Consider the following 121892-nt stretch of genomic DNA (forward strand, 5'->3'; position numbering starts at 1 on the left):
AAAGGTAACTCGGTCATTGTGTGCCATAGTTCAAAATGAAGTTGCACATAATAGGGGTTGTGGGACACTGACCTCTGCATTTTCACTCAGGTAGATCCTTTTTGAGATGTTGTTGATGGTCGAGATCCACTGGTGGAGAGATCATAGAGTGAGGAAAAAAACAGAATGACTGACAGTCAACACAGAACATGTTAGGTGACATCAAACTACTTTACCTCCTCACAGTGCTTCCTGTTCTCTGACTGCAGAATGACAACTCTGACAGAGGACAGAGACAAAAATTCAAACTTTATGAAGTTCTTTCCAATTTCAATATTACTTACGATGCTGTATAAATAGCTGATGAAAGTTTTTTTAAAAATGAGGCCCAAAGTAACACAATTTACAGAATAAAAACAAAACAAAAGATGAACAACTTATATAAGAATAATAGATAACATAAAAGACAAAAAATAAGAATTAAGGTGCTGGTAAATGTTATTTTATAATAAAAAATCCCGTTCAAAACAAAAAAAATTGGAAGGAAAGGCATGCTAATTTTTCCAGTCCATTGTACCTAGTGCTGCTTAGGGCTTTTACACTGCCAGCATCATCCTCATCTGGATTACTCATTAACTCATCTGTTTGTTACTCAACTCATAATTTCCTTGCCAGCAAAAATAGGTAACCACTGGTTTAACAACTTCCATTTTTTTGCAATTGCAGAAATCTAAAAAGAAATCTTTGATAATCTTTAATATCACTTGTATCTTGTGATATTACTGACTAGATTTTGAAGTTCATCAGACAAAATCCCAAGGAAAAAACACCTATTCATAGTTGTAGGTGAAAAACAAGGTCGGAGCTGCATTGTATATGCATTTTTTAGCTTCATTTTTATAGTATTCTAGATGGTATCTTGCAGACAGTGTCTCACAACCAATCCTACAACACAAGAGACTGTGAGTACTATAACATTTGATGAGTGTGGTGAGCATTTGAGCTTCATTGGCAAGAAGAAGAAAGAAGAAGGAAGAATAAGACTTTAAGGATCCCGTTAGGGAAATTATTATGTTTTTACTTGTGGTTAGTGCATACTGTATATGTTTTTTTTTGTACACGCCCCTAAACAACCAAGCACACACAAGGGGCCAGTAGGCATGCAGTAAATACAGTGAGGTTGAGTGACGGGTTGCTCCATCTTTGGTGCGGCCCAAATGAGCAGGTTGAGGAGAGGACGGTACCTTGCCCAAGGGCACATCAGCAGTGCTCAGGAGGTGAGCTGGCACCTCCCACTGCCAGCTCACACTATAAGAGTGAATGGACGGGAGCGGAAATCAAACTGCCGATCTTGGATCATTGGACGACCCGCTCTACTGACTGAGCTACTGCCGATACTTATAGACACAAGTATCAATAGGAAAAGAATAAATGAGATAGGATGAGATTAGTCGAGTTGAGATAAATTTTTCACAGCTATTCCAAAAGACCTTATTTCTACTTATATATAAATTAATGAATCCAGGTGATTTCTAGCATGGTACAGTGATAGGACTACCTGTATAATAAGCGCAAAGGTGAAAATTCCTTGTTACTTAATATTCCACAATCCACTGTTAGTACTACTATAACAAAGTGAAAACCATTTTGGAACAACAGCAACTCAGCCACAAAGTCACAGGCCATGCAAGATTACAAAGTAGGGTAAGCAGATCCTACAGTGCATGGTGTACGGAGGCTGCCAACTTTCTGCATAGTCAATAGCCACAAACCTTCAAACTTCATGTCAACTTTCAAGAAAAGTGTGTAGAGAGCTTCCTGCATCAATGGCCATCACTGAGCACAATGGAAAGCTTTGGATGCAGTGGTGCAAAGCATGCCATCACTGAATTTTAGAACAGAGAAGATGTGTTCTGTGGAGTAACAAATCACACTCCTCCACCTGGCAATCGGATGAATTAGTTTGTGTTTCACAGCTGCCAGGAGAATGGTATTTGTCTGACTGCACTGTGCCAACTTGTGAAGTTTAGTGGAGGTGGGATTATACAGTAGTTTCTCAGGTTCACCCCTCATCTGTCCATCCACTGTGGACCTGTTCTTCTACTGCCACCAATATAACCCCTCATCTATCCACTGGCTGGGTTCCTACTTCCTTCCTCCGGTGCCACCACGCATTCATTCCTGCTGCTGTGATAGTGTTTTTGATATAACCAACTAGATGATGGGGGACAAGCAACCCAGGAGTCAGTGAATGCAGCCTAGCATTCCCGTTTCCACTTCAGCGGAACTCCTAACACTCAACTTCAGACAGAGAATGAATCTGGTCTATCTGCCTCTCCCTCTCTCTGATAATTTTAAAATTCAAAAATCTGTCTCTGGCTAACCCGATTAAAACGGTCATCATATCAAACACACCACCGTACCTCAGCGACAACGCCCTGGAGAGGGAGCTGTCGCGACATGGTCGGCTCCTGAGTTCTATAAATTGGTTCTCGGTCGGCAATACCACTCAGGCATGTTACCAGTGAGGGCACAAAATGGTTCCAATGCGGGTGGGAGGAACATCTCATGCGTCACTGTCCGAAGAGAGGATGAGCACTGACTGTCGGCTGCCATGAGACAGGCCATTGCGACTGCGGGGGGTGGGGTCAGGCTGCTAGGCAGTCGGCTGCAGTGGTTGCCGCGGAGCCAGTGGTTGTAGCTTTTAAGCGGCTGTGGCGGCCTCCGGTGCCGCGGCCCGGGCTCTCAGGCCGCGGCCTTGTGGGTTTCTGACTCTATTCCGAACTGGGTCACCGGCTGCCGACTTGGAGCCGCAGAATAACAGGCAGGATACAGATGACAACGCAAATGTTAAACAGCCGGGGGCCGCAATCCCTCCGGTGGCTTCCAGTACTGCAGTCCTGATTTCACAATCGCAGCCTTGTGAGGTTCTATGTCCATCCCTAGCTGAATCGCCGGCCATCAACCCAGAGGTCACGGTTGACAGCACTAAGGTTAAACAGTCGCTGGCCACCAACCAAGGGACACAGAATAACACACAGGACACCGATAAAAGCAAAAAGGATGGACAGAGTGATTTGGTACAGGCTGAGGAGGCCAGCGGGACATCTGCCAGGATGACGTCTCAGGTGGAGAAGGAGGAAGGAGATGATGTTGTGATAGACGAGGAATTGTTAAAGAAAGCTCCTAAAAAAAATCTCTTGAATTTTGTGTCAACATGATTATCTTGTAATTGGGCTTTTATGAATGTGATTTTAAAATCAAATCAAATCAAAGTCTCTCCCTCTCTCTCTCTTATGTTCTGTGTTGAATGAAGGACTTGTGTTCATTCAGTGGTTAATCTAATTCACATATTTTTTGGTTATGTTCCCACATTTCATATGGTTTGTTTTTTGAAATGTGAGTTCCTGTTTAGACAAAGGTATAAAAGATGATTGCGGACAATGATTAGTTGTCCACAAAAATATTGTGTCAATGTGATTATCTTGTAATTTGGTCGTCATGAAGAAAAATAATTTTAAAAATCAAATCTCTGTGTTTGGTTTAATTCACGTATATTTTGCTCATACATTTCATATAATGTGTTTATGAAGTGTGAGTTCCTGTTCACGTGAACCTCTCTTGGTTTTTGTTTTCTTGTAATATTGACAATGAATAAAAGGGACTTTAAAAATAAAAATCAAATCTCTCCCTCTCTCTCACTCCCTTTCCCAGTCCCTATCCCAAATGTATTTCTTTTCCACCCAACTGGTCAAAGCGGATGGCCGCCCTCCAGAGTCCGAGTCCAGCCTGTACTTTCTTCCTCAATGAGGGAGATTTTCCCTGCCACTGTCTCTTACACTTGCTTTGGAGGGTTCTGTTGGGTTTGTCTGTCAGTAAAAGTGCAGTAATCCCTTGCTCAATCGAGTACCAACACGCGTGGCTTCGCCTCATCGTGATATTGTACGCAAATTCTATTGGCTGACAGCGTCCGGAAGTGCGCTACGTTCCGTGAGTCTCACACAGCGAACTCACACAGCGAACTTCCGTGAGACACAAAAGTGCTTTAAACAGTCTATATGAATGTGGGAAAAGGTAGTACAGATATAAGGTGGTTTAATATCGGTATGGGGAGGGTTCATAAACATTTAAACTGCTGTAAATGATAAAATTAATTGTTGTGATATCACTGAATTTAATTTTTGCGGGTGGTTCCTGGTACGCATTAACTGCGAGTAACAAGAAATCACTGTACTTCGAAATGTCTGTTGCTGTGTTTAAGTGCTTTATAAGCAAAACTTGATCAATTGGTTGTGTTTTTGGAGTTTGGATCTATGACCATTTTAAGCTCCCAGCTTTGTGGGAACAGTTTGGAGATGACCCTGTCCTGTTCCAAAATTACTGCACACCAGTGCAAAAAGCGAGGTCCGTAAAGACATGTATGAGCATGTTTGGTGTTGAACAGTCCTGGCCTCAACCAAACCGAACACCTTTGGGTAGAACATTCTTTTCAAAGGGACATTTGTGAGGTCAGACTCGGATTTTGGATGAAAAAAACCTGGCTCACAAAATGGTAAAAAATTCCCATAAACAGACGCCTAACCTTGGGGAAAGCCTTCCAAAAGGAGTTGAAGCTGTTATACCTACATAGTGTGGACACATAAGTTGACATGTGGATAAATGTAGGAAAGCTAATTCTTTTGGTATGGTAGTATATTTATCCAAACCACTTCAGAATGTATAGATGGGCTGCTCCAGCCCATCTACTGTAGATTTAGAGCAAACTTGAGTGTACAATTTGGAGAATGTTTGGAAAAAATGAGCTGTTTCAATTGATGTTCTCAACAGGAACAGTAGGTAATCATCTTTCTCCAGAACAATCTCTCTTCATATTTGAAAATATGGCTACGCCCCTGGATTGTGGAGACAAATTAAAACACAAAGTGTGAACTGATTACAGCAAGTTCAGAGCTATCTGAAATTACCTCTTTACCTCTTGTCTGACCATAAATAAAAACTAGCTTACAAAATTTCAGAACCTTATGTTATCACTAATAAAAATTTATGGGGACAAGTTTATTAATACTACCCTGGAAAACTCAAAAATAAGGAGAAGATGAAATGTTTGTGAAATCAAATGTTAGAATCAGGAGCCTTCTTACTTCTTCCCATCAAAGGAAGTGACCTGGAAGCAGAACCGCCGGTCATCGCAGTCAACCGCCATGACAGAACAATTGTCAAGGTCTGTGACCAGCCCGCCAGCAACTTCACCACGACCCTGCTGCATCAGATTACCTCCCTGTGTAAAAAAGTACTGTCGCTCCCAAGATGATGACACCAGCCCCGTCTTACTGGAAAACAAGAGAGTCAAATTCACTCTTTCATTGGTGATGCCAGTAAATCCAGATATTTTCAGACTTTAATACCCAATACCAACGATGTTACGATATTGACATGAATGAAAGATATTTTTCAAGACACTAAATTTAAAGATTTTCAAAACCATATTCACAAAATCCTTACAGAACATAAAAACACCATACTTTATAATAACAATTTTGCATTCAATAAAAATAATTTCATATTGTTTTTAGTCAAGTACCTTTTACATAGTTTTCTTAGTTCATTTTATTAGTTATTACAGCAGTAATTAATGTACTCTGAACCTGTTTATGTGTTTCAGCTTTGAGTGGCTCAAGAAGATTTCATCTTAAAAAGTACGAAATCATGTTTTTTCTAATAGATTATTACTCTGTATACACTGGATGGAGTTACGCTTATTTTTATGTTGTCAAAGTCACCATCTTCTTTATCTGTTTCAGAGAATACAGTAGGGAATGAGGCTGTATGTGATGCAATGGCAAATACTGTCTTTATTTTCTCTTCTAAATATTTAACTTTATAATATTGTCTAATTGTTTTAACATTTTTTTTATTCATGTCTCCATGTTCCCAAATCTTATTTTGCATTAAGTGCTGTAACCACTGATTCAAATGATCATCAATTGAAATGTGTTGTTTTTCCATGTCAAATACTTACTGTTCACTGTTTTAGAATAAAAAGTGAACTCTGGCACCATCGATTGGCAGAATAACAGAGAAACAACAGTGTGTGCTGAAATGCAAAGGCAGGAACTACCTATATCTTCAGAATGATTTTATTAATGTGGACCAGAAACTTTTGTTTTTAAATGTTAAAATATGTGTGTCCTACTTTCGGATGTATAGGTAGCCCTGTTTCCTTGTCAGGTTGCGACAAACAGGGGAGTGGGCAGGATCAGGGTCACATGGTGCATACAGCGAGTCACATGACCTCTCCAAATCCTGGATGGTCTGCTGCATCTGTCCAACCTCTTCCTCCATCTCCCGACGCACACTTGCACGAAGAGTGTCACAAGCATGCACGCACGCACGCACACGCACACGCACACACACACACACACACACACACACACACACACACACACACACACACATTGTCCAAAAGTAAATGAGTTAATGGAAATAAAATCAACTATTTAGATCTTTCCCAGACTTAGTAAGACGTGAGACTGAGTTCTTACTTCTGGACACTGGTTCCTATGGTCATAAGGAAGTCCTCCCACTGTTGGGTAAGATTTTCTGAACCCAGCTTGAAGAAACTGATCTGCACAGAAGAGACACACAAAGATAAGACAATATAAAAGAAGTTATAAGACAACATAAGATAAAATATTCTTTTATTAGTGCCATAGTGGACAAATTTCCATTATTACGGCAACATAAGCATTGCATATAAGCATGTATGTATACTGCATATATTATATCTATAGATACACATACATATATGTATATGGGTCATTCTTCCGAATTTGTGAAAATTGCTATCCCACAGTAAAAAAACAACTACTTAAGAAAAAAATTAAGAATTCAGACTTCAATATTTACTAAGATTATGTTGTAACGTAGTTAAACACAATTCTGTAACTAGATGGTAATTAAAATAAATATATACAAAATCATCATTTATGCTACCTTCCTACGTGCTTTCTATTGGGAAGTAGTTGCCCCAATCTCCAACCCCTAAGTTTCAATCACTGAAAATAATACTTAAAAGATTTTTTCATTTTTTTCCAATGGGATACTTTAAAATACGTTTGGTTTATTTTAAATAGAATGTAAAATATTTAGATTCACTTGGCAGTTTTTTTTTAAAATGACAAAACATGCTTGTCACTTTTATGTGACAACCGTAACACAAGTTGTTTTACCACGTGGGTAGAGCCACGTGGGTAGAGCCTGGTTTTACCCACACATATGAAGTTTTTGGCCAGCATCCCTGTCCCTTGTGGCTGTATTGTAAACCATTATCTCTCATCATTTTTAAGCAAATGTGTTCCAAAGTCTGAAAAATCACTGTTACATTAATATGTGTCACAACCGTACACAAATTATCTACAAGTCAGCACATCTTTAAGGACTCAAATCAAAATATTATGTTTTGTTATGTGTACAACTGTTTAAATATCTGTTTCTAGAGAAAATAATCACAGCCTGAAAGAGTGCGTGTGTGTGCGTGCATGCACATACCTGGGCCTGCATGTAGCCAAGCAGTGGCTCCAGCAAAGCTGTCTTCTTTTTGTACTGAAGTGTGTTAAGTGAACAAAAGTAGTGCATCATGGTCTGGTGCTGTTTTTTGCGGGAGGTGTACACATCCTCTACAGCTTCAGCTCGCAACTGCCAACACATAAAAATTGTTTCAGTGTTCTGGTATAATCATATAATTAGATAATATCACATTGTTTTGGTCATACTTCACCAAACAACAGTCACTGGCTATAGCTGTACATCTGACCAGTGCTTGACTCTCACACAGGTATGTGTTGAAACAAGATGTTATATTTTTTAAAATTATTTAGTATCACATGTAATGTGGCAGTACCTGTAGAGAAAAACCGTACTCAAAGGAGTCCAGTTACAGCATTTGCGTCAGAGCGCAGCAGGTCTGATTAACATAAAAAGTGTCTCCTATGACTCAGTGGGAACTGTTCTTCATGTTTAAATGAAGATTCCTTGGAGAAAGTTCATACAGACAAAAATAAAAACATTGAGTGTGTTACGGGCCTATACCTACTATAGATATGCATGCGAACTAACAATGTCTGCTAGAGTGGATTAATAATTTCCCTACAGGGATCAGTTACTTAAAATTTAAAAAAAAATTTTTAAATTATAAGAACCTAAAAAATGACAGAACCTAATATTAGGGGTGGCAGTGGCTCAGTGGGTAGAGCGGGTTGTCTGATGATTGCAGGATTCGCGGTTCCAGGTGACTCCCTCCCAGTCAACTTGGAGTGTGAGCTGACAGTGGGAGGTGTCAGCTCACCTCCCGAGCACTGTCCAGGCATCCTTGAGCAAGGCACCGTCCCCTTTAAAAGGTGGTCATTAGGGTATACCACAAAGGAGCTGCCAGACACTCTGCCTCCCCCCCTACAGCATGCCTACAGGCCCCTTGTTTTTATGTTATGGGCCTGTACATGCCGTATTTGCATGATGTGCAACAAACCAACAGTGTGTTCTTCCCTACAGGGATTAATAAAGTTTATTACATTTACATTTCATATTAGGAGAGATTGTCAATTAATTTCTTACCCTGTTATTGTCTTTCCTCTTGGACAGTCGACTGTATCTGTTAATGGCTGAGTCATGATCTGTGTACAGAAACAGGCAAGCAGACATTTTGATGCTTCTGTGAATTGACACAAAGGTCAATACACACAGTAATCCCTCGTTACTCACGGTTAATGCGTTCCAGGACCACCCGTGAAAAACAAAATTCCGCGACATAGAGACAAACTATTTTATTATTTACAGTAATTTAAACTTTTATGAACCCTCCCCATACTAACACTAAATCACCTTCTCTCTGTATTACCTTTTCCCAAATTCTTACAGACTGTTTAAAGCGCTTTTATGTTTCACGGAAGTGAACTGTGTTCCGTGAATCTCGGAATGCAGCGCACTTCTGGATGCTGTCAGCCAATAACATGCGCGTACGGTATATATACTGTGTATATACATTATACACACACATATATACATACTGTATATATACTGTATGTGTGTGTGTATATGTATGTACTGTATATACATTTATGCTCTTAATAAAAGTGTGTCTTAAAAGGTGAGTAAATCTCAAAATTCTTCAATTAAATGTAATAGTGAACACAAATGCATTGGGGACACTTCTATTTCAAAGCAAGAAAAGTAGATAAGCTAATTATTTTGAGGCGGGGGACGCTCCGGGCACGATGCCAGTGCTCCGGGGGGCCACACAGAGACGTAGACAAGCATACGTGCACAGATTCACGTCTACGGTGAATTTGGTACCTGCCAATTAACCTGAAGCCCCCCGTTTTTGGAGGTGGGAGGGAACCAGAGAACCCGGAGAGATCCCACGCAGACACAGGAATAACATGCAAACTCCGCACACGAAAGGACGCGAACCCGGAACCGCCTAGCTGTACGGCGGCAGCACTATCCACTCGCCACCATGCTGCCTTTCCTGAGAATCAAAAACTAATATTTAGTTGCTTAACCACTCCATTGTTCTCCTGGGGGACTTCAGTGCACACATCGGTAACAATGGAGACACCTCTAGGGGCGTGATTGGGAGGAATGGCCTCCCTGATCTAAACCCGAGTGGTGTTATGTTGTTGGACTTCAGTGCTATTCCTGACCCTATCCTTCCTGGTCACTCCCAAAGAGAACCTCAGCATCTTCATCTCTACTACCTCCAGCTCTGTCTCCTGTCTTTTCCTCAGTGACACTGTCTCTAGACCAAACAACATCGCTGGTCTCACCAGTTTTGTACACCTTTCCTTTCACTTTAGCTGAAACTCTTCTATCACACATCACACCTGACACTAAACTCCACCCGTTCCATCCTGCCTGTTCACGCTTCTTCACCTCTTTTCCACACTCTCCATTGCTCTGGACTGTTGAGCCTAAGTACTTAAAATCCTCCACCTTCTTGATCTCTTCTCCCTGTAACCTCACTCTTCCACTTGGGTCCCTCTCATTCACACACATGTACTCTGTCTTACTGCGGCTAACCTTCATTCCTCTCCTTTCCAGGACAAACCTCCACCTCTCTAGCTTCTCCTCCACCTGTTCCCTGCTCTCACTACAGATCACAATGTCATCTGCAAACATCATAGTCCATGGAGATTCCTGTCTAACCTTGTCTGTCAGCCTGTCCATCACCATAGCGAACAAGAAGGGGCTCAGAGCTGATCCCTGATGCAGTCCCACCTCCACCTTGAACTCCTCTGTCACACCTACAGCACACCTCACCACTGTCTTACAGTCCTCATACATGTCCTGCACTGCTCTAACATACTTCTCTGCCACTCCAGACTTCCTCATACAATACCACAGTTCCTCTCTGGGTACCCTGTCATAAGCTTTCCCCAGATCTACAAAAACACAATGCAGCTCCCTCTGGCCTTCTCTGTACTTCTCTATCAACATCCTAAAAGCAAATACTGCATCTGTAGTACTCTGTTTCGGCATGAAACCATACTGCTGCTCACAAATGTTCACTTCTGCCCTTAGTCTAGCTTCCACTACTCTCTCCCATAACTCCATTGTATGGCTCATCAGCTTTATTCCTCTGTAGTTGCCACAACTCTGCACATCTCCCTTGTTCTTAAAAATGGGCACCAGCACACTTCTCCTCCATTCCTCAGGCATCTTCTCACTATCCAAGATCCTGTTGAACAACCCAGTCAGAAACTCTACTGCCACCTCTCCTAGACACTTCCATACCTCTACAGGTATATCATCAGGACCAACTGCCTTTCCACTCTTCATCCTCTTCAATGCCCTCCTCACTTCATCCTGACTAATCTTTGCTACATCCTGGTCCACAACAGTCACCTCTTCTAGTCTTTGTTCTCTCTCATTTTCCACATTCATCAACTCTTCAAAGTACTCTTTCCATCTTCCCATCACACTACTGGCACCTGTCAATAGACTTCCATCCCTATCCTTAATCACCCTAACCTGCTGCACGTCCTTCCCATCTCTATCTCTCTGTCTTGCCAACCTGTATAGATCAGTCTCTCCCTCCCTGTCCAACCTAGCATACAAGTAATCATAAGCTTCTTGTTTGGCCTTTGCTAGCTCTACCTTCACCTTACGCTGCATCTCCCTGTACTCCTGTCTACTCTCCTCAGTCCTCTCAGTGTCCCACTTCCTCTTGGCTAACCTCTTTCTCTGTATACACTCCTGTACCTCCTCATTCCACCACCAAGTCTCCTTATCTACTTTCCTTCCAGATGACACACCAAGTACTCTCTTACCGGTCTCCCTGATCACATTAGCTGTAGTTGTCCAGTCATGTGGAAGCATCTCCTGACCACCCAGAGCCTGTCTTAACTCCTTCCTAAAAGTCATGTAACACTCTTCCTTTTTCAGCTTCCACCATTTTGTCTTCTGCTCTGCCTTTGCCCTCTTGATCTTCCTCACCACCAGAGTCATCCTACACACCACCATCCTATGCTGTTTGGCTACACTCTCACCTACCACTACTTTGCAGTCACTGATCTCTTTCAGATTACACCGTCTACACAAGATGTAGTCTACCTGTGTGCTCCTACCACCACTGTTATAGGTCACTCTATGTTCCTGCCTCTTCTGGAAGAAAGTATTCACTACAGCCATTTCCATCCTTTTTGCAAAGTCAACTACCATCTGTCCTTCTGCATTCCTCTCCTGGATACCAAACCTGCCCATCACCTCCTCATCACCTCTGTTTTCTGCACCAACATGTCCATTGAAGTCTGCTCCAATGACAACTCTCTCACTTCTAGGCATGCTCTGCATCACTTCATCAAAGTCCGACCAGAATTTCTCCTTCTCCTCCAGCTCACATCCTACCTGTGGAGCATACCCACTAACAACATTGAACATCACACCTTCTATTTCTAGCTTCAGACTCATCACTCTATCTGACACTCTTTTTACCTCCAGGACATTCCTAACAAACTCCTCCTTCAAGATAACTCCTACTCCATTTCTCTTCCTATCTACACCATGATAGAACAACTTGAACCATGCTCCTAAAGTTCGAGCCTTGCTACCTTTCCACCTGGTCTCCTGCACACACAGTATGTCTACCTTCCTCCTCTGCATCATGTCTACCAACTCTTTACCTTTTCCTGTCATAGCTCCAGCATTCAACGTCCCTACTCTTAGTCCTACACTCTTGGCGCTCCTATTGCCAAGAAAACCGTTTTGGTTAATTGGAAATATAAAAGAGCCCTAAACATCAACCATTGGCAGAATCTCCTCATTTATCACATTTTACTTGAGAAAACATCTGCTACTTGAAAAAAACAAAACTGGCAATGTTTACACAAAAATGGTATCATTTATTAGATATGAATATAAATACAGTGCGCCATCACGCATTCGTGCATCAACACTGGCGACTTCACTTCATCGTTGATCTTTGGTAGGTAGTCACGTGATACTGTACGAGCATTTTATTGGCTGATGGCATCCGGAAGTGCGCTACGTTCTGTGAGTCTCGGAACACAATGCACTTTCGTAAGATACAAAAGTGCTTTTAACAGTTAATAAGAATGTGGGAAAGGGTAATACAGATAGAAGGTGGTTTAATATCACTATGGGGAGGGTTCATAAACGATTACATTATAATAAAATAGTTTCTCACTATATCGCAGAATTCGCTATTTGCGTATGGTTCTTGGAACTATATAACCGCAAGTAACGACGGCGCACTGTATATAAATCTATAGCTTTCACTTGTCTGTCAACTTATGCCTCCATTCTTACACATCTGAAATGTTCCTGAACATAGTGTATTTGCGGAGGGGGTGCTCCAGTCTACCGTTTTGTAGTTGCCGGGTGTGGGTGTGTGGCCCTAACCTGGCTTGGGGTGGGGGCAGCGATGGGTGGGGCCTACGGCCCGGATTATGCCGCTGCTGATGCCCCATGTGTGGGAACCTTTGGGTCCTATCAGAACATGATGAGTCTCTCTTCAGACATTATAATCTCGTGCCCTCCGTCTTCCTTCTGCACCATTTTCCTCTGGTGGCCTATTCTATACTGTCAGGACTTCCACTACTCTGGTGTTTTATACTACTGAGTATTAAGATATTGGATTTAATTTGAATTTTTTTTAAAAATAATTATTTAGTATACTTTAGTAATCCCCGAAGGGAAATTAAGAGCACACACTAGTTTGAATAAACACATGCATATACATGTACAGTATATGTTAGTATGTACAGGCCCCTGTAATGCACACTAACACACACAACAGGGCTTGTAGGCATGCAATGGGAGGTAGAGTGGCAGGCAGCTACTACATGGTGCGCCCCAAATGAGCAACTTTTTATAAAGGGGGACGGCGCCCTGCTCAAGGGCGCCTCTCTCAAGGGCGCCTCTGCAGTGCTCTGGAGGTGAGCTGACACCTCCCACTGTCAGCGCATGCTCCAGGCGGCTGGGCGGTAGCGGGAATCGAACCGCCGATCTTTGGACGACCTGCTTTACCGCTCCGCTGCTCTACCACTGAGCCACTGTCGCCCCTCAAAAGGTCGTGAAAGATCATGAAACAGCTCAAGTCTCTTCCACTCTAGCAGCACCGTCTGTCTGACCACTACCCTGTTTGTGTTTTCTCTCCCTCTCTCCTTCCGTTTGACCCTTAACTCACAGGTGCAGCACTTCCCCCTCTGGCTCACAATAGTAAACTCTCATAAAGATTGACAAAAGTTACCAGGGACGAGGATGGACGCATGCAATAATTTTTAAAAAACAGATTTTGCTGCAAGACTAAAACATGCATTGATCTCATAAAAAGTTGACCCTTTTTGTGGTGTTAAACTATGAGAATACATGCAGACAAAAAAAAAGTAACACCACGCCATCATGGATTAAAATTCTGCAGCACACACAAGCATCACTTTCTCAGGATGTGAACAGGCCTGTCAGAAGTTTGCCAATGACCATCTGGATGATCAAGCAGAAAAATGGGAGGTCATGTAGTCTGATGAGACAAAAACCAATCTCTTTGGTCTAAACTCCACTCCCCATGTTTGGAGGAAAAAGAAGGGTAAGTACAAGCCCAAGAACACCATCCCAACCGTGAAGCATGGGGGTGGGAACATCAGTCTTTTGGAATGATTTCATACAAAGAGGACAGGATGACTGAACTATATTGAGGGAAAGATGGTTGGGGCATGTATCTCAAGGTCTTGAGATACATGGCCCCAAGAGCATTGAAGATGGGTCATGGCTGGGTCTTCCTGTATGACAACGACCCAAAACAGAGAGCTAGGTCATCTAAAGAGTGGCTCCGTAAGATGCATCTCAAGGTACTGGAGTGGCCGAGCCAGTCTCCAGACTTGAGCCCAATAGAAATCTTTGGAGCGGAGCTGAAGGTCTGTGTTGCCCAGCAACAGCCCCAAAAACTTAAGAATCTTGAGAAGATCTGTATAAAGGAGTGGGCCGAAATCCCTGCTGCCAGTGAGTGCAAACCTGGTCAAGAACTACAGGAAATATCTGATCTCTGTAACTGCAAACGAAGGTTTCTGTACCAAATATTAAGTTCTGTTATTGTAATGTATCAAATATGTATGCCATGCAATAAAATGCAATTTAATTACTTAGAAACCATACAATGTGACTTTATGGATTTTTTTTTTAACATTCCTTCACTCACAGCCCCTATGATAAAAATTACAGACTTCCACGTTTTGTCAGTGGGAGAACCTGCAAAATTGGCAATGCATTAAATACTTGTTTTCCCCATTGTATATCTGGTTCGTAGCAGGGGTATTTATCCACTCCTAATGCTTTAAAGGGACAGTAAAGCTAATTTTAAGTGACATATATGTTATTCATCATTATGACAAATAGAAGAAAAAATAAATTTTATGTGTGTAGCATCATCCGTTTGGTCAAAAAAGCTTAAAATCTGCAGCAGCTTCCGCACTCAGTGGTCATGTGGGCGTCATACGTCACTTCTCACAACAGTTCAATACCAAATATTGTATACATGCACTTGGTATTTATTGTATCAACTCGTGAAAAAATTTGGTAGACAATAGTTTTTTCCCCATAAATGGTATATTTTAGGGCTTCATCATCTCCATAGTGCCCCAGTCACTCTTGACTAGCTCCCTACATATATAATGAATCAATATTAAATTATTAAACAGTTAACCTACCATCACTGGATATTTGGAAGACTTCTTTCAGAGTGAGGATCTCTGCAGAGCAAAAAGAATATCAAGAGATGTTTGTTGTCTCTGTTTACATAATTACATTTATAACTGTGACTTACAACATGTACTGCATGTGTTATTAGCTGGATGATAATATGACAAATAGAAACAGACCCCACCATTTTATGTGTAGTACAGTTAGACAATGTGTGTCCTACCCTTCAGGTCTCTCTCTTTAAACTGAGTGATTGGAAACATCATGGCATCTGCCAGCTGTGTGGACAAGACAGCATGACAGGAACTCAACTAGAGAGAGAGAAAGAGGAGAGCCTAAGAAAAATAATTTTCTTCAATCAGGTTGACCCATTACCTGTGGCCCTGGCGCTCACTCTGTGTTTTATATGTTTGCAGTCTTATTACCATAGGTAACTCCGTCAAAGTTTGACCAATTAGAAAAATTCCAACATTGATGGAAAGTTGGCAATTGTGGGTATGTCTAGATATATGGCTCATTATGGTTTTGTCACAACTGTGTGAAAAAAGTATCTGTGACAATACACCGGATGTATTGCAAGATCATTACACAACTTCTCAATACCATAGCTCCTTGAAATTTTGCTCAAACTCAAAAATTCCAACAATGATAGGGAGCTGAAAATCTGTGCTCTTTGTCAATGCATGGCGAACTGGTACAGGCGAAACTTCAGCTTTGACGGAAGATGAGGGTGAAAAAGACAGGAAAGCCAGAGAGTAATAAGAATGAGCAAAGGAGTGATGTCTTTCTAAAAACAAATATTAAATAGGTTTATTTTTTTGTGGCTGTGGCTGTGTGTGTGTGTGTGTGTGTGTGTGTGTGTGTGTGTGTGTGTGTGTGTGTCTGTGTCTGTGTTTTATATCGATGTTGGGAAGACCATAAAGAATAATCAAACAGCCGTTCCTCTTTGTTTAGGAGAACAGACTGGAAGCTTCTTTTACTTATTTGCCCATGCATTTAGGTAGTTATATTTTGCATTGTTTTTTGCATACCCTGAGTCCTATCACCCAAAAAATTGCTGATTATTCTAAACACGTATAAGTTCACATTTTTAACAAAACTTCTTGAACAATAAAAAAAATTAAAAAACTGCTGCTGACTATTTCCGTGGAAAAGGGACCAAAGCCATCAGTTTTAGGGCATTTCCTGATCATTTTATAGCAACAATAACAACATATGTACAAATATCCATTTTTAGCCTCAGTAGGTAAAGGGTTAAAGACTTCAATGTGATCACAGAAGATGAGTAAGGTGTTTTTACTTATCTTCTGTGGTCACACTGATTTACTGCTAAGTGTTCATATACATTAACAGTAAATCACTTGAGATGTTATATAAAATCAGACATGGAATGCCTATATGAGTCATTCTACGAATTTGTGCAAATTGCTGTCTCACAATAATAAAAAAAACTAAAGAAAAAAAATAAGAATTCAGACTCTCAATATTCATTAAGATTATGTTATGATCTAGTTAAATACAATACTGTAAATAGATAGCAATTAAACTTATATATACAAAATCATCATTTATGCTACCTTCCTAGCTACTTTGTATTGGAATGTAGTTGTCCCATCTCAAACCCTTAAATTTAAATCCCTGAAAATAACACTTTTTTTCATTTTTTCCAATGGTAAATTTTAAAATATATATTTGGTTTATTTTAAACAGAATGTAAAATAGTTTGCTTCACTTTGCAGTTTTACAAAACATGCTTCAAAAAATGCTGTCCCATGCTTTATGTCACAACCGTAACACTGTTTTACCACGTGGGTGGAGCGTGGTTTTAACCACACATCAGAATTTCTGGCCAAGAAGTGAGACAACATCCCTGTCCCTTACAGCTCCATGGTGAGTCATTATCTCTCATCATTTTTTTAGTAAATGTGTTCCAAAGTCTGAAAAATCACTGTTACATTAATACTTCCCAACCATACACAAATTATCTTCAAGTCAGTACACCTTTAAGGACTCATATCAAAATATTATGTTTTGTTGTGTGTACAGCTATTCAAACATCTGTTTCTAACCATTTACTTGTAAGTCTGTTTGACTTATGCTAGGAATTATCTAAAAATGTCACAACCGTAACACTCACAACCGTAACAATTGGTAACATTATGGGTGTGACAAAATCATTATGGTAGTGAGAATATGTAATGTTACATATATTTAAGGCAATGTCTTATCATTATTGTTACATTATACTAAAACATAGTCTTCTTTTCCTTTCGGCCATTCCCTTCAGGGGTCGCCACAGCAAATTGATTGCCTCCATCTAACCCTGTCTTCTGCATCCTCTTCTCTCACACCAACTACGTTCATGTCCTCTTTCACTACATCCATAAACCTCATCTTTGGTCTTCCTCTAGGCCTCCTGCCTCGCAGTTCAAAACTCAGAATCCTTCTACCAATATATTCACTATCTCTCCTCTGGACACGTCCAAAGCAACTCGGTCTGGCCTCTCTGACTTTATCTTTAAAGCCACTAACATGTGCTGTCCCTCTGATGTACTCATTCCGGATCCTATCCTGGTCACTCCCAGAGAGAACCTCGGCATCTTCATCTCTGCTACCTCCAGCTCTGTCTCCTGTCTTTACCTCAGTGACACTGTCTCTAGACCAAACAACATCGCTGGTCACACACACACACACACACACACACACACACACACACACACACACACACACACACACACACACACACACACACACACACACACACACACACACACACACACACACACCACACACACACACAGCAAAGCCAAAAGCTAACTTAGTTCAACAGTTTGGGAGGAACTTTCAGTATGTAGCTCTGAGCTACATACATTGTGGACATTACCCCACAATGCTACCGTAGCCTGAACGAACTCCCCCCTCGGGGATTGCCACACCCTTGGGAATGTCAACCAATCAATATCGTCAATCCCTCTGTCCAATCACAGAGTGTCATTTGTGACGTAACAAATGGCCATTCTAGCAAAATCCAATTGTATTGATTCGGTGTGGGCCATGAATTCATAAAACTCCAAATATCTATTGATGTAGGAAGCTTTTATTTACCAGATTCTAGGAGGTGGTCGGTTAGGGAAGACCACTATGTATATGTAAAGACCTGAAAATGTGTGATTTTCATAATAGGACCCTAGGTTTTAAACAAATTTTTGAACTAACTACGTTTTAAATTAACTAGGTTTTGAATTAACTAGGTTTTGAGTTATTATTTAACATAAGCAGTGTATCTGTTATTATTTAAATATTATTTATGTTTATTGTTTGTTTACACTTTTTGTGTTTACACTGTAAGTTTGCACTTTTACATCCTTCATACTTACACACACCATGATGCCACAATATGATGAGTCTTGATGTCTTTATGTAGTACAGCATTGCACATACGTTTTTATATTGCACATATCTGTTTATTGTATATTTCAGTGTTAGTGTTGGCTTTCTGTTTCAGGCTGGTTTTTGCACTTTGCTTTTTGCACTCTGCTTTTCTTTTTTGTGCATCAATTCTACATTATGTGCCTTCAATTGCCCCTTGGGGACTAATGAAGGTTTTTTTGAATTGAGTTTGAATTAATATTATTATTATTATTTATATTATTATTAGTATTATTAACAATAATATATTGATTTGTAAATCACATTTCATTCTCAAGAATCTCAGAGCGCTAAATAGTGTATGATATAATAAACATGAATATAATGCTGATCGGGGTCGGCAGTAGCACAGCCCACTGAGTCTTAGACTGGGGACCGGGGGGTCGACAGTTCAAGACCCGTGTAAATTTTGGAGTGTGAACTTAAAGCAGGAGGTATCAGTTAACCTCCCGAACACTGCCAAGGCACACGAGAATAAATCAGCACAAATTGTTATGTTCGTTTCTGTTTTGTATGTTAAAGTGCTTTATATGTTGTGCTCCTCAGTTAATGTTGCTGAACTGAATTTGAATGTTATTATTTATCGATTTTATTTAATTTTATTTTTCAGTATCAAATGGTGCAATAAGTTGGTCAAAAAAATTTTTGTTTAAACAAAGATATATTTAGTTTTTTAGTTCAGGCAAATTGATGCACTTACAATCTTTTCTGCTATAGATTAAAAAATAATGTTAATAAAATTATTCTTTGTTATAAGTCGAACTATATATCTGCTTTTCTTTTTTGTTTTATTTAATCTTAATAAGGATACAATGTTATGCAAAGGTTTACTTATAACAATGTTATAGACAAATTATAATATTTGTAGTCTAATTTTATAATATTTGTAGCGGAGAGTGGAGAGGCGCAAATTTTTTTCTTCTTGCTGGGGGGGCGTGACAGAAAATAATTGAGAAGCACTGGATTAATATAATAGTTTTTATTGCAGTGTGTTGCTGTGTTACGGTAGTGACACATTTCAGAACTGGAAAAACATTTCAATAACAGGCAAGGCATTAATATATGAAATTTGACTGCCCCTTTTCTAGATTTGTACTGTGCAATCATGGCAAAATGTATGGACAAGGTTTTTGAAAAAAAACCCACAACTTTTGAAAATGTGTTTTCAACTCTGAACATTGCACCAATTCAGTAGAATGGCCAATATATTGTATTTCCACCAGTGAGAAAATTAATCTGTTGGATTTTTGTATTCTTGCTCACCTCATCAATAACTTCTGCAAACTGCTGCAGGGTGGAGCTCATCACCTCGTCATCACCGCCCAGAGGAAAACGCTGTGTACAACAGGATTAATATGAACAAATAGATAGAAATGTTTCTTGTGAGGATGATGTTTATGCTAAAGCAGCAAATATGCCTAAAAGACTCTTGAATTACAGTATGAAGTCAGATTAATCACAGAAAGCTGTGGTTACTGTGAAATAACTGTAGTTAGTATTTTTGAACCCCGAGTTATATTGCAAAGTACATAAAATTACTGGTGTATTGAGGCTGCAGGTTGCTCTAGTGTGATAAAGTTGTGGTTTTTATGTTGCCAGTAGTTCTTCTTATACATATTAACTCTGACTAATACTATGTACCGTCTACCGTGGCAAGGCTATGGGCTATCACTATTGTCACAAAGCTGTAGGCTTGGGGTTGGGGATGTTTCTTGAGGTTTGAAGCTCCAGTCCTACCTGTTTGTCGTATTCTTTCAGCAATCTAGAGGTCAGGTGTGTTGCAGCACTCAGCTCATTCTTAAAGAGGAAGAAGAAGACAGTACTGAGCAGAAGATGGTACACCTTCCATTCAACTGCAACAAATCAGTGTTCATGAATATTTCCCTGCCAGTGGCACTACACCTGTAGATCATTCATAATTACGTACCTGTGCATCATAGATCCTATTCATGGCCTGGTAGAGCTGTGTACAATAGCTGGAAATGGCTGCAGTGTCCTCCTCAAACACTCCCAGCAGAGACCGTGTCTACATAGAAAACACAGAACAGAACTTGAAAATGAAAATACAGTCTAAGTTAATTATTTGACCAAAGTAAAAAATTCCATTGCAAGATAACTGTATTGCCCTAAATTATCCCTTGTATAACTGTCAAAAACAAGCCAACGCTCATCTACGTAAACGAGTTATTTAACAAGTTAGCTAGCCCACCCGTCATTGTCATTTTCGGAATATTTTTTACAGTACAGTGGACAACATTTCACGATTTACCTACTATAGAACTAATCCAACGCATGTAAACTACGTCTGCTCACTGCCATAAAGAATTTCGGCATACAGATTATTTGGCCAGATCCCAAAATGCAGGTGTTTTTGCCCTGAATTTGCTGCATCAACACGGGGTATTTGAGCTCAGAGCGAAGTAGAGGGCGGTTGTGAATCTCTGTAATGATGTGTTTTGATCATCGATAATAAAGAAGATCAGGGCGAAGCTACTACTAGACCAAAACATTAGCAGCTACCACCGGAAGGAAGAGAAACTCTGGGAGTCAAGCAAAGTGGCTACGGAAGTATCCAGGAAAAAAAAATATTTGAATGGCTGTCCTTAAAAACCAACATCTGTGTGAACTTTGACGTTCTGTTTTGCTCACTAACGGGAATCCCCTTCAGCAGATACGTACAGCTCAACTGTCATATCGTATTTGAACTGTCCGACTGATAGCTATTGCTAACAGGGCCGTTCGTTGGTCAAAACACTACCAACAATGACGGTTAGCTTACCCACAGACGTGGCTAACGTTAGCATGCCAAGTCAGTCTACAGAAAAAGAGCTGTTACCTGCGGACTATCCTCCATCGTCTCGTCGATCGGCAACTTCTCTATACCGGGCATAGCTGTAACTGGTTATTGATACCAAACGACGGACAACAATGCACTACAAATTGACTTATCAACTGTCACTGTATTCTAACAGTATTCAGAACAACCCCAAATTAGCTCCTCCCGGTTCCAAAAGTCCCGCCCTTCCAAATGATTTTTATTGGATAGGAGTTAAATGTCCTGTTAATTTTTGGTGATTTACGATTTAAAGGCAAAAGGCGACATGTTGGCCCTGACAAAGATCGCCTTTTCTTTAAAACGGTTCTATTCATTGCCAAAATGGCGGTGGGCAAAGAAAACCTTTCTTTGTTACTGACTTTGGTAATATATTGTTTTTGTTTTCAAAAACTTAAAGTTTTATGAAAAACTTTTACTGAAGTTTTTCATAACTTTTGCAAAATGTGTTCTCTCCAGCCCATTTTAAATCTCACTTATAAAAAAATAGCTGCATTATGACTTTTGAAATATGCCAAAAATATGCTTACACAATCATATAATTGATCTACATGTCATATGTAGATCATATGACATGTAGAGTTCGGAGTTTGCATGCTCTCCCTGTGTCTGCGTGGGTTCTCTCCGGGTTCTCCGGCTTCCTCCCACCTCCAAAAGCATGCACTTCAGGTTGATTGGCCGTTTAAATTGCCCGTAGGAATGAGTGTGTGTGTGTGTGTGTGTGTGTGTGTGCCTGGTTGTATGTCTTTGTGTGTGGCTCCGCGGTGCACTGGCGTCGTGCCCGGAGTGTCCCCCACCTCACGCCCTATGCCGCCGAGATAGGCTTCGGCTCCGTCTCCGCCGAACCCCTGAGACCGACTCACAAACCCTTAGGGTTCGATCGAACTCAGGTTAAGAACCACTGCTCTAGACCAAACAACATCGTTTTGTACACACCACAGTTTTGTACACCTTTCCTTTCATTTTTTATCTGAAACTCTTCTATCACACATCACACCTGACACTTTTCTCCACCCGTTTCATCCTGCCTGTACACGCTTCTTCACCTCTTTTCCACACTCTCCATTGCTCTGGACTGTTGATCCTAAGTACTTAAAATCCTCCACCTTCTTGATCTCTTCTCCCTGTAACCTCACTCTTCCACTTGGGTCCCTCTCATTCGCACACATGTATTCTGTCTTACTGCGGCTAACCTTCATTCCTCTCCTTTCCAGGACAAACCTCCACCTCTCTAGCTTCTCCTCCACCTGTTCCCTGCTCTCACTGCAGATCACAATGTCATCTACAAACATCATAGTCCATGGAGATTCCTGTCTAACCTCGTCTGTTGGCCTGTCCATCACCATAGCGAACAAGAAGGGGCTCAGAGCTGATCCCTGATGCAGTCCCACCTCCACCTTGAACTCCTCTGTCACACCTACAGCAAACCTCACCACTGTCTTACAGTCCTCATACATGTCCTGCACATGTCCTGCACCGCTATAACATACTTTTCTGCCACTCATACAATACCACAGTTCCTCTCTGGGCACCCTGTCATAAGCTTTCTCCAGATCTACAAAAACACAATGCAACTCTGTTTGGCCTTCTCTGTACTTCTCTATCAACATCCTCAAAGCAAATACTGCATGTGTTGTACTCTTTTTTGGCATGACCATACTGCTGCTCACAAATGCTCACTTCTGCCCTTAGTCTTTGTTCTGTCTCATTTTCCACATTCATCAACTCTTCAAAGTACTCTTGTCATTTTTCCATCACACTACTGGCACCTGTCAATAGACTTCCATCCCTTTCCTTAATCACACTAACCTGCTGCACGTCCTTCCCATCTCTGTCTCTCTGTCTTGCCAACCTGTATAGATCAGTCTCTCCCTCCTTACTGTCCAACCTAGCATACAAGTCATCATAAGCTTCTTGTTTGGCCTTTGCTACCTCTTCACCTTACGCTGCATCTCCCTGTACTCCTGTCTACTCTCCTCAGTCCTCTCAGTGTCCCACTTCTTCTTAGCTAACCTCTTTCTCTGTATACACTCCTGTAGCTCCTCATTCCACCACCAGGTCTCCTTATCCACTTTCCTTCCAGATGACACACCAAGTACTCCCCTACCTGTCTCCTTGATCACATTAGCTGTGGCTTTCCAGTCATCTGGAAGCACCTCCTGGCCTCCCAGAACCTGTCTTAACTCCTTCCTAAAAGTCATGCAACACTCTTCCTTTTTTAGCTTCCACCATTTCGTCTTCTAGTCTGCCTTTGCCCTCTTCATCTTCCTCACCACCAGAGTCATCCTGCACACCACCGTCCTATGCTGTTTGGCTACACTCTCGCCTACCACTACTTTGCAGTCACTGATATCCTTCAGATTACACCGTCTACACAAGATGTAGTCTACCTGTGTGCTCCTACCACCACTCTTATAGATCACCCTATGTTCCTGCCTCTTCTGGAAGAAAGTATTCACTACAGCCATTTCCATCCTTTTTGCAAAGTCAACTACCATCTGTCCTTCTGCATTCCTCTCCTGGATACCAAACATGCCCATCACCTCCTCATCACCTCTGTTTCCTGCACAACACGTCCATTGAAGTCTGCACCAATGACAACTCTCTCACTTCTAGGTATGCTCTTCATCACTTCATCAAAGTCCAGCCAGAATTTCTACTTTTCCTCCAGCTCACATCCTACCTGTGGAGCATACCCACTAACAACATTGAACATTACACCTTCTTTGTCTAGCTTCAGACTCATTACTCTATCCGACACTCTTTTTACCTCCAGGACATTCCTATCAAACTCCTCCTTCAAGATAACTCCTACTCCGTTTCTCTTCACAGTCCAATTTCCACCGGCACCCTGTAGGTGAACAGTGCCAATGGCGGTCGTTGTTAACCCGGGCCTCTACCGTTCCGGTGTGGAAGTCATAGGTTTGATTCGCATGTTTGATTTGGCAAAGGTTTTACGCCAGATGCCCTTCCTGAAGCAACCCTCTGTATTTATCCGGGCTTGGGACCGGCACAATAAGACACTGGTGTGTCCTCTTGTGACTACATTAAACTGGGGTATTGAGTGACTCTGTGAAATTCCATATCCTTCGCTTCCTCAGAGACATGAGCAACACAGATGAAGAATTAATACAGAGGGTAAATGAAGCTGCCAAGGTTGAAAATGAGAGGCAAGAGAAATGGAAACGGAGCAACGCTTTTAAGAATCCTAAAGTGCAGGAACTACAGTCCGAAATCCAGACAGATTCTGCACAAGCTCAAAGCCCCCCTACACCAAAAGAATCCAGTGTAGCGGTGGCGGTTAAAGCAGTTAAAGAGAAAGAGACTAAAACGGGCGGCATTAATACACAGCAGCTCATGGAAGAGCTTTGCGCAGAAATGAAGCAGATGTTCCTTGCAGTAATGGAGACAAGCCGCCGCCCTCCCGGACCAAGGCAGCGAGAGAGAGGCTGTCAAAAATGCAGAGAAGAGGGAGTGGGTGAAAATTGTGTACACTGCTTCAAATGTGGGCAAGAGGGCCACCTGTCACGTGGATGTAGAGTACAGAGGGCATCATTTTTTGAAACGGCCAAGGACTACTGAGCCGGGACAATCAGTAGCCCAGAATGAAGCGTCCCAATGCAAGCAGTTTCTAGACAGCCCAAAAACCCTGTTCATGACAGCACCGAGGGAAGTAGCAGTAGAGGCCTCATCAGCTGTAAATATAGTTCAGTATCTACCCCCCAAGCATCAATCACGATTGGTGGGTCCTGTTGGAAACAGATGTATGGTGAACAGTTTCATGGACAACCATCCAGTGTCCCATAAGTATTGTGGGACACAGGGGCACAGTCTAGCAATATAAATGAGCCCTGGCGAAAGAGACACCTGCCCCACACAATTACCCGACCTATTTCAGAGCTCTTGGAGGGGGAAACCCTGACAGTCCTCACTGCCAATGACACCGTCATTCCCTATATTGGCTGGATTGAGGGCAGCTTCTGGCTAGACAGTGACTCTCACATGAAAAGCGACCTGCAAATGCCAATACTTGTGTCCGGTGATCCCGCAGTTGCCAGTGACCCCATCATAGGCTATAATGTCATTGAGGCTATCATCAACAGGCATGAGGGGAAGACTACAGATGGACGAAAGCAGCTGACGTACTGAGTGAGTAAAGCATTTGCCATAACAGTGAAAACTGCTCATAATGTTGTGAAGCTCATGCAGGACAGTGTTCAAGATACAGAGACTGGTGTGTTGTGCACAGGTGGAAAAGCTGTGCTCCTGCCAGCTAAACAGGTAACTACGGTCCACATCACATGTGAGTTCACAAGCAAGAGGCCAAGATGGTAGTTGACTTTGCAAAAAGGATGGAAATGGCTATAGTGAATACTTTCTTCCAGAAGAGGCAGAAACATAGGGTGATCTATAAGAGTGGTGGTAGGAGCACACAGGTAGACTACATTTTGTGTGGACAGTGTAATCTGAAGGAGATCAGTGACTGCAAAGTAGTGGTAGGGGAGAGTGTAGCCAAACAGCATAGGACGGTGGTGTGCAGGATGACTCTGGTGGTGAGGAAGATGAAGAGGGCAAAGGCAGAGCAGAAGACGAAATGGTGGAAGCTAAAGAAGGAAGAGTGTTGCATGACTTTTAGGAAGGAGTTAAGACAGGTAGAGTGATTAAGGATAGGGGTGGAAGCCTATTGACAGGTGCCAGTAGTGTATTGGGAAGATGGAAAGAGTACTTTGAAGAGTTGATGAACGAGGAAAGTGAGAGGGAACAAAGACTAGAAGAAGTGACTGTTGTGGACCAGGAAGTAGCAAAGATTAGTCAGGATGAAGTGAGGAGGGCATTGAAGAGGATGAAGAGTGGAAAGGCAGTCGGTCCTGATGATATACCTGTGGAGGTTTAGAAGTGTCTAAGGGAGGTGGCAGTAGAGTTTCTGACTGGGTTGTTCAACAGGATCTTAGATAGCGAGAAGATGCCTGAGGAATGGAGGTGAAGTGTGCTGGTGCCCATTTATAAGAACAAGGGAGATGTGGAGAGTTGCGGCAGCTACAGAGAAATAAAGCTGATGAGCCATACAATGAAGTTCTGGGAATGAGTAGTCGAAGCTAAGGGCAGAAGTGAGCACTTGTGAGCAGCAGCAGTATGGTTTCTTGCCAAAAAAAACAGTACTACAGATGCAGTATTTGCTTTGAGAATGTTGATAGTCTGGTCCTGGAGCTCATGTGTCCACAGGTGCAGGGTGCAATGGACCCTCTCCAGTTCGCCTATCAGGCCAAGGTTGGTGTTGACGACGCTGTCTTGTACCTCCTCCACCGTGTGCTCTCCTACCTGGACACCGGGGGCTGTGCCGTCAGAGTGCTGTTCTTTGACTTTTCGAGCGCCTTCAACACCATCCAGCCCCAGCTCCTACAGGACAAACTGACCTCCATTGCTGTGGACCCCTACCTCGTGAGCTGGATCACGGACTACCTAATGGACAGACTGCAGTACGTCCGTATGGGGGACTGTTTTTCTTCTATGATGACCAGCAGCACGGGGGCGCCACAGGGGACCGTGCTCTCCCCCATTCTCTTCACCCTCTACACATCGGACTTCAAGCACAACTTGGATACATGCCACATACAGAAGTACTCCGATGACACTGCGATTGTGGCATGTATCCGGGAGGGTGATGAGGGGGCGTACAGGGCTGACTTCGTGGAGTGGTGCCAACAGAACCAGCTCCAGAACCAGTGATTATCAAGGGCAGTGAGATGGAGGTGGTAGGAAACTATAAGTACCTGGGATTTGAATAGGTTTAGACATTATACACATGTTATTTGCTAATGCTATTTGCTATTTTTGCTAGCTTCACAGTAGTCAACTTTAATAATCACACACTCATTTAATCTTTGCAGACAGTTGAACCCTATCCCAGTGCACACAGAGCTCACAGAACCCATCTAATCTTTTCTCACCCTTGAAGTCTGTACACATTTGAACAATCACACACACACACACACACACACACACACACACACACACACACACACACACACACACACACACACACACACACACACACACACACACACACACACACAAACCTCCACACCCCCACACATCTAAGGTAACAGTTCCATTTATGGAAGTCTTCACAGTTATGGGGTGATCAGGATGTCGGCAGGATTGTTTACAGGATGAGACCGGAGACGGAAACTACGTCGAGAAGATGCGGCCGGAAACCTGTCACGGATTGGTCCAGAAGACACCACATCCCCTCATGCATATTCTTAATCTGAATAGTTTAAATCTGACCGGGCCAAGATAGAATTTGCTCTTCTTCAGCTGCGTCTGATGTAAGACCTGTGTAGTACCGGCAGTCAGGGACTGTGGAGAGCCCGGATATCTGCATTAGACTTGTTGTCAGGAAAAAACTTTTTAAACTTATGACGATCGGCTAAGTCTCCTACTTTACCTCAATAACAAGAACCCACGGAATAAAGAAGCTGTGAAAAGACTTTGCTTCAGTTTTGGCGCCCAACGTGGTGAGAGGGGGAGACGAAGGATCGTCAACTCTGTGACGACAGAGGCGACAGCGGCTGTGAACAGTAACGACGACCTCGGACAACCCGGTCCAAAACATTGTTTTTCATCTCCCAGTGGCCACAATTAACAAAGGTAAGCAGAAAACCTGTTGTAACAACCAAATTTCTGCAATTGGACTGACTAAATTAAAGGAGATGAGTGATAATGTTGTAAGATCGGTTCAGCAAGATAAGGTAAACCTTCCGGTGAAGTACCATTGTACCTCCGAACGGCGATTTCGGTTAATATTCTTGGGGTTAGAGTCCCTCCGACGGCGATTCGGTTAATGTTTTTGAGTTCAAGTCCCTCCGACGACGATTCGGTTAATATTTTTGGGTTCAAGTCCCTCCAACGGCGATTCGGTAGACGTGATAAAGTGTTTTATTGAATTTTGTGTTGTTTAGCATTGTATTGTGGGAAATGGAAGGTGAATGTGATGAATGGGGATTGTGTGGAATGGATGGAATGAATGGTCAGGGACAGAGTGTGATTTTTGAAAGGATTCAAAAACAAATATTGAGTGGTATTGATAAGAAAAAACATGACAAAGAAAAACAAAAGCTTCAGAGAGTGTGGAGAAAGTTAAAAATGAGTGAAGGAACAGTAAGTGCGATGAAGGATGTGAGTGGGAAGTTAAGAGAGGAAGAGAGAAAGGCACAGGAAAGGGTTAAGTATTTACAGGAGAGGTTTAAGCAGGCATGACAGAGAGAGAAAAGGAAGTTGAAGAAGGAATTAAAGGAAGCAGAAGACAGAAGAGAGGTGCATAAGTTAACTTTGAGTATGGTAGCTTTGACTCAGATATCCACTTCACCAGTGACCCAGACACAGATGAAACCAGACAATCAAACAAAGACGGACAGGACAAAAAATCGTCCGGCAGTGACGACTAACGCACGGCCCCTCTTTATTGAACAATGCCCAACGAACGGACAATACCCTATGCTTAGAGTAGCTGGTGAGCTAAATATTGATACAGATATCAATCAGTCAGAACGGTGGAACGAGGCACAAAGACAGGCGCTCCGCGACATCATGAGGATCCCACCGGCCCAAGCTTCACATACTCAGCTGCCATCCGCGCACACACCCGCCCGAGAACGCGAGAAATTACAGGACAGACTCGATGAAGATAGAGCAAAACAGGCCCTCTATAACCAGGTTTTGATTGATAAAGCAGTCGAAGAAAAAACACACAGATTAGTGGCAGACAATACACTAGACTCCCGCAAGGATTTAAGAACAGCCCTGGAATCTTCAATCAGGCTTTGAAACAAAACACCAGAAATTTGTTTAGAAGCCACTGAATGTTTATTGAGGAAATTGTTCGCATGTGGTTTCAAAGTGTCCAAACAGAAATTACAGTGTTGCAGGAAATCCGTCACTTTCCTGGGACGTGTTGTGTCAGCACATGGTTCGGCAATGTCTACGGCTCATCGCTCTGCTATCCTGCACCATCCAAAGCCTCAAACGGTAAAAGACATGCTATCGTTTTTGGGTTTGTGCAGTTACAGTAGACACTACATCCCTTGTTTTGTCGAACACACGACACCACTACGTGCACTGATGAAACAACACGGTTACAAGAATCCCACCGCCAAACTTGAGTGGGATACAGAAACATCAGATTGCTTTGTCAGGCTTGCTAATGCTTTGGCTACGGCGGCTGCTTTGGCCACACCAGATTCAGGCACTGCGTTCCATCTGGATGTCTCCATCTCAGATGATATTGCTAACGGCGTCCTGTATCAGAAGGTTGAAGGTGAAAGACGCATTTTGATGTATTGTAGTGCTTGTCTTTACCCCATTGAGAGTAGACAGCCGCCTTGCGCCAGATATGCGGCAGGTCTTGCTGCGTTGATAACCAAAATAGCACACATAGTTCGAGGCCACCCACTGTCATTCTCACAGAACATTCAGTCACATCGTTTGTTGTGTCTCAGGCCTTCACCATGTCTGCTTTGCGTCAAACTCAATTATCCAAGATTCTTCAGGCTCCTAATATCCAGTACATCCAGTCTGGCGTCAACATGGCGGACTATATCAGTAATTCAGGGACACCACATGAATCGCTTTTCTGATTCAGAGTGACCTCAAACCTCGCCCAGATTTACAAACCACACCACTGTCTACAGGGTTAATTCTCTTTTCAGATGGTTGTTGTTTCAGACACGCTGACGGCTCATTGAAGGCGGCAGCAGCAGTCGTCCAGTACAACCCCTTGACTGGTGACTTTGACCTGATCTCCACCGCCAAACTGTTGGACAGCCCCTCAGCCCAAGGTGCTGAGGTTTTGGCTTTGTGTCTGGCCCTAGAGGCAGGCGAAGGACAAGACTTGACGGTATATTCAGACTCAGCCCACGCAGTGGGTGCTGCAGTGTTGAATCTACAGGAATGGAAGAGGACAGGTTCTCTTACAGCTAAGGGGGCTCTCATAGCTCATAGACCATTGATTGAGAGACTGTCAGCTAGCATTATGTTGCCCTCCGCATTGGCTATTGTCAAAACACCAGGACACAGCAAAGCCAACACGTTGCAGGCTAAAGGTAATGCAGCAGTGGATCAGGCAGCGGAGCAGGCAGCAGGGTATCGACTTTCAGACAAAGTCATGGTGAGTATGCCACAATCTCCTACGCCTATGTCACCTGCACACACATGGACATTGCAGGAGGTGCTTGGTCATCAACATTCTGCTTCACCAGAAGAAGTAAACTTTTGGCGTTCTAAGGGTGCGTCGAAAACATCTAATTCCCTGTGGGTGGGGCCGAACGGCTGTCCGGCTCTTCCAAAGGGCCAGTTATCCAAAACAGTGTTATCAGAGGCCCACGTTCCCGCTCATGTTGGCGTTCAGAACATGCAGGCAAAATTGTCCAATTGGTGGCACCCTAACATGACCGATTTGATCTGGAATCATTGTAATGAGTGTGAAACCTGTAAATATTTCAATGTCAAACTGACACTTAAGCCCACCCCAGGTCAATTGGCTCCAGCACTCTGGCCAGGTGCAGAAATTTCTCTTGATTTCACTGACATGCAAATTCGGGTTCAGGGTAAACGGTATCTGCTTGTCATTGTCGATTCATTCACTGGCTGGCCTGAGGCTTATCCGTGTGCCAAAGAAGATTCAACCTCAGTTATTAAGGCTCTTGTTAATCACTACATACCCACACATGTTTTTCCAGCTCGAATTAGATCTGACAACGGCACGCATTTCACAAGTACTTCGTTGGGAAAAGTGGAACAAATGTTGGGTTTAAAACACACCTTTGGTTCTGTTTATCATCCTCAGAGTCAGGGCAGAGTAGAACGGATGAACCGCTCACTGAAGGACAAATTGTAATTTGTAAGTAATGTCCTCAACTGGCCTTAATTGGCTGCAAGCGTTGCCTATTGTCTTGTTGGCAATAAGACAGGGGATTAATACCAGGACTGGTTTCTCCCCTTATGAGATGTTGACGGGCAGGTTGATGCCTGGTCCGGCTAGTTCTTTGATTCCATATGAGGAAGTTCCACTTCCTGATCTTTCCTCCAAAATGTATTGGCGTCAATTGCATTCTTTGGAACATGACATGTCTCAACAGGTACAGGATCATTCTGCGGCTGCAGTTCCAGCTCCTGACCACGGTCCTCCAGTCTGATATCGTGTCTTCCTGAAAAGTCTGTCCCGAAAGTGGGCTGAACATCGCTGGACGGGTCCATTCAAGGTTGTGGCACGGACTGACAGTGCTGTCCGGCTGGATGGCAAGGGATCCAAGTGGTATCATTATTCTATACTTAGACCTGATACCTCGACTTAAAGACATGTGGGTTTTTGGTGGGCTGGAGTTTCCCCAGTCCCAGAGGGGGAAGGGGGTTGCACGTACTCTAGTTACTTTAGTTTTTATTTTACTTTGCTTCTTATGTTTTGGGGGAGTTACTCTTTCAGACACGGCGGGACACAATCAGGTGGTCAGCCACAGACATAGTGGGAACATAAGAATAGATGAGTGGGAGTGTAAGACCCCATCACACCCCATATCCAGTATATGGCAACAGAAGTTAAGAATTTGCATTGCCACTAATAGCCCGACGATGACCCTAATACCCTATACAGCGTTAACCAATGAAAGGGGCCAGAAAGGACAGGATTGGGAGGTGTGTGAGTGGTATTTGACAGGGGGACTCTACTGGAATTCCTTACTGGCGGAAACGGGATACGATTGGACACGCTGGTCAGTAGGGCAGGCTAGAAGTATGAGAAACGCTTTTAAGCTACGGAAAACAAATACGGGTCTGATGCTTGAAGTAGACACGACTGGGCAGGAACACATGAAGGAAAATGGGTGTGTTAGTCTTGCACTTTGGGCTTATAGTAGCGGTCGGGACCCTGGATTCATGTTGACAATCTGTTACGCAAACACCACCGCTGTCCCTGTGATGACACCGGAAACCCGTAAGAAGGGGGTGCAATTGAATGACAATCGTAAGAAAGGGGTGCAATTGAATAATCACCAACAGTGGAAGTGGGATGATTGGTTCCGGGTGCATACAGGCGTGTCCGGGAGAAATAACAATTGGCTCCTTATGGTAGAACAAGCTGCTAACGTTTCCCGCTCTGATTGTGTAGTATGCATGGGCCCAAGACCCATACTTAAAGTAGTCCCTGCCAGTTTAAATACCGAGTGTTTGCATACTGTGATGACCTCAATTAATATCCCTGACCCACATTGTTCTCATTGGGACCGTACATATCCGATAGTTAGAGATGCTAAAATAAAACCTCTATTCTATAAACAGGTAGCTCCTCAAAATTTTACTTGTATTAATATCTCTACCGGAACGAGGTATGAATTAGGCTGCATAGATCCTGCCTGGTGTAGCACCGCGCAAAGGGTTGATGGGACGTTTGTGCCCATCAGTAGAGCTGGTGGTGGTGCGGAAAAGATAAATTATATGATAGGTTGCCAACTGTGAATACTACTGCGTTGTGTGCTTTGGTGTCTCTTTTGCTTCCTGTTTCAGTGATACCCACCTCGTTGGAAGAAATTTGGGCAAACAAAAACAGCATGATTCCCCAGGATTGGGTCTCCAGGAAAAGGAGAGACACCCACGCACCTTGTTTGGAGAAGTTGCAATCAGAATTCCTCATGGTTTTCCAGATGAGTATAAACTAGCAAACCAAGTAGCAGCAGGGTTCGAGTCAACTCTCTGTTGGTGGTGTACCATAAATAAAAATGTCTATAGGATTAATTTTATTCATTACAAAATTCAGAGATTAGGTAATTGGACTGAGGAAAGTTTTGCAGCAGTACACGAGCAGCTAAAGGCTACATCACTTATCACCTTCCAAAACAGGATTGCATTAGACATGTTATTGGCAGAAAAATCAGGAGTATGCGGTATGTTCGGCGATCAATGTTGCACCTTTATCCCCAATAACACAGCACCGGATGGTCGACTGACCAAAGCGTTGGACGGACTTAGAACTCTTAATGAAGAGATGAAAAAACAATCAGGTGTAGACACCTTGGTGAGGGACAAATGGATGGATTATTTCGGCAAATATAAGAATCTGATTTCCTCCTTCTTTATCTACGTTGCAGTGTTTACCGCCCTGTTGACAATATGTGGATGTTGTTGTATTCCCTGTATTAGGAATTTGTTAGAGCGCCTCATCACCAAAGCCTTGGGGGATCCCAAGGGTCAATACCTCCAGATTCCTGCTGCAGAACAATGAGAAGGGTTTGAATTAGCTTTGGTTGAATAAAGGGGTATTTGGTTGTTGATTTCTTTTTTACTTTGATGTTTAGGTTTTGATCACTTGCTGTTGCTCGGGGCATTTTTGGTGTTTTTGTTGTGGCCTCTTTCGAGGCCAAGAGGGGGAATGAAGAGATTTAGACATTATACACGTGTTATTTGCTCATGCTATTTGCTATTTTTGCTAGCTTCACAGTAGTCAACTTTAATCACACACTCATTTAATCTTTGCAGACAGTTGAACCCTATCCCAGTGCACACAGAGCTCACAGAACTCATCTAATCGTTTCTCACCCTTGAAGTCTGTGCACATTTGAACAATCACACACACACACACACACACACACACACACACACACACACACACACACACACACACACACACACACACACACACACACACACACACACACACACACACACACACACACACACACAAACCTCCACACCCCCACACATCTAAGGTAACAGTTCCATTTATGGAAGTCTTCACAGTTATGGGGTGATCAGGATGTCGGCAGGATTGTTTACAGGATGAGACCGGAGACGGAAACTACGTCGAGAAGATGCGGCCGGAAACCTGTCACGGATTGGTCCAGAAGACACCACATCCCCTCATGCATATTCTTAATCTGAATAGTTTAAATCTGACCGGGCCAAGATAGAATTTGCTCTTCTTCAGCTGCGTCTGATGTAAGACCTGTGTAGTACCGGCAGTCAGGGACTGTGGAGAGCCCGGATATCTGTATTAGACTTGTTGTCAGGAATAAACTTTTTAAACTTATGAAGATCGGCTAAGTCTCCTACTTTACCTCAATAACAAGAACCCACGGAATAAAGAAGCTGTGAAAAGACTTTGCTTCAGACTGCGGCTAGACAGCAGACTGGACTGGTCACTTAACTCGGACTGTGTGTACAAGAAGGGGCAGAGCAGGATGATCTTCCTGAGGAGGCTGGCGTCCTTCAAAATCTGTCCTAAGCTCCTTCTCATGTTCTATCAGTCCGTAGTCTCCAGTGTGCAGTCATACGCCATTGTGTGTTGGGGTGGTGTGGCCAGGAAAAGAGATATGGACCGTCTAAACAGACTCATCCGCAGAGCGGGATCAGTGGTCAGGCTGAGCCTGGACTCTGTGGAGACAGTTCTAGGGAGACAAGGGCCTATCCTTCTTCAAAATACCTTCTGGAAAGCTAGGAAGGAAATGGAGAGCAAGGATTAAAAGGGTCAAAATGACCAAAGATCCGAGAATCTGCCATGAGCACTCGGATGATTTCCAAAGAGATTTGAAGGTAAGATCGTTTTTGGACAACCCATAGTATTTATTCAGAATTCCAAAGGTTCAGTGGATAATTAATTAATGTCTGGAACTACTATAAACGTTTCCATGACCAGATTATTGTGAGATTATGGCACTCTAAAAAAGTAAACTATCAAAAGTGATAGACGGGGGGCAGACACTCTCAGCTTATTTAAGAGTAGACTAAAAACCCTCCTCTTTGATAGAGCCTACAATTAGAAATAACACGCACACCCCTAGATATGCTGCTATAGGCTTAGGCTGCTGAGGGTATTTTTCTCCGTCTCTCCCGTTAAAGGGAGATACTCTGGAGCTCCTGTCACTTCTCCTTCTCTTTCTTTATCTTTCTATGCTCCTAGAAGTTGTTACTTCTGTCAAATCACACTCTTTGTCTGCACGATACTGCCGCTGTCTTTGTGCATCTGTTCCACAGGTGGAGAACGCGGATGGAAGACAGGATATCCAAAGGCCTGGAAATCCCGCCCCCAATTCAGCAACAGCTCACTATAGACATGAAACTCAAACTGGCCTATCTGCCACTCTGCAATTTCATCTGTGCTGTATGTCGTGCATATATGGTACATTTGACAATAAAGCTGACTTTGACTCTCTCACTCACTCTCTCTCTCTCTCTCCCTCTGTCTCTTTTACTTGACCTATCTCTTTCCCCAATGTATTTCTCTTTCCCAAACAACAGGTCAAGGCGGATGACTGCCCTCCAGAGCCTGGGTCCTGCCTGGAGTTTCTTCCTCAATGAGGGAGTTTTTCCCCGCCACCGTTGCTTATGCTTGCTCTGGAGGGCATTGTTGGCTTTCTATCTGTAAAGCGCTTTGAAATGTCTTCAGATGTGATTAAGCACTGTATAAATAAAAGTTGATGATAGACATGTTATTTTACTGTGAAACTTAAATAAAACATACAAATACAGCATGTCAGACCCTGAGCCCTATACATTCGTAAATACACATGACATATTAATATAAACTACAGTTGTTATTAACTCCACGCAGTCCAACAATAACAAATGGCGGTCAGCTCAATTCTAACAAAATATGGAAAATCCCATTGATGGGCTAGTGCTTTAGCGTCGGTCGTGCGATTAACTTTTACATACACACAGTAAACAAAAACAAGACATTATAACTAGTTTGATATCTCTGTCAGAATCTGATTCAGATGAAGCCACCTGGGATGAGTCGCTAGATGTCCAAACTGTCCTCCTCCGCATACATCAGGTGATAATTATCTGGGATAATTACACCCCCAGGTGGGTTTACAGGGAACTCGTCCTCAGTATCCGATGACGATGACATGATTTTAGGCGATATCCTGATAAATAATAGTGAAAATGTCGGCTTGTTACCTTGTCCCTTGCTTTATGGGCATTGACATGGATTCACCCCGATGTCTACGATTGTGTCACTTCCGCTGTCATAGCACATGATAAATTTTGCTTGTCTAAGTCCCCATTGCTCATAAAAAAATTAAAATGCCACCAGGTCTTTTTTTTACTTATGTACTTCAATTACAGACTTGGTTCATTTTGACTTTACTGTCCCTTTAAAGAATTAAAAGAGATTGATAAACAAGTCTCTCACATGACGCTTTAGTTGATGTGCAAGAAGGCACACTAGCTTCACCACCATATTCTACAAAAGAAAGAAAAATCTTTATTTGTCATTTTGCAGATGTACAACTAAATTGGAAGGTCAGATGGAGAGCTAGTCCAGAGCCGCTGCACCCTGGGTGTGTCGCCACTTTGAGCGCACCTAGGGTATGCCTGTAGTACCCAGGGTACTAGTAAGAACCACAAGATTTTAGCAATAGCCTTTCTGCTGACTCTGTTAACAGGAGGTCAAACTGTCTAAATGTTAAAGCATTGTTTCTAAATCTCAGGCTACAGGTTTAGTGCATACTGATGATCAATATCAAAGTGTTTTTTCTTAAAGGCTCTGGTTGTTCTCTCCGGCCACACAGCCCTCATGACTGTGGTATAGACTTGCTTCCCAGGGCCCCTCTACCTACCCGCAAATTATATAACCTGACCAAACCAGAATGGGAAGCAATGGAGAACTACATCAACGAGTCGCTAGCTGCAGGACTCATTAGACCTTTTTCACCCCCTGTAGGTGCCGGGTTCTTTGTGGAGAAAAAAGATGACTCTTTGCTCATGCATTGATTACACTGACTTGAACACCATCACTGCCAAAAACAAGTACTCTTTGACCCTTCTTGACTCTGCATTCAGCCCCCTTCACACAGCAATGGTTTTATCAAAATTTGACCTCCAAAATGCTTACCACCCAGTGAGACTGCATGAGGAGAGGACCACATTCAACATCCATTTAGGTAACTTTGAGTACCTGGTAATGCCCTTCGGACTCAAATGCACCGGCAGTCTTCCAGTCGCTGGTGAATGACATACTCAGAGATCTATTAAACGCGACTTCTATCCATCCATTCTCTTCCGCTTATCCGGGGTCGGGTCGTGGGGGCAGCAGCTTAAGCAGGGAAGCCCAGACTTCCCTCTCCCTAGCCACTTCGTCCAGCTCCTCCGGGAGAATCCCAAGGCGTTCCCAGGCCAGCTGGAAGACATAGTCTCTCCAGCGTGTCCTGGGTCGTCCCCGGGGCCTCCTCCCGGTAGGACATGCCAGGAACACCTCACCAGGGAGGCTTCCAGGAGGCATCCTGACCAGATGCCTGAGTCACCTCATCTGGCTCCTCTCGATGGATTACTGAGGAGCAGCGGCTTGACTCCGGAGGCCCTCCCGGATGACCGAACTTCTCACCCTATCTCTAAGGGAGAGCCCGGACACTCTGCGGAGGAAACTCATTTCGGCCGCTTGTATCTGGGATCTCGTTCTTTCTGTCACGACCAACAGCTCGTGACCATAGGCGAGGGCAGGAACGTAGATCGACGGGTAAATCGAGAGCTTTGCCTTTCAGCTCAGCTCCTTCTTCACAACGATGGACCGATACAGAGTCCGCATCACTGCAGACGCTGCACCGATCCACCTGTCGATCTCCCATTCCATTGTACCCTCACTCGTGAACAAGACCTCGAGATACTTGAACTCCTCCACTTGGGGCAGGATCTCATCCCCAACCTGGAGAGGGCACTCCACCCTTTTCCAACTGAGGACCATGGTCTCAGATTTGGAGGTGCTGATTCTCATCCCAACCGCTTCACACTCGGCTGCAAACTGCTCCAGTGAGAGTTGGAGATCACGGCTTGATGAAGCCAACAGCACCACGTCATCTGCAAAAAGCAGAGACGCAATACTGAGGCCACCAAACTGGACACCCTCAACGTCTTGGCTGCACCTAGAAATTCTGTCCATAAAAGTTATGAACAGAATCGGTGACAAAAGGCAGCCTTGGCGGAGTCCAACCCTCACTGGAAACTAATCCGACTTACTGCAGGCAATGCGGACCAAACTCTGACATTGGTCGTACAGGGACCGAACAGCCCTTATCAAGGGGTCCGGTACCCCATACTCCCAAAGCACCCCCCACAGAACCCCCTGAGGAACAGGGTCGAACGCCTTCTCCAAGTCCACAAAACACATATAGACTGGTTGGGCGAACTCCAATGCCCCCTCAAGGACCCTGCGGAGGGTGTAGAGCTGTTCCACTGTTCCACGGCCAGGACGAAAACCACACTGCTCCTCCTGAATCTGAGATTCGACTTCCCGACGGACCCTCCTCTCCAGAACCCCTGAATAGACCTTGCCAGGGAGGCTGAGGAGTGTGATCCCCCTGTAGTTGGAGCACACCCTCCTGTCCCCCTTCTTAAAAAGGGGGACCACCACCCCAGTGACCTCCTCGGTGACCTCAACGCCAGAGATAGGAGAGTCTGTCTCAGAGAACCCAGACTCTGCTTCCTCATGGGAAGGCGTGTTGTCGGAATTGAGGAGGTCTTCGAAGTATTCTCCCCACCGAGTCACAACGTCCCGACTTGAGGTCAGCAGTGCCCCATCCCCACTATATACAGTGTGGAGGCTGCACTGCTTCCCCCTCCTGAGACGCCTGATGGTGGACCAGAATTTCTTCACTGAACTCCTCCCACGCCCGAGTTTTTGCCTCAGCAACCACCAAAGCTGCATTTCGCTTGGCCAGCCGGTACCTATCAGCTGCTTCAGGAGTCCCACAGGCCAAAAAGGCCTGATAGGACTCCTTCTTCAGCTTGACGGCATCCCTTACCGCTGATGTCCACCAACGGGTTCTGGAGTTGCCGCCACGATAGGCACCGACCACCTTACGGCCGCAGCCGTGGTCGGCTGCCTCGACAATGGAGGCGCGGAACATGGTCCACTCAGACTCAATATCCCCCGCCTCCCCCGGAATGTGAGTGAAGTTCTGCCGGAGGTAGGAGTTGAAACTCCTTCTGACAGGGGATTCCGCCAGGCGTTCCCAGCAGACCCTCACAATACATTTGGGTCTGCCAGGTCGGACCGGCACCTTCCCCCACCATCGGAGCCAACACACCACCAGGTGGTGATCGGTTGACAGCTCCGGCCCTCTCTTCACCCGAGTGTCCAAGACATGCGGCCGCAAGTACGATGACACGACCACAAAGTCGATCATCGAACTGCGGCCTAGGGTGTCCTGGTGCCAAGTGCACATATGGACACCCTTATGTCTGAACATGGTGTTCGTTATGGACAGTCCGTGATAAGCACAGAAGTCCAATAACTGAACACCACTCGGGTTCTGATCGGGGGGGCCGTTCCTCCCAATCACACCCTTCCAGGTCTCACTGTTATCGCCCACGTGAGCATTGAAGTCCCCCAGCAGAACGATGGAGTCCCCAGTGGGAGCGCTCTCCAACACCCCCTCCAAGGACTCCAAAAAGGGTGGGTACTCTGAACTGCTGTTTGGTGCATAAGCACAAACAACAGCCAGGACCTGTCCCCCCACCCGAAGGCGGAGGGAGGCTACCCTCTCGTCCACCGGGGTGAACCCCAATGTACAGGCGCCAAGCCGGGGGGCTATAAGTATACCCACACCTGCTCTCACCTGCTCTCACCATGGGCAACTCCAGAGTGGAAGAGAGTCCAACCCCTCTCGAGAGGACTGGTACCAGAGTCCAAGCTGTGTGTGGAGGTGAGCCGACTTTATCTAGTCGGAACTTCTCGACCTCACACACCAGCTCAGGCTCCTTCCCTGCCAGAGAGGTGATATTCCACGTCCCAAGAGCCAGCTTCTGTAGCCGAGGATCGGATCGCCAAGGTCCCTGCCTTCAGCCACCGCCCAGCTCACAATGCACCCGACCCCTATGGCCCCTCCCACAGGTGGTGAGCCCATGGAAAGAGGGACCGGGCCCCATGGGTGCAGGCCCGGCCACCAGGCGCTCGCCTTCGAGCCCCACCTCCAGGCCTGGCTCCAGAGGGGGGCCCCGGTGACCCGCATCCGGGCAAGGGAAAACGTGTTCCAATGTTTTTAGTAATCATTTAGGGTCTTCGAGCAGTCCTTTGTCTGGTCCCTCACCTAGGACCTGTTTGCCATGGGTGACCCTACCAGGGGCAGAAAGCCCCAGACAACTTAGCTCCTAGGATCATTGGGACACACAAACCCCTCCACCACGATAAGGCGAAGACTCAAGGAAGCGACTGTTTTTGTTTATCTGGATGATATTTTGATTTTCTTTCTTTCACAGGTGGACCATGTGGAGCATGTTAGGGATATTCTCCGGAGATTGCTGGAGAACAAGTTGTCCGCAAAAGCCCAAAAATGTAAGTTTGAGGTTTACTCTGTGAAATTTTTAGGATATGTAGTGGAAAAGGGCCAACTCAGGGCCGACCCTGCCAATATTGAAGCAGTCAAGGGGTGGGCGATTACTAGTACTCGCAAGCAGCTCCAGCGTTTTTCTGGGATTCGCTAATTTCTATGGACATGTCATCTGAAACTACAGTAGAATAGCAACACCCCTCATACAGCTAACCTCCAGCAACTTTTTGCATAACATGGTCTACTGATGCACAGAAATCTTTTGATCAGTTAAAGGACCTGTTTGCTAAAGACCCTGTTCTCGTTCATCCACAACCTGAGCGGCAGTTTGTGGTGGAAGTGGATGCGTTGGATTCAGGAGTGGGGGCCGAGTTTTCACAACACATGCCTGCGGACCAGAAGCTGCACCCATGTGCTTATTTTTCTCAACACCTGTCCTCTTCCGAGCGCAATTGTGATGTGGGAAACCGTGAACTACTAGCGGTGGTTCTGGCCCTTCAGGAAGGGCAACATTGGCTGGAGTGAGCAGCAAAGCCTTTCCTCATGTGGATGGACCACAAATCTGCCCTACCTCCGATCAGCTAAGAGGCTAAACTCCCACGAGGATCGCTGGGCTCTATTTTCCAGGCACTTCAAATTCATTCTCACCTAAAGCTTTGGATCCTGGAACCTGAAGCGCGACGTGCTGCCTCGTCAGATCGCCCCTGAAGAAAGGGAGAATGACACGGGGGACAATTCTTTCCTCCGCAAGCATAGTTGGAATGGTTAGATGGCAGGTAATGGTGTTCAGGTCTGTGGGACCCTCTTTCATTTTTATCAAACAAAAATGATACGATGAATTATTTTTTTCAAACTCAGACTCATTGGCCTTGGCTCATTTTCTGTGAAGAACATATATCAGAATACATTTTCAATGACCACACACTATACACCCCCCCCTACACATTTATATTACATAGAGGATGTTCCCGCACAAGGTTGCAACATTACCCTCTGTCTTGCGGGAACCATGTCATGCTCTATCCCAGGTACAAATTGCCAGTGTGGTTCCTCATCACAACTGATCAAGATGGCCAAAAGATTCGCTGCTCAGAGGGCCTTGCAACTGATTTTTGGAATGGCAGTTGTCCTGGACATGACTCAAGGATTCAGTGGACACAGCATCACATGCAACAATTTTTTTACCTCGCACAAGCTGGGACAGGAGCTCCTAAAGGGGAAGCTGACCCTGGTGGGAACGACACAGAAAAACAAGCCTGAGCTCCCACCCCAACAAAGAACAGGCCTGTCAAGTCTTCCAAGTTTGTGTACATGGCTGACACGTCCCTGGTATCCTATGGGCCAAAGAAAGGCAAGAATGTGGTACTCATGAGTACACTCATGAGTCCTTCTCTGGTAGACCCCAGAGAAGGACTTCCGTGCTTCTCTGGGGTCACGCCTCATGAATACCAGGCCAACCTGGAGTCCATTGGATGATTTCCCTCCTCCAACAGCACTTCTGGTGGCCGTCCATGGCTACCGATGTCCGAGCCTTTGTCTCCTTGTGTTTTGTCTGTGCCCACAACAAATCCTCCCACCAAGCAGTGGGTCTCCTGCACCCTCTACCAGTTCCCTCTCGCCCATCATCCCACATTGCAGTGGATTTTGTTACGGGGCTCCCGCCATCGGAAGGTAATAACATCAGCCTTACGGTCGTTGATCGGTTCTCCAAGACATTTTATTTTGTTCCCTTCCCCCCACTGCCTTGGAGACCACCAATCTCCTAGTTCTACATGTTTTCAGGCTCCATGGGACACTGTCCCATGGAGCCTGAAAACATGGACATTGTCTTAGAAAGAGGTCCACAGTTCACCTCACAACTTTGTAAGGCTTTCTCCCGGGCGCTGGGGATCTCTATCAGCCTGTCTTCAGGACACGATCTTCAGACAAATAGGCAGACAGAACGGGTCAAACAGGACTTGGAGACGGCTCTGGTCAGCTCCTCCATAAGTATGTCAATGTTCATGTAACCATGGGTACCAGTCTCCTCTATTACCCAGCCAGGGGTTTGGAGTGGCAGTTCCGTCCATCCAGGCCCAGTATTGCAGAGTCCAACGAGTCTGGAGGGACACCCGCTCTGCACTGTGAAGGACTGCTAAATGCATTCGGCGCTTGGCCAACCTATGGCGGCCTCACCTGCCATCAAGACAAAAATGAAAAATGGAAGGAATAAATTAAATGGTTATATTTATCCGGTGATGTGTATTATAAAGTTATTTTCCATTTAACGTCACCAATTTTAGGCTATTTTTAGTCAAAATTGCTGAGTTCTCACATTTACGGCTGAAATACTAAGAAGAGACCTGCGGTGAGGCACCAGCCAGCTAAGCCTCAGCATGGATTGCACAATGGCTCGACTAGCTGTGCTGGCATGCTATAGTGAGCCCATAATGCTATCTTTCTATATGTCGCTATTAAAAGGTTTAAACACATTTGCTCTATGACTAAATTGCCATAGCTAATGTATATAATGTACAGTGTTTTTTGGTCAAGAACTGCATGTGTGTAACGTCTGTCATAAGTTGAGAGGTCCTGAAACCACTTGGAAAAGGCATCAAGTGAGACACACAGTTCCCCAACCTCATGGTAGGGGGGTGCTGATGATCCCTGCAGGGATTCGGCCGAGGAGTCTTCTTCCTCGGCCGTAGAAGAAGTGACAGTAAACTACAATCTATCAACAAGTCTAGTGCAGCCATTGATTTGTTTTCCACCTGCCTTGCATTACTATAAAAATGGAGAATGCATATCTCAGCTCAGAATTTTTTTGATGCTTTTGTTCAGAAGAAGCGGCGCATGGACTTCATTTATAAGTAAACATAACACATAAGCAAATATGTTGTAAACAACACAACGTTTTTAAATCAAATGTGCTAATTGTGTGTTAGTTTGTATGTGTAAATGCATCTGCTCTGAGACTTTAAAAATGACCTGTTGCTAATTAAATGGTGAATAAGCTAAACTGTAGGTTCATATTTTTGTAAATCTAATTATGATGAAATCAGTGCCTCACCAACCATGAACCTCACCGCACGTCACTGCAATCCACACTGGTTTACCGTGCGTAATAACCCACCACAAGCTGCATGAAGACTAGGGCTGAGTCTCAGAAAGATTCAAGCTAGGCAGTTAGTGGGGAAAAATTCCTTGGGGGTAATTGGGCCTCGAATAAGCTTTCGGTAGGGATAACACTTCATTGCATTGTATTTGTCTCGTTGATTATGGCTTCGGTGTCTAAGTTCTTTCATGCGCCTTCAGAGGTGTTTATTCAGGGTTGCACAAAGGAGCAGATACAACAGATTGCTGAGTTCTACAATATTGGTCTTGCAGGTAGTAAGCTTAAAGGAACAGTAAACTCATTTTTAAGTGACGTGCAGTATATGTTATTCATTATTATGAAAAATAGAAGAAAAAATCAATTTTACATGTCTAGCATCATCCCTATGTTCAGAAAATCTTAAAATCTGTGCTGCAGCAGCTTCCGCATCCAGTGGTCACGTGGGTGTCATACGTCATTGGCGATATACTTAGCTTGCAGCCATAGAACAAAGCGATCACCGAAGCAATAAACCCAATAAAAATCATGGTTACCTCTGAGGTAAACAAGGTCAAAATGATCAAAGATCCGAGGATCTGTCACGAGCACTTTACCTCGGAGGATTTCCAAAGAGATTTGAAGGTAAGATCAATTTTGGACAACCCATAGTATTTATTCTGAATTCCCAAGGTTCATTGGATGATTAATTAATGTCTGGAACTACTGGAGATATTGTATGAATGTTTTCATGACCAAATTATTGCGCGATTATGGTACTCGCAAAAAGTAAACAATATCAAAAGTGATGGACAGGTCATTTTACTGAGAAGATCTGTGAAACTTAAAACGTACAAAAACAGCATGTCAGGCCCTAATCCTTATACATTCGTAAATTAAAGACATAGTAATATAAACCAGAGTTGTTATTAACTCCACACAGTCCAACAGTAACAAATAGCGGTTAGCTCAATGCTAATATAATATGGAAAATCCCCGATGTTAGCATCGGTAGCGTAATTAACTTTTACATACACACAGTAAACCAAAACGGGACATTATAGCTAATTCGATATCTGTCAGAATCTGATTCAGATGAAGCTTCCTAGAATGAGTTGCTAGATTTCCAAACTCTCATTCTCTGCATACATAGGGTGATAATTCTATGGGGTAATTACCCCTCCAGGTGGTTTCACAGGGAACTCGTCCTCAGTACGATAATGACATGATTTTAGGCAATATCCTGATAAATAATAGAAAAAATATCGGCTCTTTACCTTGTTGCTTGCTTTATAGGCATTGATATGGATTCACCCCGAGGTCTACGATTGCGTCACTTCCGCTGTCATGGCGCGCTCCATAACTGACGATAAATTTAGTTTTTCTCACTCCACCTTGCTCATAAAAAAATTAAAATGCCACCAAGCCTTTTTATTTCAAATACACACCTTGTTCATTTTGAATTTACTGTCCCTTTAAGAGCGAGACTAAGGATGTCGTTCTGTCTGCTTTATTGGAGAAGGATGTGTTTGGTAAAGGAGACCCCCTTTCGGACTTAGCAATGCCGGGTGTGCCAAAGTCTGTCCCGGTGTCTGTGCCTGGGTCAGCATTGACGTTTGAGCAACAGAAGTAATGCGGCTAGAAACTGAGGGTAAAAAGTGACTAGAAACGGAGAGGATGAAGTTGGAGCATCGTAAATTAAATTTAATTAAGGACTGCAAATTGAGGCATGGTACCAGAGCTGAGCGATCACCTGAGTCGTATGCTTTTGATTTGGGTGCTAATTTGCCTTTGATACCTACATTTAATGAAGGGGACCCCAAATAATTTTTTTAAATTTTATTTGAGTATATTGCAGATGTTAAACGTTGGCCAGACACAGAAAGGACACTGATACTTCTGTGCGTTCTTACCGGTAAAGCGCAGGAGGCGTATTCTGCATTAAGTGCCACTGGCTGTTTAATTTATTCTAAAGTGAAATCTGCTGTTTTGAAAGCTTACGAGTTCGTTCCAGAAGCCTATTGGCAGAAATTTAGTAACTGGAGAAAAGGCGATAATCAGACCAATGTGGAATTTGCTTGTGATTTATTGTCCCATTTCAATCGCTTGTGTTCCTCTGCTAATGTTAAGGACTTTGAAAGCCTTTGTGAGTTAGTGGTTAGTGGAGCAATTTAAAAACTCAGCGTATAGCAACATATGTAAGTGAGCAAAAAGCAGCTACTGTGTTGAAAGCAGCAGAGCTGGGCAATGATTTTGTCCTGACTCATAAGAACAGTTTTGGAGTCGTGTGTGCTGGGGAGTGAATGGATACACACTGGTGGCGATTATGGTGACTCTCGTTTGGTGCAGAGTTCAGAACATCTGAGCACACACACGAGCATAGGACGCCGCACAGTAAAGACGAGCCAGGGAGAAGGTGTAATTACTGTCAAGGCACTGGACACTGGAAAAATCAGTGTCCTGTTTTGAAGTCTCGAGCTAGGCGTTAATCTCTCTCACCTGCTCCAGCTCCCGCCTGCACCAGTGTTCCGAAGGCTAAACTGGCCTGTGTTGATCCGGTTGATGGTTCTGAACCTTTTCTTGCTGATGCTGTGGTGTCCTTGGCAGGAACAAGTGGGTACCAATAAAGGTTTTGTGTGACCAATCAAGGTTTTTCGTGACCAATGGGTACCAAGCACCAATTTATTGTCAGTCAGTCAGTCCTGCCGTTTTCACCCGAGACAGGCGCAGGGGATTTTATCCTTATGCGAGGTTTGGGGATGGAGCTGATACCTGTACCGCTGCATAAAATTGTGCTTGAATGTGATTTGGTTCATGATGTTGTTGCAGTCGGCGTGTGCCCTATGTTACTGATTGATGGGGTGGCCATGATTCTTGGTAATGATCTCTGTGGTGGTGCTGTGTGGGCGGACAAAACCCTGAAAATTGCCGGAGATCCCCTCAAAGTGCTGCAAGCCTATGACCTTGTGGTGAAGCTCATCCGAGACAAGGACCAAAGAGACTTCAGGGTCAGCGGAGCGGACTTTGGATCAAAAATGAGGGAAAACAGTCTTGAGGTGGTTGTGCTCAGGTTTGCCGTTGGCATCATCATCGGGAGGAATGGTGAGTCGATTAAAAAGATTAAGAACGTTGCTGGGGTCAGGGTTCAATTCAAGCAGAATGATGGAGTCAGCCCTGACAAAGTCGCTCGAGTGATGGGCCAGTGTGATAATTGCCACCATGTGGTGCACCTAATCCATGAACTGGTTCAGACCGCTCAGGAGCGACACCGGTTCGGAGGTGTGGTGGGACGTCGAGGATGAGGCTGCCGCACCATGGGAGGACCTGGAGGTCACGTTTGTGGTCACCGTTGACAAGTGTGGTCTGGTTTTTGGAATAGGTGGGAAAACCATCAAGAACATCAGGGAGCAGTCCCGCGCCCATGTGGAGCTGCAGAGGAACCCGCCACCCAACACTGACCCCAACTTTCGCATCTTTTCCATCTGTGGCACCCTTCAGCAGCTGGAGAAGGCCCGCCGGCTGATCTGTCAGAGGACTGGGGGCCAGGTAATGGGGGACAACTGCTTCATGTTTTGTTTTTTTCCCCCTGTGATCCCGTTGGGACCCCGTTTTAAGGGAGGGGTGTGACGACTCCAGCTGGTGGTCGTGTGGTTCTGTTCAGGGCAGTGCCAGCAAAGGGGTAATCAGTGTCTCCTGGTGACACGTCGGCCAGGTGTTCACCAGCAAATAAATGAAGGCCTGTTAACCCTTGGATGCACTTGTGGGGTCAGGCATGAGCCCATTGGTTGTTTTTCTTCAGCAGCTTCAAAATAAGAGCTTGTAATAGTCATATTCCAGGTCTTCCTCATAAAATATGTCTGTGACATGAGGCCATTTTAACTTTTAACATAATTAATTATTTTCAAGAAATTACAAGTTTTTGTATCACTAACCCACTCATCCACGAGCGGGGTCACATATGACCCCGAATAGGTTTGATGGATTTTCGAATGAACCTTTACTTTTTAGCCACTCTTAGCGTCCCACTCAGACACCTGTTGTCAATTAGTCACTTCGGCTGGAACTTTCCAATCAACACACCCGGCGTCAGCAATCTCTCCACCTGGGAGCCGACTTCAGCATCCCTGTGAACCGCCTCCAGACACACAACCAGAGCCTCAAGCAGGAGTCAAACCCATTCCCAGCCCCCAGCAGCCTGGCAAGCGTTCGCAACATCAAGCAAGGCCTCCACACACACAACCGGGGTTGTCAGTGAGCCAAACAACCTCTGCTGCACCGCGCGCATCCTCCACATCCACAGCTGGCCCATATGACATGTAAGTCATTTCTCTATGAACTTAATGTTTAGTGATATATTCTAAAATGTGACTACTTTACCGGTTAAATGTGTTTATTTTATCCATAGTAAAATGACTCATAGAAGGCCAGCTCTGCTATCTGTGGATTGTATCCTGCAAATGATCCAGGACGAATGATGAGCCAGACGCAGAGTCATTTACTCCGATTCTGACGTCTCAGATATGGACGACTCAGCCCATTGTGCCCCCACTGAACAAGGGCTGTCAGACACACACAATTCCCCTGATAAGTTGTCTGAAGAGGCCATGGATGTTGTGCTGGACCGACGGAGCCGCAAGGGCTCATACTGGGCAGAGTTAACCTCCAGACAGACTGCGACACAGTTTGATACGTATTCGGCTAGGACCTGTATCTGGGTTTAGGACTGTCTCCCCAGTCCTAATCCCTCTCTTTCTCTCCTTCTCTGCAGGCACCGTGAGTCACGTGACAGCTTCAGTTTCTTTTGTGAAGGTTTTGATCTGATTTTTGATTCACTCTACAACACTCACCCACACACAGCCCTCAATCACACCCAATATGCACTTCATGCTCATTTTACTGATTCTCACACCCCATGATTTGTGATTCTTGTTTTATATATTATTTGAGCAAATTCATGTTTGTGACGGCCTCCTGCATAGCAGGGCCTGCTGCTGCTGCTGTGTGTGTGGTGTGTCTGTCTGTGTTCGTGTTTTGCAGGTAACCAGCAAGTACGAGTCCTCTAACTGGGAGCACCTGGCCAGTCTCCCAGTGAGGGAATTTAAGATCAGCTGTCTCAGACCTTCTCTCTCTTCTCACCTGATCCTGACAACGGCACCACGTTTGTGTTTGGTTGGCTTTGGCCTTCATCCATCTACAGACACACTGATAATACTGACTTATACACATCATAACTTAGAGATGTTTGATTTGCAGTTATTTTTGTAAAATAAATAATAATTTTTCCTTAAATACTGTGTATCTCCACTTTTTGTCATGTCTCATGAGCCGGGTCGTGACATTGTTAAATAAATATTTTGTAATTCGATGTGTCTCCATCTCTGTCATGGCTGTGAGAGCCAGGCTGTGACAGACACCAAAGTTCAACTGGATATTTGCAAGCTATGGTTCTTTTAAAAAATTTTGGGACATCAGAGTGGATTTGCAGCTTAATGAATAGGTACACAACTACATGGAACTTCTTCCTTTTTTTTGCTGAGCATGACAAAGATCACTATTACCACTTGTCCACTAACAGAGTGCTTACTGGGACATCTGGCAAAATACAAAATGACCTCATTCATGCTATTTCAGAAGTCATTGGAGAAGAGATTAAAACAGAAATAATTAAAAAAAAGCTTTTTGTTGCAGTAGTGGTGGATGAGACAACAGACGTGGGTAACGCCACACAGCTCGCACTTGTCATGCGCTATGTAACGGTGTCTTATATAATGTGTGTAAATAATTTCGCACACTTGCTCAGCTCTGTGATTGTAGTAGAAATACACAAAGCGATTTGTTTCATTATTTTGCCGTCACAGCAGGAAAATGGCAAAGCTGCTTTTGGTCTGTGACGTAGTTGTGTGACGTCTATAAAAGGTGTAGCTGCGGGGTTCTTCTGTGCGAGTGACAATAAAAGGAGTAGGGCTGACGCCTCTGTAAAAGTGCCTTTTTTTGTCCAATTTGAGAGATGTCATTAACACCTCAATCCTCGAACGCTACATTAGTGGCAGCGGTGGGAGCCGCTTATGGTATTTGTGAGATGTTTTTATTCAAGGTTGACTAAGTAGAACATCACTGAAGGCCTAGGTGTCAAATGCACGGCCCGCCACTGTGAATAGCACTGACCACACCTCACTGGTTTAAGAAGCTGAGACAAGACCAGCACACCACTAGAGCTGAAGAAGCCTCATGGATGAGAGGTGAAATGTCTTCAGGAAACTTGTTTAAAGTCCAGTAGATTGACTTAAACAACTTCAGATAATGCAAGTCAAACAGATTTAAAATCAATGCTCAAAGCACTGTGAGCCACAAATTCAAGAATTCACTAATTTAGATATCATAAAGGGTGACGGTCTCTGAAGAGGTTGTTCATCTTGCTCACAACACCAACCTAACAACAACTTTGCAATTGTTGGCAGACCATCCTAAAGGTGCGTGACCGCTGCCTGCTGGATTGGAGTGCGGATTATGTTGGCAGAAAATGTAATTTTCTACCAAAAAAAGAGCAGAAATTCTTTTTATTATTCCTAGTATTCTCAAAGATGTAGAAGACTCTCACCTGACAGAATCTCCACTTAAATGCTATTTTCCCTCCTTATAATCCTTTCTTGATCATACATGCTGCATTCAGTAACTACGTGTTTGACTGTGTCACGTGTATTACAGCACGTGTATTAACCAAATATATTATTTTGAGGGAATAATTTCTTCATTGTGTCTGTCTATCCAGTTTTCCCTTGTGTGGGGCTTTAACAACTCAGGAATTTTTTGGATGAACCCAACAGTGCTGTCTGAAGAATACCATTTTTTGGAATGTGTTTTTTTGAGGGATATTGCACAGCAAAAGGATATAAAATAGGATAGTAATTTTGAATACATTCTTATCTGATGAATATTCTTCCATGTTTGTCTCAACACGGCACAAAAAGAAAAAAGTTAAAACCCATACTGTTAAAGTCAGAGCAGCAAGAACACTTTCACAGAGCAGCCTGCTTGATCAGGTGCTGTAAGTTAAACAGACAATTATTATTTTGACAATGTTTTGTTTGTTTTGACTAAAGTGCAGTTGACATCACACACACACACACACACACACACACACACACACACACACACACACACACACACACACACACACACACACACACACACACACACACACACACACACACACACACACACACACACACACACACACACACAGTCTCCTCCTTTCCCTCTCAGAGTTGTTGTGACTTGTGGAGGAATGGCGGCATGTCGATGCATTATCGTCTTTCTCTCTGAATTTCTTCTGGTGTTCCTCTTCGGCAGTCGATGTTCGATCTTTGGCAACAAAATACCTAACGAGGAACAATGCGCTGCCAAGGTAAAATATTCAAACCATTACCCTAGCTGGTTTACCGAAGATAATATTAAGTTGCTGTAGTTTAGTTATGTATCCCTGTCTATGAGCAGTGACGTGCGGTCAGGGGAGGCAGGTGAGGCACGGCCTCACCTGCCATCATGACTGAAAAAAATGAAATGAAATAAATTAAATGGTTATATTTAGACAATTTTTAAAAAATGTTTTTTGATGCTTTTGTCCAGAAGGAGTGACACTTGGACTTCATTTATAAATAAACATAACATATAAGCAGACATGTAGGAAACGTTTTTTTTTTAAATCAAAGGTTCTAATTGTGTGTTACAGTTTGTATGTGTAAATAATTCTGCTATGAGACTTTAAAAATGACCCGTTCATTTTCAAGGTGCTTTTGGAGGAGATGTCAGCTGAGTATGGTGACCTGCTCTTACATACGGAAATCCAATGGATAAGCAGAGGACGAGTTTTACATTGTTTTTCTCACTTTTGTTGGAAATTCAGTCCAACAACAATTCAGAGTTCATTCAGTCCAAAGGCAAAGATATCTCACTGCCAGAGGACATTAAGTTGATTGAGTTGACACTTTACCTTGCATTTTTAACAGAAACTAAACCACCTGAACTGTGAGCTGCAAGGCAAAAGTAAGACTGTTGCTGATATGATAAGTGCTTTAAATGCATTTAAAGCTTTTGCATTTTCTCTATAGATTTACAGAGAAAAAAAGTGCTGCACTTTCCCTCTGTGCAGTCGGTGCTGAGAGACAATGTTTCTGCATCTGAGACATTTAACAAAGTGGCAGAAAAGTACTGTGAAGTCATAAACAGACTTGGGCAAGAGTTTGAGAATAGGTTTTGTGCCCTTGATCCCGTTGAGCCATCTGTGTCATTCATTTCTAATAATTTCATGAATGTGGACACAACATGCTTTGCTGAGCAACTAAGTACAACGTTCAACTTGGATGCTGGACAGGTGGAGATTGAAATCGTAACATTGCAAAATGATCTCCACCTCAAAACCTACCAGACTGCACCAAAATTTTGGTGCCTTGTTAACACGGAGAATTACAGTGGAGTATGCACAGCAGCTATGAAGGTTGCCAGCCTGTTTGGTTCAATCTATCTTTGTGAATCAGTGTTTTCTAACATGAATTTCATCAAGAGCGAACACAGAACACATCTCACTGATGCACATCTGACAGACTCACTCACAGTTGCAGTATCAAGTTACACACCAGATTACAATACACTGGTGAACAGCATGCAATGTCAGTCTTCCCACTAACAAACAGATACCAGACGTTGTCTTGCAACATGACAGTGCCATGGCAAACTTGAATGAAAATATTGAAGAATTGTGATCAATTTAAAGGTGTGTTAATGACCTGTAGCAGTTATCATTTTGTTAGAAATACAGCTGATTTGGTCATTAGTTCAAAATGTGACAAGATTTATTTCTTCTTCTTCTTTTCCTTTCCTTTCGGCTTTTCCCCTCAGGAGTCGCCACAGCGAAACAGTTGCCTCCATCTAACCCTGTCTTCTGCATCCTCTTCTCTCACATCAACTACCATCATGTCCTCTTTCACTACATCCATAAACCTCCTCTTTAGTCTTCCTCTAGGCCTCCTGCCTGGCAGTTCAAAACTCAGCATCCTTCTACCAATATATTCACTATCTCTCCTCTGGACATGTCCAAACCATCTCAGTCTGGCCTCTCTGACTTTATCTCCAAAACCTCTAACATGTGCTGTCCCTCTGATGTACTCATTCCTGATCCTATCCTTCCTGGTCACTCCCAGAGAGAACTTCAGCATCTTCATCTCTGCTACTTCCAGCTCTGTCTCCTGTCTTTTCCTCAGTGACACTGTCTCTAAACCAAACAGCATCGCTGGTCACACCACAGTTTTGTACACCTTTCCTTTCATTTTAGATGAAACTCTTCTATCACACATCATACCTGACACTTTTCTCCATCCGTTCCATCCTGCCTGTACATGCTTCTTCACTTCTTTTCCACATTCTCCATTGCTCTGGACTGTTGACCCTAAGTACTTAAAATCCTCCACCTTCTTGATTTCTTCTCCCCGTAACCTCACTCTTCTACTTGGGTCCCTCTCATTCACACACATGTACTCTGTCTTACTGCGGCTAACTTTCATTCCTCTCCTTTCCAGGACGAACCTCCACCTCTCTAGCTTCTCCTCCACCTGTTCCCTGCTCTCACTGCAGATAAAAATGTCATCTGCAAACATCATAGTCCATGGAGATTCCTATCTAACCCCGTCTGTCAGCCTGTCCATCACCATAGCGAACAAGAAGGGGCTCAGAGCTGATCCCTGATGCAGTCCCACCCCCACCATGAACTCCTCTGTCACACCTACAGCATACCTCACCACTGTCTTACAGTCCTCATACATGTCCTGCATCACTCTAACATACAGTACTTCTCTGCCACTCCAGACTTCCTCACACAGTTCCTCTCTGGGCACCCTGTCATAAGCTTTCTCCAGATCTACAAAACAAGATTTATTTATTTATTTTCTTAAACATTACATAATTGATAAACACAGTGAAACATAGCGAAAGTGAAAATTTTTACCTATGAAGTCTAGTGACCCCTGATATAGTGCGTCTAACTTTGCTAAAAGATAGCATTCACATGACTTTGAGTAGACGCATTACTTCCAAAAGTCATTTTTTAAACAGACATCGTTTTTCGTTAATTACCTGTTTCACCTGAAGCTCCGGTACCATTTACGGAACTCCAACACACTTTGAAAGAAGTGCCAGCTGATAAAGCGAATTTACACGATTGTATTGGCTTTGGAGACGTCTATTGATTTTGTGTGTGTGTGTGTGTGTGTGTGTGTGTGTGTCTATACTAATATACTGTATATATATGTATATAACTTTGCATATATATTTATATTACTGTGCATACATATGTATATGCATACATATATACTGTATATACCGTATATATGTATAGCATATATATGTGTATATTTATGTATATATGTATATATATATACATATTTATGTATATGTGTATACATATCCTTCATAAAAGAAAAAAATGGAAAATGGAAGAAATAAATTAAATGGTTACATTTATCCAGTGATGTGTATTATTTAGTTATTTTCCGTTTAACGTCACCAATTTTACATTATTTTTACTCAAAATCGCTGAATTTTCACATTTATTGCTGAAATACTGAGGAGAGACCTGCGGTGAGGCACCAGCCAATCGTGTCTCACCATGGATTGTGCAATGGCTCGACTAGCTATGCTGGCATGATATACAGTGAGACCGTGTAACATCTCTCTATATGTCGCTATTAAAATGTTCAACCACGAGGTAATGACCTGTTGTGACGCTCTGAGGCTATTTGTCCAATAATCTGAGTTACTATCCACACGTTAGAGTTACAATCCGCCATCTTTTGCCAGCAAATAAATAATGGAAGAAGTTAGACACTGACAGAAGCAGCTGGCCAGATCATTTCATATACTGTACTTGAAATTAGAATATTTTTGTATGTTTCTGCACAGGGTCATCCAAAGAATATATTTTGTATGCCAGCGTCATTCATTTTTAATTTTGTATTTTATCCTTCCGTCAAGCACTGTGATTAATTGCTCTTAAATTTACGCTAACTGAGGCTACAATCAGCTGTCGGATTACCACAGGAATTATTGCCCTTTTTAAAGAATGAATTGTTGACATTTTCCTAAGAATGGACATTTCTGCTATATATTGGATATTCGACAACTGCCTTCTTGTAGTGCATTTGTTTTTCATTAAGGAAGGGCCTTTACTTTTTTAAACTTTCTTCAGCTGCGACGTGGCTAATCCAGTCTTTGACAACCTCAGGGTGTATGTCTCTGCTGTTGAGCCATTATTACTCACTTAGCAGTGGTAAAGAAAAAACCTGTTGAGGTGGTTAGGCTCTGCTCTTGACCTGGAATGCTGTTGGATGGCAGAAGAGCTGCTCAAAGCTGATTTATAAATGAACTGTTTCTCCAGTCTGCTACGATTAGTCTGCACAACTTGTTACAGAAGAGGTTTTGCACCTTTATTGCTCTGCTCTATATAAAATAGCACCGATGTGGCATTGCTTCTTCATCTCTGATGCTGACACTTGAGGGAGTAAGAGGGTCAAATCACTGTCTGGAAAAGGAGATCTGACCTTGTGGTGGTGGTCATGAATTTGATGCTGTCTGTGACCCCCAATCAAGATATTTAAAGTACAATGAAGGGCAGCAGCTATAAACAACTATGAAGTAGCTTGGTAAAGTTGAGTAGATGACAAAATCAAAAACTGTAAGAAATAGTTGGCAAGTAGGTTTAATTTATTTATTATTTAATAGACAACCCAGAAGCTAACTCTTTTACAACAAAAGTTGTGGCTACTGGTAAGCAGTAGTAAATCATGTATGACATGGTCAGAAGTTGAACACACCTTCTCATTCAATGTGTTTTCTTTATTTCCATGACTATTTACATTGTAGATTATCACCAAAGTCATTAAAACTATGAATCAACACATGTGGATTTATGTACTTAACAAAAAAGGCTGAAATAACTTAAAACATGTTTTATATTCTATTTTCTTCAAAGTAGCCCCCCTATGCTCTGATTACTTCTTTGCACACTCTTGACATTCTGTCGATGAGCTTCAAGAGGTAGTCACGTGAAATGGTTTTCACGTCACAGCAGTGATGGGCAGTCAGGGCCAGCAAGGCCTTGTCTGCTGGATTAACATAACCAGAAATCAAGATAAAATTTTAATGACAAAACTTAATTATATATTTTTTTAATTTGTGTTAAATGTATTTAAATATATGTATAACTTCTTCGTCCTCTTTTCCTTTCGGCTTTTGGCTTCAGGGGTCGCTACAGTGAATCAGTTGCCTCCATCTAACCCTGTCTTCTGCATCCTCTTCTCTCACATCAACTACCTTTATGCACTCTTTCACTACATCCATAAACCTCCTCTTTGGTCTTCCTCTAGGCCTCCTGCCTGGCAGTTCAAAACTCAGCATCCTTTAACAAGTGCTGTCCCTCTGATGTGCTCATTCCTGATCCTATCCAACCTGATCACTCCCAAAGAGAACCTCAGCATCTTCATCTCTGCTACCTCCAACTGTGTCTCCTGTCTTTTCCTCAGTGACACTGTCTCTAGACCAAACAACATTGCTGGTCTCACCACAGTTTTGTACACCTTTTCTTTCATTTTAGCTGAAACTCTTCAATCACACATCACAACTGACATTTTTCTCCACCCGTTCCATCCTGCCTGTACACGCTTCTTCACCTCTTTTCCACACTCTCCATTGCTCTGGACTGTTGACCCTAAGTACTTAAAATCCTCCACATCCTTGATTTCTTCTCCCTGTAACCTCACTCTTCCACTTGGGTCCGTCTCATTCACGCACATGTACTCTGTCTTACTGCGGCTAACCTTCATTCCTCTTCTTTCCAGGACAAACCTCCACCTCTCTAGCTTCTCCTCCACCTGTTCCCTGCTCTCACTGCAGATCACAATTTCATCTGCAAACATCATAGTCCATGGAGATTCCTGTTTAACCCCGTCTGTCAGCCTGACCATCACCATAGCGAACAAGAAGGGGCTCATCCCTCAGCTCTCGTGTGAATTGTTTGGGTCATCCCTCAGCTCTCGTGTGGACTCTCTTCTTCTTCATCTCACCCAGAGAGGAGTTGAGCAGTTTAATGGCTCGGGGGATGAACGAGTTCTTAATTCTGTTGGTCCTGCATGTTGGGAGGCGCAGCCTCTTGCTGCTCAGGCTTCTCAGGCTTCTCTGGTTGTTTGCTACGGTGTGCAGAGGGTGGCTGACATTGTCCATGATGTCCAGAAGTTTGTCCAAGGTTCTCTTCTCTGCCACCATTGCCAGAGGGTCCAGCTTCATCCCGACTACTGAGCTGGCGTGCCTGATCAGCTTCTCCAGCCTGGAGAGATCCGCCTTAGTCACGCTCTCTCCCCAACACACCACAGCGTATGCTGGCGACCACAGACTGATAGAACATGCACAGGAGCTTCCTGCTGATGTTGAATTCCCTCAGCCTCCTCAGAAAGTACATCCTGCTCTGTGCTTTCTTGTACTGCTGCCTCGTGTTGCTGGTCCAGTCCAGCTTGTTGTCCAGCCACAGCCCAAGATATTTATAGGTCTGCACATCTTCCACCTCCTCCATTTCTATCATAAGTGGTCTAGGTTTGGGTTTGTCCCTCCTGACGTCAATGACCAGCTCTTTAATTTTTTTTTAATTTATACTGATTATAATCCCCGCAGGGAAATTAGTAGTTTTCGAGGTGTTGAGCTTCAGGCTGTTGCTGGGATACCAGTCAACAAAGTCCTTCACCAAGCATCTATACTCCTCCTCCTCATTGTCCCTGATACATCCCACAATAGCTGTGTCATCTGCGAACTTCTGGATGTGACACAGTTCTGAGATGTAACAGAAGTCCACCATGTACAAGGAGAAGAGGATTGGGTGTTTACCGTAGTGGAATATAAATGATGGTACTATCTATAGAAGACGTCATTAATTTCTAGAGGTGACTGGGAATACTTACCAGAGGGATCCTGGATTGTTTTTATGAAAGATTTTTCTCTGTTGCGTTGGAGTTGGTTTGCAAGAAATTTGCCTGATTTATTGTTATGTTCAAAGTTGTTATATCTCAGTTGTTATTGTAAGAATTCTGTTTTCTTTTACAAGATATTGTCAAGATTTAGTTTTACATTTTGTCGTTCCGACCATAGTTTTTTCATTTGGATTTATTGCATAATCCTCAGTTAGATGTTTGAGTTTTTTTTCAATTTCTGTTTGCATTTGTTCTTTCTTTTTTTTTTTTCTGTATGATGAGTATGATATTATTTTACCCCTGGTTACAGCCTTCCCCGTTTCCTAAAGTAATGAAGGAGATAAATCAAGAAATTCATTATATTTTAAAAATTCTGCGCGTTCTTGCATAATTATTTTATCAGATTCTGGATCTTTAAGCAGAGAAATGTTGAAGAAGAAGAAGAAGGTATACTTTATTGATCCACTGGGGGAAATTACATTTGTCACTCGGGTGTACTTTTTTTTCTTTGCTACAGTTTTTCACAGTCAGTATGTACAACCCCTGAAACAACCACTGCACACAACGGGGCCTGTAAGCATGCAGTTAGTACATACACGACAACACACAACATCAAGCTGTACATCGGGAGGCAGAGTGACGTGCCAAGTCTGAGGAGGTTTATGGCAATTAACTGTTTGTGGGCTGAGGGATTACAGTGCATGGTCACTAATAATAATTGGATGAATTCCAATGGAAGTTTTATTTGCGATAGAATTATTTGTGAGGAAAAAGTCAATTCTTGAAAATGATTGATGCACCTCAGAGAAGAAAGTTTATTCCTTTTTTGTTGGGTTTTTAGGTCTCCAAATGTCGTCCAATACAAAATCTTTCATATAATTCTGCAGAACTTTAACTGATTGTAGTTGTTTTGCTTGTACTATTGATATATTAGATCGATCCACTGAGGGATTCAGAACTATGTTGAAGTTCTCTCTGATAAAGTTGGAGTTTATTGAGAGAATGCCAAGAGTAAGAAAATAAGTAATCAGAGTAAAGGGTGGCCATTTTGAAAAAACTATAAATATATGTGGGTCTTCTCTGGGTTGTCCGGCTTCCTCCCACCTCCAAAAACATGCACTTCAGGTGAATTGGCCTATCTCAAATTGTCCCTTGGCGTGAGTGTGCGTTCGTGTTTGTCTGTCCTTCATGTGGCATCGGCAGTGTAACCTGCCGCATGCCCCAAGTTTGCTGGGATAGGCTCCAGGAACCCCGCATAATTTACTGTCTGTTCCGTTATTGTAGCTCAGGTACATCTCAGGTCTCGGAAGCGTCCTTCAGAAGCCGTGTGAAAGGGCTCTTCAACAATCATCTCATGTGACTTCCTCCACAGACACGGTTTTTCTCAGTCAGAGAATCAGTGTTTCCCGGGTGAGGGGGAACATATAAGGAATTTTCTTCCTTATATGATGTCTGTCTCTCTTTTAATGCTACCCAAAGGACATTTATGTGCAGCATTGTGTAGATCTTCGAAGGACAAACATTACAGTCGACATACAATCTACAATTAATTGAGGTGATATATGCGTCAGACTTTTCAGAATCTTTTTTGCGGGGAAGATATTGCAATTTGTTAAAAGGCTTGTAATGGTAAAAACATTTTTTGTGTCTGTCTTAGGGTTATTCTAATTGTTGGGAAAGTATCCTGGTCTTGGGGATTGTTACAAGTATATATTGACAAGTGTGTGTGTGCGTGTGTGTGTGTGTGTGTGTGGGGGGGCATTGACAGTATCCTCATGTGTGCCATGTTTCTTTTTCTCAGGTGCAGAATTCTTCTGATGGAAGACAAAGGTTGGCCATCTCTTTGAGAGCAGACAGTGAGTTTCATTTAGATTTAGATTTTTATTTGAGTTTGCTTCAAGTACCTGTGAAACAGTGGGACAAATCCATGCAGACTAATATTTATCTGTTAGATCTAAAGCACAACTATATACCTGCTGGAGGTATACTGCTGGATGGCAGTCAGCTTTGCTGTACATAAATGAGTTCTAAATTGAATTCATTCACTGATGTCTACTCATGTTTACCACCACTGCTGTATTTTTCCTTCCTCCTCCATCATGCACTTCTCTCCTTTTGGTATTTTGTTTTTTTCCACACTAAAAGTCACTTTCCTGAGCCATATCTCACCTCCATCTCCTATTATCTGTGACCACGACAAGAAATCGTTGAGCGTGTGTGTGTGTGCTTTATGGTCTTAAAGCAGTTTCCATACCAAGCTGTAAGACAAATACACGAAGGAAGTGTTTTACTTAAAGGGGAAAAACAAATTCAAATAAAAAAATAGCATAATAGTAATAATGGATGTCAAGTAAATACCATATTGGCCAGAATATAAGACGACCCTGATTATAAGACGACCCCCTCTTTTTCAAGACTCAAGTTTAAAAAAAGACTTTTTGAACACCAAATTTAATTTTTATATTAATATTATATATTATATGTTATATATATATATTGTATATATTACATGTGAGCATTTTTTAGCCGATCTTTTTGAGCTCTCCATCTCCGTACACTACACTCTGTGACACCATATTTCACAGCCACTTTACAATTGTTTGAAGACTCTGCCTCATTTACCTCCATCATCTTGAAGTTTGCATCATAACTTCTCCTCAGCTGCCGGTTAACCTGGCCGATCTTCGACCCACTTTTCTCCAGATTGTCGCTACATTCTCCATTTTCTGTTATCCCTTCTCTTATTTTCTCCTCTTTTGTTTCCTACCGCTATTTTTTATTTTTCTTCTTTACGGCAGCGTAGAGCTGCCACACCAAGAAAATAAAAACCGGGACGTATCACGTTATTTCGTGATACGTATCTCGGAATTTCGTGATAGTATCTCGGAATTCCGTGATAGTATCTCGGAATTTCGTGATACGTATCTCGGAATTTCGTGATACGTATCTCGGAATTTCGTGATACGTATCTCGGAATTTCGTGATACGTATCTCGGAATTTCGTGATACGTATCTCGGAATTTCGTGATAGGACTTTTTAAAGTGGTTTCATTTACTGTCTGCTGGCCATCAGTAAATCATGGCTCCTTTACATGATGCCATTGAATTATATTTCATGCTTGGCTTGAGACATGGTGAGATTTTACAGTTATTGGGCTCCGTGGATGACATTTATATAAGCATGCGTACCCTAAGACGACACTTGAAAAACATGGGGCTATACCGGAGGAAAAACGAGTCGGACCCTCTTGAGGTAGCGTCGTTCCTCATTGATGAGCTGGAGGGACACGGCCGGCTGCATGGATACAAGCTCCATCATCTCAACTGCATCCAAGCTGGATATGTTGTCACCCAAAGTACGGTGAGGCATTTATTAAAGTTTTTCGACCCCCGTGGTGTTGAACAGAGACGGAGAAATCGCCTAACGCGGCGCATGTACTTTAACCCAGGGCCTAATTTCATGTGGCATGTTGATTCATACGACAAACTAAAACCATTTGGTGTCTGTATAAATGGAGCAATGGATGGCTTTTCAAGACTTATGATATGGCTACATGCCTATTCAACAAACAGCGATCCCAAAGTAATCGCTGGGTATTTCATAAAGGAAGTTGAGAGGAGGATGGGGACACCATCCAGAATTCGCGCAGACTTCGGGACAGAAAATGTAACAATGGCAGAAATGCAGAGGTTCTTGCGATGGAGTATGGATCGCCGCCTTGTCACCAACTGTTACATCGCTGGGTCCAGTAACCACAATCAGCGGATCGAAAGCTGGTGGGCCTTTTTGAGAAGACATCATGCCCAGTACTGGATGAATCGTTTCCAGGAACTGAAAGACAAAGACTGCTTCTCTGGAGACTTCTTGGACAAGCAACTTATATTGTTCAGTTGCCTGGCCATCATCCAGGTAAACTATGTCAGATACTGTACATGAACCATCATCTTGTGTGTGTGTGTGTGTGTGTGTGTGTGTGTGTTTGTGTGTGTGTCTCTCTCTCTCTCTCTCTCTCTCTCTCTCTCTGTGTGTTTGTGTGTGTCTCTGTGTGTGTGTGTGTGTGTGTGTCTCTCTCTCTCTCTGTGTGTGTGTGTGTTTCTCTCTCTCTCTCTGTGTGTGTGTGTGTGTCTCTCTCTCTCTCTGTGTGTGTGTGTGTGTCTGTGTGTGTGTATGGTCATGCGTGCGTGATCGTGAGCAGAGAGAGATAGAGTGAGCGCATCTATATACAGTATATGGTCCGTTAGCTATTCCCGATCAGAGCTGCACAGAAAAGAATCAAATTTTTTTGGAATTAGCAAAGTATTTTCTCTATTCCAATAATGGATCCCATGGATGTATTTTGTGATTGATCCATGATCTAACTATGATTTAATCCGTGGTTCAAAACAACGTTACCAAATTTTCTCCTCTCGCGAGATCTGTCCGACAATCCCACACGCACACTCTGGTGGTCTGAGTACACCGCCATCTACTGGTCAAAAGCCAGTGGGCTTTATATTGCAGCTGTCAAAATCCTATGCCTGTAAGCAACAATGTTGTCATGTATGTATTTAAATATATATTTTTTTCTTTTTTTACTACATAGGAAGAACTGCAGCAAGTTGTACATTTGTGGAACACCCATGTTATCCGGAGGAGCAGAAATGCAGTGGCTCCAAGTGGACGTCCCATTCTCATGTACACCATCCCTCATCTATTTGGAGGACAAGATCATCTGAAAGAAGTGTCTCGGGGAGCAGTGGAGGCTTGTAAAGAGGAATGCCAACAGAGGGGACCTCACCCTTGTGATGAAACCGTATTCAACATGTGTTGCCTTATAATGACGGAGAACTTCTTACACTCTCCCACCACACCAGATGAAGCTATAGAGCTGTATCTTTTCCTGAGAGCATGCATTCTAAAAGACTTAGAAATTACTCTGTGATTTCTGGAATAGGCAAATAAAGCAAGCCTATATTGTTGATGTGATCCGTTTTTAACATTGAATGCATGAGGAAAAGAAACATCACAACTATGATGTTGTTGTTTTAATTTCTTGAACTATTTTGCCCACAGTGTAATGCTCTTGCTCATCTACATATAGCAGCAAAGAATTTAAATTTGTTTCCATAAATTCATGACAGATGGAGCAAATATGAGACTGTTTCTCATTACCACACAACAACACAACTCCAGGGCTCTTTCTTGTGCTTTCTTCCTCGTGGCTGCAATTTTCTTTTTTACACATAAGACACATGCAGACCTAAGCATTACACAAAATAAACTGTTTTATTTTGTAGTAACAGCATTCAGATTCCCTTTCAAATTGCTCTTTTACGTAACAGTACATTAACATGTAGAGCAGGTATTGGGGAACTCATTAGATAACTCAAAATCAGGTAACAAGAGTATAGAAAAGTAGTTGGGTCTTCAGCTGCACTCTGGAAGAACTAACATCACACATGTGTTTTTTTCGTCAACTGGACAGGTAAAAAAATTCCCTGCTCTTATGGATTATAACACTATATGTATCACAAATGTAAACATAAAAAATAAACCATTTCCCAACATTAAGGTGCAAGTCTACATTCTTTTTGTAGCCGCATTTAGAACCACTGTAGAATCAAATTGCTCTTCTACATAACAGAGTAGTAGAGCATATATTGGGAAAGTCATTAGAGAAGTCATAATCAGATAAGGGTATAGAAAAGTGGTCAGGACTTCTCAATAACATTAACAGGTTTTTATCCATCAACTTGACAAGTCACAAAACGCTATGCTCTGAATATCTGTAGACATTCATTAGACACACATTAGACATGTGCACCACTAGCTTAGTTGAGATAAGCATATAACAAAGCTAAGCTAGGCTGAATTTGTATGATGTTTTGTCAATCAGTACACTGTCAAACTCAGTACGTAGCTCTGGATAGGAAGCGTATGTCCATGGTAGTTCCAGAACTGGACCACATGTGTGTGCAACAGGTCTTCGTGCAAGTCCATCAACTGCCGTGAACATGATGGTAATTTTGCTTACACATATGACATCTGACCCTGTCACAAACCTTAATACTCTTCGGAGACCTGCCTCATCTAAGCCTCTGATGTATTGTTGCAAGAAACGAAAGCTTTGGGTCTCAGCTTGACTTGAGGGAGAGGCATGTAGCATTTTCAAAAGCCTTTTGGTTGTTGGCTTTTTGGCTTCATACATGTGCAGGACATCTTGTGGGCTGGCGAGAGCTTCTCTTAGGGAGGAACCAGCAACGAAGGACATCTTTTCTGATGCATATCTTGGCTTTTGGATCAACTGCTTGTGTGCCACTTTCAGAAGGATGCCTTTTAAATTATTTTGTGTTGGAAGTGCTGTTACGTCCAAACGGTCTAAAAGATCAATCAGCTCATCTTTCTCCTCCCCTGAAAGTTCTCCTTTTAAGGCAGTGGTGATCAGACTCCTGTCTGAATGACTGACATATAGAAGAAGACTTTCAAAAAGCACATCATCAGAGACTTCCTGCTCACCAAAAATAAGTGCCACTGTAAAAGCTGGGGAAAGGCGACAGGGAAAATAGCCGTGGTCTTGAAATCCCTTCAGTAGAATTCGCCCAATGGATTTCCATTCTTCTTCTTGCCACTTAGGACACAGAGATGGAATTCTCTGGTCCTCCCCTTCAGCTGTGTGGTCCAGTAGCTCGGTCCAAAATGCAGCATACACATCCCTTGAGATGCCATCTGCATCAGCACCTCTTTCATCTATGTAAGTGTATCTAAGTTCATGTTTGAGAAGTGCTGCATCCTTGAATTGGCCTATCATCTCCTGTAAAAGATTGACCCTATGAAGTCTTATAGTGATTTGCACAACATCCCATGAAGGAGTTGAACTTCTTGCTACCTCACCTACAGATTCTGACTCTGCAGTAGCATTGGCTGTTGGCGGAAGTGTGATGGAAGCTTCATCTTCTCTCAGTGCTGTGTCTGAAGTAGAGGATGCTTCACTTATTGGGAGAGGTATGCTGATCAATGTGTCATTTGAGCTTGTTCTGGGAATGAGGACTGATGTTATGATAAGGTCCTCACTGTTCTCTAAGTCAGGTAGATAGATCAAAGTGTCATCCATTTGGCCAGCCACAGGTTCTCCAAGATACGAGCCAAACATAACCTCAGATGTGTCTAGGTTTGCCTCAATGTCAGAAGTTTGAATAGGCTGGTCATCTTCTTCCAACATGTCATTCAATTGCTCATCCTTGTTGTTTGATGTTCCCATAATGCATTCTTCATCATCCTTATCTTCTGGGGTCTTAGTGCACAGGTAAAATCTCAACACTCCCATTTTAAGTATGCTGTACAGTTCACCAACTGTAATAACATCATCAAAAATAGCTTCCTCCTGATAGTCTAATATGTCATGACTAAATGCATCAATTTTTCCTACTTTATTTTCTCCCTTCGGGAAGAAAATGTCTTTGGCATACTGCAATATCTCCTCTTTTTTTGAGTCTTTGGGGACATCAAGGCTCCTTGTCCCCCCCCCTCTACGTTTCCGGACTTGTTTACCCTCATGGATCCACCCCAACTCAATTTTTCTTGTCATTTTCTCAGCCCATTTCTTGTGTTTTGCATACTTACTTCTCCTTTTCTCCTGGTTAGTGTTATCATCAGTGTCACCAATCCCCATTCTTTGTTTGAGTTTGTCAAGCAGTGATGTTTTCGTTGTTTGTTTTGTGCCATGATGTTGCCCATGATCCAAACAAAAGCGTCTTGCTGCAATCCTATCCCCATACGTAGGGATGTAGCCAGCCAGGGTGTCATCATCCATACAATCAATGACTCCAGCATCAATCTGTAAAGACAGACATACTAGATATAATAATTACAACTCACAAGACTGCATTAACACAGAGACAGGGTGGTAGTAGATGGCATTCTCTGTAATATTCTTATCCTTACCGACTGGGGACTGGATTTTAACTTCACAGTTGTAACTTCGCTTTTTTTGTTGTGTTTTTTTTATCCATTATATTCATTAAATTGAATATTATTTCTGAGTAATGAAGGTCATCAAGTGTAACAGATCGTTGCTAAGGACGCCAGTCTGATCAGCGCAGCACAGAGTATAAAAAGAAGGATGCAGGATCTTTATCGTTTTTGTATTTTTTCCGACATTAAACAGCTTGGGACTATGCTGGCAGAAAATGAAACCTGCTGATGAGAGCCTCTGACCCGGTGGCACCCCATGACAACCTCCGAACTATAGCCTACGTCATCCCGTACTTGTATTACTATTTACTTTGTTGGGACTAGCCTATTGGGACTTTTACTATCTGACCCAGACACAGGAGGGTCCGCCACTTGCATTGTCTTGGCTCCGTTTCTATCTTTCAACAAGTGTTCGTGAAGCTACACGAGTGTTGCGAACAGTCCCCCAACTGTGTTTTTCCCCCTCAGCATGTAGCTGCTTAACAGGCTAGTTAGCTAACTAGACTATACACAGCGCTGACCATACGCAACTCTTTAATTAGATGGTGAGCGGTCAAAATTAGCTTACATGATCTTGTTCCATGCGTTGGAGACAGTCCTCTGACACTCCACGACCTCGTAGAAATCTGGACAGTGGAGAGTCCATGGCGATGTGCAAGCTCACTTGGGAGAGGCGTGGAATGATGTGGATGATAGGTGATAGGTATCACGCTATTTCAAGGTATCACATTGTCACGTTACAACATAGCATCTTATCACGAAATTCCGAGATACGTATCACGAAATTCCAAAATAGTATCACGAAATTCCGAGATAGTATCACGAAATTCCGAGATAGTATCACGAAATTCCGAGATACGTATCACGAAATTCCGAGATACGTCCCGGTTTTTATTTTCTTGGTGTGGCAGCTCTACGCTTCCGTACTTCTTCATGCTACCGCTATTTTTATTTTTCTTCTTCGTGACAGGGTTCGCTTTGGCCTGGGGAGTTAAGTTCAGCATTCGCTTTAAAGATATCTGGCGCCATCTAGCGTTGTGAATGGGTATAATGTCTAGACCCCGAATGTAAGACGACCCCCACTTTTTCAGTCTTATTTCAATGCAAAAAACACTTATATTCGGGCGAATACGGTACTTGTCGTTGGGGGATGTAACACACCATAATGTAATGGTAAGGGAAATACTGTGTACATTATTATCAACCCCACCCATCCAGCCCCCAAGGTACATTTTTTTCCTTTCAAATGATAAATATATTGTTTTTACTTCAAACACAACCAGAGATATTTGATGGGTTGAAATTATGCAGTGTCATGCTGACAGACAAAACAAACTCGCCTCTCATGGCCAACAGTTCTGAGCTCGGAGTCTGTGGTGACGTCTTAATGTTTTAGGTGTGGCATCAGGGTTTCTAAATCTGTGTTGCTGGAACACTCTTGTTTTATTAGTAATGAAACCACCCCACCACTGAGACTCCATCCAACCATCCATTTTCTTCCGCTTTATCAGCCGCAGCTGGTCATGGGAGGCTGGAGCCTATCCCAACTGGCATAGGGCGTGAGGCTGGGGACACTCCGGGCATGACGCCAGTGTGCCGCGGAGCCACTCACAAAAACAGACAACCATGCACACACACACTCACTGCTACGGGCAATTTGGGACCGGCCAATTAACCTGAACCTCATATTTTTGGAGGTGGGAGGAAGCCGGAATACCCGGAGAGAACCCACGCAGACATGGGGAGAACATCATGGTGTTTTAGTCATGCATGCCAGCATCATCTAGCCCGGCATGAAATAGCAGACTCAGTTGTTGTCACTAAGTTGTCTGTAAGCATTTTATTGTGCATTATCATTACCATGTTAATGTTAGTGTTCTACTGTAATTTTTTGAAAGCTAACATTAAACTGGTTCACACAACTTATGGCTACATGCCTAATGGAAATCTGTTGCACAGATGCACTTCATCTTGTTTCTTGTCATGATAGACAAGAATTGTGCCCCAAATGAGCAGCTTGTGGGTGGGATGGTGCCTTGCTCACCTGCCTCCCCTGACCGCACATCACTGCACCACCAGGTGGTGATCAGTTGACAGCTCTGCCCCTCTTCTCACCTGAGTGCCCAAAACACACGGTCTGAGGTCAGATGTTAGGATCACAAGATTGTTCTTTGACCTCTGACCCAGGGTGCTCTAATACCAGGTACACTTATGAGGATCTTTGTGTTCGAACATGGTGTTAGTTATGAACAATCCGTGACTAGCACAAAAGTCCAACAATCTAACATCACTTGGGTTCACGTTAGAGAGGCCATTCCTCCCAATCGCTCCATTCTAGATGTCTCCATCATTGCCGACATGTGTATTGAAGTCCCCCCCTCCTACAGGGGGAGTCCATTGTTCTCCTGTACTGTAATTAGCTCTGCTTCGTTCTGTGTTTGTGTATCGTCAGCATCATAGCAAACACACACACACACACACACACACACACACACACACACTCACACACACACACACACACACACACACACACACACACGCACACATCACATACACCACGTTTTTATATTAGGTACAGTTGCTTATAAGCATGAGTAAAGTCAGCATGTATTTGGCTAACTAATTAGCTCCACTTTTGTCCATGTTTGTTGTTTCCTTTGCATCACGGCGAACACACACACATAAGAGACATTTTAATCTTATTTACAGTTACATAGAAGTATGGCAAAGTCGTGATGAGTATTGCAGATGCCTATATGAAGTGGTGCTGATCGGTGTGGGTTGCTGCATAACAGGGAAGTAGCTGGGGGAATGGGGAACCAGTCATATGTGGTGCTATATTGTGGTGCTATATTAACACATACTTTCCCGAGAGGGGAATTGCTCTTTGTTACAGTTCTACTGCTGCAGAAAAAAACATTGAGAATGTCAGAATAAGGAGAATTTGAGAATGAAGAGCTAAAAGAAATCGTAATAAATAAAAAAGAAATCATTATAAATAGAGAATAGATAAAACAATAACAATATTTACACAGCTCTGTACAGATCGTTAGTGTCCTAGCTTCCATACCTCCTCACTGCGATGTAGGGTTAGTGGACGGACGTAATATAGCCAACATCCAACAGTTCAATGTAGTTCACAAGACAAGACCTCCACATTTCTTCCTGCCACTCCCGTTACCATCCCTGTCAGCATGAACAGGAAGCCCTCAATGGAATTGAGCTATCCATGATCGCAACCACGTTTCACTGAAGCACATCTAACTGCATCCTATTGACATACTCCTCCATGTTGTTACCATTTCTCAATGTCTGTGATGATTGTTGGAGACACGGCTTTCATTATGTCTAGTCCATATTAATTTGTTGTTTCCTCCGGTGATTTTTTTCCCATTTGTAGTTACTGTGTGTTTTTCTTCAAAAAAACCCTGCGATGTCTGCCTGTCATTTTCAGTTTCAGTTTTCAGGTGATCACGTGTTTTCACAATGTGGCCACAGAGTTAGTACGTTCTGCTGACTGAAAAAGTATAACCGTGATTACTGTAGAAAAATTTACAGTTATATAATTAAAAATAATGGAAAAACAAAAGAGAAATAAGTACTAACAAAGTTACTAAAAATAAACGCAACTTCAGCTGGTAGGGTGCACTTGCATGCATGCACATGACACATTGTATCAATGGGGATGTATAGCAGGCGTTGACACAGGAAGCTCATTAACATTTTATTGGCCAGCCCAGACAAATAGAGTGTTCATCAGAGAGTTCATATGAGCAATTTCCAATAGAAGCTGTTGGTGTTAATGTAGTATGTAGCGTACCTTTAGAGCAGTGGTTCTTAACCTGGGTTCGATCGAACCCTAGGGGTTCGGTGAGTCAGTCTCAGGGGTTTGGCGGAGATGGAGGTCAAGACAAAACACCCAACACATCGTGTCGACACAATGTGTCGGGTGTTTTTGTCGAACATACACGAAATGCTGTACGTTTGACACATTTTGTCAATTTTTGATGACACGCCCCCCTTAGCCATCACTGGCTGCAGGTGATCACGCTACATCGATTAGCCTACCTGTGCTACAGGAGATTTTGCGCACTCAGTAGTCGAGTTATGCCTGTCATGATGGTACGTCATCTGGTTGCTTTCTTAATTTACATGTACTGTATAACAGAACGTGATGGGAGTCAGCGTTCTGCATGATTTGCAGTGTCAAGTTGAGCAACTGTAGTCTCGCACTGGCAAAAATAAAGGAACACTTCCTTAAGCTGCATAGAAAACAAAAGAAAATGACTTTGCTGTGAAAATGACATCAGAGTAGCACTTGCCAAGGTGAAGCCATGTATATCTGAACTGGTCTCTCAATAACAGCAGCAGAAGTCACACTGATTTGCAGGTAGGTAATTTCATGTGAGCTCATGCACTGTCTTGGTTTTGTTCTTTGAAAAAGGTGACATTAATGCACAATTCATTAAATACACCAGTAAAACATAGAATTATGTCTTATATTTGAAAAAAAAGAAAAAATTTTTACTAAAGAAGGGTTCCGTGAGTGAGCATATGAAACCGGCAGGGTTCGGTACCTCCAACAAGGTAAGAACCACTTCTTTAGAGTGAAAGAAAAGTAGGAAGGAGGGGAATTATTGTTGATCAGAAACAGAGTTGTCTTCGCTGCTACCACTTTTTTCACTAGCCTTTACTTTATAATCCATTGTAAACAGTAAACTGTGCAAGGTACAAAGCCGGACGCGCTGAGATGCTCACACAGACAATAACAGATGAGAACAAGTGGGGGAGTTGAGTGCAGGGGATCCACGAACGGAGCTGTGGTGCTTGGTGGGGGTTGTGGTAGAAAGGGGAACTGCAAAACAATAGTCAGAATGGGCGGCATTTTTTTTTTCATATCTCTGGATGTTTGTAAGTCGAATGTGCATAAGTAGAGGACTACCTGTGTGTCTGTGTGTGTGTGTGTGTGTTTTGTGTGTGAAACTAGATAATTTTCCACGATATATCTGATGTTCTCTTATCGCACACAGTGTGGTGCAGCATAGTTGTAGATTCTTTCTGTTTTTCATTCACTTTACAAAATTTATTTTTTCTCTTTTAGTTTTATATTTCCTTTTTCACCTCAACTGGTCAAGGCAAAAGGCCACTCACCAGAGAGTCAGGATCTGCCCGAGGTTTCTTCCCAAAGTAGCTTTCCTAGCCACATGCTTGCTTTTGGGGGTTCAGTTGGTTTCCTCTTCTCTTTGACTGTGTGAAGGGCTTTGAGGTGCATGTGGTGTGATTCAGCGCTTTATAAGTTGTTGAACTGAATTGAACGAGTACATTATATATTAAAAACACATCAATATTGTTAATATTGTTTAATATGTCAAATGTGAAAACATAAATTAAAAAAATATAAATATACTACCCCTAGCAAAAAGTATGGAATCACCAGTCTTGGATGAGCACTCACTCCGACATTTTACTATGTAGAACAAACTCAGATAAAGAGCATGAAAAAATAATGAATTTTTACAAAAGTGCAACTCCTTGGCAATCAGAAAAACTAAAAGAAATGACAAAAACATTGTTGTGGTCAGTAAATGTTACTTTTATAGAGCAAGTGCAGGGAAATAAATATGGAATCACTCAATTCTGAGGAAAAATATGGAATCATGAAAAACAGACAAAGAAATAACAATCAAAACACATCACTAGTATTTAGTTGCACCACCTCTGGCTTTTATGACAGCTTGCAGTCTCTGAGGTATGGACTTGTATTCTTCATCAATCTGGTGCCAACTCTCTTTGATTGCAGTTGCCAGATCATCCTTGCAGGTTGGAGCCTTGCTGTGGACCATTTTTCCACCACAAGTTTTAAATTGGGTTGAGATCTGGGCTATTTGCAGGCCATGACATGGACTGGATGCGTTTTTCCCCGAGGTATGCTTCCACAGTTCATGCTCTGTGGCATGATGCATTGTCATCTTGGAAAATGATTTCATCATCCCCAAACATTTTTTCAATTGAAGCAATAAGAAAGCTGTCCAAAGTGTCAATGTAAACTCATGCATTTATTGAAAATTCAACCACAGCAATCTCCCCAGTGCCTTTCCCTGACATACAGCCCCATATCATCAAGGACTGTAGGCATTTTGAGGTTTTTTTAGGCAGTCCTCTTTGTAAATGTCTCTGGAACGGCACCAAACAAAAGTTCCAGCATCATCACCTTGTCCGATGCAGATTTGTGACTCATCACTGAAGATAACCTCCATCCAGTCATCCACAGTCCATGATTGCCTCTCCTTAGACCATTGGAGTCTTGTTCTTTGCTGTTTAAGCATCAATGATGATTTCCATTTGGCTTTCCTGTATGAAAATCTCCTTTCGTTTAGGCGATTTTGCACAGTTCTGTCACATACATTTACTCCAGCTTCCTCCCATTTCTTCTTCATTTGTCTTGTTTTGCATTTCCTGTTTTCAAGACGTATGGCCTTTAGTTGTTTGTCTTCACTCGCAGATGTCTTCCTTGGTTTACAAGTATGCTTGACTTTAACAACCTTCCCATGCTGTTTGTACTTGGTCCAGATCTTCGATGATAATCCTGTCTTTGGTCTCAAGAGACCTCTCTCTTGTTGGAGCCATGATTATTGCCAATCCACTTGGTCCAGCAGCCCTCCAAGGTGTGATTACTGCACTGTTTTTAACTGCTGACTAACAAGCAGATCTAAAATCTGAGGTAGGTGCCCAATTAAGGAAAGGAAATGGACTGGGTGTGTCCTTATTTTCTACTCAAAATGGAGTGATTCCAATTTTTTTTCCTCAGAAGTGAGAAATTCCATATTTCCCTGCACTTGCTCTGTAAAAGTAACATTTACTGACCACCACAGTGTTTTTCTTCATTTCTTTTAGCGTTTCTGAATGCCAAGTAATTGCACTTTTGAAAAAATCCATTACTTTTTCATGCTTTTGATCAAAGTTTGTTCTACATAATAAAATGTTGGAGTGAGTGCTCCTCCAAGACTGGTGATTCCATACTTTTATCTATTGGTAGTATAATCCAAGAAAATAAATTCTGTATTTTTCAATTTAAGCTGCTTCCATGTTGTTTTGTGTCTATACAATTCCAACTCGGTAAAATATATTTTTGTCCAGTAAGATTCCACCATCTTTCCACCAATGAGATACATTCAAACTTACTCCTTCCCTCATGCATTAATTTTCTTCCATGTCACTTCTCTATTCTTCTCTACCGAAGCCATTTTTTATTTGACTATATGCTCAATATGACTGTAAGCATGTGTTACACTTGTGCAACGATGACAATGTTCTTCCAGTTGCCAGCGTTATTATTAACAGCCACAAATTCCATTGTACATCTTCAGCGTCAAGTTATTTCTGTCATTCCTCCGTAAGAGAGCTCTGGTCCCGTATCGCTCGATCCGTCCGACATTAACCCTCTATAGTCGCGCACTCACTCTCATTACTTCCTGACATGACCAGAGTCCAGCTGCTGTCAATCCCTCTCACCGCCAGTACTGACACCCGCTGAAGTAAATGGGTATTACACTATGCTGACTTCATTTTTTTATTTTTTTTTATTTTATATACTGGTTTGATCCCCGAAGGGAAATTAAGAGAGCACACTCTAGCTACTGATTACAAACGCATGCCAACATATTTGTGAGTACATGTGGAGTTCATGTGGAGCAGGTGAATCTTGTAGGTCAGTGGTCCTCAACACCGGCCCGCGGACCGGTACCCGTCTGTGGGTCATTTGGTACCGAGCCACACAGCATAAAATAATAATTTATATTACTTCTCTTTTAATTATTTAGGATTCTGAAAGATGTTTTATTTTGAAAAGTGACGTCTGTGCGGAATGACGCACAGACGAATGCATGCGTCTGTTGCGCTTGACAGGTCTCGGTCACGTGACAGGTTACCCCTGAATTAAGAGCCCACAACCGGTTCAGTGTTCTGGATTAAAGTCAAGGCAGAATATCTTGAGATCGTCCAAAAAATATTGAAAACCTTGCTTGCTTCCATTTCCAACCTCCTGTCTTTGTGGAGTGGGATTTTCTGCAGTGACCGCAAAGAAAACCAAACTGCGGAGTAGACCGGATGTCCAGAATACACTTCAGGTGTCATTGTCTCCCTAGATCATTGTACCCCTAGATCAGCGGTCCCCAACCACTAATTCTCATTGTTGTAATTATTATTATTTAACTTGTTGACCCTTTTATTGGAAATGATCAGTATTTGTCCTCCTTTGAATGCACTAATTGTAAGTCGCTATATTTCAAAATAAACCTCATCAGTGACTTTTAGTAAAATTATTTTTTGCAATTATTTCGTTTACAGATCTGTTAATTATCAATTTATGAAATTCGAGGTTGTTTATTGTCTTGATGTCTGCATTTCACATAAAACCACTGCGGATGATTTATTATTAGACTACAGCTGTCCTGGCGTCATTAACAATTATCGAACAAATGAAGGCCGGTCTGCGAATACAGTGTCTTAGATGAAACTGGTCCGTGGCGCGAAAAAGGTTAGGGGACCGCTGTTGTAGGTGACCCAAAACAAACAACATGAAACTATAAATGATATTCATAAGAAACATGAAGGTGGGTGGGGGGCTGGGCGGCTGATTGAACAAATTTACACAAAACAATTCTGAACATAATCTGAACAAATTAAATATTCAGGGTGCGACACATGCATTTAAACTGCCAGCTCAACTGAGGTGAAATATAACTGTTTCAGCTCACCTCCCAGCCACTCCCAGCCTCCCTGCCGAGGCACCCTTGAGCAAGGTGCCCCCTACAAGCTGTTCGTTTGGGGCGCGACCCTCCATGCACGACCCATCACTCTGCCTCCCCCCACTGTCTCCTGTCTGATGTGTCACTAGTTGCATGCCTACTGTGTGTTGTGTCCTGGGGCCTGTATTCAAAAAAACTATGTGTATATGACTAACCAAAAAAATGTATCCACATGCAAAGAAAGTGTGAAGCGTATAAAGATAATTTCCCCATGTGTGGACAAATAAAGTGGATTTAATCTTTAATCTTTTAATCTTTATGATAAATATCATGAAGATGCCTTCAGGATGGGCCCCAGCAAAAAATCCAAAATATTTTCCTCAATTTCTCGAACTAATCACTAACTGAAACAAAACCAACATATAGTTGATTCACTAAAACAAACTAAACAAAAACAGAAAACCAAAAGAAATGGCTGTACACCCAAACCTCTTCATGTCAACCCTTATGTACTGTATATGTTAGCTAGTTACAAATAAAAGTTGAAAAAGACAGCAGTTTTTAATGCTAACAATTAACTAATGACAAGTTGTAGATCACAACAAAGTTAGAAAACTCAAGTATAAATAAGGATAAAGTTTATAGTTGCTGTCTTGCTGTTGTTGACTCATCTCTATGTCTTTGTCTTTCTGCAGACTGTTCATTAACATGCCCATCTGGAAAACATGTGATTCATGGAGTCACCAATGTCTCCTTCAACCAACTGGCCTGTGAAGATCAGGCTGCCGTGGTCATCCACTGGTCTGCCAGTCCACTAGGTAGATGTGTATTTACATGTGATGGTTTTCTTTCTTCATGTGTTTATCACATTAATCAGACCAGAGGTCTGTTTCACAAAGCCAGTTAGGGAAAACCCTGGGTATGTTAACCCTGAAAAGAGGGAAACCTCTGGTGTCTGGTTTCACAAAGAGAGATAACTTAAGAAGAGTAACTCTAGCCTATTTCACGAAGTGAGGTAACTGAACATCTGCGTTTGTTACTGCAGTAACAGACTCTCTGGAACTAACCTGGTCTGAGCAGGTTTTACTCCTTGAACTCAGGATTTCTCCCTGACTCCACCCTCTTTCAAAGCCAATCACGCCATTTCATGTCCTCATTCTGTCAGACAGTGAGTTTATAGTGTTTGATCATAAATAAAACCGTAAACCCGTCAGAACCATGAAGGAGGAGTTACACAAGATTCCAGCGTTTAGTAGTGTGTTAAATTAATTTGATTTTACATTCTCCTACTGATATTGTGCTGCAATCTCGGAAATTGGATGAGTAACTTCAATTTCTTTTAGGATTTCCGAATGTAATTGTCTGCATAGATGGCACCCACATTCCCATCAAGGCTTTCTCACTTAATAAGGCTGATGATGTGAATAGGAAGTCTATTCACAGCATGAATGTGCAGGTGCATGTACATTGACAACTGTTAAAGAATGCATTGTAGTTAAACCAACATCTCTCAAGATCAATCATGTGATGCGGAATACTACATTTCTGAAGTGGAGGCGAACTGAGCTGGGTTGTTTAATGACTCACGGATATATGTGAGTTTTACCTGAACAACAGACTGCAAAGCAGTTAGTAGCCTAACGATTCACTCGTCTCTGTCCTTTATTCCACTCTAATGTATCCCCTATATATTACAGGAGTGTTTGATTGAAGAAAATTCTATAAACTCCTTTCACTTCTTTTTACATACAGTTGCACATGCATTTCAGAAATTATGTTGCCCTTGTGGACCCACCACCGGCAGGGCAGACCGATGGGGTCGGGCGCGCTGCCATATGGGTGGCAGTGGTAACGGGGTCACGACGGACCAGACCCGGGTGGCAGAAGCTGGCTTTGAGGACGTGGATGTCACCTAACTAGCAGGGAAGGAACCGGAGCTTGTGTTGGAGCATTACTAGTTCGAGCGTGACCAGTTTGGAGCGTTACCAGTTTGCTCTGGTGGGGCTTAACTCCACGCATAGCCTCAGTTCTGGATCCAAACTTCTGGACAGGGATTGGACCTAGTTGTTCTCTGGAGTTGCGTCAGGCGCAAGGCGTGTAAGGGGATACTCACAAGCCCCTGGCTGAGTGCAGCTGTGTTGGAGTTTACCCCGGTGGATGAGAGGGTCGCTTCCCTACACCTTCAGGCTGTGGGAGGTAAAACTGAATATTATTTGTGCGGATGCACCAAATAGAAGTTGGGACTATTTGGCCTTCTTGGTGTCCCTAAATGGGGTCCTCCACGGTACCCCTGTAGTGGACATCATTGTTCTCCTGGGGTGCTTCAATGCACACGTCGGCAATGATGGAGCCACCTAGAGGGGCGTGATTGGGAGGAATGGCCTCCATGAACTAAACCTGGGTGGTGTTATGTTGCTGGACTTCTGTGCTAGTCACGCATTGTTTGTAACTAACATCATGATTAAACACAAGGATGCTCGTAAGTGTATCTGGTATCAGAGCACCTTGGGTCAGAGGTGAATGATTGATCTTGTGATGGCATCTCTGACCTTAGACTGTGTGTTTTGGACACTTGGGTGAAGAGAGCAGCAGAGCTGTCAACTGATCACCACCTGGTGGTGAGTGGGGTCTGGGAGGCGGTCTGGGGGACACCTTTGGATAGACCTGATAAGCCCAAACGAGTAGTGTGAGTGAACTGGGAACGTCTTGAGGAGGACTCTGTCCATGAGGCCTTCATTTCACACCTCCGAAGGAGCTTCTCTTGTGTCCCAGTGGAGGCTGGGGACATCGAACCTGAATGGTCGATGCTCAAAGCTTCCATTGCTGAAGCTGCAGCTGAGAGCTGTGATCTCAGGGTGTCTCAAGGGGCGGTAACCCTCAAACACCCTGGTGGACACTGGTGGTCAGGGAAGCCATTCGGCTAAAGAAGGAGGGGCTTGTTGTCAAATCCTTGCTGTACACAGCAAGGATGGGGCACTGTTGACCTCGACTGAGGAGGTTGTTGGTCGATGAAAGGAACACTTTGAAGAACTTCTAAATCCAACTATCCCAACAGAAGTTTCAAGTTTCAAGTTTATTTATTTTTATATAGCCCAGATTCACAAACAATGTCTCAAAGGGCTTTACAATCTGCACATGGACGATATCCCTCTGACCTTTGTGCACTGCAAGCAGTGCGACCCTCGCATCGGATAAGGAACAACTCCCCCCAAAACCCTTTTAACAGGGGAAAAAATGGATGGGAGAAACCTCAGGAATACTGCAGAGGAGGGACCCCTCTTCCAGGAGTGGACAGACGAAGCAATAGATACCGCATGTACAGATTGACAACACAATAATAATAACAGTAACAATAATAAATGTATGACAAAGGCACGCTGATCCATCCAGTAGAGCGAGTCATCACCAACCGATGAAGCACACAGAGGTCACCGATTGCCGAGGATCCACCACTCTGAGGACAGACCAAACAGTGCCTAAATCATTGAGCTCAAAAAAGTTATAGTTTAAGGTTACTCTGGCAAAACCCCAAAACCACAGCAGAACCAAATGAGGCAGAACCAGCACTCCCCTAATGGATTGTGAAAACAGGACCATCCAACCATCCATCTCCTTAGGGCCATCCAATCCCTGCACGCCCAAATTGAGAGTTGTATTCGGGTTGTCGGCAGTAAGTCCCTCTTGCAATTGCGTAATTTCCTCCAAGATTAATAAAGTATCTATCTATCTATCTATCTATCTATCTATCTATCTATCTATCTATCTATCTATCTATCTATCTATCTATCTATCTATCTATCTATCTATCTATCTATCTATCTATCTATCTATCTATCTATCTAGCTATCTAGCTATCTATGTATCTTAATCCAAGTGGCTGTTGGCCTGTCAGGGCTGCACTTTGTCACCGATTCTGTTTATGATTTTCATGGACAGGAAATAGAGGCGTAGTCGTGGTGAGGAGGGTTTACGGCTTGGTGTGCTGAGGATCGCATTGCTGCATTTTGCAGATTGTGACCTGCAGTGCTCACTGGTCTGGTTTACAGCCGAGTATAAAGCAGTGAGGATGAGGATTGGCACCTCCAAATCTGAGGCCATGGTGTTTTGCAGGAAGCCGGTGGGTTGCCTTCTCCGAGTGGGGAATGAGGTTCTTCCACAAGTAACGGAGTTTAAGTATCTTGGGGTCTGGTTCACGAGTGAGGGAATGTGAGATTTGGGGAACAATTGGGACAGCAGGAGCTACTGAGCATCTATCCCACTGTGTTAATCTATAAAGTGGTATTGAGGGACCCCTTGTACTGCTATCCAGCCATGCTCAGTTAAAAAGGATGAGAATGTGGTCATACATCAGTGGAGGCTAGATGTCACCCTATCTATTTCATCAGAATGGTTAGCAATGGAAAGAGTACTATCAGTAACATAAAATATCAGACCCCCTTTGTTATTTTCAATTCTTTGTTAATTTCTTTTTCTTTTTCATCAATTAGCAACACCGGTATGTATCATGAGACTAAAACAAACAGAAAATTAAACTTGGAATGCCTATAAGCTGTTATAAGCAGTACAGTTCCACAACTATTGATGGAAGAAGTAAAGCAATTTTGGCTATTATTAAGGATACCATACATAATGGCTAGATGTCAGCTTGTGATTTCAGTTCTTGTATAATATAGGTATGCGCGTGGATATGAATATTCTTGTGAATTGTATTTGTAACATGCATATGCCAATTTACTCTTTTATTATTTATTTATTATTGAGAAGCTCTGTCTTAGTGCACCCCACAAGAGCAAGCCTATTTAATAGGTAACATTACTGAACAGAACTTGTTACAGATGAGAGTGCATGTGTGAAAACAACATGTTGGCAATGAAACAATTGCACAGTCAAACGTCCAAGTGATATTTACTGTGCAATGTTAAGCATAATGGAAATGAGGAGGTACTCCCATGAGATGATGCAGAAGTGTTACCAGTTTTAACAATATCTTTATACATGATTCTACCATGTTTCTCCCTATGGGATTGCACATGAGTAAAATGCAGGTCCCCCTATTTCTTTGCGGTAAATGCGTTCCAGGAACCACACGCAATTAATGAATTCTGCGATAGAGCAACAAACTATTTATCTTATTATTTATGATAATTTAAACATTTATGATCCTCCCCATACTGATATTAAACCACCCACTATCTGTATTACCTTTTCCCACGCTCTTATGGACTGTTTAAAGCACTTTTGTGTCTCACAGAAGTCTGAGACTCACAGAGCAGAGCGCACTTCCGGATGCTGTCAGCCAATAGAACGCGAATATGGTTTCACGTGACTGCTTACCAAAAATCTACGATGAGGTGAAGTCTTGAGCACTGATGTGCGAATGCGCGAGGGCGCACTTTAAATTAATAGGCTATCATTCAAGCAGTTTTCCCCCCTAATTTTATCCTGATTGCAATGGAATGTACAGTGTACAGGGATGTACTTCCTACAAAAGTAGGATGTACAAAAGTATTTAAGCCCTGTTCTCTCAGCTCAGCTAAACGACTCCAGAAGTTCTCTGACGACTTCTGAATGATCCAATGTTGACCTAAATGGGTTAGGGTTAGGGTTAGGGTTAGTAGGAGAAATTTCAACAATGACAAACAGAGTGCACCTGTGTGTCATTTGGTCTCACATTTGCACATCCTACTTTTCAGTTTTTTATTTGTAAACACGATATAAAATGTTGAATAAATTTGGTTCCACCTCACGATTGTGTCTCACATGTTGTTGATTCTTGAAAAATAGTTTGAAGCCTGAAATGTGGCAGAGTGTCAAAAAGTTTTTGGGGGGCCAATACTTTCTCAAGGCACTGTATTAAACTTGAGCACTGACTTGAGTAGCAATTAACTCCCATGCCATCTCCGTCTTCTTTGCAGCTGCAGTGCTGTTACTCTTTGGAAAATGCACTCAAAATCAACATATCCCTGTATTAAGATCTTTACTTGGACTTTAGCTCGTTGAATCGGGGTTCCGTTGATGATGGCTTTCTATAGTTGTGTTGCACTTGCTGAATTCCGGATGAACTTACTCTTGGTTGATTGAACTAACCCTGAGCAGCCTATGTGAAAAAGGAAACACTGGGTTTTCAAGCTAAGGGTGGGTCAACCCAGAGTCACAGGATTTACTCAGGGTTTGTTCACACTGCTTCGTGAAATGTACATCTGGAGAACAATAGACATATAGCGCAAGTATCATAGAAATATCAAGTCAACATCGGATGGTTGGGTGTTTAATATCAGTTATAGTCTGATTTTATCATATTTTTCCTGTTATATGCAGATATCTAGATAGATGATCATAGATTCATACTTAAGATCAATGAAGTACTTCAAAATGTACTTTATTGAACCTCTTGGGGAAACTATTTTTTTCACTCATTTTTTATTCTATATATTCTGACATGCATATATGTGTCTACAGGCTTCTGAAACACACACACACGTATAAACACACACACACACACACACACACAAACACACGCACACACACACACACACACACACACACACACACACACACACACACACACACACACACATACACAATGGGCCTGTAGGCATGCAATATATACAGTGGGTAGTAGAGCGTCAGGCTGCTTGGTGCGCTCCAAAGAGCAGGTTGTTGGGGGGACTGTGCCTTGGCAGTGCCTGGGAGGTGAGCTGACACCTCCCACTGTCAGTTCACATTCCAAATGTTTTGGTCCACATGGGGTTCAAACTAGCCACCCTCCAGTTCCCAGCACAATACCTAGTGGACTAAGCTTATGAACAAAAAAGTGTAAAACAAATCTGAATGTTTTTTTATTTTAAGTTCTGCGGCCATTTTTCTTTGTGCCACACTAACCTTGTAATTTCTTTATCCTGTATCCTCTTATTGGATAACTATCAGTCAATCAATCAATCAATCAATCAATCAGTCAATCAATCTTTATTTGTATAGCGCTTAATCGCATCATCAGACATTTCAAAGTGCTTTAACAGACAAAGAATCCCAACAGAACCCTCCAGAGCAAACATAAGTGACGGTGACAGAGGAAAACTCCCTCAGTGAGGAAGAAACCCCAGGCAGGACCCAGACTCTGGAGGGCGGTCATACCCCTTGACCGTTTGGGTGGGAAAGGAAGTATACTGGGGATAAAGACAGGGCAAGGAAAACAGAGACAGAGAGAGAGCGTTCCAGATAGGCCAGATAGAATTTCCAGTCCAAATTGTGCTGTAGTTGCTGATGTGGGGGCGGGATTTACAGGCCTTTGGATTTCCTGTCTTCAATGGTTGTTTCCCACCTGTCGAGCAGGAGCACAAGAAATGGCAGTATCTTGCTAGCAAAAAGTAAAATTTAGTATCAGTAGGAAAAGCAAAGAAAGAGAACTATCAGAAGTTCCAGAGTAATTAAAGTAAGTCCCTTTAACAGGAGAGACAGAAAATACCCTCAGCAGTCTAGGCCTATAGCAGCTTATCTTGTAGAACCTGTGTTTTTCTTAATTGTAGGCTTTATTAAAGAGAAGTGTTTTTAGTCCTCTCTTAAATAAGCTAAGGGTGTCTACCCCGCGGAACGTGGCCAGGAGTTTGTTCCAGTGTAAAAGAGCCAGATAGCTAAAGCTTCTGCCTCCTGTTCTACTCTTAACCCTTATTGGACTATGATCGCGTCCCCGCGATCAGATCACATGATGGTTTTAAACCAATCGTAACAAAGAAAGTCTGTCACGTGGATTGCTGCGCACATCTTTACACAACAGTATAGTTGTAAAACTCTCCTCCGGTTTTTACCTGAAGCCAATTGACCACAGAAAACCAGAGATATGATTGTTTAAAGTGGATCTAAGAAAAGCGGTTCAAATGGCTACTTTTATTGGTATAATCAGATGGCAGGCGCCATTTCTGTCTATACACTCTCACATGCATTTAGTCGTTACCGGTCGTTAATGGTACCGCGTGCGCTAACGAGGTTGCAGTACCATGTGCTTTAACGACTAACGTTATCGACTGCGCTACCATCCGCAGTGCGCGCTGGTACCGCACTGTGTTTTTGCACTTTGTTCATATTGCCACTATAACGCCAAATTCCTCCATTGCAGTATCAGTAAGTCACACCATGTGAAGCCCCTGACCCACAAGGACTTCCAGATTGAGCTGTGGCCGAGCTGTGTCAGGTGGACCAAGCTCTGCCACGTCAAATGGTTAGGAGTACTAACTACGTGATGTGGTGCTGTGTCTCATTTTGAACAGAAGCTGCTTTGAAGAGTGGCATAAGTGACACAAACTATATAGTTATGTTAGAAGCGTTTGGCTGCCTTTTTGGAATTCAATACCAGATCCATGAGCATGTTTTTGGTTTTTATGTGCAGGTTTTATGTCCATTTTTCCATTTTTCAAATTTAACTGTATATGTATATTTTGACCCAATATGTCTGTGGGGAATTAAGGTTCTAACTGGCAGCCACACTGACCACACAGGAAGCAAAAGTTACGTTCAAGTCCTTTATTGGCGACACTCTGGATGAGTGCCAGTGATGTATGCAAGTGGTTCTGTGAAGCAGGCAAACAATTACCATACTATGTCAAATAAAAAATAGGTTCAAACATGAAATGAGTAAAATGCATGATTAAATTACAAACATGAAATGAGTTAAATACATGATTAAATTAACATCAGTCAAACTTAACTTTAATGCACAATAAATTGTATTCAATAAAGACAAACTTACAATGAAATAACAAAAGGCACACAGCATACATCACCAGCTTCAGCAGCATGTGTTCAGTGACAAAGAGGAAGTCCTGCCGATTCTTGTCTGTATTTTATTATAGGGGAGGCAATAACAGACAGGAAGAGCTTCCACCACCTTGTGGAGTGGAGGGGGAATGTAGTCCTTGGTTTTTAAGGTTATTTCTACAACCGCCCCTGGATTTGTGAAGAAAACATGTTAAATGGTTTCTTCTTCGGTAATGATAGGGTGTCTGATTAATCTCGAAACAGGGCATATGTATTCTCAACCCTGAATGATGATTTTAGCCCTGCGAACCATCTTCAGTTGCTGAGGAGTTCACTGGCACAGTAGATTGCTTGGGGAAGAATAGAATCAGGGTGCCCCATCAACAAAATATTTGGCGCAACTGGATCGAGCTCGGCAAGATCAGAGGAAATATACACAAGGGGCTTTAAGTTAAACGTGTCAGCGGCGCAGTTCCATTGGAGGCCGAGTGCCAGTTCTTTGGGGTCTCCTTTCTCTGAAAGCCAACGTTCAGTGTTTGACTTTGCATCTGGTGAAAGGTGGTGCATTACAGCAGGAGGGGGTCTCATTTTTATTGATTTTTGTGTCTCGCTCCCAGCTTCACCCGAAATGTGTTGCAGATGAAGGATTGAATTGAAAGTTGACTTGTGCACGAGCCAGCTGCTGTTTCAAATCTGGGGTCATGGCTCAGACTATATTGGCAGGCCCCTGTGAAGCGACATGGTCTCTTGATGAGTTGTGAGGTCCAACTGAACAGCTTGAGGAAGGAGAATGGACCTGTCAGCACCATCATTATGAACTGCGTGTGTTTTTAAGGTCTTCTCCCCTTTGTGGTAACACACATTGACAACATTCAACATAACCTTATGGGAACGATTGGGTTTGTGCATGTAAAGGAGCTCTGAGGTAGAGGATGTCAATATCACTATGGCTGATTTGATTACATTGACGTCATGGAGAATAGTTAGGTGAATCTCCTAATAGATGTTACATGGCCTCTTTAATGTGCATTTATCAATTTTGTGCATCCTCCCACATTTACTGCATCTCTCCTTTTCTTTGATCCATTTCAAGATGTCATTTATAGAGACCGTTTTGAATTTGTGACATGAACCAAGAAAATGATCTTTAATATTACAGTGAGGACAGTAAGGCTTAGGCTTAACTTGTACCTTCTCTTGGTTTATGTAGGTTTCCTTTGGTGAGGCATCAAATCTTGATGTTGACAAGCAAAGAGAGGAGACAGGTCTTTCATGGTCTTACCTATCTATGGAGTTCAACAGCCCTTTCCGCTATTTGTTTAGCTCTAGCCTGCAGCCAGGTTGAAAGGTCAAGGAGGGAGTAAGTTTGGTTTGCCTGTCCAGAAATAATGCCACAGTTAATGCAGTAGTCGACAAATCCATGTCTGTACTGCACGGGAAGTTTGCTAAGTAATCTGTCAACATGAGAGCCACATTTCAATTCAGAGCCATTAGGGACTTGTAGGGACAGCAAGATTCCCACCAAAGCATGGATGGAAAGGGAGAAATCCTCTAGGGGCCTCTACATCATTCATGACGATAATGGGGGAATACAATATTGTTCCAATTTCACGCTGAACAAGGAGGCTTGGCTGACCATATTTCTCCTCAAGCATTGCAAGAGCTGTAGAATATGGTTTGGCATCATGCATGCTGGATCTGGTAAGTTTGTTCGGACCTGAGTGTGGCAGATGGTTCAAAAGAATCTGATATTTATACTGTTCACTGAAATATGGATGATTCCCAAGGAGGTTATCTAGAGCCATTTTCAATAGGGCAAACTCACCCACTCGACCACTTGTGAACATAGGGAGTGAAGGTCTTGGAATCCCATATGCAGAGGCTATTAGCAGATCCATACTATTGGGGGGTTGAATAGATGAATAAAGGGATTGTTGCTGTTGAGTGGGCTGTCTAGGACCAGGCATGGACACAGTGGGGATAGGAGCTTGGACAGTAACTGCAGGTGCAGTTACGTGGTGATCAAGAAGGGAAGCTTGTGATAACACTTAAGCAGGATGGAGAATAGATGACTGGGCAGGCACACTGGGCATGGTGAGCATTGCAGCATCTGCAGTGGCTTCAGGGGGCAAATTGGGCGTCTGGACATGGGCTGAATTTGGCTCCATTGGATGGCGCACAGGCAAAGTTTGGGGAGCTATAGGGAGGCCAGGTTGTGGAATTAGAGGCTGTAAAGTAGGGAGAATTTGACTGTCATCATGCATAAGTCTTGAAGGAGCAGGGGTAAATATTCTGGACTGGGGAAGATCATAAAAGTAAGACATGGAAAGGTGAAGGGGGGAGAGCAGAAGCTTCATCAAATTCATCATCAGACAGGTTTTGTTGAAGGAAACTCGACACAAGCTGGGCTGATTCAAAGTCTAATTTTTTTGGCGAATATATACTATATATATATATATATATATATATATATATATATATATATATATATATATATATATATATATATATATATATATATATATATATATATATATATATATATATATATATATATATATATATATAGCTTCTTGCTCTGCTGAGCAGCTTTGGCCTTCTCATCAATCAGTCTCCAGCTCACCTCTCTTCTTCTTTGCACCAAGTATGCTGACATGGAGTTCACTCAAATAGGTACTAGTGTGACTGCTACCAGGTTGCCTACTTGTGTGAGATCTAGAGAAGGTTGTTTTAGTATGAGTGCTAATTATAAGAACTGCGGGAGGCTTGGAATCTTGCATATGGCCTTTACTGTGGCATAGAAACAGGGGGCCATGCTGACCTTTCCGGTCGGGCCCCTGGGTCACAAACATGTGGGTTCAGGATGACTTTATAAGGTACTGAAGGCAATAAGGGGTGACTTCATCATTTACATAAAGCCGGATTGAGTATATTTCACTATCAAGTCCATCCACGCACGTAGTAGAGAGAGCTTGACGTTCAGTGTGCTCAGGTTCAGGGGGCTCATCAGAAGGCCTTATATTGGCTGGATGTTTGACACAAAAGAGCAAATGATAAACAACAATGTAAAACAATAAGCAATGGGACGAAAATATAGAAAAATTTAAATTGTGCTGTGTCACTGGTATTGGTCATGGTTTCCTGTAAATCAATATGGAAACACATTGTGACTCACCTTTGGTAAACCAAAAATGAGAATTATCCTGTGATCAGTTGTCTTTGCCTATGTGGCATGAATTAAATTGAACGATGACTTCTGTATTTTAAAAAGCCACCTGTTATCCCCTGTTCCTTTTTCACAATGGGGAAGACAAAGTAGCTGTCTGAGGACATCAGAAGTGCGATAATTCACAAACACAAGACCTCCAAAGGGTATAAGGCCATCTCCAAAGACCTTGTTATCCTGATTTCAATGTGATTATGAAGTTTCACGAGCATGGAATTGTCAAGAACCTCCCTGGACATGGGGGAAAGAGAAAAATTGATGACAGAAGTCTTCGAAGATTGGTGCGAATGGTAGGAAAAATACCAAGTCAAGCATCCAAAGTCCTGAACGCCAACCTGGAACAGTCTGGGGTCATGGTTTCAACAAGTACCATACGCCGCCCACTAAACCAAGCAGGGTTGTATGGGTGAAGGCCAAGGAAGACACCATTACTGAGGCAAAGACATAAAAAGGAATGACTAATCTTTGCTAAGGAATACCTGGACAAAATATTTTGTGTACCGATGTTTTGTGTGTGCAATGGTGTGCATTGCTTTTTAGCAATGCACACCAACAGTTTGTTTACAGATGGTGCAATGAAGTCTACAAGGAAAAGAAAACCCTCCCAACAGTTAAGCATAGTGGAGGATCCATAATGCTGTGGGGCTGCTTTGCTGTATCTGGTACTGGAGGCCTTCATCGTATCAGAGGAATCATGACATTGGAGGATTACCAAGACATTCTGGAGAGACACGTCCTAACCAGTGTTAGAAAACTTGGTTTGAGTCGAAGATCATGGGTCCTCCAGCAAGACAACGACCCAAAGCACACATCCAGAAGCACGAAGGAATGCTTGAAAAGGAAAAAAATGGATTCTTTTAAAATGGTCAGTGATGAGTCCTGATCTCAATCCAATTGAAAATCTTTGGTATGAACTGAAATCTGCCATTGGGGAAAATAAATCTGCAAACATTCAAGGGCTTGAACAATTTGCATAGAAAAAGTGGGAGGAAATGCAAGCTGAGAAGTGCAAGAAGCTAATAGATGGCTACAAGAAATGTTTGGAAGCTGTCATCATTGCCAAAGGGTGTGCAACTAATATTAAAGACAATTGCCATTATTGCTTCACATGCTGGGTTTTCTGTTTCTTCTTTAAAAAATACAACAACAATTACCTTTGTTTAATTTCCTTGGACCTCCACTTAAAAGATCCTGATTATATAGATTTGGTACATTTCCATTTGTTTATAAAGATATTGTACAGACTATGCAAAGAACAAGGGGTGCCAATAATGGTGAGCAGGACTGTAACTGTGGATCCAAGCAACCAGCCCGGGTTCCACTCGCATTTGTAGGATTTTGTCCTGTATACAGGGCTAGATGGTGTTGAAGGCACTTGAAAAATCCAGAAAAAGGATCCTCACAGTGCCACTTTCCTTGTCCAGATGCGAGTGGGCTTGGTGTAGAATGTAGAGGATGGTGTCCTCCACACCAACCTAGGTAAATTGTAGAGAGTCCTCGACATGTTGCACCTGAGGCCTGAGGAGATTGAGGAAGAGTTGCTCCAGAGTCTTCATCAGATTTTATGTTAGTGCCACTGGTCAGAAGTCGTTCAGCTTGCTGTGCCGATTCTTTTTCGCAACTGGAACAATACATAACCTCTTCCAGAGGCAGGCTCAGGTGGAAGACCTGTTGTAGCGGCTCCCTGAGTTCAACGGCACAGTCCTTAAGTAGATGGGGGCTCACTCCATCTGGTCTTGCCATTTTTCGGGGCCGCAGCTTCCTTGGTTCTCCTCTCACCTGGTCCGTTGTGAAGCAGGGAAGAGGCGGTGATGGTGGTTTAGGGGTGGAGGGAGGCTGTCTGAAATAAAGACGAGGGGTTGTGGGTGAGAGAGTGGGAGGGGAGGGGTGAGCTATGATAGGTGGAGGTGGGCTTTAGGGAGGTAGGATAGAATGTGGGATGGGGGAGGAGGGGGGCTCGGGGGAAGAGTAGTTGAGGGGGACTGTTGGGGGAGTCAGTAGGTTGGGAGGAGAAGGAGGGGCTGCAGGGAAGAGGGAGGATGGGGGACTGTCTTGTGGAGCCATGGGGGGAGGTAGGTTGGAAGAAGGGGGGAGGGCTGGGGGGAGAAGGAGAGGGGTGAGGGGGGTGGAGAGGTGCCACTTTGCTCCTGTTCAGGGGGTAAGGAGGACATGGAATAAGGAGGAGGCAGGTGAGCTGCTGCAGAGGTCGGGGGGAAGTGGGGTGATAGAGAGTGTGTGTGTATGTGGGGGGTGCTGGCCGAACCTATTGAAGAAGTGATCAGGTCATTGGCTTTTAACAACCCTCCGTCCTCCATGCTGGTCCTGGCTTTGTGTCCAGTGATGTTCTCACATCTTCCCAGACGTCCTTCATGCTGTTGGTGCTCAGCTGCTGCTCCACCTTTTTCCTGTAAGAGTCTTTGGCCTCCTTTAGGCAGCATCTGACCTCCCTCTGTGCTTCTTTCATCTCCTCACGAAAGGGGGGTGGCAGTGGCTCAGCGGTAGAGCACATGTCTTGAAGACAGATCGCCCCAGCCATCGGTGGATCCAATCCCACTCCCGCCAGGATATCACCGGAGTGTGAGCCAACAGGTGGGAGGTGTCAGCTCACCTCCCAGCCACTGCCGAGGTGCCCTTGAGCAACGCGCCGTCCCCCCTACAAGCTGCTCAATTGGCGCGAGTTCCGAAAGTTACTGCCCATCACTCTGCCTCCCCATGTATAGTTTGATGTTGTGTGTACTAACTGCATGCTTACAGGCCTCCTTGTGTGCTGTGTTTCAGGGGCCTGTACACACTGACTTTCCCCTTGGGGATTAATGAAGTATAGTTCTTCTTCTTCTTCATAATGCTTTGTCCTGAAGGCCTCCTTCTCTCTGTTGAGGACATTCTTGACATCCTGTATTATCCACAGCTTCTTATTTTGATAGCACCGAGCTGTCTTGGTGGGAGCGACCACATCTGCATAGAAGTTGAGATCATCTGTGAGACAGTGGGTCATCCCATTGATGTCCTTGTAATATCCATCCAGCGGTACATTCCAGTCTGTGGTGTTGTAGCAGTCTCTAAGAGACTCCTCTGCTTCATCCCCTGATGGTGCGTGTAGAGATTGCTTTCCTTTGAACCGGGGGGCGGGGGTTGTACTGGTGGATGTACACCAGGTTGTGGTCTGACTTGCACAGTGGAGGTGACTCTGTATACCTCTTTAACATTGGTGTACAGTAGGTCCATTGTCCTGTTCGTCCTTGTATGGCAGTTAACAACCTGGTGGAAAGCAGACAGGGCAGTGTCCAGGGTGACATGATTAAAGTCTTCAGAAATGATCATGAAGGCTTCAGGATGTTTGGTTGCAGGGGTACAACAACACTGAGAATCTTCTCACATGACTGAACTCCCGGGGTAAATAATATGGCCACATGCTAACGGCTTGCAGCTCCAGATTAGGGCAACACACAACCACCTTCAGTTAAACATTGCCAGGGTTACACCAGCGGTTGTTGGTGTAAATGATGAGTCCCCCACCCTTGCTTTTCCCACATGCCTTTGTGGTTCTGTCCGCTCTCACTGCAATGAAACCCTGCAGTATGTGATATAGCATCGGTTAGCCATGTCTCTGTTAGCATGAACATGCTGCACTCATGTTAGATCTGCTGGCTCTCCGGAGCGGCCAGCTTGTCGATCTTGTTCGGTAGTGAGTTGATGTTGCCCATAATCGTTGGGGCGGCAGTGGCTCAGTGGTAGAGCGGACGCATCATGACCAGACATTGCCGGTTCGATTCCCCTTCCCGCCAGCCATCCTTGGAGTGTTGTACGGCTGTCGTATCCATGGGATACATATAAAAAAGCTTCTTGTGTCAGAAAAAGTTGTAAAAAATGACAAAATCAAACAAAAGAAAAAACAGTAATGCAGAGCGTGCGGAGCGGCTGCCGTCACCTGGATCGCTTCACTCACTAGATAGTCACGTGACACCACATGACTATCTAGTGAGTGGTGACTACCTACTAAAAATCTGCGATGCAGTGGATCGGAGCATCTTCAAGCGCGAACAAGCAAGGGATTACTGTATTATAATCAATTTTTGGATGTAATTATTGAGAACAATGCAGGAATAATAAGATGGACAAGGAAATAGTTTAACAGGGGATTGCATTAAGGAACATGAAGTGCAAAAAATAATTTAAGGAGAAACGTGATTAAAAGGATAAGGCGCACAGAATGACAGACAGATAAAGATGACATTGAGGTGGATGGGAAGCGAACACAAGAAGGATGGATGTGAAATGATGGAGGGAGATGATGAGGTGTAACATGTTTTTTGTGTCTGTAGGTATCGAACACATCAAAGGTTTCAGGCTTTATTTGGAGGACAATAATCCAGAAGGGAAATGGTGTCAACATCTCATCCTCAAAGACCCTCTGCAGCTCAACTTCTCTTACAGGAACACGGTAAGACCAAAAATAACCCCAATTCAGAGAGATAAAAGAAAGAAACTCACAGGAAGAGAGAGGTTTATTGTTTGTTTCTATTTTTTTGTTCATAAATTCATTTTTTTTTTTTTAAATTTTATATACTGGTTTGATCCCCGAAGGGAAATTAAGACAGCACACTCTAGCTACTGATTACAAACGCATGCATACATGTGAGTACCGGCCCCTGTATCACACACACACACACAAGGGGGCCTGTAGGCATGCAGGGGAGATAGAGTGGCAGGCAGCTCCTTCTTGGTGCGCCTCAAATGAGCAATTTTTTTTGTAAAGGGGACGGCACCTTGCTCAAGGGTGCCTCGGCAGTGCTCCGGAGATGAGCTGACACCTCCCACTGTCAGCTCACCTCCGGGTATATTTTGGGGGGGGCGGGAGCGGGAATCGAACCGCCGATCTTGAATCATAGGACGACCTGCTCTACCGCCCGCTTTACCACTGAGCCACTGCCGCCCCTTGTGCAGTATTGTGCTGCCATGAAGATGATTGTTGGTGTCTTTTTGAGCATCTGAGCAGCAGTAGCTCAATCCACTAAGGCTTGGGCTTGGCAACGGAGATTAAGCCTGTTCAATTCCCATGTGGACCAAATTCTTGAAATGTGAACTGGCAGTAGAGAGGTGGCAGTTGAGCAAGGTACTGTCCCCTATAAGTTGCTCATAGGGCACACTACAAAAGCAGCTGCACACTACTCACTATTTACTTGCATGCCCTACAGGACATGTGTGTGTATGTGTGTGTGTGTGTGTGTGTGTGTGTGTGTGTGTGTGTGTGTGTGTGTGTGTGTTTCAGGGCTTGTATGATAAACACTGTCGATGTGAAGCCACATCAGATTAAACAAAAGCAATGCAGCAGATCCATCTGCACGCCACCTTTGTTTGCAAACAAAAAGAGTTACTTTATAAATTGCGTGTCATGATTCTGCACACTGAGGAATTTTAAGCAGCAACATCTAGTGTTCGTTATTACAATATGTCCGATATTGCTCTGGAAACAGTTAAATAACACGTCAACAGCATTCATTTAGTGTCCCGGTTACATTGATTTGTTCCGTGCTTAAGAGTTCCTGGACATTGCAGTGTTCTATTATGTGAAGATAATTTTGGCTGACTTTCAACTTATTTCAGTTACTGGCAATCATCTGTTTTTCTAAATCACATTCGCGCATCAAAACTTGCGACTTCATCTCATCGCACATTTTTCGTAGTCAGTCACATGATACCGTACGCACATTCTATTGGCTGACGGCATCTGGAAGTGCGCTCGGTTCCAGGATTCTCGGACTTACGTGAGACACAAAAGTGCTTTAAACAGTTAATAAGAGTGTGGGAAAGATAATACAAATAGAAGGTGGTTTAATATCAGTATGGGGGAGGGTCATAAACGTTTAAATTACTGTAAATAATAAGATAAATAGTTTGTAGCTCTATCGCCGAATTTATTAATCGCTTGTGGTTCCTGGAACACATCAACCACAAAGAACGAGGGTGCACTGTACTTATAAAAGATGGGTAAGGGGCAATGAAGGCACAGCAGTCGAACCTTGAACAGGCTTTGTAAGTCAGTCTAATATGTAAGTCCATCTTTTATTCCCTTTTTTTCCCTTTTCCCTTTTTCCATCTGTTTCCATTCTGAATGAGCCTCGTTAGTGGTTTGCATCGTAGCTTCTCAGGTAGAGCAAGTAGACAGTCTGAATCTGTTGCCCTGCATATGAAGCCATGGTTGTCCTACTTTGGTATAGTATAGTAGCTGTATAGTATAGTAGCTGAACAAAAATAAACCACTCAGATAGCCCATCTCTGCAAATGCCGTTTAATTGGAAAAAATTTTTTTTCCAGACCAAGCTATGACAAAACTTTCATTAATTCATTTTCTAACCGCTTGTTCTACTGTGGTGGGTTGCAGGGAGCTGGAGCCTATCCCAGCTGGCATGGGACATGAGGTTGGGGAAACTCCGGGCATGATGCCAGTGCCCCGTAGAGCCACACAGACAAACTAACACGCACACACACACACACACACACTACGGGCAATTTGGGAGCGGCCAATCAACCTGAAGCGAATTTTTTTGGAGGTGGGAGGAAGCCGGAGAACCCAGAGGGAACCCACGCAGACACGGGGAGAACATGCGCCACTGTGCCACCCTATGACAAAACTTGTAAAGCTTAATTGACACTGGAAACAAATATCCTGATGGATTGTCTTTTTATTTTTACCACCTAATAATGCTATACCAATCTGTCAGTCATCTTCAGATTACCACTGCTGTAACCGCCACAGTGGGTCACAGGGAGCTGGAGCCTATCTCAGCGACATGGGGCGCGAGGCGGGGGACACTCCGGGGCACGATGCCAGTGCACCACGGAGCCACACACAAAGACACACAACCATGCACACACACACTCATTCCTACGGGCAATTCGGAACGGCCAATCAACCTGAAGTGCATGCTTTTGGAGGTGGGAGGAAGCCAGAGAACCTGGAGAGAACCCACGCAGACACGGGGAGAGCATGCGAACTCCGCACAGAGCGGGACTCGAACCCGGGTCCGCCGTATTGTGAGGCGACAGCGCTAACCACTGCACCACCATGCCGCCCAATAATACTATACCAAATAAGAAAAATAAAAAACACAACAAAACCCTGAACCAAGGAAATGTTGGACGGTAACAATATTGTTATATTGAATGGCAAAAGATGATATTGCAGGGGGGTGGAGAGTTTTTCAATGCAATTATTCAAATTTATTTTATATTGTGCCAAATTTATTTTATATCGGAACACAGGTTACATGAAGGCACTTGACAAGAAGACAAGGTCTACACCAGCTTTGTATTTTACAGAGACCCAACAATCCCACAAAAAAACTGCCTTTAACTGGTAGAAACATCGAACAGACCCAATACTCAAGATGGATCGGAGCTTCTGCATTGACTGATAGAGGTTTAAGTATTCAATGAAATAAACTTATATAGCTTCACTGTGTTCTTCTTCACTGTCCTTCATTGATTTTCATCTACCATCTCCCCACTTCCCTTCCAATTCTTATGTAACTCCAGCCTGAGGAGAAACAACTGGTGTGTAAAAGGCTTAGGGTTTGGTTTAGGGTCATGCTTTTGTCCTGCTGACAGAATTGGGGTTATGGTTACAAACTAGATGCTGTTTACGCCCCCCCCCCCTTCAGAATGGAATCACCTGCATCAGTCCTAGCCAATCAGAGCCACATCGAAATATTGCCCCACCTATTGGACCTCGTTGGGCTGGCTGGCAAAAGAAGTCGATTTCGCCAGACACACATAGACATTTTAATATGATGGTGCTTGCATATTATCAGACTTCATGCATTAATTCCTAATAACATATTTCACCCATGCAGAAGCTGAGCGGTCGGTTATTCAGTGGGCTGACCTTTGACACCGACTACACGGTTCGTGTCATTCCTTTCCCAACTTTAATGAATGAGAGCTTCTTCACTCCATCTATCCTCAGGACCAACTGTGAGTTTAGCAGCATCCTTATCCAAAATTAACAGAGAAATGCTTCTCCTGCAGTTAGACCTCTGAGAATATAGTATGAATGTATAGAGCAATGGCTACTCTACTAAAGGTACTCCTCATCTTCACCAGTTATAGTCTGTTGAACTCTCTGCCCTTAAGATGATGCTGATGTGTTTGAAAATCCACCCCATCACCTCGTTCAGATCTCCAAAATAAAAATCAGGCTGCACAGTGGGAACCAGACTAGGCCAATGAGCTGCCTAATCTTCTTTGTTTTCTTCTTACAGCTTGTGAAGTCCTCCTGGGACCAGACAACCTCGTCTGCAAATCATGTAGGTTCCAGAAACACAACCAGAACTATGAATAGAAATTCAGTCCAGAATTAGATGTTCAGCAGTGCTCCTCGTGGACTTTCTTACAGAACAGTTACTGATGTCATTCTTTTATATTTCTATTGCAAAGACATATAGAATAGGATTGTTTAGCCTTGGAGCAGGTATGGATCACACAGAACCGTACTTATCTGAGAGTTAGACTGTGGTGTCTTTAATTTCACCTTAAGCATCTACAAGGAAAAAGACGTTTTTACTAACTCTGCCACATCTTTGCAAATTGTTGACTCTGTCAGACAAAAAAAAGCTACTCCTGGCATTAAGAGGAGAAAATAACAGAATGACTACTTTATTTACTGTTACCAGATTTATTGAGACTTCAGGAAAAAAAAATTCCAGTTAGGTGGAAGGACATTAACTCATTCAGTGCCATTACACTTCTATCAATATCATACTTCAACAGTATTGTAGAAGAATGATATTGATACTTCTACTGCTGCCTGGGTGCTGATCGCTAATCTGAAACAGCTCTGCCACCGACATCTCATATGTATTTGGTGGCAGAGAATTGTATCCCTTGGGATCATTAAAGTATCTATCTATCTATCTATCTATCTATCTATCTATCTATCTATCTATCTATCTATCTATCTATCTATCTACCTACCTACCTACCTACCTACCTACCTACCCACCCACCCACCCACCCACCTACCTACCTACCTACCTACCTACCTACCTACCTACCTACCTACCTACCTACCTACCTACCTACCTACCTACGGAGATCAATCAATGTTTGTGTGTGTGTGCGAGAGTGGGCCAGTGACAGCTCTGCTTTGGCTGTAGTCTCTGTAGGGTTGGGCGGGCTGTGTGTGACTGGCCAATCACAGAGCGTGAAGACAGTCAGTTATGAGCAGGGGTCTCCAACTCCCGGGCCGCGGACCAGTACCGGTCCATTGCTAATTTGTTACCGGGCCGCACAGATGAAAAAATAATTTTCATTACTTCCGTTTTATTTATTTCGGAGTCTGAAAGATGTTTTATTGTTGTTTTAAAAATTACCCGATTCTCTGTTACATCTGGGTCAAACACTGGGTCGCGACCAGATACCGGGTCACGGGATATTAGGTCCCAGGAGGCACAGAACGTTTGACTTTCCTTTTTGTATTGATTACCAGTCTAAAGATGTTTTCTTTAGAAAAATGACGTCTGTGCGGAAAGACGCACAGACGAATGCATGCGTCTGTGCCTCTTGATAGCTCTCGGTCACGTGACAGGTTACCAGCCGTTATACCTAAATTAAGCACCCACAACCACACCCGATGGACTCGTTGGAACATGATGGTTTTCACAGTCTCCTCTGCAATTTTGAGGGCGGACTTTTTGATCTGGGACTCCGGGTCCAGTGTTCTTGATTAAAGTCAAGGCATATTATCCTGTGATCGCCCAAAAGTATCAAAAAACCCTGCCTCTATTTTCAAACTCCTGTCTTAGTGAAGTAGGATTTTATGCTGTGACCGTAAAGAAAACCAAACTGCGGAGTAGACCGGACGTCTTCAACACACTTCAGGTGTCATTGTCTCCTGTTACCCCTAGATCAGCAGTCCCCAACCACTATTTCAGTTTATTTTGATTATTATTTGATTGACTTGTTCCCCCTTTTATTGGAAATGATCAGTATTTCTCCTACATTGAATGTACTGATTGTAAGTCGCTATATTTCAAATAAATCTCATCAGTGCAGTCACTTGAATAATTTTTTAAATATAATTATTTCTTACAATTATTTAGTTTACAGAGATGTTCAGTTTATGAAAAAAAAGGCTGTTCATTGTCTGTTGATGTCTGTATTTTTTCATAAAACCACTGCGGATGATTTATTATTAGACTACAGCTGTCGTGGCATCATTAACAATTACCGAGCAAATGAAGGCCGGTCCGTGAAAATATTGTCTTATTGGCGCAAAAAAGTTTGGGTACCACTGGTTGTGCAGATTCTTCAGCACGAACACAAGTATTCACTTGTTTTACTCATATCGTGCTTGTACTCGTCAAAAATGTTTTATCCATACCGGATAAAACAGACTTCAGATGAGTATCCGCTTCAGATGAGCCGGATACTCATCTGAAGCGAGTACCCGGCTTAACCCTAGTTACAGTGCAATTAAAGTTTTTCTCTCTGTTCAGTCTGGAAGCCAAAGACCCTGAATGTGACCCAGTTTGGGTCCAACCTCCATTAAAGTTTTTCTCTCTGCTCAGTCTGGAAGCCAAAGACCCTGAATGTGACCCAGTTTGGGTCCAACCTCCATTAAAGTTTTTCTCTCTGTTCAGTCTGGAAGCCAAAGACCCTGAATGTGACCCAGTTTGGGTCCAACCTCCATGTGATATTTGACCAGGCTCCTGTGTCCTTCGGTTTCCACTTCTATTTCTTGTACTACAAACAGCAGCAAGACAGATCCTTCAAACTGCAATGCTGCAAACCAGTAAGTGTCCACAATTCAGAACAATTTTTCAGATTTCCTTTTATAAAAAAATCCAACAGGTTTTCAATCTCTGTGGTTAAACAAAAAGTGCACAATTATTTTTCCTCTGGCCTTACCACTAATGCATCTGAGTAGACACTGCAACACAAGGATAGGAGGAGATTGACTCCTCCACCTGAGAACTTACAGCTGGAGTGAAATGTGTTGATTATGGCAACATTTTGTCATTCCTACTTTGAAACACAGCATAACTCTGTGGAAGTCTCCTACAGAATTAGTCTGTAAAAGTGGTGCTGCTTTTAGCTTTAATGTTTTTACTGTATACAGGATGTGAACCAGGCCAGAGCTACGTGTATTCTCCAGGACCTCACTCCAGGGACCTACACAATAGAAGTACGTGAACATAATTCAGCATTGGTCAGCTTCCAGTTGTTAGCGGGTTTTAAAGTGGTTTCAAGTAGGTTTTACTGGATCCTCGTCTCAACTTAAACATACAATATACAAATATGCACAATGATTTAAACTTGAAATGTAATCATTTTAAAATTAAGACTGCCAATTGGTTTGCTTTTATTTCAATTCATTGTTTTTAAGTTTACTCTTATTTTAAATATTACATTTTTTATCCATGTCAGCTGAGAGATGAGTGGAACGCAACCAGGAGGCAGATTTGGTACCACGTCAGCCACGGTGAGACAATCTCATTAACACAACATAATGAAAGCCACAATAATCTTGTGTACTCTAGCTAGTGTCAGGGAAATTCTTCCCGCTAAATGGAAGTTGCTAATTCTCTGACGAATTATAACTTATGGACATGGTGTGATCAGTCATTTCTCTTTAATATATACCAGTATGGAGAGTAGACCACTTCAAGAGTGATGCTCTCACAATTGTTACGGTATTTTGTCACTTTTACCAGTTTCAAGCCCATACCAACAACAGACTTACATTTTACAGCACACAGATTTTTACCCTCTGGTTTCCAGGGCTTCCTGGCCTCCTAGACCCCTGCAATACAGAAAGGGTTATCACCTCCTGTGGTTGATCTTTTCTAGGGTCAGTTACAGTATATATCCCTTACTGCATTAACAACCCTTTTGTCTCAAGCCATCGTAAATAATGTCAAACCCCCTCGAGGCACAATGACTCTAAGAACTGAAATGCAAACATTTCCTCACACTGGTTTTACGTAGGCTCTCATAATCCAATTATATTTAATCAGTTTCAGTTGAGTATTCAGGATTAGAGTTTGCGTTTTTGAGCATATCTCACTCTAGCCATCCTCAGATAGTTTCCTCCAAGGCAGTTATTCATTGATGTCTCTATTGTTCACTTGAGTCTTTATGGATTTTCACCAGGATTATAGGTAAAAATATTTGATCCTTACGACTGATACATTTTTTAGTATGGATAAGTGAGGTTGTAAAACAGAGGGTGCAAAAATAAAAACTTAACTACAGGTACTAAAAAAAGTGTGATGTATTTCAGATTTATCTATGAGTTCTTCAAATGTCAATATGTTTTCATAGTATCGATCCTTAGTTTTATTGATGACATTTCTTATTATTATTTTGAAGCCCTAATCTCTGTTAGGGGGCGGCAGTAGCTACGTCCACTAGGTCTTGGGAACCAGAGGGTGACCTGTTTGCGACCCACATGAACAAAAAAAGTTTGGAATGTCAGATGGCACTGGGGAGGTTCCAGTTCACCTCCTGAGCATTGCCAGGGTTCCGTTGAGCAGGGCACCATCAAGAATCAACAAAATGTGAGACACAATCGTGAAGCAAAACCAAATTTATTCAACATTTTATACTGTGTTTACAAATAAAAACTGAAAAGTAGGATGTGCAAATGTGAGACACACAGGTGCACACTGTTTGTCATTGTTAGTCATTTAGGTCAACATTGGATCAATCAGAAGTCAACAGAACACTTCTAGAGTCGGTTAGCTGAGCTGAGAGAACAGGGGGCCAATACTTTTGCACATCCTACCACATCCACAGGATTTTATTATTATTTAAAGAGTGAGGATGAGAAGGATGAGTGTGTAGGAGGGGGAGGGTGCCTAGATGTGGGAGAAGTTTGGGGAAGTGCAACATTTATATTAATATGTATCATAATTATTATTATTATTAATATATTAACATATCCGAGCCGTTCATGAATACTTATCTGACTCATCAGAAAAGCCAGGGGGTGGTGGAGGGCTCACAGAACAGCCTGCCATCAAGGATGTCTCTTCCTCGGCAGCAGAAGAAACGACAGCAAACTGCAATCTGTAGTCAGCGAGTCTAGTACAGCCATTCATTTGTTTTCCGTTTGCCTTGCCTAACTATAAAAATGGAGGATTGCATATCAATCAATCAACTTTTATTTATATAACGCTTACACACACATCTGAAGACATTTCAAAGCGGTTTACAGATAGAAAGCCAACAATGCCTTCCAGAGCAAGCATAAGCGACGGTGGCGGGGGAAAACTCCCTCATTGAGGAAGAAACTCCGGGCAGGACCCAGGCTCTGGAGGGCGGTCATCCGCCTTGACCTATTGGTTGGGAAAGAGAAATACACTGGGGACAGAGATTGGTTAAGGAAAACAGATGGGGAGAGAGAGAGAGAGAGAGAGAGAGAGAGAGGCAGAGAGGCAGAGAGGCAGATAGGCAGATAGGCAGATAGGCCGGTTTGAGTTTCATGTCCATAGTGCGCTGTCGCTGAATTGGGGGCGGGATTTCCAGGCCTTAGGATAGGACATCTTGTCTTCCATACGCGTTCTACACCTGTGGAACAGAGGGACAAAGACAGTGGCAGTATCGTGCAGACAAAGACTGTAATTTGACAGTAATAATACATTCTAGGAGCCTAGAAAGATAAAGAAAGAAGTGACAGAAGCTCCAGATTATCTCCCTTTAACGGGAGAGACGAAGAAAAATACCCTCAGCAGCCTAGGCATATAGCAGCATATCTAGTGGGGTGTGTGTTATTTCAATTGTAGGCTCTATCAAAGAGGAGGGTTTTTAGTCTACTCCTAAATAAGCTAAGGGAGTCTGCCCACAGGACCAAAGCTTGGAAATCCTGCATCCTCGGCTCGAAGGGAGAGATGTGTTCTCAGTTCTATGAACTCCAAAGGCATGTGGGATTTCATGAAAAAAATAACTAACATGAACCCAAAGCGAAATCAAATTGTCACTCTTGACGAACTTGCTTGTTCTAATGAGTTAAACGATTCCTTTTTGAGATACAACATGGGTTCGGTTTCTCAGGTACGGGTTGAGGCCTTTGATTTTATTCCTAAGTGTAATGCTTCACATCATATCATTATTGATCCGCAACAGGGTAGGTTTATTTTCAGCAGGGCTGGTAACAAAACATCCATGGGGCCAGATGGTTTGCCCGCCATATTGCTGAAAATGTGCTCTGAAGAGCTCACGGTGGCCTGGTGCCCTATATTTCAGCAGTTGATTGATATGCACATGGTTCCTGATATCTGGAAAAAATCTATTTTAATTCCTGTTCCTAAAGTGTCTTGTCCTTCAGAGAACAGGGATTGTAGTCCGGTTGCATTAACTTGTAGTATAATGCAATGCTTCGAGAGGATAATTGTGAACCATCTCATGTCTGATGTAGCTCCTTTTTTGGACCCACTACAATTTGCATATAGACCTGGGAGAAGCACCGAGGATGCTGTAGTTATCATCACTCATTTAATTAGTAAGCATTTGGAAGACCCAAAGGCCTACGCTCGGGTTCTCTTCGCTGACTTCAGCTCCGCCTTTGATACTCAGCTACTGGTAAAGAAGCTATCTAACATGAATGTTAAACCTTACATAATCAGATGGTTCCACTCGCTGATTACAAACAGATCCTTAAAGGTTAAGGTTAACTCTGTACTCTCAAGTCTCAGACGCTTCCTTCAGCGAAAAGGGCATCTGCACGAAGGGTAGTGCTTTTGCTCTGATGGAATTAAGACTTAGTCAAGTGGAGGCACTGGTCTGCTCCATGACCGAAAATATAGCTGTGCCACCTAGCCAGGTAGCTTTAGCTGGAGCGGACCCACCAGCTCACGTTAGCCACTCCCCAGCTAGGGTTACCCGTCCTCCAGCAGCTCCCGAGCAGGAGCAGTGGGTGACTGTTCGAAGGAAATATAGTGGCAGGCTAAAGCCTCGGGTTCACCACCAATCCCTTCAACCACTTCTTGTATCGAACAGCTTTTCCCCACTCAGCGACACACCCGCTGAGAGATAAACTCTGGTGATTGGCAGCTCTGTGGTGCCCATGTTAAACTAAAGACACCAGCAACCATAGACAAATGTACTCGGGGAGCCAGAATGGGAGACATCGAGTCATTTGTAAAACTGCTGACTAATAATAAACGTAAATATAGTAAGATTGTAATTCATGTCGGCGGTAAGGACACCCGGTCACGCCAATCGGAGGTCACTAAAATTAACAGCCAGTCGGTGTGCAGCTTTGCTAAATCAGTTCCAGACTCCATAGTGTTCTCTGGTCCCTTTCCGAATCTGACCAGAGATGACATGTTGAGCCCAAGTCTTAACTCAACCGCTGGCTGTCTAGGTGATATCCTGCTAATGACGTACAGTTTGTAGATAATTGGCGGACTTTTTGTGGAACACCCGGTCTCATTAGGGGAGGCGGCATACATCCCACTTGGAATGCTGCTGCTCTCCTGTCCAAAAATCTGACCATGATTATTTTCAACCCAAAACCCTGACCCAGAGTTGAGAACGGGATGCAGAGCCGCAGTCTTTAACAGGTCTCTGCAGTCAATTAATTTCAAGTCCGGAGGAAAGCAACAACATCAAAATTTAATAAAAATTAAAACCAAGACTCCAACAGCTCCAGAGTACAAGAAAATAAAATGTGGTCTACTGAATATTAGATTTCTAACTTTAAAAGCTATTTTAATCAATGACATTATGTCAGATTATCATATAGATTTATTCTGTTTAACGGAGTGAGGATGAGTATTTTTCCCTAAATGAAGCTACTCCTCCTCGTCACCTAAATGAATAGGTCCCTTGAGTCTCAGGTAGAGGTGGAGGAGTTAAATATATTTGTAATTCCTCGCTACAATTGAGCCCTAAACCAAAAATGATCTTTAATTCATTTGAAAGTCTTAGTCTGAGCCTATCAAACCCAATCCGGAAACTACTTCAGCATCTATTATTTGTCATAATTTATCATCCTCCTGGTCCATACTGTGACTTTCTGTCTGAATTTGCCGATTTCTTAACTAGTTTAATTCCTAAAAGTGATAAAGTCATTATTGTTTGTGATTTCAATATTCACGTGGACAACAGTAACGATAGCTTTCAGTAAGGCATTCATGTCGTTACTAGACTCCATAGGATTTAGTCAGTGTGTACTGATTAAAGTCTACTCACCAGTTTAAGCATACTCTGGATTTATGGGATTGGATTTATGGGATTGGATTTATGGGATTGAAATTGGAGAGCTACTCGTCTTTCTGCAAAATCCTATCCACTCTGACCACTGCCTGATAACTTTTGACATTCCGCTATTGTGTAATTCCCTTCCTGCAAAAAAAGTTTATACTAGAAATTTATCAGATCATGCTATTTCTAAATTCAGGGAAGAAATCCAAAGTATGCTTGATTTTGTCCTGCAGGTCATTTTCCGAACTCAGTGAATGTTATTCATTCATTCATTCATCTTCCAACCCGCTTAATCTGCTAACGCAGGTCGCGGGGAGCCGGTGCCTATCCCGGCAGTCTCAGGGCGTGAGGCAGGGGACACTCCGGGCACGACGCCAGTGTACCGCGGAGCCACATAGAAACAAACATACACACACACACATTCACTCCTATGGTCAATTTGGGACCGGCCAATCAACCTGAAGCGCACGCTTTTGGAGGTGGGACTAAGTACAAGTTAAGGACTATAAGTACCTGGGTGTGAAGATCAACAGCAGACTAGACTGGAAATCCAACATCGACACTGTCTACAAAAAGGGGATGAGTAGAATCTATTTCCTGAGGAAGCTGAGATCCTTCAGTGTATGCAGCAAGATGTTGGAGATTTTCTATCAGTCGGTTGTATCCAGCGTACTCTTCTTTGCCCTGGTCTGTTGGGGGAGCAGCATCGGAGCCAGTGATACAAACAAACTTAACAAGCTAATAAAGAAGGCTGGCTCTGTGACTGGCTGTAGTCTGGACACTGTGCAGGCTGTGGTGGGGAGGAGCACTCTGAACAAACTGTTATCCATCATGGATAACCCCTCTCACTCTCTCTACTACACACTGGATGGACAGCAGAACTTCTTCTCCAATAGACTGCTACAGCTCCGTTGTCGAAAGGACAGGTACAGGAAGTCATTCCTGCCACAAGCCATCGCTCTATACAACAGCTGTAAAAATATCAGATAAGAGTTCCACCAGTCTGAGGTTTTAGATATGGTTTTCATTAGGTCATGTGTATAGCCACAGAGTGCTACACTTATTTATAACTTAATACCTGCAATGCTCAGATACTATTATTATTATTATTATTTTTATGATTATTATTATTTTTATGATTATTATTATTGTCAAGATTGCTAATATTATTCCCTTTCCCTATTGTCTTAATTTTCTTCAATGTATATTTTCCCTGTTTCTGTCTATTCTTATATTTAAATGCTATCTATCCATCCATCCATCCATCCATCCATCCATCCATCCATCCATCCATCCATCCAAGATAGTTTACATAAATACAAGAAGGCACTTCGTTCCGCTAGAGCAGCTTATTATTTGTCATTAATCGAGGACAATAAAAACAATCACAAATTCTTGTTCAGTACTGTATCCAGACTGACAAAGAACCACAGTGTATATGAGCTTAGATCTGGAAAACACACATCTGACTCCTGAACCTTTTGGTACTATGGATGTCTGTTCTCTGCTGATGAGATTCGCCCGGAAATGCTGAAGGCTCTGGGTGTTGAGGGGCTGTCGTGGATGACACACCTCTTTAACATTGCGTGGAAGTCTGGAACAGTGCCGAAAGAGTGGCAGACTGGGGTGGTGGTTCCTCTTTTTAAAAAGGGGGACCAGAGGGTGTGTGCCAACTACAGGGGCATCACACTCCTCAGCCTCCCTGGGAAAGTTTACTCCAAGGTGCTGGAAAGGAGGGTCCGGCCGATTGTCGAGCCTCAGATTGAGGAGGAACAATGTGGGTTCCGTCCTGGTCGTGGAACAACGGACCAGCTTTTTACTCTCGCAGGGATCCTAGAGGGGGCTTGGGAGTATGCTTATCCAGTCTACATGTGTTTTGTAGACTTGGAGAAGGCGTATGATCGAGTCCCCAGGGATATACTGTGGGAAGTACTACGGGAGTATGGGGTGAGGGGGCCTCTCCTCAGGGCCATCCAATCCCTGTATGCCCAAAGTGAGAGCTGCGTTCGGGTTCTCGGCAGTAAGTCTAACTTGTTCCGAATAGCTGTTGGCCTTCGCCAGGGCTGCACTTTATCACCAATTCTGTTTGTGATTTTCATGGACAGGATAGCGATGCGTAGTCGTGGTGAGGAGGCTTTACAGTTTGGTGGCCTGAGGATTGCATCGCTGCTTTTTGCAGATGATGTGGTCCTGTTTGTGTCATCGGCCTGTTACCTGCAGCACTCACTGGTCCGGTTTGCAGCTGAGTGTGAAGCGGGATGAGGATTAGCACCTCCAAATCTGAGGCCATGGTCCTCAGCAGGAAACAGGTGGACTCCGAGTGGGGAATGAGGTCCTTCTACAAGTGAAGGAGTTTAAGTATCTTGGGGTCCTGTCCACGAGTGAGGGAACAATGGACGTGAGATTGGACGGAAAATTGGGGTAGCAGGAGCGGTATTGCAGTCGCACTTTTGTCATAAAGAGGGAGCTAAGCCGAGAGGCAAAGCTCTCCATCTACCGTTCAGTCTTTGTTCCTACCCTCACCTATGGTCATGAGTGATGGGTCATGACCGAAAGAACGAGATTACGAATACAAGCGGCTGAAATGGGCTTTCTCAGACGGATAGCTGGTGTCTCCCTTAGAGATAAGGTGAGAAACACTGCTGTTGGCGAGGGGTTCAGAGTAGAGTCGCTGCTCCTTCGCGTGGAAAGGAGTCAGTTGAGGTGGTTTGGGCATCTGTTGCGGATGCCTCCGGGACGCCTCCCTAGGGAGGTGTTTCTGGCACGTCCAGCTGGGAGGAGACCTCGGGGCAGACCCAGGACCAGGTGGAGGGATTATGTTTCAACACTGGTCTGGGAACGCCTTAGGATCCCCCAGTCTGAGCTGGTGGATGTGGCTGGGGAAAGGGAAGTTTGGGGCTCCCTGTTGAAGCTGCTGCCCCCGTGACCCGACTACGGATAAGCGGTGGAAGATGGATGGATGGATGGATGTCTTTTCTCCAATACAGATCAGTCAGCTGATTAAAATAGTCTCCTCAGCAAAACAATCCTCCTGTCTGTTTGATCCAATTCCAACAAAACTCATCAAAGAAACCTTACCTTTACTTAGCAACCACTTCCTTAATACAATTAATTTGTCATTATCAACTGGATAATGACAACTGGATAAAGAAGCTGTAATCAAGCCACTTCTGAAAAAACCTAACCTGGACCCTGCTGTTTTAAATACCATGTTCTGGTAATTATTTATCGACCCATATCAAATCTCCCATTTTTATCTTAGATATTGGAGAAAACAGTCAGTAATCAGTTATGTGATTTCCTTGAATCCAACAGTTTATTTGAGAATTTCCAGTCAGATTTTAGGGATCATCGAAGTATGGAAACTGTACTTGTCAAGGTTAGCAAAGACCTTCTAACTGCTTCAGACAGAGGACTTGTTTCTGTATTGGTCTTTTTGGACCTTAGTGCGGCGTTTGACACAATTGACCACAATATTCTTTTGGCACGACTGGACAAAACAATTGGTATTAAGGGATCAGCGTTAATGTTGTTTAAGTCCTATTTAACTGATACTCCTCCTCACTTACAAAGCCCTTCATGTCCAGGCACCAACCTATCTGACCTATAATTAAGGCAACTTAGGCTGCTAAGTAGTTTTCTTTTCTTTTTTTTATAGACCTACACTGCTGGAGACTCACCATCCAATGTTTAGACTTGGAGATGATTAAGTCCAGAGTGTGCCTCTAGTTGTGTGTGGTCTTCATTATACTAGTATGCTGAGTTAGTCCATAATCATTCAGGACATAATGCTTCCTTATCCCTCTCTTCTGTAGATTGTCAGCATGAATGTTAAAATCACCAGCAATAAGTACACAGTCATAATCAATACAGACAGCAGTTCATCAAAGTCATCAAAAAAGTTGCACAGTATGTAGGAGTCTATACTAGAGTTTTGGAAATATAACTCTGGAGGAAGAATTCAACTGAAGAGCCACATATTCAGAATCAAAGAATCAAACTTTTCATAACTCATCCTTTTCCAGTGAAGGGAATTATTAAACAAAATGGTAACCCCACCTCCTTTCTTATACACACTAGTTTCACTCATAAATCCAATATTGGGAGGAGCTGACTCGATAAGAACAGCTGCACTGTCATCTGGGTCTAACCGAGTCTCAGTTAAGAACATAAAATCAATGTTATGCACGATCAAGGACCTGTTATTTTAAGTAAAGCTTAAGTTAATGTGATTGAAGTGTTATCTACCCAATATTTTGGGACAAGTTGTGGGTTGTGAGGAATGGATGGTAAATTTGCAAAACCAGTTAAGTGCTATTTCTTAAAAGCTTCTGTAACCTGTCAAGACAGTAATTTGGCCAGCTAAGGGGACACTGGGCCTTGGCTTTAACTAGGAGGAGATATGAGTGTCAACAACCTTGCACCCTGGACCATGCACAGTATCAGTGAGGGAGGAGGGAGAGGATGATTTTGTTGCCGTCGTAAGGGGGGGATGGGTGCCATAAATGCATTGGTGGAGAATTAGGAATTAAGGGAGAGAAAATGGGAGTGAGGCAGGTGTGAGTTTGGTCCCTGCAGTGTCCAGCTCTTTAATCGTTTCAGTGAACACCAGGAGGGGGGAGAAGGGAGAAAGGGTGATTGGAGAGGAGTGCGACCTGGATGGGGTTCGGAGGTGGTGAAGGAAGTGGAGGGGAAAAATTCTCCATAGTGGGAGTTAGTGAGGGTGGAAAGGACTTCTTGGTAGAAAGCATTGTTGAGGCGGAGCTGAGACGACTGTCTGTCAAGGCCACTTCTAAATTTTGTTAGGTCTTCTTGTTTTAATCCCTCTAGTCGCTTGACCTTGGCAGAGGGAGAAGATTGGTGACGTAGAAAGTAAAATAAAAAGAAGATGAATATTTTAACTCCTGACTTGTTGAGGAAAAGTCCATCTGTCTTAAAAAGATGTCTGTAGAGAGGAAAAAAATTAAATTGTCAGTAAAGTGCAGTGAATGGACAGCACATGCAGTTGCAAGTGATGTGTCAACAATCTGCTGAATCTCTCAACTCATTTTCTGACTGGTGGTAGAGGTCAACTGATTCAGACTATTGTTTCACAACATCATTAATCCTCATGATATGTAGTACTCTTTCAATCATGTCAGAGGCCATGTCATTCATTCATACATCATCTGTATGAACTGTAACGTACAATATGGAAAATTTGAAGACCTGTGGATACTTTCCAGTTGCACACAAGTTCCTAATCTATAATATATCTATTTAACTTTTGTAATGAAAACACTATGCTATTTCTTTATGTCTACAACACCAAGAAAGAGAGACGTGTCTGAGAGTTGAGTGTGGACCAGTGAGGCATTTAAGAAGAGACAGAGAGAATGCAGCATTGAAGCCACTACTGTTGCAGTATCCACAAAATCAATTTGGTTCACAAACAAATAGCTTTCCAACCAAAATGTTTCTAGACATTTAAATAGAGGAAATGCCCTCCATAAAGAACTACTGCCTTTCTGCTTAGCTTGCAAAGTTTTTGGTAAAAATCTCAGACAGGAAGACTTTGTGAATGATGTTGTCAAGTATTTGAAAATGTCATTATGCAAGATACACGCTCTTGGATCTCAGTAGGACTACAAAGACCTCTCAATCAACATAAAATGAAACTCATTTGCCCAGAGAAAGTTTAACAAAAGGACTGAGTAATTCTATTTTTTGAACTTCCCTTCTTGATCTATTGATCTCATATTGCCTTCATTTGATGACTTTATACCAGTCTGTGTACATTTAGTGAAATGAAATGAAACCAGCTTTATTCATCCTCCGTGAGGGAAATTATTTGTTATTTAAAATTATTTGTAGTAATGATGGCATATTACTGCTGTATTTTTGATGGCTACTTTCGTCCTTCCAACTTAAAGAGAGAGTAGCCTTTATTTTAGAGCAGCCAATTAAAAAGAAAGAACTTTAATAAAAACCAAAGTATCCTAAAATATACATTTGAAATATAAATGACATTACATTGGATTGAGTCAAACACATGGTCAATAGATTTTTTAAATATTTGACATTATCGTGGCCATATTTACAGTACATATTGTGTTTTTGTCTGTATCTACCGCAAACCTAGTCATATAAACATGGTTCATTTCCACACATTGGTCTGTGGTCTTTGGGTCATCTGTGTAGTTAGTACTGCTTTTACAAGCCTAGAGTTTGGCCCCAGCTTTCTGTTAGCATCTGCGACACTACACAAACAATAGCTATAATTATGAAATTGTACACTGAGTAATGTTTTTTGAACTACAATATTGTCTGCACAATTCTCTTCTATATACAGTATATGATACCTTACATATCACACAGTCATGGCAACAAGTAAATTCTGCCCGTATAATCATCTGTTCTACAATTGGGGTCACATGCCCCTCAAAGAATTGACAAAAGAACTGCCACTGCTGTATAGTAAACATGTCTTGCTGCCTACGACATGTCTAGCTATGCTTTTATTTCTTTTTTATCATTTTATTATTTTATTTTATCCTTATAACACTGTTGTCAAATATTAATATATTTGCATAGTGTAGAATTAAAGAACAGTCAGTGATTTCTGATGTTTCCTCCTGGCTATATGTTTCATTTCCAGTCTTCTCCCTTTGGGCGGGGCCTATCCGTGCCATGGCTATCACAGTTCCTCTGGTCTTCATGTCTGCCATTGCCACTCTCTTTACCGTTATGTGTTGCAAGAATCAACAAGGTGAGATCATTATTTCTTTCAATTTTCCCTTGTCCTGGAATATGCAGATTTGGTGTAGGTCACATCTCTCCATTCTCACTATAATGAAACACAAAATGTGAAACACATTAGTACAAATCTTACATCAGCGTTAGATAAAGCACACCTAGAACCTGTGTCATCACTTATTCCTCTTCCTGCCACCATTCTATCATTATGCCCTTTTTAATTCATTTCACATAGCTGACAGATGTCCAGCTATACTGTATTTAAAATCTATTCACCCAAACTGATCTGTGGTCCTTAATGACTTCTATTGAAAATTGATGAAATGAGTTTCCTGTTGAAATGATCTGTTTTTCTGGGCATGCCATTAAATGTTAATGAGCACCCTATGTCAACGTCTGTTCACATGCTCCTGTTGTGGTTCGCGTGCACCACATGCGTGTTCTCTATTCTTAATTATGATTACTTTTTTGCTCTTCATTTATAAATTCTCCTCATTCTGACGTTCTCTATGGTGTTTTTCTGGAGAACCACAACTATAACGAAAAGCAATTCCCCCCTCAAAAATCATTGAACTATGTATCTAGCACTTTACTCATACTTGTAAGCAACTGTTAATAAAATAAAAAAGTGTTGTGTGTGTGTTAGTGTATGTGTGTGTATGCAGGCATTTGTGCATGTACACACATAGGCAGCTTACATAAACATGGACCGAAGTGGAGCAAACTCGTTAGCCAAATACAAGCTTTACTTATGGTCATAAGCAATCGTAAATAATAATAAAAAATATAAAAATGTGGTGTATGTGATGTATGTGTGTTCGCTATGATGCTGAGGACACACACACACACACACACACACACACACACACACACACACACACACACACACACACACACACACACACACACACACACACCCTCCCCTTATCTGGGGAGGGGGGGTGGGGTGTTCTTATGGAGATGGGCTTGGTATATGTCAGTCACCCCTGTCAATCACTCCCGTTGTTTTCCAGATTCCAGGAGTTGGTAGGGTTAGGGAGCACCACAATGTACTGTACTGTATATGTAAAGACCTGAACAAAGGTGCTTTTATAGTGGGAATCCTTTAATCATCTGACAATGATTTGAACTTTTAGAACTCTAGAAGGAAGCCCAGTAGTTACACAGACAGGTCTATTCATGTCTCCAAATTTAAAACAGTACTACAAGTAGTAATAATTCCTGTGCCAAGATTGGCCTCTTTTCAAATCAGTGGATTTTTTTTTTTTTTTAGAATTTGGTAAAATGCTTAAGAAATTGTAAAACAGTTCCTGGATGTTTTCATTCAAACCCATACAAAATGAAATAATTTATGTTTTGACCCTCAATTTCAAGCCACCAACCACTAATGGAAATCTCACCTTAGGGGAGATAAATACATTGCGATGCTGAAAACTCACTGTTGCAGTATTCAAGGATTCAACAGATAACTGGCATTATTTTAATTCATATGACTGCTTGTCCATTAGAAAACATCTACAACCAACTGGGTGAGGAAAGCAGCGAATCAGCCATTCACAGCGCATCATTGAACACAGGATCGCCATGGTCCCGTCCCAAAGTCTTTATGTGTTACTCTAATAGAGACTGTACCCAACATACCAGTGTCATCCAGAGCTTTGCCTACTTCCTTCAGGACTCCTGCAACTGTGAAGTGAGACAGTTGTTGATATTCTCAATAATATCTGATGAGAAATGAAAGCATAAGTATTATTTTCAATAAAACAGCCATTTAAAATCAAAGGTGCTGCTGAGAATGGCTATCACAGTTTGGTGTCCGTAACTGTTTCTGTCCTGTTCAGGTGGTGTTGGACCTGTGGGAACACCTGGAGATATGCAGAGAGGGTCAGATGTCATGGCTTAGCAGACAGCTGGATGAAGCTGACTTCATCATCACTATTTGTTCTAAAGGCCTGCGGTACTGCCTCTCCTGTTTTTTAAATCACCAATTGCAGATTCTTTTGACCACCAGATGGTGCTAAAGCATTCTGGCATTTGAATACAGTATTCCCTTGCTTATTTGCTCTTCAGGATGTGCAGCCTCACTATATCATGGATTTTAAAATTATTTATATATTGTCCTCGATGAGATGTAAGTTTCATCTCATCAAGGACAAAGACGAGAGCGAGAGGTGAGGAGCAAGAGTCTCCCATGAGCTGCAGTCACGTGAGACTGTACCTGCATCCTATTTGCTGCATCCGTGTGTGCACTGCGTTCCGAGACTTACGGTTCCTCCTGCAAGTTTACTGTTGCCTTGTGAAGTGGAATTTTTTCTTTGTGAAACCATTACAATGGCTCCCAAACATTATGTTGATTTAATATCATTATTAGAAAGGTTCATAAAATGTTTAAATCATAAGTAAATAAAATAAATATTTCCTCGCTATACCGCGGATTTTCGTTTTACCCCGGTGGTCCTGGAACACATTAACCATGAGAAACGAGGGATTACTGTATATGAGAAAATTACATACCTAATACTTGTTTTCCATTATGTAAATATTATGAAATCAAAACATAAGAATTCATAATTTTGCAAGTGTATTTTAAGAGACTGGCTGCCATATACCAGTCATGTTATGAATTGTACTTGTCATCAGCAATGCCTCTAAACAAGCCTTTATCTCTATCGGACCAGCAAATGGGATCTCAGTAAAAAAAATAATTAAAGAATTAAATTAGCCACTCCTTTCACAAATCTCCTTTTGGCAAATCTTGCATTGGTAAAAGTGACTTTGTGGAAAATTATTGAAGAAGTTGTGTTCAGCCCTTTATCGTAATTATAATTTTAATTGAGGTTTTACTAGCCATTTTGATGTACCTTTTTTATTTTGAATGGAAACCATAAAGTTACTTATGAAAATAATGCCTTTTCATGCATATTGACATGAAATTTAACAAATCCATTATATGCCTTGAAATATATTAATCGTGTGTGTGTGTGTGTGTGTGTGTGTGTGTGTGTGTGTGTGTGTGTGTGTGTGTGTGTGTGTGTGTGTGTGTGAGAAACAAAGTTGTGAACCGATTATTAACATATCTTTTAGGTAATGCTGTGAACGTTTATGCCATTAATCATTAATTGTTTAAGGTTATATACTCTTTTTTTAAGCACATAATGAGTAAAAATATCATTCATGTTCAACTTGATGAATGTATGTCCAATAGATAATCTCCTTTAGCACTGCCCTCTGAGGGAAACATGACTCTAAATGCTCCACTGGGTTTATAAGCAGTTTTTAAGCATGTGAATCTGTAGTTTGCTGCGGAGCAGTTTGTGTGCTGTAGGATTTTTATGTTTCTGTGGCCGAAACACAATGATTAGAGTCTGAGTGAAGCAAGTTAACCCTAGAGAACCCACTTCCATTTCTCCTTACAGGAACATTGTGTGGGTTATACCACAGCCCAAGTGGACCATATAGAACACATTTCCAAAGTTTGTTTCAGAACAATAAGTTTTATTGTTAAAAGTTTTATTATTATTTTATTATTATTTTATTACTATTTTGGAGGGATCACTTTCTGTCAGACACATGACTATCACATGGTCATGATACCAGGATGTTTAGTATACTGTATGTCGCTTAGGGACTTAACGGGTTAAAATCAGACATAAAGCTTTATAACAAAGAGACGGACATTCAAAACGCGTGTGACACCGGTGTCACCGTGGGTCCTCTCGGGTTAAGACAACTCAGTAATGTGTTGGAACTGGAAGTCAGGGCAGCTAGGCACTGTAATGGCTGATAAACCAATGGTACAACATTGGTTTATTTAGTTGAAAGATGTTCAAATTGGCTACACAATCCTTGTAAAGCAATTAAAGCTGATTTGTTTGACCCATGGATGGAATGATACTAATTTGCTAAACTACCTGCTTGTGTTGGATCTTTTCCTCTTTCCCTCTTTCCTCTCTTCCTTCCTTCATTCGTTTCTTTATTCTGTGTCATTCTAACTGGCTCAACTCTTTCCATAGCTACTATGTGGAGAAGAACAAGTGCAGAGGAAAGATGCCTATCTGCCGCGGCGGTAACAGCAGCAGCACCAGTAGCTCTCTGATTGGTGGATCAATTAGTGACCTGTTCATCATGGGTGTGGCCATGATTGCTGAGAAGTTTCGACTGGCAATGCAAAGCGGACGAAGCGAATGTGAGGAGATGAGCCGCTACATAACAGTTTACTTTGACTATTCAACTGAGAACGACATACCCATCACTTTGAGTCTGGCTCCCAGGTAAACATACACCACAATAAGAGATACACCCACACATTTCAAAACAACATAGTTGGTAAAATTTATCCCTTGGTTTATTCAGCAGGACAGGCCTAAGGGATATGGAAAGATATGGGACTGACCGTGTCTGTCAGTCTACCTTCATTAAAGTGGACATATACAAATATCCTAAGGATTTCAAACACAATGTTATCAAAAGTTAATATTTTTAGGGCGGGTATTATAATTGTCAACATGAGAGGTTTGAAAATACTTGACTGATTGTATGAGGAATCTTGACTTGAGTTGAGAACTGTCCAAGGTTGCACACATGAGTGTATTGGAGGTTTTTTGGAATTCTAGAATGACCAATTATTACATACCAATATTAACTGGTCTAGTAAGTTTAGTAAGTACAGTAGTACCTTGAGATACCAGCTCATAATACAAGGTTTTTGAGATATGAGAAATGAGTGAAAATCAGAGATCCAAGCCATCCACACCACCATTAGTTGGCAGATGGATACAAAATGAGCTGGATCTGCTTCTTTACCACATGTTGGCGGATAGATACAACATAAACTGAAACCGGATCTCGTTCTTTGCATGTGTTGGCGGATGGATACAACATCAGCTTAGGCCAGATCTCGTTCCTTTACCGTGTATTGGCAGATGAATACAATATCAGCTGAGACCAGATCTTGTTCTTTCCCATGTGTTGTCGGATGGATAGAAGATCAACTGAGACCAGATCTTGTTTTTTACCTCGTGTTGGCTGATGGCAACAATATCAGTTGAAACTGCATCTTGTTCTTGTTTGCAGAGCAAAGAAACATCTCATTTGTTTCTGTGACCTTTACATTTCTTTTCATACACTATTATTGTTTATGTAACTACTAAATAAAATATATAAGTTATGCACAGGTAAAGTATGTATGTCTATTTGTTGATAAAATATGATTTTTTCACAATTTCGAAGGTCTTTTTTACAAGCCTAGAATGGATGAAAATGTTTTAGTTATTTTAAGGGGGGTAAATTTGGTTCAATTACAAGTTGGAACACATTAAACCCATATCTCAAGATACTACTGTACAACAGTATGAACATCCTCCTCAGACTCCTTAGCGCTGAGGAGTTAACTTCATTCATGTAAGGTATATTGATTACTGCTGTAGTCAAAATACTTATTTCTAACTGGGTAAAATGTGGTAAACTCTTAAACGTCCCATGTAATGCTTTTTTAAATTCATGTCATTCAACTTCCAGACGTCCAGCTACACTATATTTAAAATGTCTTGCCCCAAACTGATCCGTGATCATTTTGAATATTGATAAAATCTCCTCTGCCCCGAAACACTCTATGTTAATTGGAGTGCCTTTGAGCTCCACTTCTATCCACAAATCCCTCCCCCTCACGTTCACGTGCGTTTTGTTTACATGCGCCACATGAACGCGGGCGCACTAGCACTGGATCGATCGCCAAAGTCTGGAACTGTTCTTTTAGTAACTTTGTTACTACGTGTTTCGCTCTCATTTTTCTTGTGTTTGTCTCGTTAATAGCTGTTGATTTCTCTGCGCTGAGCGTGGAGCTGCTTTCTCAGTCAGCCGAATGTGACTCTGTGGCTCAGTGTGTAAACACATGGGCTGATGCTACTGAGATCACTGTTAAACATTGCGAAGAATTTATATCATGCAAACGACAACCAATGTTTGACAGGATGTAATTAAAGCTAAGGTTCAATCGTCACAGGCAATGAGAGATTGTGTTCTAACAACAACAGGGAGCGAAGCTAACTCCGTTTAATGGTGTGTGTGTGTGTGTGTGTGTGTGTGTGTGTGTGTGTGTGTGTGTGTGTGTGTGTGTGTGTGTGTGTGTGTGTGTGTGTGTGTGTTTATGTGTGTGTGTGTGTGTGTGTGTGTGTGTGTGTGTGTGTGTGTGTGTGTAGGAACATATCCACCCTTTGTCTCTCACAACGCTGGGAATGAATGATTAATTCATCTTTTTGATTTTTTGGATTATTTCACATGCAGGATTTAGGCCAGTTGAACATAACCCTTGACTGGTGACAGTGAATATCTATTAGGCTGTAAATAAAGGCTGTTGTTGATAGTGTAGTTGCTTTGGATACACGCAGCTGTGTTGCAATGACGCTGAGGATACACCTTTAGCAGACACTCACACACACATGACTGAAGCAGAGATAACTAGTTCGCCAAATGCTGGCTGACTTCAACAGCTTGTGATGAACTTTCAGTGTGTAGCTTTGTGCCAGGTCATTGCCACACACCACCACAAACGGCACCCTAGTAAATTCCATCATTTTGATTATGTCCGGGCCATGAAATCCTAAAATTCCAAATGTTTATTGATGCAGGAAGCGTTTGTTTATCAGATTCTAGGAGTTGGTAGGGTTAGGGAGGACCACTATGTATCTGCAGAGACCTGAAAAAATGTGTTTTTCATAATAGGACATAATATCATCTGATAAATCTATGGTGATTAAGTCTTGTCTCCTGTCATTGGTTTTTGTTACTGATTAAATTAAACATTAAAAATGGCCAAATATAATAAAGGTTATTTCCATATGACACATAATCTATGGAAATTTTCAAGTGGACATTGTGCAAAAATCATTTTAAAATGGAGCTGGTCCAATTTTGAGGTTCGTACTGTCTGTCTTTCAAAAAAACAAAATAGACTATGGTATAATATAACAGTGGCGGCACGGTGGTGCCGTGGGTATCGCTGTCGTGCACAGCAAGGCAAACTCCCGCTCTGTGCGGAGTTTGCATGTTCTCCCCATGTCTGCGTGGGTTCTCCAGCTTCCTCCCACCTCCAAAAACATGTGCTTCAGGTTAATTGCCTGTAGTGTATGAGTGTGTGCATGCAAGGTTGTCTGTCTTTGTGTGTCGCTCCCGGAGCGACATACAACCCTTCGTCCAAACAACTTAAAACTGGGATAGGCTCCTATCCCAACTGCTCCCAGTGACCCACTACAGTGGATAAAGCGGTTCAGAAGATAAATGAATAATATAAAAGGAGCCAACTCCTATTCACCAATGTTATTAAACTAGGTATTTATTATGGAGGGGTGACATGTTTCCTCTGTGGAAGTTTTCCTGTGTGTTGGTCTTAAAGATAATTTTGTGTGTTTAGGTTTAAGATGATGGATCAGCTGCCTCAGCTATTCAGTCTGCTTCACTCACGTGAGTCCAGTTTGGCTGATCAGGAATTCCAGCCTTTGAGCATCTCCAGGAGCGACTACTTCAGGAGTAAATCTGGACGCTCGCTTTATGTTTCCATCTGTAATATGCACCAGCACATCAGCCAGAACCCTGATTGGTTTGAGAAACAGCTAGATCCTTCTTCAACCTACTTTGTGAAACATCTTCCTCCTCTCCTTGCTGAACCGATTTCAAGCCCCACTTCAAAACCTCACTGCCCTTCCACCTCATCTCAACCTGATCAGAGCTGTGACTCCAGTTTGGTGCTGAATGAGATGTTGGTGAAGATGTCATCGTTACAGGGTGGAAAGGGAGCACCAAAGAACAACTTGCTTCATCTGGGCCCTAGGCCCAGCCACAGTCCAGATGCCTGTCCCAATACAGGCCTTCCACACTGCTCTCTGTCCATGCTGGAACCCATTCTGAGGTAGATTACCACTGTAACTGTTTTGAGAGGACAGGGTTGGTGTTTTATCCTAGTCTTAAACTAATTCTCATGACTGAGTTAGTTGTGATGGATTCTCTTAGGTAGCCTGATCTGTTTATGGCTTTGTGCTATTAGTTTTCTATGAGTTAAAATTGATTACAATCACTGAACTGCCTTTTGGGTCTGTTAGTGGGGCGGCAGTCGCTCAGTCCACCATGTCTTGGGATTGGGGCTGGTGGGTGTCTGGCTTGTGTCTCACATGTCAACAACATGTGAGACAAAAATGTGAAGTGGAACCAAATTTATTCAACATTTTATATTCTGTTTACAAATAAAAAACTAAAAAGTAGGATGTGCAAATGTAGAACCAAATGACACACAGGTGCACTCTGTTTGTCATTGTTAGTAATTTAGGTCAACATTGGATCATTCAGAAGTCATCAGGAAACTTCTGGAGTCAGCTGAGCTGAGAGAACAGGGGTCCAATACTTCGCACATCCTACTTTTCAGCTTTTTATTTGTAAACACAAAATAAAATGTTGAATAAATTTGGTTCCACTTCACGATTGTGTCTCACATGTTGTTGATTCTTGAAAAATATTTTCAGTTTGTTATCTTAAAGTTTGAAGCCTGAAATGTGGCAAAATGCCAAAAAGTTCCTGGGGGGGGCATCTGTGGTATTTTGGTGTGAGACAAAACTGCACATTTCAGGGTGGCCTTTTATTGTGGGCAGTATAAGGTACATCTGTGCACTGGGGCTGCCACAAATGATTATTTTGATAGTCGAATAATCACCGATTATTTTTCGATTAGTTGACTAATCGGATCATACGTAAATTGAATGTAAAACATACAGCTTATCGCACCAGCATGAAGCTGCTTTTATATAACCATCAATACTTTTCAGTTTTAAGTGTTTAAGGCATATGCTAACTAAAAATAAAGACACTTAAGATGATAGTTCATTAAACCTTTAATGAAATATGCTTGTAGCAACAAACAATTGTTTAACTGCGTAGCACAAAGTGCAAACAGCTGAGTAAAATAAGGAAAAGGCACTTGCCTAAACAACACAAAAATAAATACTTCAGGTTTATTTTTTATTTTTTTTCTTTCCTTAATTTGTCTTTGGCATCAAACATAGCAACAATGGGGTAGCCACCTGTAACTAAGGAATTATTACAGTTTTGGTCTCACTGACTCAAATATAACAAAAGTGCATTTTGTGCTCAGTGCTCACAACTGTATTCAACTTTACTACACTCTGACTCTATGCAGTCCCAAACTGCACAAGGGTCTTGTTCATAGCCAGGAAAGTTAGCATTTCTACATGTCTTGGAGAAAGGCTTGCTCTCTTTGGAGAGCAGATGTTCCAGGCTGCAGGGAAAATCCGCTCCGATGGTGTCCGTCACCAGCATGTTCAGTATGGACTCAGTCAGGACGTTTGCTTGCTGAGGTGTGCATGTAGCTGGTAGCAAAGCCGTCCATTGAAGTAGAACATACTGTTTTAGCACTGAAACATAATGTTAGAAAACATTAGCGTTACCACATTTCCTATTCAAACACATCACTGTTGTAGCGTTACAGAAAACACATGAAATATGTGTGCTAAAGGCGGCTAATGAATCAAATCGTCATCGCTAATGTGAACGTTTACAGCTATATGAGTAAGTAGTAAGTTAGCTCTCTGTTTACGCTAATATTAGCCGCTAACTACCCAGTTAGCTTACCGAGACGATGGTCCCTCTTCATCGTTGCCACAACCTGCTTCCTTTTCAGGTGCTCAAGCATTGCAGTTGTGCTGCCGTGGAAGGCAACTTCTGTCTTGCAGATATTTCATTGCACACTTTTCTCTTTTGTTTTCGTAAAATGTTCCCACACTTTTGAGGTCCGATGCCACCGGGTAGCCATGACACCAGAGCCCCCTGGTATAACTTCCACATCACGGCTGGCCCCCGATTACCTCTACTGCGCAGGTGTGTCAAGGAAAGAAAGGCAGGCACGGCCGTGGAGGTGCCACAGCAGTTATGAAAGAAAAACAAAGATAAAAAAAACCAAACCGACGTGTCGACTATTGAATTAGTTGTCGACCATTTTAATAGTCGACATAATCGTGACTAGTCGACTAATCGTGGCAGCCCTACTGTGCACTAATCATGATGTCAGATCAGCATCTTGATGTGGCACACCTGTGAGGTGGGATGGATTATCTCAGCAAAGCATAAGTGCTCACTATCACACATTTAGACAGATTTGTGAAAAAAGTTTAAGAGAAATGGTAATATTGTGTATCTGGAATGAATTATAAATCTTTAAGTCCATCTCATGAAAAATGGGAGCAAAAACAAAAGTGTTGTGTTTATATTTTTCTTGAGTACACACACACACACACACACACACACACACACACACACATACACACACACACACACACACACACACAAACACACAGACACACACACACACACACAGACACACACACACACACACACACACACACACACACACACACACACACACGTGATTAACAAGAACTAACACTTGGACAAATAATAATTTAAATAGTCTAACTGTTGCTGCTTTCCTACTCCATCAGGTCCACATCTGGAATATCCAATCTTTTAGCAGAAGAAGCTTTCTCTTCCTTCTCCTCTTCAGTTCCCTCCATGCCCAAGGCTGGAATGTACCCTATCCCTGTTCAAGCTGAAGAAAATTGTCCTTCCCATCCAGCGGGCTGCCCTCGTGTGGATTCGGGCATTTATGAAACATTGGACCAATGTTTAGAGCTTTCTAGTGCCATTTTGGATGAACTGTCACATGAGCTGGCTGACTACTCCCAAGCCGAGAGTGAATCATCATCATCAGGCCTGGGTGAAAATGATGGTTTTTTTAGGAGCTCATTTGATGTTTTTTCTTCCTCTGTCTGATGGGGTATTAAGCCGTTGTTCATCCGATTTGATTTATTGTTCATCCTCTATGATACAAATTGGATTATTTTAGTAGTGAGCGACCCAGTGTTCATGCACACATATTGAATGTTCTAGCAAAAATGTTATTTTATACTGCTTTATGATGATATTTTAATATTTTATGTCTTGGACTACAGACTAACTTTTTACACTGCAGGCAATGGTTCCATTTAAGGTGCATAGAGTAAGGGATTTTAAACAGTTGGGTTATACGTTGACCATCTGACAGAGAACCAATAAACAAAGATAAATTTCATTTAAATTTTGGCGAGGGCAGCTATTTTTGTCATTTATCCCATTCAATTCTGGGAGGGTGAGGAGACCTCCTAGTTTTTCCAGTGTGAAGACCATCACCATCAAATATTAGCTGTCAACACTTGTCCTGTAAACCCCATCAACATACCTTTGCAGGATTAATAAATAATGGTGAGGCTCAGTGAACAATGTCACTGTAAACCAACATATAGACGTTACCCATATTGTTTCTAAGATCATAAACACAAGACAGGTTTCTGTTGTTGTACTAGATGCAATGCATGGATTATGTCTAATGTACCAGAGACCTACTGTATGAAAACGTGCTTTCTAAAGTACAATGATTATGTCACAACTCACCTCTCGCCTGTATCTATGTTCTATCTTCTTATTCCACCATGGGAAAAAAAAAACATTCCATTGCATTTATTCACATATATTTATGTTTACAAATTGACCTGATTAAATTTTCATTTGGCACTGGTTTACCAAATGAAAATGCTGGTCTTTGCAGCTTGTTAAGTGCATTTGTGTCAAAACATTTGCACCGTGCTTTAACAAATTAATAATGTAACTGTTGAATACATGTCAGTAAATAGCGTAAATCACGCCAATGCGTCAGGTGACGAGGAGCCACCTACCATCACATTGCTCAACCACTATCGCTATGTTCAGACTAGTCGCCTATATCCGATTTTTAGCCCATCCAGATTGCATGTCTCGCGCGTAGTCTGAACAGTCCCAATCGGATTTTCGCGGAATGGATTGAAACCACATTCGAGGTGTAGTTTTGTGTTGGATAAGGACAGATGCGTCTGCAGTTTGAACACCTCCCAACACTCCGATTGGATTGGATTGGACCACAACGTCATATTTGCGACGTGAGAGGAAGGCTCCAGAAGGAAGAACGCCGCACGCATTACAGAGCAGTACAACACAGAAGAAGAAATTGACAATGTCTGGTGTGTGTGTTTTCTCCACCTCTACCAGACAGTCATATCACCAGTAAGCTAAGGTAACAAAACTTCATGTTCATCTACGTTGTTGTTGTTGCTGCCGTTGCAATTACCGTATTGGCCTGAATATAAGACGACCCTGATTATATGACGACCCCCTTTTTTTCAAGACTCAAGTTTGAAAAAAGACTTTGAACACCAAATTTAATTTTTATGCAGAAATAATTACAGTACATCTTAAACAAATGATTATAACAATATATTTCAGAGAAAAAGCATGTTATTTTGCCTCATTCAAATCATGCAAAAACTGTATCACATCTTAATATCTGAACATTTAAATATGTAAA

General features: G+C 42.6%; 2 protein-coding genes and 1 pseudogene across 2 annotated transcripts in view; 2 read left to right on the forward strand and 1 right to left on the reverse strand.

Moving 5' to 3' along the window:
* The window catches only part of appl1 (adaptor protein, phosphotyrosine interaction, PH domain and leucine zipper containing 1), a 32323-nt gene extending 10708 nt beyond the window's left edge, over positions 1-21615 (reverse strand). The window contains exons 1-13 of the mRNA XM_068314510.1: positions 21455-21615; positions 20546-20644; positions 20356-20415; positions 19882-19953; positions 15413-15500; positions 15198-15239; positions 8590-8648; positions 7528-7674; positions 6522-6604; positions 6173-6334; positions 5121-5309; positions 216-258; positions 73-129 (exon numbers count right to left, since the gene is read on the reverse strand). Of these exons, the coding sequence (XP_068170611.1) occupies positions 73-129; positions 216-258; positions 5121-5309; positions 6173-6334; positions 6522-6604; positions 7528-7674; positions 8590-8648; positions 15198-15239; positions 15413-15500; positions 19882-19953; positions 20356-20415; positions 20546-20644; positions 21455-21508 (1155 nt within the window). The 5' untranslated portion in view covers positions 21509-21615. The remainder of the gene's footprint in view (positions 1-72; positions 130-215; positions 259-5120; positions 5310-6172; positions 6335-6521; positions 6605-7527; positions 7675-8589; positions 8649-15197; positions 15240-15412; positions 15501-19881; positions 19954-20355; positions 20416-20545; positions 20645-21454) is intronic.
* A 25065-nt stretch (positions 21616-46680) lies between these two features.
* On the forward strand, positions 46681-50554 carry LOC137594948 (far upstream element-binding protein 3-like; annotated as a pseudogene).
* Positions 50555-51117: 563 nt separating this feature from the next.
* il17rd (interleukin 17 receptor D) lies at positions 51118-120933 on the forward strand. The gene is made up of 15 exons (XM_068316426.1): positions 51118-51242; positions 59642-59696; positions 75234-75356; positions 90838-90956; positions 94369-94489; positions 94777-94821; positions 97156-97307; positions 97635-97700; positions 97943-97997; positions 109362-109472; positions 110968-111152; positions 111301-111416; positions 113473-113730; positions 116868-117362; positions 119959-120933. Exons 1-15 carry the CDS (start codon positions 51123-51125, stop codon positions 120287-120289), a joined length of 2352 nt encoding a protein of 783 aa, XP_068172527.1. The 5' UTR covers positions 51118-51122; the 3' UTR covers positions 120290-120933.
* The last annotated feature ends 959 nt before the right edge of the window (positions 120934-121892 follow it).

The sequence above is a fragment of the Antennarius striatus genome, chromosome 5, assembly GCF_040054535.1.
Source record: "Antennarius striatus isolate MH-2024 chromosome 5, ASM4005453v1, whole genome shotgun sequence".
NCBI lineage: Eukaryota > Metazoa > Chordata > Actinopteri > Lophiiformes > Antennariidae > Antennarius > Antennarius striatus.

Bases quoted from the DNA above. Each gene is read 5' to 3' on its own strand.
- il17rd (XM_068316426.1), top strand. From the start codon at position 51,123: ATGGCGGCATGTCGATGCATTATCGTCTTTCTCTCTGAATTTCTTCTG. The intron at 97,308-97,634 runs GTAAGTGTCCAC...TACTGTATACAG, and splicing joins AACTGCAATGCTGCAAACCA to GATGTGAACCAGGCCAGAGC. The intron at 117,363-119,958 runs GTAGATTACCAC...CTACTCCATCAG, and splicing joins ATGCTGGAACCCATTCTGAG to GTCCACATCTGGAATATCCA.